Source organism: Saccopteryx bilineata, chromosome 2 (genome assembly GCF_036850765.1).
Source record: "Saccopteryx bilineata isolate mSacBil1 chromosome 2, mSacBil1_pri_phased_curated, whole genome shotgun sequence".
NCBI classification, from domain to species: domain Eukaryota; kingdom Metazoa; phylum Chordata; class Mammalia; order Chiroptera; family Emballonuridae; genus Saccopteryx; species Saccopteryx bilineata.
The window spans coordinates 228,694,138-228,823,375 of NC_089491.1; the positions used below are offsets into that span (position 1 = coordinate 228,694,138).

Sequence of the window (129,238 nt, forward strand, 5' to 3'; positions counted from 1 at the left end):
GTTCCAGCAAGTTTACCCAACTTTCTTTAAATCCACGCATTTTGTGGTCATATTATTAGGCAATTTTTAAGGTAAAATTTGGGTTTGCAGAAACATTCAACAGAAAGTGTAGAGTTCCCATATATCACTTCCACAGCACCCCCCACACACATGGCAGAATTTGTCTTCGTCTTTTTTTATAAATATGTTTAATAATAGCTGTTCATGTTAGTTTATTGGTAGAAGCCCGGGAATGTAAACCGCTGTAAACAATTCCAGCAGTTCTGCCTGTTGTTGCCATCTCACGTTTACTATGACACATTTGCTACAGGTGATGAGCGAGGGGAAGATTAGTATACCTGTTATCCCGTTGTTAAAGATTTTCATATATAAGAGGAGGTGTCAACCTGGCGTGCAGGAGTCCCAGGTTCAATTCCTGGCCAGGGCACACAGGAGAAGCGCCCATCTGCTTCTCCACCCCTCCCCCTCTCCTTCCTCTCTGTCTCTCTCTTCCCCTCCCGCAGCCGAGGCTCCATTGGAGCAAAGTTGGCCCGGGCACTGAGGATGGCTCTATGGCCTCTGCCTCAGGTGCTAGAGTGGCTCTGGTTGCAACAGAGCAACGCCCCAGATGGGCAGAGCATCGCCCCCTGGTAGGCATGCTGGGTGGATCCCGGTCAGGCGCATGCGGGAGTCTGTCTGACTGCCTCCCTGTTTCCAACTTCAGAAAAATACAAAAAAAGATAAATAAATAAGAGGAGGCGGTATGTAAGTGGGAGAACCAGCCCCCACAGCACAGAGTGGAATGATGATCCTTCCACGCCGAGCCCCACCTCTGTGCCTGGCATAGCTTGGGCATAGTTTCTAGTCCTGTCAATGCTTCTGAAAGGAAGCTCTTAAAAATCACCTTTCCACAGCCCAGGATTTGGAGCCTCAGAGAGGTCAAGTACTTCCCCAATGAAGTAAATTTGTAAACAAATTCTGTTTACAGTGGTCCCAGGGGTCTTGGTTACTTGCAGCTGGGAGAAGCCTAACTCACACAGGTGTCAGCAACCTTGAATGGGAGCTGGGAGGGATACAAAAGTCAGTGAACTATCTTTTTCTCTTTTTTTCCCCTATTTTTTTTTCTTCTTTTCCAAGTGAGAGGAGGGGAGATAGAGAGACAGACTTTCACATGCACCCCAACTGAGATCCACCCAGCAACCCTGTCTGGGGCAGATACTCTGCCCACCTGGGGCCATGAGCTATTTTTAGCGCCTGAGGCCAGAGACTCCACAAGCCATCCTCAGTGTCAGGGCAGGTGTGCTTGAACCAATCAAGCCATCGCTGTAGGGGAGGAAGGGGGGGAGGGGGGAGAAGCAGATGGTTGCCTCTTCTGTGTGCCCTGATCAGGAATCCAACCTGGGACATCTACACGCAGGGCTGATACTCTAACACTGAGCCAACCATTAGGGCGGTAAACTGTCTTTCTAAACTTGGAAAGTCAGTTACCAAATTTCAACATTTTTCCCAAAACCCAATTTATAACTTTAGCTTTCTGATTTTAAAAGCATCAGAGACCATTAAAATAATAATAATAATAATAATAATAATAACAACAGGGATTTTTATCAGTAAATTTTAAGACTGAACTTTGAGTAAGTAAAAAAAGTTTCTCTCTCTGATACAACAACAAATATAGCATCCATTTTTATTCATTTTACAGGAGGAACCAGAAACTTTGGATTGAGTCATTTAAGGGTTCATCCGGTTGAGCAGCCTTAGGAAGGGTACATTCTCTGTCAAAGCAAACCCTCAGAAAGTCAACTATTGCTTTCTATCTTAAATATTTTTTAAACATCTATAATTTGCCAGAATGTGTGGAAATGCCTTAGGTTCATTTAATGATCATTCAGCAAGGGCCTGCTGCATGCAGGCCCGTTCAATTTCTAGAACAAATCAAGAAGCGATTGAAAGTCCCACAGGGAAATTTCCTCACCTAGCAAATGAGCAGGCTGCTTTATCAGCACATGCAAGTGTGTTTGCATAACAGCGCTGCGTCAGATGTAAGAGATAGGTGCTGAGAACCAAAACAAGTACATAGGGCTTCCTGAGCCCTGGTCTTCTGTTATATTCAGTTAAGTGCCATGGTTGGCACTAAGAAAGGTACGGGAAGAGAATGAATGGGAGGTGGAGGAATATAGGAACTAAAACATGTGCCCTTCTGCTATCTCAAGAAAGAAATTGCTGAGAGTAATTGGTTGCTGTTGTTGTTTGCTTATGGGTAGCTTGTGTTTTTCATGATTGTTCTGTTATTATTATTTTTTATTTCACACATCCTCCTTCCCCCTACCTTTGTCAACCATCAACTTGTTCTCCATATTGATGGGTCTGTTTCTATTTTGTTCTGTCTAGTCATTTGTCTTGTTTTCTTAGATTGTACAAATAAGTGTAATCACACAGTATTTGTCTTTCTCTGTTTGACTAATTTCATTTAACATAATACCCTCAAGGTCCATTTACATTGTCACAAATGGCAAGATTTCTTTCTCTCTCTCTTTATTTATTTTTTTTGCTGAGTAGTAGTCCATTGTATCTACACACCACTTATTTATCCACTCGTCTGCAGATGGACACTTAGTTTGTGGCCATAGTGTGGCTGTAATGATACTGCAGGCAACGAAGGGGCATGACTGAGAGCAGCTCTTCACCATGTTGGTCCCTTCCCCTGGGTTTCTGAACATCTGGATCACACCTGCTCCTGTGAGCCAATGAGACGAGGAAAAGGCCCTCTCTAGATAGACAGATGCCAAAGCAGGAAACAGGGGGGATGTTAGATGCCACTGCCACAGGTGGGAAAAGGGAGACAGCTAACAATTCCCAGAGGATGCTTGGGGGATTTGGGCCACGTCTCATTGTACAACAGCTCTGAACAGATGACTCCCTAGCTTAACTGATTTCATCCTTAAAAATGTCTGTGATCATACTTCAGCAGCATGTTTAGCTACATCTCTACCTGTCATGTTGACAGCCCTGTTTTTCCCTCTTTGGCAGAGACCACTAATGGTTGGTGTTAACTGCAGGTGTCAGTGAAGGCAATAAGGCCTGTCCTTCTAAAGCTTATATGGCATGACAAAGATGACAGTTACTATAAAATTTTATTTTCTATGTGGAAAGAAAAATCTGACATTTTATTACTAAATAGTCACCAGCAATTGGGCAAGATTCCTGGGCACTCAGATGCCGAAGCCACAATGCTAATCCTATTTCTGAGAGCGTCCATTTCTTTGATATTCTGAGAGTTCTCTATCACTCAAGCACTGCGCCCAGTGCTGACCCCAGTGTCCTGAGGGTGCCCTGCATGACCGCTGCTCTGGGGAAGGTACAGCTCTTCCTTAGGCTCGTTACTCCCGGTTCACGTTTTGATAAGCAAGGCTGGTGTTCTCCTTGGCCATTTGCTACTTGTTTGCTTGTGGGAAAATCATTCCATTTCTGTAAGCCTCAGTTCTAAGACCCTGGAGTAATGATACCTGTTCATGAGGATTATCTGAGCTGGTTTAATATGTATATCCATTAGCTATTTATGAGCTACCCAAATGAAATTGGTATTATTAGAGTCATACAGACAATGAAGAAATATCACCCTCTTTACTTTGCTGCCTGGGGAGGGGAAGGAGACAGACAGAGGAGGGAATACAATGTCACCCCAAGAATGCGTGTCTCTGTCCTTGTCTTAGTAATGACCCACTGCATCGTGAAGTCAGTGGCAGGTAACTTTGCCCTCAACACCTACTTGCCTGAGGTTCCCTTGCCTCTCTCAGCTCGGCCACTACCACCTGTGATGGCTTATTCCCCCGCACTGCTCAGGTTCCTGTTTTCCCTGGTGCATTCTTTCCTCTCCCATCCTTTGTCTGCTTGCTGTAAAAGGCTTAGGGTAAGCCAGGATGGAAAGAGCCTCCTGTCCTAAGGGTGATTACACAATGAGGACCCACCCAGCAACAGGCTGGCTGGGAGCTTTTTCCAAAACTAGTGCCTATTCCCTTTTGTTTCCCTTTTCAGAATGTCTGGCTGGGTTTACAGAGAGCTTTCAACCTGCTGTGTCATCCGCTTGGTGCACTTTGTCTGACCCCTTCGGCCTTCATCATATTCTCCTATTTTGAAATACCAGCTGTATTCTGATACAATTTACATACCATAAATTTAAAAACCGTTTAAAGTACAATTAGTGGTTTTTATTATATTCATAGAGTTATGCAAACATCACCACCATCCAAATTTAGAATATTTTCTTTAGCCCCCCCAAAAACCTGTACCATTTATTTATTTATTTATTTAGTATTTTTTTGAAGTGAGAAGCAAGGTGCCAGGAGGGGGGCGGCAGACAGACTCCCACATGCGCCCAACCAGGATCCACTCAGCATGTCCACCAGAGGGTGATGCTTGGCCCATCTGGGGCATTGCTCTGCTGCAACTGGAGCCATTCTAGCACCTGAGGCAGAGGCCATGGAGCCATCCTCAGCACCTAGGCCAACTTTGCTCCAATGGAGCCTTGGCTGCAGGAGGGGAAGAGAGAGAGAGAAAGGAGAGGGGAGGGGTGGAGAAACAGATGGGTGGTTCTCCTGTGTACCCTGGCTGGGAATCGAACCCAGAACTCCCAGACACTGGGCTAAAGCTCTACCACTAAACCAACTGGCCAGGGCCGAAACCTGTACCCTTTAGAAGTCATTCCCCCTCCCTCTTCTCCCAGCCCCTGCAACCACTGATCTACATCCCTGTCTCTATGAATTCGCCTCTTCTGAATAGTTTATATAAATGAAATGATATGTAGCCATTTGTGATGGTGCCTTGAACTTAGCATAATGTTTTTAAGATTCACCCATTTTGCAGCATGTGTTAGTATTTCACTGCTTTTTATGGTGAAAGATATGCCATTGAATGGAGATGCATCTGGTTTACCCCTTCATTAGCTAATGAAGGTTTGGGTTCTTTCCACTCTTTAGCTATTATGAAGAATGATGCTATGAACCTCCGTATATAGGTTTTTGGGTGGACACGTATGTTCATTTCTCTTGGAGCTACACCTAGGAGGGGAATTGCTGGGTTGTGTGGTAGCTTTGTGTTTAATGGTGGGAGGAACTGCTAGGCTGCCTTTCCAAAGTGGCTGCACCATTCTCCACTCCCACCAGCAATGCGGGATGGTCCCAATTTCTCCAGATCCTCTCATCACATCCTGCTTTCTGATCTGTCTCTGCCTGTGTATTACCGCTCCTGCTAGAGTTAAGTTTCTAGAGGACGCAGACTGCCCTAAGATTGCCCTGACAGCAACCAAAGCATGCAGTGTGTTCTGAATAAACCTCAGCTCTTAGTTGGATATATGTTTTCTTATAATCAGTTACAGCTCCTAACTGAAGGGTAAAACGCCTTTAGGAGAAAACACAGGTCTAATTTCACCTGTCCCGGAAAACCTAGCATATGAACCCAGGAACCCTTCACTGGCCCTTACCAGAGTCTGACCATATGTGACCCCACCCTTCAGATGAGGTCCCTGAGTGTCCCAGTAGAGCCCAAGCTCTACGTCGATCAGGCGTCCCTGATTCGACTTCCCCGTGTAGTGGGACACTCCTGCTTACCAGCAGGGCTGGCAGCCTCTTCAAGATTAATTACTCTTGAGGTGGCCATGAGGATGCTACTGTTAAATGCCACCGGAGGAAAGACACAACCGACACACAAATTAGTTGCAATAATCACACAGGCTATTTACAACTCACAAATCTTTTTGGCGTGCCTGGGTACAGCTTAAGGGGGCCCTGTCGGCGTGCTCTTCTCAGCTGGCTTTGGTCAGAGCTCAGAGCTGCGTGGAGATAGTCCACATCAACGTTGGAGTCTGGGCGACTACCGCAGCAGGGGGCCCCTCAGCTTTAGTACCCTTTCTGGCCAACGCCTTCTAACAGGTGTCAATCTACAGGATTATCACCTCAAACCACCTTTTTGGGAATTCCTCACAGGGAACCCCCTTTATGTTAATCTACTGAAATGTTTACTTTAAACCACTTTTTAAGATATTCTTATTTTCATTAATTTACAAAGTTAATGTAAATAACACCAAGCCACTTCTTATCTATGTATAGCTTCACACACACATACTAACTGGGCTCTGCTTGTAAGTCAGAGTCTGTTTATCACATTACAGAGTTATGGCACTAAGCCACTATATTAATTCCTATCCAATTGGCATAACTCTATTTAATTTTAATAATTATTTTTAATATCTTTTTAATTACTTTTATATATCATCCATATTTTTATATTTCTATATATTTAATTACTATAACCTTATATTATTACAACACTGAGATTTGCTGGTTACTTGGCCAAGTAGTTCAAGGCAATGCTGAAGTTCAGACTCAAGTGTTCACACTGTCCTTCCGGTGAAGGGTTCTGTCCATTTAGCAGGGAGGAAGGAGAGACAGAGCCTTGAGGATCTCTGCTTTCCCTTTATAGGCTCGCCAAGGCAAGGACCCATGTTTTGGTGCTTGTGTTAGGTCCCATTGTACCTAGTACATAGTGGGAAGTGAAAATTTCACTTCTGATTGTATGCATTTTGAACAATGTTATAATGACTAAGATGCTGAAATGTAAAAGCGAGGTCCTGTTGTCATGGTCCCACTCACTCCTCATCTGCGGCTGCATGTAATAATACACGGTAGGCATCCAACCACTTGCCCATGCCCACCAAGCTATAGTGTGGACTAGATCACACTTAAATCTCCAACAGTTGCCCTAGGTGCTTTCAAACGTCACCGCATGGGAACCCAGCTTCCACCGGTGCCCACGACCCTCGCTGGCGCCGTGCAGCAGGCAGTGACAGTTGGGAAAGCAGCACTGGCTCAAGACAGGCTTTCGCCCCTAACCAACATGGCTCCCCAAGGCTTCAGGCTGAGGCGGTGGAATGAGGGTCACATGAAAAGAATTTCGCCTCTTTATTGGCCTTCTCTCCGCAAGGGCGGGACACAAGACGCAAAGCTGATCTGGCCTTAAAGGGCTCGCGGCAAAATTCGCAGGAGCTCCGCCCTCGAGGGCCGGGCGGGCCGAGCGCGGTGGGGAACAGCGGCGGACCGGGCAGGCGCGCGGAGGCCGTGTCTCCCGGAGGCGTGGTGACGGCCGCAGCTGCGACGCGAACGCTAGGGGGTTAACCGCGGGTCGGCGGACGGGAGAGCGCGAGCCGGGCGCAGCCGCCGGGGGCGCGCGGGCGCCAGTATGGAGGACGGCGGGGCTGGGCCGCGGCTCGGGGAGGCAGCCAAGGCGGCCGAGGCTCGAGCGCGGCCCGGGGTGACGCTGCGTCCCTTTGTGCCCTTCTCCGGGGCGGCCGAGGCGGACGAGGGCGGCGGCGACTGGAGCTTCATCGACTGCGAGATGGAAGAGGTGGACCTGCAGGACCTGCCCAGCGCCACCATCGCATGCCACCTGGACCCGCGCGTGTTCGTGGACGGCTTGTGCCGGGTGAGGGCAAGTCGCGCGGGCCGTCGGGTGGAGGGCGAACACCTGTTGCCAGCGGAGGCGGGGCAGGTCGCAGCGCCGATATCCTAGCCGGGGCTGGGAGAGGACCCCGCGGACGCGGCGACACGCTGGCCGACCTGCGGCGGTTCCCTCGGGTCCTGCCTGGAGGGTGGGGTCGAGCTCCCCGAGGGTCCCGGGTTCCCGAGCACCTGCTGGACCGCGCGCACAGTCCGCCACCACTGGGACCTAGGCTGGTCACCGCCTCCCAGCGATGCCCCTGCCCCGGGCATCCACTCCAGCGGGGACGGGGGAGGAATCAGCACCCGGAGTGGCCAGGGAGCCCGGGAGCTCGTGCCATCACCCTGCACTTGGTAGAGGAGGGGTCACCTCATTCACAGGGACTCTGAGGCGACGTGACTCACTGCATTCCCAATCTGCACTAGTGGAAGGAGAGCCAATGTTTTGGTGAGCATCATAGTTGCTCATTTCCCTGCGGTTGGCCAATTTTGGTCGAATGGAGTTGGGAGGAAGGGCCTCACTTTCTAGGCCTGTACAACGTTTACTCAGAAATCCTGCTCACGGAAGGAGTGACATGCCACCCTCGGGGACACTCCCTACTTTGGGAGTTCCCACCTTACCTCCATCCACACAGTTTAGACACTTTGGAGGGTGAGGGGGCAGGTATGAGTAACTAGTGGTGGGGAGGAGGAATTTATTTCCAATCTGCAATTAGTATGCAGAAAAAATTCAGACCACGTAGGAGTTGCAGAATAAAGCCTGTCTTCGAGAGCAGTGCCCTACTAGAGGAGCAGCTGTCAAAAAAGCAGTATCTCCCTCACGTGGTTCTGCTCCACAAACACTGTCAGTGGCTGTACTTGAAGGTTGCTGCCAAGGGGCACTCCACTGTGGGACAGAGACTGTCTTAAGTCCCATTGGTAGAATTTATGTGCGGTGCACTCTAAGGAAGGACTTACAATACAATGTCTGTGAGCTTCGGTAAGCTTCCCTGCACGTTTCAAAACTGCAATTGCCACAAATAGTCTTCCTCTTTCTAAAACCTTCTCTCTTTCTAGACCAGCTTCTAGCTGCCATTTCCAGTCTCTTTCTTGAGGATTTAGGGTATGTTTCTAGGGGAACAAGGTCAGGTCACGTAAGACGGCGCTTATTTGCTTGGGTGTCTAGCAGTTCAGTTTTATATTCTTCCCAAGAAGTGTTAGCGACAACCCTGAAATGGTTTTTTGTGTGACATTTTGCCCACTTTACTAGCTATTCATTTTAACAAATTGTTATTGAGATTCTGCTCTGGCCCAGGCGCTGTTCTAGGCTCCAAGGGCACAGCAGCAAATAAAACAGCATACTTGCCTTCTAGGCTGACATTTTTGTTGGGAGAAACAAATGTAAATTAATATCAAATATATCAGGAGGTAATGGGGCCAAAAGAAAAAAAAATAAGACTCAGAAGATGGGGGCTGTGGGAATGGAGATCTGGGAGGGCAGGGAGACTGCTGTGCTGTGTAAGATGATCAGGGATGGTCTTACTAAAGAGTTGACTTGTGGAGCAGAGACTGTGGGCTGGTATTCATTTGCTCATTGAGTTGTTTATTTTTTCACTATTTACCAAATGCTCACAATGTTCCAGGCACTGTTTTAGGCCCTTGGGTAGGTTGATGAATATGATGAGCCTCCTACAGGGGTCTTAAACTTGCGGGCCGCAAGCGGCCCGCAGAACAATTTTGTGCGGCCTGCAGACTAATCCACAAAGTTCAAAATATTTTGAATAAAATTAAGTAAGCCCGTGGATTAGTCTGCAGGCCGCACAAAATTGTTCAGCGGGCCGCGAGTTTGAGACCCCTGTAAGGGTTGAGGAGAGGAGAGAGACACTAGAACAATGGTTTTCAACCTTTTTTCACTTGGGGACTGGTGAAAATAGAATTATTTCAGGGACCGCTAAGGCAGAAATCACCCTGAGCATAAGCAAATTCGACTAAGATCATTGGGTCTATAATCTTCATACTGCATCAGGGTAACTCTTTCACAGATTGCCACGAAATTTCCAGTGGACCCATCCTCCAGCTGGCAGTTGAAAAACACTTCACTAGAGAGAAGTAAGTGAACACAGTACTCTCAGGTAGTGGTGGTGAGTGCAAGGGAGAATTTAAGCCGGGCGGTATGATGGAGTGTGACCAAGGACGGGGCCAGGGCGGGTGGCCAGTCAGGCCCTAACAGGGACCCTGTGGTGGTGGTTCAGGAGGTCTTAATAAAAGGAGCAGGTTCTTGGAGGGCAGGACTCAGGGAATCAACAGGGGGTGTTGCTGGAACACCAGGAGAGGAGCTGCTGGGCAGGAGCTGAGACGTGAAGGTATAGTATTGAAGTGCTGAACAGGGAGGGGCAGGAGGAGACACCCCGACTTGTCTCTGGATGGCACTGAGACGCTGAACAGGGAGAGGCAGGAGGAGACTCCCCAACTTGTTCCTGGATGGTGCTGAGATGCTGAACAGGGAGGGGCAGGAAGAGACTCCCCAACTTGTTCCTGGATGGCGCTGAGATGCTGAACAGGGAGGAGACACCCCGACTTGTCTCTGGATGGCGCTGAGATGCTGAACAGGAAGGGGCAGGAGGAAACTCCCCAACTTGTTCCTGGATGGCGCTGAGATGCTGAACAGGGAGGGGCAGGAGGAGACACCCCGACTTGTTCCTGGATGGCGCTGAGATGCTGAACAGGGAGGGGCAGGAGGAGACACCCCGACTTGTCCTTGGATGGCACTGAGATGCTGAACAGGGAGGGGCAGGAGGAGACACCCCAACTTGTTCCTGGATGGCACTGAGATGCTGAACAGGGAGGGGCAGGAGGAGACACCCCGACTTGTCCTTGGATGGCACTGAGATGCTGAACAGGGAGGGGCAGGAGGAGACACCCCAACTTGTTCCTGGATGGCGCTGAGATGCTGAACAGGGAGGGGCAGGAGGAGACACCCCAACTTGTTCCTGGATGGTGCTGAGATGCTGAACAGGGAGGGGCAGGAGGAGACACCCCAACTTGTTCCTGGATGGCGCTGAGATGCTGAACAGGGAGGAGCAGGAGGAAACTCCCCAACTTGTTCCTGGATGGCGCTGAGATGCTGAACAGGGAGGGGCAGGAGGAGACTCCCCAACTTGTCCTTGGATGGCGCTGAGATGCTGAACAGGGAGGGGCAGGAGGAGACACCCTGACTTGTCCCTGGATGGCGCTGAGACGCTGAACAGGGAGGGGCAGGAGGAGACACCCCAACTTGTTCCTGGATGGCGCTGAGACGCTGAACAGGGAGGGGCAGGAGGAGACACCCCGACTTGTCCCTGGATGGCACAGACGCTGAACAGGGAGAGGCGACAGGAGACACCCTGACTTAACCCCAGCTTTCTGAACTCAGCTGACAGCCAGGAAGCCAAGCAATACCGTCCCCATGTACGGCCAGCCTTCCTGGGCCCAGGGAAATGGTGCAGTGGTGGAGAACGGCTCTGGGGACAGTCCAGGGAAAGAGGACTTGCTGGATGGTTGGCCTGGCTCCACTTTAGATTGAGTGGTCCTGGTAGTCCTCTGCACAGTGTGGACTTGGCTGACAGAGGAAGTTTCTGTGAGACTAGTGAGGCTGGCATCCACACAGAGCAAATAGCAAACACAGAGCTTCCAGTGCAGGGATGAGCTGAGCATATTGAGAGGCCATGAAGGGCCTGATAGTGGAGCATCCAGTGAGAGGTGAGGAGGGGTGGTGGCAGCTGTGGCTGGACACAACCAGGGACCCGTTTCATGGAGCGCCTTAGAGGCTATGCGGAGATTTGGATGTTATTCTCATGGCAGAGCGGGGTGGAGAATGTCTCTTGGGGTCGGAGGGGGGTGGGCAAGAGAGGAAGCAAGGAGACTGGTTAGGAGGCTCTGGCTGTTGCCAAGGGAAACTGAAGGGATTCAGACTTGGGTAGTGATGCTGGAGGTGCAGCAAAGAACAATGTCCATTCGAGCCTGTCCTCTCCACTCAGAGGGTCGGAGCTGCAGGATGGGGCAGGGACCTTTGTGCGCTGGTTGCCCATCCACTGTGTCCTGTAAAATGTAAAGTAATGGATGAAGACACAAAACCCACTGGATGGAGGGGTCGGTCCCTGAAGACAGACAGCTCTGCCCTGTGTGGAAATCACTGCAGGCCACTGGCAAGAGAGATCTTCTCCTGGAGCCAAAACCATCCCTCTGCGGAGGACACGTGGCTTCTGAGGCTTGGGTCTGACAGTGTGATTACTTTAAAGACCATCCTTCCTGAAGGTGGGCATCACTCGGTGCCTTGTCACGAAATGGGATTCTGCTTCTGGTGAGTGGCGTCTGACTTTTGTGCAGGTGGGAGAGGCTCTGCTGCTGGTCTGGCTATCCCCTCTCCCTGCCTGGGTGAGTGATGGCGTCTGGGGCAGCTCTGACAAAATCCCACAGTAGAAGGTATTTCTCACAGTCCTGGATTCCAGGCCAGCCTGGTTGGGGGTGGTGGTGGAGGGGGTGCTTCTTGGTGCTGTGTACAGACCGGTGGAAGGAGTGCAGGGCTCTGTGAGTGGCGTCTCTTTTATTAGGGCACCATCCCATCGTGAGGGATCCGCCCCCATGACTTGATTACCTCCTGAAGCCTGCACCTGTTTACACCATGACCCTGAAGATTAGATGGTTACATATGAATTTTGGCGGGACCCAAACATCCAGATTGAGGCAGGTGGTGTGAAGGAAAAAGACTGTGTCAGACTTCTGTTGTATTATTCTTGAAGCTTACTCTGAAAGGAAAGACAGAAATTGACCTGCACTACCAATTCAGTCGGGAATTGACCACAGAAGCCATTTTCTGACTTGTAGCAGTTGGGGTCTGGTCTGTAAAATTTGTTTTTGTTAGCTGCATTGTCATTAGTTGTAAATAATTTTAAATAACTATGTTCATTAAACATTTATGTAAAAAAAAGTGAAACTGTATCATCATTAATTTTAAGTACACAATTACAAATGAATGAAAACTTTAGTTAAAATAAGATTGTTTTCTGTTGTGCAGATATTCGCTTAGCATATCCATTACTGTACTCTTGTGAATTTTTTTTCTTTTTACTGAGAAAGCAAAGCAGTGCTTTGAAGCAGTAATTAATTATGTGTGGTTTGGTTTGTGGGAATTGATTCAGTTATCACCAAGCTAACCAGAAGTAGAAGGGTGCTCAGGTAATATTCTGTTAGTTTCCAGGTAGTAAATACAGTTCCAACAATAATGGAAACGAAGGCTACTTTTTCTGTTGTCTGAAACATGTGAATGTATATTTGATTGAGAGAGCTTTGCCTGAAGGCTAAGTCAGAAAATGCTGATCATAGAAAAATTTACTCTTCTAGAGAATAAACTTACCTTTCTTGAAATGAATGCCCACTTAAGACTTGTGATACTTCCATGACTTTCTTTAAATAATGGGAGATACTATGATAGGTGTACTAGGAGTTTGAGTGATGTCCATAAATTCTTTGTGTCAGTGAAGACCCTGAGCAGTCTGCAGACTCTCGTGCCCCGTCACACCAGACCATCTCCCGTCTCAGGGACTGGGGACCTCCCCCAGATGTTTCTAAGTGGGAGTAAGGTTGAGGACCATTGTCCTAGCTATAAGGGATGTTGGCGGACCAGGGTCATTGTATCATGATAAGATTACTGAATAATTAATTGACTGCTGGGTTCCAGTTTTAGCCAGATCCGTGCCTTGGTTTCCTCCTGTCTGAAAAGGGCGTTAGGCCCTTGGTTTGGGGCCTCTCTGCTTCTAAGTGGTGTTTGACCTTGCAGTCAGAGGCTGGAAGATTGGCCAACAGCTTGAGCTTCTGTAGTGACAGTGAGATAAGAACATTGTCTTGAGCATGGGGTGGCCGCCCTTGGCCTTGGCGCTCTCCTGCTGCTGCTCCCTCCCCCACAGTGTCAGATCCAGGTCTTGTCCTTAGGGAAGCGATATCATTCGATAGTGACTTGATGATTGAAATGATTTTAAGGTCACAGGTGGTAGAGCTGGTTTATGTTTCTACTCGTGAGGTTGGATGCGTTTGGCTGTGTTCCCATTACCAGTCTGTCTGGCAGCACGCTATACAATGTAACATCCCAGCAGGAGAGCAGCAGTCAAGTTCTAGTGCAGTGTAAAATCCAGCTGTTTTACACCATATTCACTCCTCAACCAGGTGTCAGAGGCATGTAGTTTCTCAGATTAAATCATGCACAAAATTTCCCTTTAAGCCTCCTTGAGTGGAAAGGTATTAAACCAATATGGAGTGGTTTAATTTGTTTGGGATGTTCAGATTGTTGTGTGTTGTTTTTTTTAAAAAAAAAACTACATGAGCCTGACCTGTGGTGGCGCAGTGGATAAAGCGTCAACCTGGAAATGCTGAGGTCGCCGGTTCAAAACCCTGGGCTTACCTGGTCAAGGCACATATGGGAGTTGATGCTTCCAGCTCCTCCCCCTTCTCTCTCTCTGTCTCTCTCTCTGTCTCCTCTCTAAAAATGAATAAAAAATAAAAATAAAAATAAAAAAAAAAGAATCCCAAAAAAAAAAAAAAAAAAACTACATGCAAAGTTTACTTTAGAAGTTATCTATTATTTCCCTAACTTTAGAATTGCTGACCCTTAAATAAATCAAGTAGTTCTTTTTGTTGTTTGTTTGTGTTCTCTTCATCATATGTGTCACTTAGGGGCCCATTTGCCCTGTTGTGTGACGGCGTCATCCAGGTACAGTCATGGCAGTGTGCATGCATCTGTGTGTGTGGAGGGGACTGGGGGCAACACACTGCTCAATGTATATTTTCTATTGTTGGGCCCCATTGCAAAGACGACGGGGGAGTGCCAGTCATTTTAAATACAGTTCAGTTGTGAGAGAGCATGTTCCCCATTGTAAATACTACTCATTGTCAAAGCCTGGGGTTGCTGACAGCCAATGAGACATAAATGCCTGCTGTGTGCTCTGAACTTCGATGGTCAGTAGGAAGTAAGTATAGCTCTTCCACCCTCCTCCGGCAAAACAAACATTTTCAAAATATAACATCAGGAAAATATTACCTTAACTCAAAGTTTGACATTGGGAAAAGGGTTGTTGTCTTCATGTTGTATAGATTTCAATCATGTAGAATCCCTTTACGGTATTTGATTAGTGATTTAGATTAGTGATTTACGGTAGTGGTTAGTGATTTAGTAGTGTTGTTATTTATTTTTTTAACCTATAAAGATTTAGCTGGGTATAGTATGCTCACATTCCCCACTGAAGTGTGCACGTTGAGGCAGTGCAGCATAATAGCTAAGAGTGTGGGTCTTTGGCTTACCTTTACCACTACCCTACCCGTGCCTTAGTTTCTCCACCTGTAAAATGGAGTGCCAACAGTACTTACTTCTCATGATATGCATACAATGTTTGTCACAGTGACTAGGACATAGTGAACACACAGTATAAGTTGGTGTGTTAGTTATTCCCTGCTGTGTAACCAGCTAACTCAAAACTTAGTGGTACAGCCTAACCTGTGGTGGCGCAGTGGATAAAGCGTCAACCTGGAAACTCTGAGGTTGCCAGTTCAAAACCCTGGGCTTGCCTGGTCAAGGCACATATGGGAGTTGATGCTTCTTGCTCTTCCCCCTTCTCTCTCTCTCCCCCCTCTCTATAATGAATAAGTAAAATCTTAAAAAAAAAAAAACAACAAAAAAAACTTAGTGGTACAAAGCAGTAAGTGTTTATCTCACTGTCTGTGGGTCAGGAACCCAGGGATGTATAGCTTGGTGCCCCCGCCTCCAAGTCTGCAATACAGTGTCAGCTGTCGTCTCACTACAAGGCTACAAGGCTGGACTAAAGGTATGTCGCTTCCGGGCTCACTCACAGGTTGGTAGCAGGGTCTCATTTCTGGAAGGGTGTCGGACTGGAAGCCTTGGTTCCTTGGTGGCTGTTGGCTGGAAGGCTCCCTCTGTTCCTTGCCACATGGGCCTTACAGCAGCTCCAGCATGGCAGCCAGCTGCCATCAGAACGAGCAAGAAAGAGCGTGCTGGACCGAAAGGATTCACGGTCTGTGTAACAGAGTCTCAGAGTGATAGGCGTCCCCCCCACACACACACACACACAGCGTTCTGTTCTTCAGAACTAAGTAAGTGCAGCCCAAATGCAGGGGGCGGGGGCTTCCCAGGGCCTGAGTACAGCTGGGGACCCCTCGGGCCATCTCCCAGGCTGCCCCCCACAGCAGCTGCTCATTCGTACGTTTTGTCCTTGTCAACTTTTTTGACTTCTGTGGAGCAGTTAATGTGCACAAATGTTTATTAAGGCATATTCTAATCTGATTTTTTTTCTAGCTTCAATTCTATAAGAGAATACAGTGTTAGCTTCTAAACATAAAATACCTCATTGAGAAGATTATAGTGAGGTTATTAAGTTTCTAACTGCTGTGTTTCTGAAAGAAGAGCTTGGGAAACTAAACCTTTTCTACCATGGGAAGGTCCAGTACTTTTCCTTTCATTACTAATTTTGGCAGGTGCAGTGTGAATTTCCCATGTGTAATCATAATTGACACCATAGAAAGAGGTATTTGAACTTGGCCTGATTTCTAAATTAAAAGACAAAAATGTTACCTAATTCAGATAGCTAATTACAGATTTTTTTCTGTTTAACATAACAATAGCTCATTATACCTCATCACTTTTATATTTTCTGTCAGTTACTGCTTTATTTTAAAGATAATATAGTTTTTATTTATGTGCTTTATGTGTAATATGTATCATTTCATCTTTTCACAACAATTCTATGAAAAAGGTACTATTATCATCCCCATTCTACACATGTGGAAACTGAGGCCAGGGTAGGCTAAGTAACCCATCCTGGGTCAGTGGAATACATAGCCAGTAAGTGCTAGTCCTAAGTTCTGGAGCTAGTTTTAGCTGCCCCTGAAACCTTAACTGTAATCATCTTCCAGTCTGCGGTGATGCATAGGAATTTGTCATGTCACTCACATCTACTTAAACCCCAGGATAGCTCTGTAAGAAAGTTGTTTCACAACTCTGTTACTCTTTTGGTGATTTCTTTCTAGCCAACGGGTGTATCTGAGTGCTCATGGTGCAGGATACATGGCGGTGTTCTTGCAGTCTTGCGAAGGCCTTGCAGGCACTGGAGCCAGACAAACTGGGTTTGAGCCCTGGCTCGGTCACTTCACTCATTCATTTCATTCATTCATTTTTCCAGCAAATACTTATTGAGAGCCTCATGTTCTGAGCACTGTGCTGGTTGTAAGACCAGCTTTGGGCCCCTAGATGAGTCAACCACCATCCCCAAGCAGAAGAAGGACATTCACCCTTACCCTATGGTCATGGTGAGGCCAGTGTGCGTGGTGCAACCCTAGACAGGCCCCAGGTGGAGGACAGATACTGTCCCTCCCTCATGGAGCTCACAGCGAGAAGGGAAGACACAAAATTATTTTCTTTTATTGTGTGTTATATGAATATATAACCAAGGAGCTTAATAAGAACCATAATAAACCACACTTCCTTGGGCACATTGTTAACCTGTCCATACTCCAGGTGCTTCCTCTGCAAAGTGAGCAGGTTGACTTGGATAACCTCTGTGAGGTCATCACTGGCTATGCACTGGTACCAGCACAACCCATAGGTTAAATCAGTCTTTTTCTTTTTTAGCGAGAGAAACAGAGGGAGAGACAGAGAGAAGGACAGATAGACAGGAGGGAGAGAGATGAGAAGCATCAATTCTTCATTGTTGCATCTTAGTTGTTCATTGATTCCTTTCTTATATGTACCTTGACCTGGGGACTATAGCTGAGCCAGTGACCCCCTTGCTCACCAGCGACCTTGGGTTCAAGCTGGCGACCTTAGCTTTTTAAGCCAGCAACCTTTGGGCTCAAGCCAGCAACCATGGGGTCATGTTTATGATCCCATGCTCAAGACAGCAACCCTGTGCTCAAGCTGGATAAGCCAACACTTTATTTTTTATTTATTTTATTTATGTATTTATTTATTTATTTATTTATTTTCATTTTTCCGAAGCTGGAAACGGGGAGGCAGTCAGACAGACTCCCGCATGCGCCCGACCGGGATCCACCCGGCATGCCCACCAGGGGGCGATGCTTTTGTCCCTCTGGGGCATCTCTCGGTTGCGTCCAGAGCCATTCTAGTGCCTGAGGCAGAGGCCACAGAGCCATCCCCAGCGCCCAGGCCATCTTTGCTCCAATGGAGCCTCGCTGCGGGAGGGGAAGAGAGAGACAGAGAGGAAGGAGAGGGGGAAGGGTGGAGAAGCAAATGGGCGCCTCTCCTGTGTGCCCTGGCCGGAAATCGAACCCGGGACTCCTGCACGCCAGGCCGACACTCTACCGCTGAGCCAACCGGCCAGGGCCAACACTTTAAGTTGGCAACCTCGGGGTTTCAAACCTGGGTCCTCAGCATCCCAGGTCAATACTCTATCCACTGTGCCACCACCTGGTCAGGCAAATCAGTCTTTTTCAAGTAGGAATTTGCTCAAGAAGAGAATTTCTCCTATGTGACCTCAACCCTCTTCCCTGTGACCTATCCAGCCTTCCACCTGTAGCAGAGACTGGACATGACCCTCCTAGGTGTTCACTGGGGTTCTTTAACAGAAAGACAAGTTAACAGCCGAACTGTGAGTGCATGCAGCACCCCTCACCCAGGAGAAACTTCAGCAAAACGGAACTCAGGAGAGAACAGTAAAGCCGGTGCCCACCTGGCCCATTGGTAATTGTTACAGTGTTACTGACTGTATCCCCTAGGCCAGTGGTCGCAAACTCATTAGTCAACAGAGCCAAATATCAACAGTACAACGATTGAAATTTCTTTTGAGAGCCAAATTTTTTAAACTTAAACTATATAGGTAGGTACATTCCTTATCAAGGTAGCGCCCACACGTAGTATCTTGTGGAAGAGCCACACTCAAGGGAGAGAAACAGAGGGAGAGACAGAGAGAAGGACAGATAGACAGGAGGGAGAGAGATGAGAAGCATCAATTCTTCATTGTTGCATCTTAGTTGTTCATTGACTCCTTTCTTATATGTACCTTGACCTGGGGACTATAGCTGAGCCAGTGACCCCCTTGCTCACCAGCGACCTTGGGTTCAAGCTGGCGACCTTAGCTTTTTAAGCCAGCAACCTTTGGGCTCAAGCCAGCAACCATGGGGTCATGTTTATGATCCCATGCTCAAGACAGCAACCCTGCGCTCAAGCTGGATAAGCCAACATTTTATTTTTTATTTTATTTATTTATTTATTTATTTATTTATTTTCATTTTTGAAAAAAGAGCCACATGTGGCTCGTGAGCCGCGGTTTGCTGACCAGGGCCAGGCTCTTCCTTATATCCCAGTGACTGCCCTTTGTACGTCCTGACCCCTTCACCTTTTTCACACATACCCCACCCTCCTTCCCTCCGGCAACCCAAATGGTCTCTGTAGGAGTCTGTTCTGCTTGATCATTTACTTCGTTTTTTAGATTCAGTCATTGATAGATATGTATTTATTGCTATTTTTGTTCTTTGTGTGTGTGTGTGTGTGTGTGTGTGTGTGTGTGTATTTTTCTGAAGCTGGAAACGGGGAGGCAGTCAGACAGACTCCTGCATGCGCCCGACCAGGATCCACCCGGCATGCCCACCAGGGGGCGATTCTCTGCCCATCCGGGGCGTTGCTCTGTTGTGACCACAGCCATGCTAGTGCCTGAGGCAGAGGCCACAGAGCCATCCTCAGCGCCCGGGCCAACTTTGCTCCAATGGAGCCTCGGCTGCGGGAGGGGAAGAGAGAGACGGAGAGGAAGGAGAGGGGGAGGGGTGGAGAAGCAGATGGGCGCTTCTCCTGTGTGCCCTGGCCGGGAATCAAACCCGGGACTCCCGCACGCCAGGCCGACGCTCTACCACTGAGCCAACTGGCCAGGGCTTATTTTTTAATCTTTTTTCTCTTATGTAATTGAGTAAAAATTATTTTTTAAAATGATTTAAATTAAGAAGTATTAAAGAAAAGAGTAAATGTGTGGAGGAAGGACAGGACGGAGGGGAGCACTGCAGGCTCCTGGCTGCCTCTCTGGGCTGAGAGTCATCCCCAGCGAGGGCGGAACTGGGGTACTCCCTGTACTGAGAGCCAGAACAGAGAATGCCCTGCCTCACGGCGGCTTCATAGCTTCAGCTTAAAATCACCTTCATTCCGTGTCGTAGAGGTGTGTCGGGGGACACATTCTGATTTCCTTCACACCCTATTCTGCCTTGTCCTGCATTGGTCAGGGCGAAGGAGTCCTGGGGGCTAGTTTGTAGCTGGAGAGGAAGTGAGCTTGTCGCTTGCACGAGGTCCCCCTCAGCCTGGGTAGGGTGTGTAGACTGATGAGTGCATACCGGTGCCCGGGAGGCTTTACCTGCCCCGGCATTGAGGCTGCCGGCGACCCTTCAAGTCTGCTAGAGATAGAGCCTCACAAAGCTGGGACACTTGACTGAAATTTTTTTTAACTGTAGATTATTGGAGACTTTCACAAATCTCCTAATAGCTATTCTTTATTGACAGGATGACCATATGTCCCAGTTTGGAAACTAAGTTGTATAAGTAGTTATTATACAACTCATTGTAAGCACCCTATTTGTTGGGACTTAACCATTTATGCATTTCATTTAATCCTTACAGCCTTCTAAGATAAATACTATATTTGCCTTTCTCCCTTTGCAAAACTGATCTGTACTAGAATCATGGCAACTGGACGTTTGACTCCGGGCTATCACAGAACCAGGCAGGAAGGGCTCAGCCCCAAGCCTGTTCTTCCCCAAGGAGGAGTCAGGGCTCAGAGAGAAGACGGTGTTGTCTCCATAGTGCTCACTGGATATTCTGGACCTGGAACTTCCATGCAGATCTTCCGGCCCACTGGTCATGTATGCCACTCTTCTAATTCTCTGTGAAATAATGTCTTCCCCTCTCCCACCCCACCACCATCCAAAGGAACCCAGGGCTTGCACATAATGAGGACATCTCGAGTCAGGTCGGCAGGAACAGGCAGAACTGTCCCCAGTGCTGCTGTTTAGGGGCAGCCAGCCTCTGCTCCTGGAGGGGCAGAGACGGTCCCTGCCAGCTGGTCTGGCGCTGCTCTGAGACCAGCGCTCACCACCAGAGGGAGGTAACATCACGTATATTCTGTTGTGGAGCCTGGTGGTTGAGTTTATTTCAGGCATCAAAGACAAAGTGCATTTTCAGGAGGGAGAAGTCACATCTTCTGCCACAAAAGAGCTTATTAAAAAAGGTAAGTTTGTAGTTGAAATGTTAAAGCAGAGAGACACCCCCGCCCCCCCACAGACACCCAAGGGAATCGACAGAGCCACCTCCCTGAGTGGACCCTTACCTGCTGCTGGGCCATGAGACCCCTTGTTGAAACTGGGTGCAGGGGCACTATGTTGGCCTAAAGGAATGACCTTTCCACTTCACTGTGCTTGGATACAGGTTGTGACATTTTCTGCCATATGCTGCTTAGATTTGTTGTAATGTATTTGAACTATGTATGATTCAAATTATCAACATAAAGAAACAACTCAGTTGAAACACTTTATTTCAGAGGTAAGGGGAATTTTCTGAGCTGGCCTCAGATATTGAGTATACTATGTAGATTACTCTTTCTGTGTGCTGGTGGCTAGGTCATCACATCTAAGTGGTTAGAAGTGTTCTCATAGAAGCCCTGTCCTCGCATGATTCCAGAATTACCTGCTGCTCAGGGCCATGTAGGGACTATTCTGGGCTGAGTTAGGGTTCTGGTGAGTTCATCTAGATCTTGACTCCTTTCCCACAACTCACCATTGCATCCTAAGGTGCAGATGTCAGGTGGTGATGGAGACCCCCACCCCCAGGTCTGGGTCTGCATTCTGTGAAACTCCCTTGCAGCCCCTGAAACAGACCACCCATCAGAAAATACACCGGGTGCAGCTCATGAACTGACCCAAAGATACTTGCAGACATTTGGAAAGTGATTCAGGGTTGATTTATGCCCATATCTCTTTCTAAAAGAGCCAAGTCCAACAGGTATCTTTTGAAATCCTACCATGTGCTTCAACCTGACATTATTTGCAGAGTGGATTTTATGTTTAAAATCCATTCTGAATGTGTGCATTTCTTCGAAGTGATTCGTAATTGTGCAGAGGGGACTAACACTTGGACCCCAGTGTGCTCTGTTTTGTCAAATACTTGTTTAATCCTTGACAAGTATTGGGAAATACAGCTGAAGGAGCATAAGATACTATGTAGCTTCTCAGTTTAGAGCAGGGGTAGTCAACCTTTTTATATGTACCACCCACTTTTGTATCTCTGTTAGTAGTAAAATTTTCTAACCACCCACCGGTTCCACAGTAATAGTGATTTATAAAGTAGGGAAGTAACTTGACTTTATAAAATTTATAAAGCAGAGTTACAGCAAGTTAAAGCATATAATAATAATTACTTACCAAGTACTTTATATCGAATTTTCGCTGTTTGGCAGAATAAATCTTTATAAAACAACTTACTACTGCCCACCATGAAAGCTGGAATGCCCACTAGTGGGCGGTAGGGACCAGGTTGACTACCACTGGTTTAGAGGGTTTTAGTTATTTAGAGAAAGTTTGGGATACTGACCTGTCCTCAGCACCGTGAGCCTGCCTGAGACTGTGGTGTAAAGGGGGCTGGAGTGGTTACTGTAGACAAGTTACATGTTGAGGGGATGACCTCCTGCATTTGTTGGAGGGGTAGTAGTGCAGAGGCCAGCCAGACAGAGCATTGTGTGTGGCATTAGTGGCTCGGAATGGACTGCACTGGCCCGCCGCTTCCGAGGCTGAGAATCTTCTCACTAAAAAGGAGGGTCGCTGACTGCCTTCGCCCTGGCAGGACAGAGAGCTCAGCACAGCGGGCACAGCCATGTGGCAGGGTCTGAAGGCAGCGGTGCTTCAAAAATGTTTGTTCTTCTTCAAGGACTCTTTTTATGTCAGTGAATTCATTGTTAGAGGTTTTATGTTGGGGCGCCCTGTGATTTTTGTTCATTCATTTATGTCCTTTCCCCTTTTGTTTTCTCTACAAATAGCACAGAGATCAGATGGGCAGAACCACCAGTTGCTGGTGTTCATCTTACATTAATGGCTTAGTCGAGAGTGGTAATGTCTGAGGGTGTATGCATGTATTACCCATGCGTGCCCACCCTTTATGGACAGATACCTGCCTTAGTTTGGAGCTGGCATGATACAGTGTTTAATAGGATGGTCCCCAGAGCCAGGTGAGGCCGATTCAAATGCCAACATTTGCCAGCATCTTGGCTGTGTGACCTTGGGCAAGTAACTTAATTGCTCTGTGCTTCAGTTTCTTCATTTGTAAAAAAACAGGGTACATACCGTAGCCATTTACATACTATAAATGGCTAGTAACAATACCAGGCTCGTAGTCAGTGTTTAGCACATTGGCAATTTTATTAAAATTATTAAAATGCAAAGCTTATAGTGTCTCTATTGCTCAGTTATTTATCCTGTGCCTAAGACTGTGCTTGCCATAGAGTCAATGCTCAATGAATATTTGTGCAGCAGAGGAAATAGAACACCAGCATGAAAGTATTTCTCTATTAAGTCCATTAGATATTAAACCTTATTTTCCCAAAAGCAATTGGGGCACTTGTAAAAGTTGCATAAATTATTTTAGACTGGTAGAGTCTTTGGCTTTAATATTTGTGCAGTGATGTGTGTGTGTGCAGGCGTGCACGCGAGAGTGGTGCCCACATGAAGTTAACAGGCCTGGATGTTGTTGACATTTAGAATATTGTTGTAAAGTGTATCACCAGAAGACTAAGAAGACTAGTGTGGCTTGTTACTGCTTGTAAATACTTAGAACGAGCTGTCATTTCCACATAGTATGTTGGGACTTGAAAGGAGGTTTTAACATGAGGTAAGCATTGCTAAAAGTTGAAAACAACTTAGGAAATGAAACACTTTTTAAAATATCCCAAATAAGGTAATGACTATAAGAACCCCTTAAACTCTAAAGTATAAAGTCAATTTTGCTGATGAGAAGGAAATCAGTACTGGAATTGAGAAATAAATGCCTTGTCTGCTGGTGAGCTTTCTCCCTTCCACCCTCCACCCCTTTCCTCTTATTCTCTTCCCTTCCTCCATCCTCCTCTCGTTCTTAGAATGCCTTTTAGGGCCCACACAGCTCTTTTCAGAAATTCATAGTCATCTGCTAACCCTCCACTTGCTTCATGAGCCAGTCAGCCTCTAGGTGGCTGGTCATCCATTCTCTGCAAAATCTCATCCTAAGAGGACACAGTTAGCTTGGGATCTTCTAGGTAGACACTTTATCCACTGCGCCACCACAGGTCAGGAGGGATCTTCTTATCTCTGAGTGCTGCACTGGTTTTATCCAACTGTGCCAGGAAAGATGACCTTCCTTAATGAGATGCATGCTGCCTGCTTAGTACTCAGTAGCCTGCTGTGCTTTTAATTAAATAAGCCAGTCTTTGAGAATTTGAGTCTTCTATATGCAACAGCATTACCCAGCAGTCTGGCCCTAGTTCCTGTAATTTGAGGTGCTTATGTCATAAGGTTGCACTAGTGGGGATGAAGACTGGAGTGAGGGTCCTTAGCATTGTATGAACCGGGCTCGTGGTTCTGGGGAGCAGTTCTCTGTGCTCTAGGTTCAGGAAAACACACCCCTCATCCAGCCTTCTAGCCAGAGAGCACAGTTATTCCAGGCCGACTTAAGCAAAGTGATCCTCCAGTTGTATTAGGGCCACCCTGGGCTGGGTGTGAGGTCCATGATGGCATCAAGGAGACTTTCTGTAGAGCCCAGCGGTAACAAGGACCACTTGCTGCACCAACTCGGGGACATTACATTTGTCTAGACTACTGCATGAATGGGAGAGTAATTCATTCTGAAAGTAACGTTTGGTCATAAAAATAAAGACAAGCATTTACTAAAAATTCCCCAACCTCTGCTCTCGACCTGTTTTTAGAGATAGCTTCTGTTAAGTTTTCCATGTACTCTTGTATGCATATTCTATACACATATAACATACACAGTATGTATAAAAACAGATAAATGCAATTATATATATACTACATATGTGTATATTTATACACTATCATACTATATACACTCTTTTGCTACTCGCCTTTTAAATGTATCGTGGACATCTTTTCAATAAACGCTGCATTTCTTTTGATGGCTGTCTGACATTTCATTATAAGACTATGATATGATTTAACCAGCAATTCCTACTGAAAGGCATTTAGGTTCTTTCTAGTGTCCCCCCCACATATAAAAAAAATGGCGCAAGAAGCATCCTTATACACAGATAAGTGTTATTTGTGTAACTGTTTATGAGATGTATTTCTAGGAGTGAAATTTCTGAGCCAGAGGGTATGGATATTTTGCATTTTGACAGAAACTGCCACTCTGTTCTCCAAAATGCTTATTCTAATTTATATTATCTGCACTGCATAAGAGTTCCTCCTTCCCTGCATTCTTGCCAATACAGGGGGTTGTTTTGGATCGTTGCAGGGACCTTTTATAGGGAAAAGTAGTATCCCTTTGTTTTGATTTGCTTTTCCTTAATTAAGAACAAGGTTGACCATCTTTTATGCTTATTGGTCATTGTTGTTGTTTTTTCTATAAATTAATTGATTGTATCTTTTTGCTACTTTTCAGGTAAGGTTTTGGGCTGTACTTATAAGGATCTATAAGAGTTATTATATATTAAGGAAATTGATACTTTATTAAATATGTTGCAGATATGTCCTCCTGTTGCTATTTGATTTTATGATATTTTTTACCCCGGAAAATTTTATTTATTTTATTTTTTTCTGAGCTCAGATGGAAAAATTTTACCTCCCTGTCTCTTGGACTTGTCTCATCCATAGAAAAGTGTGTTTTCTTCTAGTGCTTTTAAATTTTTATTTTTGATGTTTGCTTTTCATTCACTGGAGATTTTGCTATAAGGAGTAAGTTCAGTTTCTTGTTGTCTTTTTTAGCATGTTATGTGTAAGTTTCAGTATTGCTTAAGAGAAACTCTTTCTCTCCCTGCAGATTTGGAATGTCACCTAATGGTCAAATATACTTGAATCAGGTCTCTTCTGTTGCTCTTTTGTTCATTTCTAAACCAGTTTCATACTATTTTAATGACTGTGTCATACGTTTTAGCCTACTTAATAATTAATAGGACTAATTTTCCCCTATTCTTCATATCTTAGAATTTATTTTCCTGGCCAGCTCATTTGGTTATTCTTCTTCGTGAACTGTAAACTCATTCAGTCATGTTCAATCCATCTCCTACCTCAACCCTGTTGCAAAGAAAGAAAACAAAAATGCAGCAGCCAATCCTGTTAGAATTTGGGGTGAAATTGCTTTGAGTTTGTAGAGTTACTTAGAATTAACACCTTTGAATATTATATTCCTTTATTGTTGTTCTACTTAGTTAAACCATCTTTTATGCTGTCAGTCCAAGTTTAACATTTTCTTCATATAGATCCTATTTTCTTAGTTTATACTTATGTACATCCCTTGTGTTTCACTTTCTTACCCACATGGCACTTCAACATTAAATGACAGTGGCAGCAGATGGCATCCCTGTCTTGTATGGAGCTTTTAAGGGAGGCGTGGTAGTGTCTCCTCACTGACCATAACCTTGGTGTGCTAATTTGGTATGTAACTCACCTTGAAGTAGCTTTGACAAGCACTTCCCTGTTCTGTGCCTGGTTATACCCAACAAGCACACCCAGCTCTCTCTCCTCACCTTTGTGGGGGCTCTAACCTTGCATTCAGTTCTCCTTTTTTAAAAAAGCTTTGGTACATATATACTATGGAATACTACTCAGCCATAAGAAATGATGACATCGGATCATTTACAATAACATGGATGGACCTTGATAACATTATATGGAGTGAAATAAGTAAATCAGAAAAAAACTAAGAACTATATGAATCCACACATAGATGGGACATAAAAATGAGACTCAGAGACATGGACAAGAATGTGATAGTAAGGGGGGGTGGGAGTGGGGAGGGGCATAAAGAAAACCAGATAGAAGGTGACAGAAGACAATTTGACTTTGGGTGAGGGGTATGCAGCATAATCAAATGTCAAAATAATCTGGAGATGTTTTCTCTGAATATATGTACCCTGATTTATCAATGTCACTGCATTAAAATTTTTAAAAAAATGACTGCGGGTATGTTCTGTGAGCTGTGTGTCTCCATCTGCATGGTTACAGCACTGCAGTGGGTCTCTCTGCTGGTGGTGCTGGTTGGTGTCTGCACTGCCCAGGGCATCAGCCTATGAGTGTTTGAAATATGGTTGCTATGACTAAGGAACTGGATTTTTACTTTTATTTCTCTTTATTTAAATTTGTTACAAGCTTAGGAACTAAATTTTTAGTTTTAAGTTTATTGATTTTCATTAAAATAGCCACATGTGTCTCATAGCATAAATTCCTCATTGTGCCTGGAGAGGTTGACATCAGCTCCAGGTCACACAGCAAGTTCATGACTAAAGTGAAATGAGAAGCTCCATCCCTTGTTCTCTTCAGGGGGTTCTCCCTCTATGCTTAACCCCACTTTACCCCTCACTTCCCACTTCACTTCTTTAAATGACAGCCAGAGTCCCTCTTTGTGCAGAGCAGCAAGTGTCCCCCACACAGGACTCATCCCACTGACTTCTCCTCGAGTGGGTGGACGGAGGGTTGTGCAGTTGTCGAGTTTTCAGCTGTGACATCTCGCTGTGCAGTACATGACTCTCCCGTAGCAGGGCACTTCCCTGGGCCTGGGAGGTCAAGTGCCCAGGCTGCTTGTCCAGTGTCTGCCTCTGGCTGCAGTTGGGCACTGGGCTCATGTCTCAACATCCTCAGGGAATGCTGGTTGTAGGAAATGTTGGCCCTTTTGTTCCAAGTATATTTTCTAGTTCATCTCCTGAAACTAAACACATGGGCTTCTGGAAAGACAGCAGGGTGTCGCTCCCATGCCCTATGACTCAGCTTATCCTTACCAGAACTCAGACTCTGTGACTTGGGAGTCAGAGAGGAGAAGGAAGACAGGAGGGCCTTCAAGTAGGCCTGGCCCAAGGACTCCAGCGTGGAAGTGGGTGCTTGGGAATGTGATGAGGAGACCACAGCATTGCTCACAAGTTGCTTTGAATTCTTCCTTTTTTGGCTAACCTTCCCCCAGGGTTTCCTGGGTCAGGCACTAGGGGCCACTGCAGGTGTCTCCTTAACTTTCTCTTCCAACTAGTCATGCGATGAAGTGGGAGTGACCTCCCTCTGAACTCTCCTTTTTTTGTCTGAGAGGAAGACCCTGCACTCACACCTAAAGGTCGTCTGTCAAAGCTTAGCAATTAAGCCTGCCATGCCACCTGGGTTTCACCCCAGCTCCGCTGCTCCCCTGGGAGCAGGTCTCCTACTAACGGCCCCTTGCAGGACGCCGGAGAGACAAGTCCATAGACGGCACATCTCAGATGTTAGTGGCCCTCTTCGTCCTGAGGGCAGGTGACCTCCAGGCTCGGGCCACCCCATTTGGGAAGCTCGCCTGGACATGTGCAGGTGGCACCAGCGGCCCCCAAGAGCCCCCTCTCCTGGCTGATCACATGGACGTCCCAGCTCAGCAGAGGGTGGCTGGTTTACCTGACAGCAGGGGAAGGCCTCTTGGTGCCCCTGGCCCAGCCCTGGTGACTGCATTGGAGCTGTCGGGATGCCAGCTGTCAGGTGTGTCCAGGCAGCAGATTGGTATTGGGAGCAGCCGGTCAAATCGCGTGCACATCTGAACCTGCTGGCCAGTTAAGAAATCAGCTCCTCAGGTGGGAAGTGACCCTCCTGGAGCCGAGCACAGCCCCAGCGGTGCCCTTTCTCACAGTGTGGGCTCCCATCTGCAAAGCCTGGCCTTCGGGACCCGCTCCCCAGGCACCGGACTTCGTGGTGAAGAGATGGGCTGTGTACCCTCTTAGTCATTTGGCAGAAGGTCAAAGTCTGCTTGATCAGAACACAAATTATTAGGATTTTATTCTTTCTGCAGGTGTTGCCCCCCCCCCCAGTCAAGGAAGAACCTTGGACTACTTTCTTAGAACTTAAAAACTAGGTGACTCTTTCTCCCCATCTGAGGACCCTCTCTTCCTGCCTCCAAGCACACCAGAGAAGGTAGGGGGCTCTGGGGACTTTCCGCATAGTTTGTTAGGCACCTGCTTTGTGTTGGTCCCCACAGAACGGCTCATGTGTCTGTGGAGGTAAATGTGTCACAGTTTGTCCTGTGCCGGGCACTGGTACACGTGCTCAGATATGCAATCACATTTTATCTTCACACAACCATGTGAGGAAGGTGCTGCTATTGTCCCCATTTTCTCGAATAACAATAACAAGGCATTTGGTGTGGCATAGCTAGGTTCCAGGGTTGGGGGCAGGATTTGAACTCAGCATGTCTTATCCCAGAGTATTGTGTTCTTAAGCAATCCCTCCACCACCATCCTGCTGTGGTCCCTCGTTCAGTTTGACACCAGCATCCCTGTGAGGTGCACGCTTGTTCTTACTTGAGGGTACTGAGGCCTGGAAACTTCATGTGCGAGCCGGTAGCCTGCCGGGAATCTAGATGCAACACCCAAGGGTCTGATGCCAAACTCTGCCCTGCCATGCACTGGGCTTCCTGCCCGTCATTGCCATCTCAGCCCTATGACATTGCACCTAACTGATCTGTCCCGGGCACCTCTTCACTCCCCTTTAAGGAACACTTTGGCTTTTTTCAGCTGGTTCTCTAACTGCAAAGTTGTCCTGTCTTCCCACATGCTCAGTGCTCAGGGCTGGTTCTGTTTCCTCTCGTCTGTTTCCTCTGGACAGTTCGTAACTTTGCCTATTTGGCCATTGAACTGTTCATTTTTGGTAGGTCCACATTTCAACTCAAAGGTCAGGACAGAAATCCCTCTAATCTCATCAATGGACACATAACATTTTTGGCCCTTTTCCATTTTGCAACAACTCTGAAAACAATCACATGCCTCCAATGCTGATGAAGAGGATAAGAGTGCTGATTAACTCCACTCTGCAGCCCTCCAGCCGAGGCATGAAAACCCTGTGTAAACAGTTCCACGTGTCATAGGATTTGTCATAGGATTTCTGTGTCACTCCTTTGGTCTGCACACCTACTCCTTGAGGGTGTCCCCTTATGTTGACCAGCTATCTAATCCTAGTGCTGGGAAAATGGAAATTCCTTGTGCTTGAACTTCAGCACCTCCTGACTAGTGTCTTATTCCAAAGAATAACAGCCTACATCCTGATCCTTGGGTCTAAGCAAATCTTTTCTTAGCCCATCGGAGGACAGTGCCAACAGGGTGTGGGCATGTGCATGGGCACCATCTTCCTGAAATGCTGAGGCCAGTGTTGCTGCAGTGGTGGGCCTGGCTGGAAAGCTCCATGCTCATGGCGCCATCCTGAGGCCCGGGTGTGCTGAGGCTGGCAGATACCCCAAGTGCCCCCCAGAACTTCTTCCCAGAATGGAAGTTTGGGTGAAATTGGGTGGTTTTATCAGGTTTTCGGGCTCCAATCATTTTTTTCATCTCTAAACCCAAACAGAAGGAGATTTGGTATAGAACGTGGGTTCCCAGAGTCTGACAGGTTTGAGTGGCGTGAGCACTTGGCCCTTGATGGCGCTTTTGCAGCTTGAGTCCCTGTCCTGTAACCACATGTGTTATAACAGGGGCTCAGTGGGTCCAACTAAACGATGATCCCTTCTGTGGACTCTCGCAAAAATAATGGCAGTTTTGGTGTTAGCCTGACAATTTTTTTTTTAAATATTTAATTTTAAAGAGAGAGGAAGGGTCAGAGTCAGAAACATGGATCTGTTCCTGTATGTGCCCCAACTGGAGATGGGACCTGCAACCTTTTGTGTATCAGGACAACGCTCCAGCCAACTGAGCTATCCAGCCAGGGCTGGCCTGACAATCTGAGGTCCAACTTGTGGGGATCTCAGACCCTTTAGATAGGTCAATTAATCATATTAGAATTTGGTGGCAGTTAAAATGACACCAGCTCTGTTTAGTCCTAACCTAGTTGTGTTTGAAGCTCAGCTTGAATTCCATGTTCTTTTTTCACAGAGTTTCCGTGTCGCTGGAGCATGGGGGCTTCCCTGACGTAGCTGGCAGCTCCCCTCCGCTGCTTTGTGTGTCCTTTGGACACATCGTGTTCCGAGTCTCCACCCCAGACCTCTGTGCTCACTCTTACCCCTCCTGGAATAGTTTTTGCCCAGAAAGTCATAGTGGCTCCTTCACCATCTTTGGGTCTTGGCTCAAATGTCACCTTCTCAGGGAGAGTGTCCCTGGCCATCCTGTCCTACCTCTGTTCTCAGCACTTCCTATTTCCTGCCCTACTTTATTTTCCTCGGTGTTGCTTCTCAACACACGACTATGGCGTGTTTTGCTTATTAAGTACTGTCCATCTCTTCCCTCCAGACAGTGAACTGCATGCGCCAGGGGTGGTTTTGTTTTGCTTACCACCACATTCCCAGCTGCTGCAGCTGTGCCTGGTGTGCAAGGTGGCCTCAGCAAATACTGATCAAGTGAGGGACCCGTCCTCCGACCAGGGCTTCCACAGGCATAGCTGGCAGCGTCCCTCTCCATCCCGCGATCCACATAAGCTTCTGTGTGCTGTGGGAGGATTCTCCTTCCGAACCCTGCGCAGGCGGCACCTGCACTCAGACTGTGAGTGCGGCTTGATCAGTTCTTACTAAATAAATCCTTATCATCTCTCCCAGATCAAGGCAGCATATTATTGTGCCCAGGAATGTCTAGAGCATCCAAATCTAGACCATCCAGTCCTTCTGATTACTTCATTATATAGCTATATTTGGTTGGATAGACTGTATTTCAACAAGAATACGGTTTCACTGAGCCATGACATTTCTTGCTTCTCACATGTAGAACGTGTCTTCTAGTCCTTCAGTAATCTTCCTTCTGGGGCCTTGCTGACAGGGACCATCACGGATGTGACAGGCCAGCCCTTGGCCCTGGTCCACTATAGGAGGAAACCTTGGTGCAAACTACAGCTCCCTGTAGTGTTCTGGGTGCTGCACTGGTCAGATGCTGGGATGAGAGGGATCTGTTAACGTACAACAGTGTATTCAGGATAATGTGGAGAAAACACTCACTTAAAGAGATGTAATTTTAGAGAGTCCAGAATGTTTTTTCTTATAAGTTCTGGTCTCTATTCCCGTTTGGATCAGCCTGCTGAGGTTAATATATCCTATGAAGCGTGCTTATTAGACATTCATTTATTCATTTAGTTGTTGGTCCAACAGATATTTATTGAACTCTCCTGGCACCGTACTGAGACCCAGGGACAACTCACCCATGCCTCTGTGTCAAGAAATGTGCATTTCCATGGCAGGGATTCTCAAATAGTATTTTTTAAGTTTATTGGTTGTAGGTTATAACTGTTAGGAGTAAAGCAAATGGAAACTGTGACAAATAGTAACAGGAGGGACCTAAAGGGGACCTGACAGGTCTCCCTGAGGAGGTAACATTTAAACTTAGCTCTGCCTGGCTGGTTGGCTCAGCGGTAGAGCGTCGGCCTGGCGTGCGGGGGACCCGGGTTCGATTCCCGGCCAGGGCACATAGGAGAAGCGCCCATTTGCTTCTCCACCCCCACCCCCTCCTTCCTCTCTGTCTCTCTCTTCCCCTCCCGCAGCCAAGGCTCCATTGGAGCAAAGATGGCCCGGGCGCTGGGGATGGCTCCTTGGCCTCTGCCCCAGGCGCTAGAGTGGCTCTGGTCCGGCAAAGCGATGCCCCGGAGGGGCAGAGCATCGCCCCCTGGTGGGCAGAGCGTTGCCCCTGGTGGGCGTGGCGTGCCGGGTGGATCCCGGTCGGGCGCATGTGGGAGTCTGTCTGACTGTCTCTCCCCGTTTCCAGCTTCAGAAAGAACGAAAAATAAATAAATAAATAAATAAATAAATAAATAAATAAATAAATAAACTTAGCTCTGAGGGACAAAAACAACCAGGTGAACTCCAGGCAGAGGGAGTGGCTGCAGAGTGGCCTCTGGCAGAAAGAGTGTGGTGTGTTCACACAGGAAGCTGCGTGGACAGAAAGCAGACAAGGGGAAATGGGCGGCTACTGAAAACTCTGGCTAGAATTCTGTGTCAGTCAGGGTTCCCAGGGAAACAAAATGATAGGAGGGAGAGACAGACTGGTCGGTGGGTGGGTGGGTGGATAGATGGATGGATGGATGGATGGGTGGATGGGTGGGTGGATGGATGGATGGATGGATGGATGGATGGGTAGACATAGACAGAAAGACGGATAGACTGACAGATAGATAAAAAGAGATTAGTTTTACAATCTTGTTTGCTTGGAAATTTATATAAATGAGAAAATATGGTTCTAATTATTTGTATCTGGTTTCTTTAGCTCAACAGTATGTTTATGAAATTCATCCATGTGGTATTAGTCAAAGTTCTCCAAGAAACAGAACCCATAAGATGTGTATGTCTACAGAGTTATTTTAAGGAATTGGCTCATACAGTTATGGAGGCAAGCAAGTCCAAATATGCAAAATGGGCTGGCAGTCCCAGCAGTTCAAGTCTGAAAGTCCTCTGTTGCAGAATTTCATCTTGTTCAAGGAGACTGGGTCTTTTTGTTCTACTCAAACCTTTAACTAATTGGATGAGGGCCACCCACTTTAGGGAGGGCAGTCTCATACTCCAGGTTCACCAATTTAAATGTTAATTTCATGCAAAAACATCTTAGAAACATCTATAATAATGTTTGACCAGTTATGTGAGCACTGTGGCCAAGTTGACACATTAAATTACTCCTCTCGCATATAGTAATAGTTCTTTTACATTGACGTTTTTATTTTATGGTGTCAGTGTATCACAATTTATCATTCTACCATTGACAGCCATTTGGATGTTTTCCATTTTGGGAGTATCATAATAATGCTGCCGTAATGTTCTCCTACATGTCATATGTATGCATAAATTCACATTTCCTTAGTCATGGTGCAGAGTTGTTTTGTATCTCCAGCTTTACCATACTATTTTAGTTTTGGAATTTTATACCTATATTCATGAGAGACATTGGTCAATAATGTTTGTTTTTATAAGGTCCTTGTCTAGTTTTAGAATCAAAGTTATGCTAAAATCATAAAACAAATGGTAAGAGTTTTCCCTTTTGTTTTTTCTGTTGAAGAGTTTATATAAAATTGATGTTATTTCTTCAGTGTTTGAAAATTTCACTGATCCTCTGTATCTGATCCTCTGTGAGGGCCTGGAGAAAATTAGAGATTTAATTTCTTTAATATGATATAGACCTAATTGATTTTTTGTTCTATTGGTTTTATATGTTTTTTTTTTCTAGGAATCTGTCTTTTTTTGTATTTTTCTGAAGTGAGAAGCTGGGAGGTGGAGAGACAGACTCCCGCATGTGCCTGACTGGCATCTACCCAGCATGCCCACCAGGGGGCGATGCTCAGCCCATCCGATGTGTTGCTCCGTTGCAGCTAGAGCCATTCTAGTGCCTGAGGTGGAGGCCATGGAGCCATCCTCAGTGCCTGGGCCAACTTTGCTCCAATGGAACCTTGGCTGTGGGAGGGGAAGAGAGAGAGAGAAAGGAGAGGGGAACAGGTAGAGAAACAGATGGGCGCTTCTGTGTGCCCTCGCTGGGAATTGAACCTGGAACTTACACATGCTGGACTGACGCTCTACCACTAAGCGAGCCGGCCAGGGCCTTGTCCATTTTGTAAAAAAATTTAAATATATTGCTCACAAAAATGAGAGGATATTGCAAAATTGAATATGAAGTGATAAAATATCCCCTATTTTTGTGAGCAGTGTATGTTGTCATGAAACTCTTAATTCTTATGGGCCTTTTATTTTTATTTATTTATTTTTTTTTTTTCTGAAGCTGGAAACGGGGAAGCAGTCAGACAGACTCCCACATGCGCCCGACCGCGGGATCCACCCGGCACGCCCACCAGGGGGCGATGCTCTGCCCATCCGGGACGTCGCTCTGTCGCGACCAGAGCCACTCTAGCGCCTGGGGCAGAGGCCAAGGAGCCATCCCCAGTGCCTGGGTCATCTTTTTGCTTCAATGGAGCCTTGGCTGTGGGAGGAGAAGAGAGAGACAGAGAGGAAGGAGGGGTGGGGGTGGAGAAGCAGATGGGCGCTTCTCCTGTGTGCCCTGGCCGGGAATCGAACCCAGGACTCCTGCACACCAGGCCGATGCTCTACCACTGAGCCAACCGGCCAGGGCCTCTTATAGGCCTTTTAATATCTATAGGACCTGTAGTGATGTTTCCCTTTTCAGTTTTGATAATGGCAACTTGTGCTTTGTTTTATTTTTCTTAATTAGTCCTATCAGAAGTATTGAATTATTAATGGTTTCAAAGAGCCAATACTTGACTTAATTTTTTTCACTGTAATTTTGTTTTCTATTTCAGTTTTCTACTCTTTTTTTTCCTTCTATTTTCTTTGGGTTATATTTGCTCTTCTGGTTTTTTTTTTTTGTTTTTTTTTTGCTTTTTGAGAGTAATTTGTTAATTATTGATTCCAGTCTTTTTTCCCTAGTATATGCATATAATGCTATATATTTCTCTCTAAATACAGCTTTTGCTACATCTTATACTTTCGAGATGATATGTCTTTATTACCTTTCACTTTAAAACATTTTCTAATTTCCATCATAATTTCTTCTTTGACCTATGGCAGCGGTTCTCAACCTGTGGGTCGCGACCCCGGCAGGGGTCGAATGACCAAAACACAGGGGTCGCCTAAAGCCATCGGAAAATACTGTGTTTTGGTCGTTCGACCCCTGCCGGGGTCGCGACCCACAGGTTGAGAATCGCTGACCTATGAGGATTATTTATAAATGCATTGCTTTTTTGTAAACATTTGGGGATTTTCTAGTTATCTTTTATGTGTTCATTCCTAGCATAATTCCACTATGTGATCAGAAAATACTCTATCTCAGCCCCTTGACCTTCTTTCAGATTTGCTTAATGGCTCAGTAGAAAGACAGTTTCATATGTATTCTGCAGTTGTTAGGTGTAACACTTAACAGGAATTTACAGTCAATTGGATTATATTTGTTATTTGCATGTTCATACCATCCATTTCCTTACTGAGTTTTGTCTAGCCTATCTGTTGCTGAGAGAAGTGTTAAAATTTCCAGCTGTGATTTTGATTTATTTTTCATGTTTTTAATCTGTCAAATTTTCTGTATATGTATGTATGTATATATTTATATATGTGTGTATATGTATGTATGTACACACATTTTATTAGATACATGCAAATTTATAATATCTCTTGAGAAAATTTGCCCTTTTATCATTATTAAGTACCCCTCTTTTTTTGCTAGGGAATGTTTCTTGTCTTTTTTTTTTTTTAAGAGAGGAGAGAGAGAAGGGGCATTGAGTAGTGGAAAACATCATCTTGTAGTAGTTGCTTCTTGTATGTGCCTTGACTGGCCAAGCGCAAGGTTTCAAACCAGCAACCTTAGCATTCCAAGTTGATGCTTTATAAGTTTTCCTATTCTTCTACTTTCTGTCATGTTACTGTTTGTTTTCTATTTGTTACACTTATTTTATATTTTATTTTCTTCCTTTCTTGACTTTTTTTGAAGTAGTTATTTTCTTTTTATTATTTCATTGTTCTACTCTAACTTGTTTGCTGTATGGTCCTTTACTGTCCTGTGAATGGGTATTCTAGAGGTTACAGCATGCATCCTTGACTTATTAAAATCTAATAGAAACTATAAAGTAGAAATGACAGCTTAGCATATGCTACTTCTGTAGCTTATGCATTGTTCTGGAAATGCCTAAACTTTGCATCTATATGTCTGTCTGTCTATCTATCTATCTATCTATCTATCCCTAAAGACCTAAAGCTGTTAATATGGTAATCACCAAAATGAGTTAAGTGGATTGACATCTTGCATAATCTTTAGATATTCTTCAACTTTTTAAAAATTCAATCACTAATTTTCCTAGAAAAAGAAAAAATTTGTTATAAACAAGACTAATTTATAAATTACTTTCATCGAAGTCAAAGTACATAGTTAACATAAAAATGTAAAACATTGCCCTTTCAGCATACAGAAGTGGCACCCATTAAATGCATATCAAAGCCTGACCCTCAGATGACAGAAAACTTTTACTTTTATTCCTGATGTCACACATTACCGGAAGCTATAGGGACTGGTGGGTGGCGTGCACTTAATTTTGTCATTTGGATTTATGACGAATCTTCTGATGAAAATTAGACTGAGACAGTGTCCAGGTTTATTTTTTTTAAAAAAAGACTGTCACCAGGCAGGCAGGTACACGCTTCTGCGGCAGTGTGAAGGGGCCTGGCCCAAGAGCGCTGTTTAATTCGTCAGTGCATGATCCCAAGTAAAAAGCAGGTTGTGATCTTCTCTTCTCATCTCTACCTCTTTTGGGCTGATGTCCTCTGTATCCTCTGTAATTTTCCCTGCCTGTCCCTAATTATACCATCTCACCTAGCAATTTGATGACAACCTTAATAGGTGTTACTATCAACAGGATTATGTTTCATAGGGGATGTAATTTTCCATTGCTGTCGGTAAGAGGAGGTCGGTGAAATAAAACCTTTGCAAGAAGGCTATATTTGAGGACTTATTCACAAGAACAAGCTATAATTAGGAAGATTTATTTTTATAAAGTGCAATTTTTTTTTTAACCATGGTGATATCTGTTTTCTTAGATTTGGCAGAAACATTCAGAAAGAGAAATAGTCTGGTGGTTGGAAGGCTTATTTTCCCTCGTTATTTTGCTCTGATAAATTCATTCTGAATGAGACATTTTGGATATGTCTAGCTGAGTTTCTGATTTCATTTTGGATTCTTCACATCTTCTGAGGGCTGGGAAGGGATATTAATAGAAATTACTTGAAATAAGGTATGAGATTTTCCTGCTTCTAGAATATGGGCAAAAGGTTAAAGTCAACAAATTGTTGCATGATGAGTCAGCTGGCCAGGCCACCCTGGATGGCTCCTGCGAGCTGTCTTTGGCTGTCCCTGTCCTCAGGACTCTGGATGGGAGCAGGAGCAGCCATGCTCTTCAGCAGGGGCTGGGGAGGAATTTTCCTAGGGTCACTGGAAGTAAGGAAGTTGCCCTTGGTTAGACTTCACAACCTGTGTGAACCTGGCCTCTGTGTGTGTGTGTGTGTGTGTGTGTGTGTGTGTGTGGTATGTTTTGTTTCACAGCCAATCTTCGGGCCTCGGCAGTGGCTGATATGGTCATGGAATCTCTGTAAACTCTGGTTAAGTTTATCAGCCAATAAAAATTGGAAGCCAAATGGAGGCTATGTGTATTAGTTGGCCAGGGCTGCAATATCACTGTACCATGGACTAAAGTGGCTTAAACAGCATGCACTTATATCCTCACAGTGTTGAAGGCTGACGTCCAAGGTCAAGGTGGCAGTGGTTTTGTTTCTCCTGAGACCTCTCTCCTTGGCTTGCAGGCGGCCACCTTCCTGATGTGTTGTCATATGTGCATGTGTCTGCTGTCCCATTTGTGTCCTGATCTCTTCTTATGGGGACACCGGTCAGATGGGATTAGGGCCCACCTTAAAGGCCTCTCTTTAAGTTAATTACCTCTTTAAAGGCCCCATCTCCAAATATAGTCATATTCTGAGGTACTGGGGGTTAGGACTTCTATGTACATACTATGGGGCACAGTTCAGCCCATAACTCTGAGTAATTTTAGCTCTGGTGGAAACAGAGAGTGCACTGGTGGTTGACAGGGACTTGGCATGGGCAGAATGGGGAAGTGTTGGTCAGAGGGTACAAACTTTCAGTTATAAGATGAGCAAGTTCTAGAGACAGCATGGTGACTGTGGTTATTAATACTGTATGGGATACTTGAAATTTGCTGAGAAAGTAGATTTAAAGGTTCTCACCACACACAAAGATAATAACTGTGAGGTGCTATGTTGATGAGCTTGATTGTAGTAATCATGTCACAGTATACATGTGTATAATTCATCATGTTGTACACCTTAAATATATAAAAATTTCATTTGTCAAACATACTTCAATAAAACTGGGGGGAAAGAGTATCTATAGGAATTTATTAGCACTTGTATTCCCAAAACAGGCATTGGGTTGTTCTCTCTTTGATACTAGTGACTCTAGACTCAATTCCAACATTTCGGGGAGGGGGGTTAGAGGGGTCCCCAGCTAGGGAACCTTTTATAACAAAAGGCATCTTTCTGCTCTCTTCACTCAGAAAAGTTCAGGGGTTTTAGGAGCTCTGTCCCAGAAACAGGAGGAATACCAGGCATATATTTCTTATTATAAAATATCTTGCTCCTTAAACAGCACCAGGCTCCATGGGGCAGCCGCTGGGCTCCATTCTCTGTGTCCTACACCCAGCCCAGGTGACAGTGAAAATGACCAGCTTGGAAGAGAGCAGCCTGTTGGCCTTGTGATAACAAGTTCAGAGCCTGGAGGTCACTGATGAAGCTGGTCCTGGTCTGTGACCTCCATGGAAGGCACCATTCTGTAAGAGTGTGGCAGAGCCCCTGGGGGATGCCCTCCTCACCCCATGGGCATTATTGGGCACATGGACTGCTTCCTGATTGCCTAACTTTTTTTAAAAAAGATTTTATTTCTTTAATGCTCTATGGAAATTGGTGCATGAGGTGTCCTGATTGTGTTCACTGTCCTTCAGACCTGTAGGCAGTAGAGGCTTTTCATTTTAATGGCTCTTTTATTAGTAATGCCATCAAGGCCTGGGAATGACTGTTTTCTTTTGGGTTTTTTGATGTCCATGGTCAGAGTCCAGCAAATGGAGAGAGGGGACTGGGGACCGAAGGAATGTCTTCCTCCTTCTCCTCTTTCTCTGATTCCTCTTCTGCTTGAGGAGACTTCTCAAGTGAGAACAAATAACACTTTTTCAGACTGAAAAGGTTTGTAAGGGGCACTATCAAGTCAGAGTGCTAGTCAATGATGTTCATTTAGTTCTGCTCTGCTTTTAGTGACTCCTTCCAGCCCTCCTGGTGCTGCCTGAGCAGAGCCGTCAGAACCCTAAAAGCAGCATCTGACTTGGTTGAGATGTTGGAATAGGTAGCTTTCATTTCTAAGATACTTTCTTTCTTTGTGTGTGTGTGTGGGTGAGAGAGTGAGGGACATACAGGGACAGACAGACAGGAAGGGAGAGAGATGAGAAGCATCAGCTCATAGTTGCAGTACTTTAGTTGTTCATTGATTGCTTTCTCATATGTGCCTTGACCAGGGGGCTCCAGGCAAGCCAGTGACCCCTTGCTCAAGTCAGTGACCTTTGGGCTCAAGCCTGAGACTATAGGTCATGTCTATAATCCCATGCTCTAGCTGGCAATCTCGGGGTTTCAAATCTAGGTCCTCAATGTCCCAAGACCCAGGTCAATGCTCTATCCACTGCACCACTGCCTGGTCAGGCTTTAAGACAATTTTTGAAAAAAAATTATGAGGAAGCTCAAACATGCTGGGTATTTAAACTTTCAGCTTGAAGACTTTTCCCACAGAGACCAAGGCATCTCTGGGTGACCTGGGCCCCTCTCTGGATGGGCCTCAAACTCCTAACTCCTGCTCAGTGCTTTTCTTTCTTTTTTTTTTTTTTTTTTTTTTTTTTTTGATTCTTCACCAACTGCTTGTCTGAAGGACATTTTCAAAGTTTTAGCCTAAAACCAGCTTCTCCATCCTCCTCACCAGTCTCTGTTCATGAACATCCCTGGTTGCCTGCCTTTCTGTGCTTGTCCCTGACTTTCAACCTGCTTTCACACGTGGATGAATGGGACACAAGCAGAGGAAGAGAGCAGCTGGCAGGTCTCAGGTTTCAGACTCACAGGGCCTGAGTCTGGCTGGATCCCTGTTTTGTGCCCACTCAGGGTCTCTGGGTCCCTCATCCATAAAGTGGGACAAATACTGTACACTTCTTGGGCTCATAATGAGGTCTCCCTGAGGTGAGGAGCCCAAGGAAAGTACCCCGAGCCCCACCGGATGCTTGGTAGGTGACCAGCATGGGCAGCCCTGCACCTGCCCCACCTCCCGCCCTCACTGTCTGAAGTCCGTCCATGCCCGCTTTCATAGGCTCTGTCTTTGGCCATGTCAGGCTGCAGCATCTAATTCCTACAGCCTTTGCAAAGGACGTGACTGGATAATGGCTGTGTCAAGTGAGCTGCAGTGATATCTGAACATTAGCCCTGATCTGATTATTCTGTAGTCATTCAACCCCAGGCAGAATGGATTCATACTTTCCACTGCCGCCAGGCCAGCCGCTTTCCATATCAGCTGGATCCTCAGGAAGGTGGAAGGGCACCCTGTCATTCTTTCCACTCGCGCAGACCCTGCTCCCTATCAGCCCGATGCCAGCGCACTCTGGGGAGGAAGCCGCGAGTGCCGACCAGACAGCAGGCTGGCCTCCATCCCCAGCACACTTGAGGACAGATAAGATGGTTCTGGCTGTGCTAAAACTGAACATGCTTACCTGTGAATGCAAAATAAGCAGGGCCCCACCCTTCTCCCTGAAGCTGTCATTTGGATTTTCTTATCCTGAGCTGGCGAGGTGGTTGCAGTGCAGATGCTTGGGGTCTGAAGGGAATGCGGAACGTGGCCATCTCCCCCCTGCCGTGCTCACCGGCTGTCATTTGTAAAGACACAAACTGATAGCAGATCTTACTGCAATTCTTCCCACCAGCCCTGGCAGTCAGACTGGAGCTTGTGATTTTTGCTTTATAGAGTAGAAGGCACTTTAAAAGAAAAAAACAAAAATTCTTCTGCTGGGGGTCATCCTTGCAAATCAGTGGCCTGGATGGAATTGGAGCTCATTGTCCTGGACCCGTCAACTCACCACCTCGCTCCTCTAAGCTCAGGGACCTTGCTGACACTATTTCAGTTTTAGAAAATGTATTCAAGAGAAATGAGAGGCAAGTCTATTTTAGGACCCCTGACTAATTCATTCTATTCTATTTTCTATAAAGTAAAGCAATTGTAAGTACTAAGAAACAAAGGTTCAGGACAGTGTAAAATCTTATATTTCCATAGCAAACATCTTATTCTTTCCCGTGTTTGAATTACCACCTCCATGAAGGTTGTCCTCCAGACTCTGACCTTGGCTGGGTCAGCTTCCTGATCCTGTTCAGCCACTTCCAATACTGCGTCGACTGGCACTCCAAGACCCTCAGCAGGACTCCAGACCTGCTGGCCACCCTACCTTCTGCAGGCATCTCAAACTCTGTGGGACCAGGCCCGCCATTGCCTTCACAACTCTGAACTGGCCAGCTGGCTGTCCCTCTGGGTCCTCTCCCATCCACTCAGTATTTTTGTGCTGGAAGCAGGGGAGATACTGTTGATGTCTTCTCTCTCCTCACTTATTTGGCCCAGAGTTATGTAGATTTCACATCTGAAGTTGCCTTCCCTCCATTTCCTCTTCCCTCTCCTCTCTGTAACTGCCTCGCCCAGTCTCTGAGAATGCCTCCTGCCTGGATGGTTGCACCATCTCCCCCTTAGTAGCTTCCCGTTTCCCTCGGCCTCACCAAGCTGCCTCCAGCCCAGGCCCTGAGAGAGCTTTCTGAAGACCTATTTAATCCCCCCGCTACCCTGCTTTTAACAACTCCTGCACTATGACCCACAACTCAAGGAAAGTTTAGACTCCATACTTTGCTAATAAGCCCTTTCATTTGGCTCCTGCCTCTGTCTCTGTCCCTTCCCTCCCGCCCCCTAGTCCCCTAACACAGCTGTCAGTGCGGGGCTGCAGAACCAGTTAGGTCCCCAGAAGGAGGCCTGTATGATGGCACTTGCTGCAGGCTCCACCTAGGGTGCCTTGCCCCCTTCCGCATGGAGCTGAGCCCTGCTGGCCCTTCTGGTGGCTTTCAACCTGTATTTAAAATAGGCTATGTTTTAGAGCAGTTCTTTGTTCACAGGAGAATGTCATGGAAGGCAGAGAGTTCCCATATGCTCTCTGCCCTCCAGTCTCCCCACTATCAAATCCCCCACCTAAGTAGTGCATTTGTCACAACTGGTGAACCTCCATCAACACATCATTATCACGCCAAGTCCACAGTTCACAGTAGGTCTCACTCTTCTGTTGTACGTTCTGTGGGTTTGGACAATTGTACAATGGCATGTATCCACTATTGTAGTATCCCACAGAGTATACGTCTTTCCACTGCGTTCCAATCTTCAGTGCTCCCCCGTTCATCCCAGGTAACTTTTTCTCAGATCTCACCTCTGATCTTCTTGAACAAAGAAACTGTCTTTAACATTGCCAGCTCTTAGCACAGTTACCTGCCATATTATATAAGCGATGAATGAATGAGTTAGCAAGTCATTTAAAATCCATATCATATCACTGAACTGAAGGTGAAAGCCTAATTTGTTAAATATCTCCCACCTGCTCATTTGCATTTTAACATCATTTGAGTGCAATGGATTTCCTGCTGAGCAGCACCAGACTCCCTGGAAATTGGGCCTCTGTTTAGACTTAGAACTATTCATGCATATTTACCAAAATGTGGAGGCTTCTCCAGGACTAGTGCCTTATTCTCAACATGCTGTAATTTGTTTATCTTCTAAAGACTATACTTGCTGGCTGGTTTTGGTTTTGTTATTAATAAAATTCATCATTCTTCCTTAAAAAGCAAGGCTGAGTCTAAAAGCACACAAGACAATTACAGACTGCTTAAAAGAACAAGGAAAATTCTCTCCAGCCTCGAACCCCTAACATTCGCCCATCCACCTTTGGCTGGTATCCCAGGGGCTCTTTTCTCCTTGTCATGGGCTTTTCTGGGAGCTGGCCAGAGACCTGCTTTTGGAGAGGCCCCAGTTTATTGCCGGAAAGAATAGGTCAGGTAGAGGGCATGACCCCCAGGCTGGAGTGGTGCCGGTATGAGCCTTTAGGGTCCCCAGACTCAGTGATCGCACTGGTCAGACAGAGATATTACAAAACCCTGTCCAGATTGGGAAACAGATGGGGAATGAGGGCCAGCTGTGGAATAACAGATTTTATCAATAGGCATAGCCTGGATCGGCTAAGGCAGGGGTCCCCAAACTTTTTACACAGGGGGCCAGTTCACTGTCCCTCAGACCATTGGAGGGCCGGACTATAAAAAAAACTAGGAACAAATCCCTATGCACACTGCAATATCTTATTTTAAAGTAAAAAAAACAAAACGGGAATAAATACAATATTTAAAATAAAGAACAAGTAAATTTAAATCAACAAACTGACCAGTATTCCAATGGGAACTATGCTTCTCTCACTGACCACCAATGAAAGAGATGCCCCTTCCAGAAGTGCGGCAGGGGCTGGATAAATGGCCTCAAGGGGCCGCATGTGGCCTGCGGGTTGTAGTTTGGGGACCCCTGGGCTAAGGTAAGCTACATAGTGGAAGCTCTTAGACTCAGAGCAGAATCTTCCTCTGGCTACCTTTCTAAAGGCTGCAGCTCCCTTCTCCAGCCACCATATCTGAGCGCAGCATTTGGAGTCTTCTGTGGGACCCAGGCTCACACACTCACTCAGAGTAGCCGAGAGTTAAGGATCTCAGACAGTAGTGGAAAGAACCCAGGCTCTGGCACTACACAGACCTGGATTGGGCCCACTCAGGTTCTTTTGAGTTTGTCTCCTTGTCAGCAAAATCGCACTGTCCTGAAAGGATTGTCTTGAGGATCAAATGCAGTGATGTGTCTGAGGTCCCAGGCAAGTCCCTCTGCAACCCGCTGTCACACTGACTTCTGTGTCTCAGGCAGGGACTGTGCATGTGTCCTTCCTGTTTGGGAAGTCCTAATCCCTGCTCTATGTTAAATGCCTTTTCAAACCACTTGTGCTTTACACATTCTTCTCTATCACTTCCAGGCAGGTTCCTGACCTTGCTTCACCTTGAGAGCAGGACCATCTCCGTCATAGTGCTTGGTATAAGGGGAGAGGAGGGAGGAAGAAGGAATGATGTCGCTAGCAAGTTGAGTGTGGTAGTTCCAGGCGGGGACAGGTGAAGGACAAACTGAGTGTTTTCTTGGGTAGTGTCGCCGTCCATGTGGAGGGTGGACCTGGGCCATTCGGGGTCACCCAGGTATAGATGGCAGTGAGGAGCCAGGTAACCATTACAGATAGAGGCTCACTCTGACCACTTTTCTGAGAATCCCCAGACCAGTTTTGTGAAGAACTGACCATGATGTTGTTCAAAAGCTCCTTTTATGTAAATGAACCAGTTTTAGCAGATCCCTCAAATTCTGGAATCGGGATTTCAACCTTGCCCTTCTGATTTCTTCTTGTCCAGTTCTGCCTGACCTGTTCCTCCTTCTAGCAGCAATATGTTCACTTGAGGTGGTTAATGTTTACATTTTGTGCTAGAACTGTTGTCCACATTTTACTGATAAGTTGATTCTAAGGCCAGCTATCACAGCTATAACAGCATCCTGCAGTGCTGAGCCAAGCAGTCGTTAGGGGTGTATTTCTGTCTAAGTGGGTCCAACTTCATGTCCCACGAGGAACTCGAAGAGGATGTATTTAGCCTTGAAGTCAAATGGATACTCTTTTTATACACTCAAAAGACCGCCAGCTTAAAATCATGTCTTGTTATTCTTCACTTCGTATTTGAACCTAACTCCCTTGAATAACGTTTTTAATTGAATTTATTGGGGTGACTTTGGTTAATAAAACTGTATACGTTTCAGTATTAGGGACCAAATAAATAGGGTATTTTTGCAATCTGGACAGAGGTGCTGGGCCCAAACCCCACCTCATTTGCTTAGTTAACAAAGAGCTAAAAAAAAGTAGATTTGGATGGTGTGGTGGGGGTTGTCTTTGAGTTGCCTTGGAAACTTAATGAATTGCTGATGGACCACATTTTTTCTATGAATAAAAGTGGATGTGCTTCTGGGAGCACTGGTGTTACAGCTAATGAACAGTAGAGATTGTTTGCTGTGGTGTCCTCCTGAACCCATCTGTATATATATTTATCTTTAAGTTTCCTGTCTATCATTTATTTCAATTCCATACCTTTTCCCATTCGAAGACCCCATAATAGACCTGTCATGGCTGGACCGTGACATTTCAGGGGTACAATTCTGTAACATGTCATCTGTATATTGTATTTGTGTTCATCACCCCAAGTCAAGTCTCCTTCCATCACCACCTATGCCCCCCACCCCCTCTTCTACCTCTCCCACCCCTTTTCCCTCTTATAATCCCCACAGTGTTGTCTGTGTCCATGAGTTTTACTTTTTTCTTTTTCGTTGCTTAGTCCCTTCTTAGAGTTTCTATGATGTTTATTTCTGTGTGCCACATGCTTTATCATAGACTCCAATCTTCTCCGTTTTGGCAACACATCCTGTTCTCCTCGTTCCCCTTGTGCACAGGCTCTTCCTGAGCCCTGAGCCATACCTACGACCTGAGGACCTCCCTTCAGTCCTCCCCATGTCCAGTGTTTCTGTGGTTCCATGTCCTTCTCTCACATGATTTTGGCTTTCCTTTGGCTGGACTACATTCACGTTACCTTTTCCCCCTTCCTGAAGAAGCAGTGAACACTAAACTGTCTGTCTTCTTGAAAATAGCTTAAAATAGATGCACTTCACCGTCCTACTTGATTGCTCATTTCTCTGTATGTAGAAGTCTCTAGGGAACACTGTTTTTTTCTCTCAGATCATAGCAGGAGAGCTCATTGTCTCCCGAGGCCCAGTGTGGCTGACGTGAAGGTTGTCAGTCTGACTCTCATACCTTTGCAGGTGACTGACGTTTTGTTTTTCCTAAAACATCTCCCTTTATCTCTGATATTCTGGAACACTTTGAAAGGTCTTTATTCCTGTTGTCATGTGGTGAGCTCTTTCCATCTGAAGACTCAGCTGTTTTAGACCTGAGGAATTTTTGGTTTTTACCATTCCTTAATTTCCCCCCTTCATTTCTTTCTCTTCTGTCCAGAACCCTGGTGTGTGAATGTTGGGATTTCTAAATTGGTATTCTATATCTCTTACATTTTCTATCTTTAAGTATCTTCATGACAGATAATTTTGGCAATTTTCTACTGAGTACAGAAGCAATGTACATCATAACAGTGATGACAGACATTATAAGTAGGAGTAATTGTAAGACGGAGTAAGACCTGCAGGAGGTGGGAGGGAACAGATGAAGGCTTTGTCTTTGGGAAGGAGGAAGGATGCTTCTTATTGGCATCATAGAGAAGGAGCTAAGAATGAGCCAAGATGTGGGAAAATGTTGTGGTCCAGAGGGGAGACATTCGTTCATGTTTCTTGGCCTTGATAGCCTTGTATAGTAGAAGTTGAGTTCGTTGACTCAATTGATGACTCCGTGGTATAGAAAGGTATGGAACATCTGCCAAAGCAACAAATGGTGAATGGAAACCATCTGAAGTTATATGGGATGGATTTGTAGTGGGACCAATTGGCTTGGTTTTTTAACATCCAATAATTAGAACCTCTGAGCACACATGGGATTGAAATTTGGCAAAGCAAGCATGGTAACAGGACATTCATGAGGGACCTAACCAAACTAAAAGCAACATGTTTTCATCAGTGATGATTAATATTGGAGATTAGTTAAATAATCTTGACATTGTCCAAGTTCGTGACTTAATGTTCGCTGTGTGTCCCTCCTACCTCCCTCAGTCCCCATCATCATGCCAAAGTGTCCCAGGAAGAACCGAAACAAAAAAGAAGTTGGAAACATTTGGTCCCCAAATTTGAGGGTGTCTGCTAAAATCTTTGCATTTAACGAACCATAGACATGACCCCTGGAAATATAGTGTTAAAAATCTTCCCATTTAAAACAAGTCATGTTCAAATGGCATCCTGGATGCCTTGTAAAACCAGAGCCTCACCCGAGAGAGTCATTATGTCTTGCACGCAGAATTTCCAGCTGACTGGCATTGGCTTGCAATGGAGCAGAGTCCAGATGAGCCAAAATCTTCCACCTTTATGAGACTAAGAATATTGTCACTGGGAGAAACCATAGCAATCAAACTCAGTGATTTGGAACTGGTCTTATGTTTTGGTTTTTGTTGATTTAATGAAATGTCTTCTTTAAATGAACCCAACACGTAAACAGAACAAAGTGGTGCCGCCCTGTTGTGCAGAAGGGTCCGTCCTGCAGCCCCACCATGAGTCCCCTGTCACCTCTTGTACCATGGCCCCAGACCTCAAGGATTTTCTGTATTTTATAATTGATGAAACTGAGCCCAAAAGAGGGCAGGCAGGGTCAGAACGGCATCCATCCCTCTGCGTTCTGTTCGCTGTGTTCTTCTCTCTGCCACCCGAGAAGCAGTAGGTCTTGGACAGAAAGTCACGTCTGTGTGTTCAACCTTTGATATTCTAGCCCCTCAGGGGATGGGAGGAACTATCTCCTGAGCCCGTTAGCTCCAGGCTTTCCTACCAGGCTCTTATGAAAGCACATGGTCATAATGGAGCTCAGTGCATGTGTTCTCTCCCACAGATGCACATGTGCCCTTCAGATAAAGTGCAAGTTACTTCTGCATATTTTCAAGCCTACCATCCTAGGACCGCTGGGCGCTGAGTTTCCCTAGCGACAAAGAGGACTCTTCTTGCAGCGGGATCATCTTCCTCTGCTTTTTCTTAGTCACTGATTATATTAGTAATAAATTATGTTAGTGATAATGCAGTTAGGTCTTTGATGGGCTTGCAAGTAAAAGCAGTTTGCTGTGATTTACCAAATTAAATGAACGTGCCTTAGTGACTCATTGTAAAGTCATTCAACATTTTTATCTGTATTTTCTGCATAATTTAAATTTAAAATGGATTGATTGACATTATTAGGGAAATTTGATTTCTTTAATTAAAAGTACATTTCATGCTTTGACATGATCCTTATTTTAAAGAGGTAAGTGTAACTAATTTTTATGGACTACATTTAGTCGATTCTAAGGGCAAATTTTTTTTTTCAGCAAAATTTTATCAGGAAACCAACTTGTACTTTGCTGCATTTAAATGTGTTCTGTTTATAAAGCATCCTCCCTCTGAGAATTCTCCTTAGTTGTGATTACTCTTTTTATGGGCTGTTGTTAAAGTTTTCAGCTACTTGAGTCTGGCTGGGGAAAGGAGTTTTAAACATAGATTACACGACATCATGTCAATTTCTGTGAATGAAAGCATGCCCTGCTACCCGCCCACGGTCAATGTCAAGGAAGGGAGGTGACACTAGCATGCCTCTGCTCCCGTACCCTGCCATCTCTCACCAGTGACAACTTCACATCGCTGCCTATTCTCTAAGTTAACCAAAAGGTTAAACATAGTGGAGGTCAAGCTCTGAACAGCCAATGTAATTATATAGCAAGGTCTTCTGACAGGTTTGGTAGGGGAGGAAGTACACAAGAGGGTCGGAATTCCAGGTGGACTCTGGCTGCTGGAGGGGCTGCTGAGGTGTCCAGATGCACCTGCCCTGTTGCCAGCTGCAGAGCTGAAGCAGGTCAGCATTTGGTGTGTACCAGGCTTCCCCTCAATGTATCGATAGCTGTGCTGGCTTTCAGAGCTGAGCTCAGGTCCTGAGCGGGAGGCTCACATCCCAGTAAGAGCAGGGAAGGAAAAGCAAAAAGAGTTTGGTTCCTGTTCTCTGAGAAACTGGAGGCTAGAGAAACCATGTTCTTTTGGGGAGTGGAAGGGGACCATGGCCATGTTAGTCTTGTAACCAGGACTGCCCACAGACGCAGGCCACGGGGCACCACCCAGCCCAGTGCTTTCCCTCCGTAGCCCTCCTCTGTCCACACCCCATGTTCTACCAGGCGTCCCCAAACTACGGCCCGCAGGCTGCAATGCGGCCCCCTGAGGCCATTTATCCAGCCCCCACTGCACTTCTGGAAGGGGCACCTCTTTCATTAGTGGTCAGTGAGAGGACCACTGTATTTGGCAGCCCTCCAATGGTCTGAGGGACAGTGAACTGGCCCCCTGTGTAAAAAGTTTGGAGACCCCTGTCACCAGACCCTCAGACCGTTGGAGGGCCGGACTATAAAAAAACTATGGACAAATCCCTAAGCACACTGCACATATCTTATTTTAAAGTAAAAAAACAAAACAGGAACAAATACAATATTTAAAATAAAGAACAGGTAAATTTAAATCAACAAACTGACCAGTATTTTAATGGGAACTATGGGCCTGCTTTTGGCTAATGAGATGGTCAGTGTCTGGTTCCATATTTGTCAATGCTAGCCGTAACAAGTGATACGATGCGCTTCCGGAGCCCTGACGCGTGCGTCCCGCATCGCTGCGCTTTGTGGCGCCACCACATACAGCACACAGGATGCATCCTGTGCTCTCTCACTGAACACCAATGAAAGAGGTGCCCCTTCTGGAAGTGCGGCGGGGGCCGGATAAATGGCCTCAGGAGGCCACATGTGGCCCACGGGCCGTAGTTTGGGGACCCCTGCCCTAGACCCTCCATTTACGTCTCATTTTTAGTACCAGGGCCCTGTAGTTCCTTCTCCAAATGGCCCAAATACACTTTCAAGGTCAGTAGAGGTCTATTTCCCAGATCCATGGACCAAGTCACAGGTGGTGCCCTCCTAAGCCAGAAGGTGACGAAGAGAAGCTGTCACCTGGGGCTGTGGGCTGAGTTTCCACATGTCATCTGGGGTGCCCACTTAGTATAGACAGGCCCCTTGGGATGGGAGCCCAGGGTGTGGGCTACTGGCAGAGGTAGGAAAAGAAGGGGTCAGGTCTCTGTCACCTTCCAATGAGGAACTCCAATGTGTTTGAGTGTCCGAATGTTGTGCCTGCCCTGCAGGTTACTGTGACTGTCGGCATAGGCTGTTGTAACAAAATGCCACAGATGAGATGGCTTCTAACTGACAGAAACGTGTTTCTCACAGCTCTGGAGGCTGCAAATCTGGGGCAGGACACCAGGAAGGGTGGGTTCTGGTGAGAGCTCTTCTTTAGGTTATAGATGACCGGCCCCTTCTCATGTCCTGCTTATTGGAAAGAGTGAGCAAGCCCCTTCTGACCTGTTCTTCTAAGGGCACTAATCCCATCACAAGGGCACTACCCTCATGACCTAATCTCATTCCAAAGGCCCCACCTCCAAATACCATCCCATCAGGATTAGGGTTTCAAGATATGGATTTGGTGGTATACACAAACATTCAGTCCACTGCAAATGTCCATCTTTTTTTTCAAGGTAGGAAGATATAACCTTTATTTAATTTTTTTTAACTTTTCCATTGATTTGAGAGAGAGAAGCCTCAACTCATTGTTTCACTTAATTGTTCCATTTAGTATGCACTCATTGATTGCATCTCATACATGCTGTGACCAGGGGTGGAACCCATGACCTGTGGCACACAGGTAAACGCTTTATCCACTAAGGCACCTGGCCAGGGCCTAAAATTTATTATTGATGGATAACTTTTCACCATCTAGGCACATGGTACGTGGGCCTGCATTTGTTCCTGAAAAGCAGCCTGCTACAAACCCAGGCGCTGTGCCTCTAGGCAGGTGTGGCGTTCCTCACACAGAAGTGTAGCCTGGGCTGGGAGAAGTCTGCCTCGTCCAGAAGCCATCTGTACTTGACTGCCTCGCCCGTCCTGACCGTGCCACATGGCTGCCCAGCCTCAGCAAGCAGTGAAGGGCAGCTGCCTCTGTCCCCAGGCCTCTGTCCCCCGGCAGTCCATCTCATCTCTGCATGGCTCTGAAGTAGTTCTCGCCTCTCTTAAGCCAACTATCACCCTCTCCACTGTGACGTTTTCTAGCACGTTCCAGAAAGGCAGCTGGTCAGACGTGGAGTCGACACTGCCCCTGAGTGATCAGAAGAGCCAGCCTTGCGTCCCCAACACAGGGGAAGAGGGCGCTCTGCCAAGACAGTGAGCATAGAAGGCCTTACCTGTCGCAAGGGCACACTCCCGTGGCCCCATCCGCACTGTGCACACAGGCAAACACAGTGTGAGCAAATCCAGACGTGAGCCCCGCCCAGTGGAGCCTGTCAGGCACACAGACTTGGTCCTTATGGAGGAGACACTGTGAGCTCTTTGAGCTAAGACGTACGTCATTTCTCTATGGCCAAGTTGTTATTAAATGTAAGTTGCAAATTTTCCAGAGGGTGTAAGTTATTAAATGTAAGTTGCAAATTTTCCAGAAGGCCTTTGGATCTACCCAATAATGTCTTTGAAAGTGACAGAAAACAGAGGTGTGGGTCGGGAGGGGGGTTCTGGTGCTATCCAGGGGAACCCGTCTCGTGCAGGTGTGTCTTGTAGTCTGCTGTGATATGTGTGTGACACACACACTCGGCTGAGTGGTCTTTAGAGTGTCCCCCAGATATGGCTGTGGAATTGTATGTTATGGCAGTTTCCCATCCCAGCCACCGTGTGCATTGGACAGTGGCCCGGATCGGGCAGGGGTGGACTAAAGCCAGGATTGGCGCTGGTGGCTCTGTGTGGACCACGCTGGCCTCTGAGCCCAGAAACTGAGCAGTGTTTTCAATCGGCACTTGTCAAACTGTCTGCGAGGAAGACCTGCTTTGTTTCCATTTCCATTGTCTGGCCCACTAATAAATACAGCACAACAAAAATACATTACCAGAACGATGAAGGGGAACAAAAGGACATGCAAAACACAAGCCTTAACTTTTTCAAATTATTAAATGACATGCAATTTTTCTGATAGATTGCACTATGAGTGCCTAAACCCTTCATCGCCAGTTCTGTCCTCACCTCATCGCAGACTGGCCCCTGTCCACTGTCCACACTTGGGTAGGATTGCCCTCAATCACAGGGGGAGGTCAAATCCTGGGTGTAAAATTACAAATGTGTTTATTTATAATGATGACATTTCATAAACTTTTCAGGAAAGAAAATCAGTTTACAGTATGTCCAATTTGTAGTACTTTTGACATCCAGTCCTTCCCAGAGTGTGAGCACACATCTCACAGCCCTCACCTGTGCTCTGTTCTGCTCTGAGGTGCTGGCCCAGCTCCACTGCACGGGGCCTCCCTGGCCCCTCACCTGCCAGCTGGCCGCTATCCCAGCCTCTGCACTGTTCTCCCTCTCACCTCTGATCTCTGTTCACATCCAGTTCTTTGAGGTAGTGGTCCCCAACCCACGGGCCACGGACCGGTACCCATTTGGACCGGGCCATTTGGTACTGGTCTGAAGAGAAAGAATAAATAACTTACATTATTTCCGTTTTATTTATATTTAATTCTGAACGATGTTTTATTTTTTAAAAATGACCAGATTCCCTCTGTTACATCCGTCTAAGACTCACTCTTGACACTTGTCTCGGTCACATGATACATTTATCTGTCCCACCCTAAAGGCCGGTCCATGAAAATCTTTTCTGACATTAAACCGGTCCATGGCCCAAAAAAGGTTGGGGACCACTGCTTTGAGGGACCCAAGTTGCCTTCCTGGTCATAGCCTATCCCTCCCCGTGGTTCTCATCGGACACTGTCCCGGTTCTTCTGCCGCCCGGCCTGCTCCTGCTTGCCTCCCCAGCTTTATTCTTACTTATCCCCTGCACTCTGAGCTGTCCCCCCCTGAGGTGGGGTGCCCATAGTTCCGGAAGGTTACTGCCCTTCCGTGCCTTCCTGCCCATGGTGCAGGCAGAGCGGCATTGGCCTAGCTCCCCGTAAGCGGGAGCTCCGGTTCCCACGGAGAATACGCTCCCTTTGTGTCCCGAGTAGCTATCTGTCATAAACAGCTCTGACATAAACACTTCATACAGTTTATCTTCTTTAACAGAGGAAGTTATGCCCCCTGATGCCCAAGGTCATAGACCCTTCATAAACAGTGTTGAATGGAACTGACTTGTTTTCCAGAAAGTCTGAGCCATTTTTCAGCTTTAACATCACTAAATCCTGATTTTTACCTCAGAAATGGCATGCCAATATTGGCCCTAAGTTGAATTTCACTAGAGAGCACGCAGCGTTTTCTTATGTGAGTCAAGCTAATGTCAAACTCACGAACTTTCAGCTTTAGATGTCAGTTCTGCAAGGGCATGGGCCTGTCTTCCAGTGTTCCTTATCCTGGAGACCCAGGGCATGGTGTGATGTGGATGACTGTGAGCCTGGTGCTCGGTGCAGGTCTGTTGAGGGAAGATGTCCCTCCCTGTGAGCTCTGCAGAGGCGGAGGTGACATCACAGAAGCAGCCGTCCTGTGCCTATGACAGCAATTCCCACACTGTGAACACTCCACACCCACCCAGTCCATGCCACATGGACAGGACTCTCCTGCCGACTCCTCCCAGCTGTCTGAGCTGGTCCAGGGTGCTGGGTGAGGAACAGAGCGTGCAGAGAGGAATGCCTTGCCCAGGGTGTCTACTGCACAGCACACAGGGGAAGCTGGGATTCTGTCCTGGGTGGCCCAGGTCCACCACCACCCTCTCACCTGACTTGATGTAAAAGTTCTTTGGGGGCGGGGGAGTGATTGTTGTTATAGAAGAGTTGCAAGTTCAATACAAGTAATTATTTCCCAAGCCATTGAAAGTAGTTGCCAATGCTCCACCACCCCAAATGCAGTAGACTGTCTCCTTAAAACACAGATGTGCGTCTAGATCAGGGGTCCCCAAACTACGGCCGGTGGCTGCATGCAACCCCCTGAGGCCATTTATCTGGCCCCCGCCGCACTTCCGGAAGGGGCACCTCTTTCACTGGTGGTCAGTGAGAGGATCACAGGAGGCGGATGCATCCTGTGCTCCTGGAGTACTGTATGTGGCCACACCGCAAAGCACGGCGTCGCTCATGTACAGTACTACTTCCGGTGACGTGGAACGCACGCGTCACGGCTCTGGAAGCACATCATATCACTTGTTACGGCTAGCAGTGACAAATATGGAACCCGACATTGACCATCTCATTAGCCAAAAGCAGGCCCATAGTTCCCATTGAAATACTGGTCAGTTTGTTGATTTAAATTTACTTGTTCTTTATTTTAAATATTGTATTTGTTCCCATTTTGTTTTTTTACTTTAAAATAAGATATGTGCAGTGTGCATAGGGATTTATTCATAGTTTTTTTTATAGTCCGGCCCTCCAATGGTCTGAGGGACAGTGAACTGGCCCCCTGTGTAAAAAGTTTGGGGACCCCTGGTCTAGATCATGACAATGAAACCATTGGGTCAGAACACTGATGCTGTGCAACCCTAATTCAGGATCTGACACCATACGGCCCTGACGTGGGAACTGGTCATATAGCCCTGCCATGCAATCTTGAGGTTCTGTTTAAAGTCCCTGTTTGGCCTGACCAGGCGGTGGCATAGTGGACAAAGCATCAGTCTGGGACATGGAGGACCCAGGTTTGAAACCCCAAGATCTCCAGCTTGAGTGCGGCTCACCAGCTTGAGTGCAGGGTCACTGGTTTAAGCGTGGGATCATAGACATGACCCCATGGTCACTGGCTTGAGCCCAAGGTTGCTGGCTTGAGCAAGGGGTCACTTGCTCTGCTGTAGCCCCCTGGACAAAGCACATATAAGAAATCAATCAATGAAGAAGTAAGAAGCCGCAATGAAGAATTGATGCTTCTCATCTCTCTCCCTTCCTGTCTGTCCCTCTTTCTGACTCTCTGTCTCTGTCAAAAAAAAAAAAAAAAGGCCCTGGCTGGTTGGCTCAGTGGTAGAGCATTGGCCTGGCGTGCAGGAGTCCCGGGTTCAATTCCCGGCCAGGGCACACAGGAGAGGCACCCATCTGCTTCTCCACCCCTCCCCCTCTCCTTCCTCTCTGTCTCTCTCTTCCCCTCCCGCAGCCGAGGCTCCATTGGAGCAAAGATGGCCTGGGCACTGGAGATGGCTCCTTGGCCTCTGCCCCAGGCACTGGAGTGGCTCTGGTTGCAACGGAGCGACACCCCGGAGAGGCAGAGCATCGCCCCCGGGTGGGCGTGCAGGGTGGATCCCGGTCGGGCGCATGCGGGAGTCTGTCTGACTGTCTCTCCCCATTTCCAGCTTCAGAAAAATAAAAAAAAAAAAAAAAAAGTCCCCGTTTGTCCCAGTGATGTCCCCTGTAGCAAAAGGGTCCAGTCGAGGCTGGCGTGGCCAACCTTGAGGCCCCTTTAGGCTAGAAACAACTCCTCGACCCTGCCTGTCCTGGTCTTTCATAACCTGTATACTTGAGGGCTTAGGCCCGTCGTGTAGAATGTCCCTCAGTTTGCATTCGTCTGATGTTTGCTCTTGACGCAATTCAGGTTGTTGATTTTTTATGTTGTGGTTTTTTTTTTGTTTTTTTTTTTTTTGTATTTTTCTGAAGCTGGAAACGGGAAGAGACAGTCAGACAGACTCCCGCATGCGCCTGACCGGGATCCACCCGGCACGCCCACCAGGGGCGAAGCTCTGCCCACCAGGGGGCAATGCTCTGCCCCTCTGGGGCGTTGCTCTGCCGCGACCAGAGCCACTCTAGCGCCTGGGGCAGAGGCCAAGGAGCCATCCCCAGCGCCTGGGCCTTCTTTGCTCCAATGGAGCCTTGGCTGCGGGAGGGGAAGAGAGAGACAGAGAGGAAGGAGGGGGCGGGGGTGGAGAAGCAAATGGGCGCTTCTCCTATGTGCCCTGGCCGGGAATCGAACCCGGGTCCCCCGCATGCCAGGCCAACGCTCTACCGCTGAGCCAACCGGCCAGGGGAGGTTGTTGATTTTTTAAATTGTGGCGTGATACACATGACATAAAATTTACCATCTTAACCATTTTTTAAATTATTTATTTATTTATTTACTTTTTTAGATTTTATTTATTCATTTTTTATTAGAGAGGGGGGGGGAGAGGGAGAGAAGGGGGAGGAGCAGGAAGCATCAACTCCCATATGTGCCTTGACCAGGCAAGCCCAGGGTTTTGAACCGGCGACCTCAGCATTCCAGGTCGATGCTTTATCCACTGCGCCACCACAGGTTAGGCCTCTTAACCATTTTTAAATGTGCAGTTCCATAGCGTTAAGTACATTCACATTGTTGTGTAAAAGTATTACTTTGTAAGTGTCTTGGACAATACAGGTCCTAAGAGTACGGGATTGGGGGTGAGGGGCTTCAGGTTCTGCCTCTTCCTGGTGCTATCCACTGGTGGCAGCGGGGCCTCCCATGGCGATGGTCATACAGTGTTCTGCACGTACTGCCCATGTGTCTACCTCCAGACAAAAATACAGTCTTGGGAATGCCTGGCACGTGGTAGGTATCCAATCAGTGGTGACTGAAGAAAGCAGAGTATTTGGGAGAAATTATGAAGTACAGAGTAATTTGATTTCCGGGAATATAGATGTACCCACACTGATGTCACTACAGGGTGAATCAGTGCTCCATGAAGATTTTGTTGAATTTTAGCCAAAATATGAGCGTAAGAAGAGATGATCCCTGTGTAAACGGGGTACATTGATGGTTTTATGTGTTCATGACGGGACACAGAGCTGTGGGATAGCTGCTCTGCATATGGGCTCAGGGGACATCTGAGAGCTGCCTTCGTTCACACAGTCACAGTGGGGAAAGGTATGTTCGACCGCCGCACCGAGGCCCTGGGGTGGTCAGCGTCCTAGAGAGGGTTTTCTGGGGAGAAGCTGGGTCTTCAGGGGAATCCTGCGTCCACGGAGCACGCAGTTGGGCTGGTGCTGACACTGTGTGCTGCTTCAGCTTCCTGAATATGGGACAGTGTGGCCCCTGGCACGGGCGGCAGTGACAGACAACTCCTGGGTTACAGTTCAGGTTTGCTCGGTTTGACACCATGCAGCCTTTCATTTTTTCACCAGCGGATTACTCAGGTCACTGGCTGTTTTGTCATGTCATCCAGAAAGAGGTAAACATCTTCCAAAAAGTTCTCGCAGCTCTGCCTGAAGCATCCGAACCAGCCAAGTACAGCTGGCAACAATATTTTTAACTCGTGGAGGAAGATGAAACTGTCCAGATGTATTTTTGTTCACATTGAGAGCATTAAAGCAGCATTTGGGATAAGTCAGTTACGCAGGTAGGTCACTATTTCTGACATCACAGTCCCACCGCGGTTTACAAGTATACCACAAGGATTATTTTTCTTTGTACTAAAAATAAAGATTTTAAAGTAACCCCTTGTCATGAATTTCCTGGCATAGGTTGAGAACCTTTCTCCTGTGTTTTACACCAATCAGAATTTCAGTGCAACATTCGTTTTTCGGTGTGGTCAGAGCGGCTTGCCTGTATATTATTCATTCTTGTTTCTTTATTTCTTAAACGCCAGGGTGTCCAGCTTCCCCCCAGACTCCCCTTCCTAAACACATCACGCTTCTGCTGTCTTTGTGAAATCTTGTATGTATTTCCAGGTCTTAACACATCATTTTCTTTTTCTTGTCACTTCAACCAGATTTCCTTCTGGTACATTTCAAGTTATTATATTAAATATTAAAGCTATTAAAGAATTGCAGAACAGCTTCTGTTGTAAAACCCTGTCCTCATCCTCGATGGTGACCCACAGAGTCCACGACATTGACACGAGCGGCAATGTGGATGTTCATCCTTTGCTTCTGTTCTTTTCCCTCGTTTTGTCTTACTCTCTGCGGCCACTATGTTCCAGGTATAAAAGGTGGAGACATGCCAAAGAAAGGTCAGGCCTCTCGTCTTCACAGAATCCTAGTTTGGTGCCCATACTTGGAGCTGTTTCCTGGGAATTTCAGAACCAGCCCTGTGTGTGTGTGTGTGTGTGTGTGTGTGTGTGTGTGTGTGTGTGTCTGTCTGTCTGTCTCTCTCTCTCTCTCTCTCACTGGCCCCTTCCCAGCCACCGCCTAGCAAATGGTCTCCTTAGAGTCACAAATCATGCCCTCTGGATCATTAATTTAGGCAGATTTGGGGTCTGTATTAGAGTACTTGAAAATGTCTAAAACCACCTGACCTGTGGTGGTGCAATGGATAAAGCGTTGACATGGAATGCTGAGGTTGCCTGTTCAAAATCTCAGGCTTGCCTGGTCAAGGTGCAAATGAGATGATTCCTGCTCCTCCCCCCTTCTCTCTGTCTCTCCCTTCTTTCTCAAAATGAATAAATAATAACAAAAAAATCTAAGAAGAAAATGCCTAGATCCTGACTTCTTGGAATAAAAGATGAATTTGGGGGGGAAATTTTTTTAATGATCTTAACCCTTTCTCTGTTCAGAGCCTGATGCCTGAATGAGCTCTGTGATGTTCCCTATAAGTCGTGCTTACGGGCTCATCACAGAAACCAGAGGGCATGCCATGTACCTAAGGCAGGCCTTTCTCGGTGCTTAAGGATGCGCAGGAAGGTGTGTGTGGGTACAGTCATCCTGGGACACAGTTAGAGGGCATGAGCGTGCATGTTGACATTGCCAGCTATGAGGTACATAATTTGGGCAAGTAATCTGAGCTCACCACTTCTTGTTTCTGCAAAGAGGGAGGGAGAAAAGGAGGGAGGGAGGGAGAAGGATGACTTCCCTTTGTCCTCTCAAGGGTGTCAGGAAACTCAGATGTGTTGGTACATGTCAGGAGACCGTGTAAACCTCAAAGTGCAGGCTGGCTGTAACTTAGTTATGATACATCAGAGCCCCCACCATAAACTGGAAACTGTGAGCTCGCTCTCAGAAGGTCAGGAACTCCAGTAGGACCCACTTCTGAGTATTTTGACTGACTTAACCCCCTGGAACAAGAGGCTGTTTCAGAGCGTGGCATTCAAGGCATGAGGCTGGCCAGACCATTGCCAGCAGGACATTCCTGCCCCTCACGAGTTCTTTATCTTCTTGCCTACCCGTGAGAGTCACAGAGATACCTCCATAGCAGGGTCTGCCGCAGAGCCCTGCACGAAGCTGCCCGTGTCTGAGCTCCCTCTCAAGCGTGACAATCACTTTCCAGAGAAAACAGGCAGGGTTTGATGAGGATTCTTGCAGAAAGGATCTTGTGCTGTGACTCAGACACAGATTGTGTTAAACTTCCTGACACTACTTTATTTGCCAGGCAAGTTTTCTTCTTCTCCCCAATCCTGTTTTCCGAGTTTTCCAATGCTTCCTGGCATCAATAGGCAGCACTCATCCACCCCTGTGTGCTCACAGTTCCCAGCGACTCTGAGGGGAATTCTCTGAAGCAAGGATGACCGCTGTTCATGGTCTCATGATGATGATGATGATGGTTATGGGAAACCTATTTCTAGTATTCCGGTGAAATGTTCCTATAGTGTTTTATTAGCAAGTGCCAACATCTGCCTGTCTTATTCTACCAACTAAATTGTATCACATGCGATTATGGCCTTTCCCGTCCCTGTGATCACTCTCATGGGTTCTCTGGGTTCAGTGTTTTGGAGTGAAGGAATCTTTAACGTTGATTTTGCAGCAGACGAGCTGAGATCCAGGGTGGTGAAACGTGCTCAGCACTGCTTTTGCCCGAGCTGGGGCTAGAAGCCAGGACCCTGACTTCTAGACCAGCATCTCTTCTAAGATGCCACAGCTTGGGAAACCAGAATACGAGCTCTGCTATTCAAAACCCTTGGCCTAACCAGGCCGTCTGTCTATCTGAAGGATATATACAACCTTTTGATTATTAGAAGTTCATTGCTAATGAACTTTTTGGGGGTCAGTGCCTAAAATGGATAATCCAACTCGGATTTCTTAAATAGGGATAAAAGTTTTTTCTTGATAACTTCCTTTTTTGGTAGTTCCTTTTTTTTTTTTTTTTTTTTCATTTTTCTGAAGCTGGAAACAGGGAGAGACAGTCAGACAGACTCCCGCATGCGCCCGACCGGGATCCACCCGGCATGCCCACCAGGGGCGATGCTCTGCCCACCAGGGGGCGATGCTCTGCCCATCCTGGGCGTCGCCATATTGCGACCAGAGCCACTCTAGCGCCTGGGGCAGAGGCCAAGGAGCCATCCCCAGCGCCCGGGCCATCTTTGCTCCAATGGAGCCTTGGCTGCGGGAGGGGAAGAGAGAGACAGAGAGAAAAGCGCGGCGGAGGGGTGGAGAAGCAAATGGGCGCTTCTCCTGTGTGCCCTGGCCGGGAATCGAACCCGGGTCCTCCGCACGCTAGGCCAACGCTCTACCGCTGAGCCAACCGGCCAGGGCCTTTTGGTAGTTCTTGATGGTGCCTTTTCTATACCGTTCCAGCTTACTGGTCATCCTGTGCCTCAGTCACTGTGTTGTGCTTTAGGTGGAGGTGGTGTGGTATGTAAGGTTTAAAGCAGGGCCCAGCCCGAGCCTTAGGCCTGCTTTCTTAGACAAGGTTGCTGACTCTGGAAAGCCCTTGATCTCAGCCTCTCTGTGGCATGTTTCTTTACCCGCATGTTAGTGCAGGACTCCCACACGGGGTGACATCCTCCACACAGTGACCAGGTGTCTCATGAACTGTCTGCAGCATTCAAAGAATTATGTTTTTTCTATCAGTGGTACATGGGACCACAGGCACCTCCTTGACGGCTTGAACTTGTCAACACGGTCTGTCACAGACTATGAGGGATCATTCTTCACTATTTTAAGCATCTGTGTTAGGCCAGGAACAATTTCACTGTCACTTTGCTCCAGACTCTGATTCTGAGTCAAACGTCCAAAGGAACGAGGCTGACATGTTGCCTTGGTTCCCCATCTGTGAAAAAGAAATAGTGCTCGTCTCATTTCCTGGGCTGGTGGTGCAGAGGGGATGCAGGAGCTTGCCTCAGAGCCTGGGGGAGGTCAGCTATCAGCTGACGCCAGCTGTTGGTTCCCATCTTCATCAGTCTGTTAACATCACCTTCTTTGAAAAATGGATACCACCTTTGCTTACTTGTTTAGTACCTTAAATGTGAAAGTGGTTTTAAGTGTTTATTAGTTTTAAAAATTACCTGGAAATTTTAAACCCCGCCACCTGATCCTTGCTCATATGAATCTCATGATACCATTCAGTTTAGCATCCTCCCCAGGTGTGGAAAATAGTTCACTGTGATGGTCAATTATTAGATGCATGCTGGTATTTCAAAGTGTCGGGCTGGGTTTATTTCTGGCCTTCTCCTTGAGTCACTCGCTAAATCGAGTGATCACATAATATGTATCAGTCTTTTCATAGATGAAATCAAAACACACCAGCTGCCACCTCCACACCCTGCACACCTCATCGGGTTGCTGTGGGAGTTCTGAATTCTGAAGTGGGTGGCTGGGGCGAGCCAGGCAAGCACAAGGTGTCTGGTCGCAAGGGCGTTACCTTTACTGGGGGCTCCCATGTGGTCTTCACAGCTTAAAAACACAGAAAATACTTGAACCTTTCAGCAGCGGCCCAGGAAGAGCACCTCTCAGGTCCTGTGATTGGCCGGACCCAGATCTGTCACCAACCTTCAGCAGCACCACTCTTACCCTGGGGACCACGAGGCACATCTGCACTTCCATTCTCCAGCATTTTGAAAATTGTTGGATAGTTTCCCTACGGACCATACTGCAGTGGTTACAAAAGTAAACCATGTCCAAGAGAGGTCTGTGGGGTACATTCAGGGTCAGAAGAGGATGTTTTTCATCAGAGGCCTGCGCTCTTGAGAAATGGTTAAAAATCAAATTATGGATGTTTAACTAGTGGGGATTATATACTTTATTATGAAAACCATCTTATCCCTTATTTGAAGTCTTTTATCAGTTTTTCAGTCCTTTTTTCTTTTTGCCTTTGAACTTTTTAAAAATAACTTTTTATTATGGAGTTTTTCAAACACAGAAACAGAGAGGACAGTCTGATGCACCCTACGTGTTCGTTACCCGGCTTCAACAGTGTCGGCAGGTAGAGGGCCACTTCCTGTCCTCACACCACCAGGCATCGCACCATTCTAACTGCCAGTATGCCTCACTAAGAGATACAGACTCCTTTCTAAAAACAAAAGGTAGGTAGGTAGATGATAGATAGATAGATAGATAGATAGATATAAAGTACCTTATTTCTCCATGTATAAGACACACTCTTTTTCAAAAAATTTAGAGTCTAAAAACTGTGTGTGTCTTATACAGTGATTGTGGCATTTCAAATGCCATACACACTCAGGATGAGGCAATATATGAAGACAGTGATTCGTCATCAGACACAGGTGAGGACAAGCTAATAGATGGGAGTATTGACAATGATGAGGAGTTGTATGAATTTTATGATGAATAAAACTTCAGTTCAATAACTTTATGTGATTTTTTTTTTCAAATTTTGGGCCTCAAAATTAAAGTGCATCTTATACATGAAAGCATCTTATACATGGGGAAATACAGTACTTTGTTAGTACCAAACAGACTATTTGTGTTCACATTTCCCCAATTGCTCCATTAGCCTGTTTTTGTAATGATTGTGTTTGAATCAGAATCCAAATAAGACACGCCCATTGCCTTGGTTGACAAGGCTCTCTGTCTCTTACCCCTGGGTGCCCCCACCCACAGTCCTTTGTAGCTGAAGACACTGGGTCATTTGGTAGGACGTCCCTCAGTCCGGAAGCAGAGGTGGCATCCCACTAGAACCCATTACCATGTCCCTTCCTCCCTCTGTTTGCTGTAGAATTCTGGGTCTGGGAAACGGGTCCAAATCAGTGTTTTGTTTTCATTTACATGAAACGCCCTATTACGTCAGCTGGACCTTGGGAAGCATGCCGTGACTGGTTGTCTCTCCTTTTGTGTGTCATGTGGATTTATCCCTGGATTCTGGTGGGGCCTGTCTGACCCTATTTATACCCACCCACCCAGCAGCTCCTTACCTGGTGGTTGTAGCCGCCATCGCTGACCCAGCCTCTTGGGCCACTGTTTCACTAGGGTTTCTGCACCGGAAACCTAACTGCCAGCACCCAGAGTGTAACTCAACTAGAAAGAAGTGTTTCTTAGCGGGTATTAGAAATACTACGTGATGCTAATAAAAGTCATGATTTCTAGGTGAAAGTGATTGCGTGATGCACATTTTAAAACAAACATACTTTTTAGGATGCTAACTAGAAAAAGAAAAATAATTTTAAGTCTCAAGGTGAATACAGAAAGTAGTTAGGTGGGAATTGGGTTGTTCACCTTCTTTCCATTGGCTCCAACTAAAGATCTGAAATGTGCAATGTTTTCAGAAGAACACAGTTATTTTTATTTTTAAACATGTATCTTCCTTAAAGCATAAACTGAAGGAAGTTCAAGTCCTCCAAGTTCCTTTTGATAATGATGTAAAAAATAAAAATGGGTGATTAAATATTGAAGTGCCCCTTTAGAGTGAGCCTAATGGTACGGCATTCTCAGAACGGGAGCATCCGTGCTGCTGATAGTCACCTCTGCATTCCAGTCATACTTCTTGATTTCAGAACTCACTTTGGTTCAAAAAGATGTCTGCCTTATAGCTTGTTTGTTTCCCCACAGGTAGCTCTGCCTCTGGGGCTGACTTGACTGAGTTGTGATCCTGAGCCCAGCACTATGCTGCCCGCCTCACATCAGGGACTAGGATAGCCACTAGAACCCAGAACTATCGGTCCATCTGAGGAATTTGGGACCAGAACTGTATTTGGGACCCAGAGTTAAGACTTTTAATGTCATCCTCAAGTTTCTGAGTTTTATATATAATTCCACTTTTTCTGTGGAATAACCTTCATCAGAGTCATTTCAGGAAATTAGAGAAGGAGGAGATGGGGTGAGTCAGCCATGGAAAACTCAGCATGGAATGAATGAGTCAGGAGAGGGCTCTGTGGCCAGCAGGAGCCAGGCACCATCAGGAAGTGGCAGGACTTTCCATGACTTTATATACAGTACTCTAAGTCGTGTACACAATGCCCCACACACCTGGACTTTTTCTTTTTTGTTCACTCTTAAGTTTTGAGATAAATCTGAGAAGTCCCATGAAGCAAAAAGCACCACAGCCCTCTATGTGGTTGGCCATCTGTGTCATCAGCTCTAGTGGACTTGCGCCTACCATCCCTCCACTCGGGATGGGGACTCTTTATCCGGAAGCCCATGGGGTCTCCTAGGTCAAGTCTGAAAAGTGGCCAGTGACAACAGGGCGGCACTTGCACTTCCTCTCGCTTGCAACACTCTCTCTCATGCCGCAAGGCTGGTTTATATAAAACCATGCCGTCTGTGGTCTGCACGAGAGCTGCTGCTCCCCAGGTGAGGCTGTGATTTAGGGGAAGGTGCACAGAGGTTCACAAGTAGGCAGCTTGCTCCGGCCTTCCACGGTCCCATTGAAGAAAAAAGAAAAACTTCTGGAAAGGGGGTAGATTTACAATTTGAGTCATGCAACATCTGTAAAACTGCATCTCTAAAGAAAAACACTGACAGTGTATGAGCCACTAAAACTACACATGGAAGGGAGTAAGTTTGTTGTTTTATTGGCAGTGCCAGTGAGATAAAATTAATTGAGTAGTAAGTCATCTCTTCCCTGCCTGTTATGCTTGATAAGTTCATAGAGCATTCAATAATTACAGCTTGGGAGATACATCTCTAGGTAGGTAGGTAGGTAAGTAGGTAGGTAGATGTGTTTGTATATGTAAGTGTATATTTTTAATCAGCATATCTAATGGAACAACTTGACTAAGAATGGAACCTGCATATGCACACTACCATTGAACATCAATGAAATTCTAGCTGACTCTGATTCCCTTGGAAACCTGGTAAACATTTTCTCTGGAAGAGTTTTGTAGACCAGGTTTGCCTTGTTGCCATCTGTGACAGTCTGGCGAGGTTCCTATGGAGAATGGCTGGTCCACAGGTCAACCAGGACAGTTTAATGTTCTCATCACATGGTAATAATCGCACATTCCTCCTCCTTCTCTGCCCTGGACCATGATTCTCAAACCTTATTGGTTGCCATGGACCTAGTGTTTGTGACCCCCCCGCCCCAATTTATATGTTGAAATCTAACCCCCAATGTGATGGTGTTAGAAGGTTGAGCCTTTGGGAGGGTATTAGGGCACAAAGGCAGAGGCCTCATGAATAGTATTAATGTCCTTATCAGAGAGACCCCAGAGAGCTGGCTTACCCCTTCCTGCAGGTGAGGGCACAGCTAGTGGACGGCTGTCTGTGAACCAAGAAAGACATGCTCACCAGCCTCTGAGTTTGCCAGGGCCTTGATCTTGGACTTTGCAGCCCCCAGAGCTGGGACAAATAAACACCTGTTGTTACAAGCTGCCAGTCCATGGTGTTCTGTTACTGCAGCCGGCCAGACGAAGACAGTGTGATTGACAGGAGTCATCTGTGCATCTTGTTAAAATGCACACTTCACTTGGGGAGATCTCAGGTGGGGCCCAGTGTTCTGCCTTTCTCGCGAGCTCGCAGGTGCTGAGTGCTGCTGGCTCAGGGCCACCCTGTGTGTGTCAAGGCCAGCACTATGTAATGCGCTGTCTGCAGAATTAGTGAGAGGCCCAACCCTAAAGGGTGCCACTGCCTGATACTAATAGTACAGGCTCTTATGTGTCCATGACCTCAAGTCTCTTTACATCATGTAACACCCCCTTGGCAGAGCTGGGAAACACCCAGGATGGAGGAACCTAGTAACACCTGGTATGGGCCTCCTACTGGCCCTCCCACCTTGCACCTTGACCACACTTCATCCTCTGAGCACGTGACTGGCTGCCCAAACTCAGCCAGAGCCTCGTGAAGGTTGGCATGTCCTTCCCTTTCTCTGTTGACTGGGCCCTTTTCTTAGAATGAAGGTGTTCTCGGCCTGACCTGTGGTGGCGCAGTGGATAAAGCGTCGACCTGGAATGCTGAGGTTGCCGGTTCAAAACCCTGGGCTTGCCTGGTCAAGGCACATATGGGAGTTGATGCTTCCTGCTTCTCCCTCTCTCTCTCTCTCTCTCTCTCTCTCTCTCTCTCTCTCTCTCTCATTCTCTCTCCTCTCTAAAAGTTAATAAAAGTTAAAAAAAAAATAAAAAAAAAAAGAATGAAGGTACTCTCTAGAACATTTGGTCATCTGAGTCTTCTTATGAAACTCACAAGCTAACTAACTCCTGGGTCTTCATTCTGAGTTTTTTTACATAGCCCATTTGACCTCATCCTCTAACGTGCAGGGAAAGGGCTCCAGAAGTTCAGAAGGGTAAGCGGGGGTTTCCACTTCAATGCCCAAGGGGCATTGCTAGTTCTATGAACAAAAGTTTAAGAGGTTTATGAATTCCTTAAAGTTGAGTTAAAGAAAGAGTCGAGAGAGAATGTTCACCAGGGGACTGTCCTAGCCTAGAAACTTCTGCAGTTGCTGTATTTCATAATCATCAAATGGTAATGGAGTAAAGACAGTCTTTAACAAATGGTGCTGGGAAAATTGGACAGCTACCTGCAAAAGAAACTAGACCACCAACTTGCTCCCTTCACAAAAATAAACTCAAAATGGATAAAAGACTTAAATGTAAGCCGTGAAACCATAAGCATCTTAGAAGAAAACATAGGCAGTAAGCTCTCACAGCAATATATTTGCTAATTTATCTCCACAGGCAAGTGAAATAAAAGACAGTATAAACAAATGGGACTATATCAAACTAAAAAGCTTTTGTACAGCTAAAGACAATAAGAACAGAATAGAAAGACAAACCACACAATGGGAGAGCATATTCGACAATACATGTGATAAGGGGTTAATAACCAAAATTTATAAAGAACTTGTAAAACTCAACACCAGGAAGACAACCAATCCAATCAAAAAATGAGCAAAAGAAATGAATCGACACTTCTCCAAAGAGGACATACAGATGGCCAATAGATGAAAAAATGGTCAACATCACTAATCATTAGAGAAATGCAAATTAAAACCACAATGAGATACCATCTCACACCAGTCAGAATGGCGCTCATCAACAAAACAACACAGAATAAGTGCTGGCGAGGATGTGGAGAAAAGGGAACCCTCCTGCACTGCTGGTGGGAATGCAGACTGGTGCAGCCACTGTGGAAAACAGGATGGAGATTCCTCAAAAAATTAAAAATGGAACTGTCTTTTGACCGAGCCACCCACTTATAGGAATATACCCCAAGAACGCCATATCACTGACTCAAAAAAAGAAATGCACCCCCATGTTTATGGCAGCATTGTTCACAATAGCGAGGATCTGGAAACAGACCAAGTGTCGTCAGTGGACGAGTGGATTAAAAAGCAGTGGTACATATATACAATGGAATACTATGGGGCCATGAAAAAGAAGGAAATATCTATTACCTTTTGCGACAACATGGATGGACCTGGAAACTATTATGTTAAGTGAAATAAGACAGGCAGAGAAAGAAAATTATCATATGACTTCACTCATTTGAGGAATCCAAGGAACAGTGTGAACTGAGGAACGGAATTAAACCTGAAGGGAAGGGGGGAGGGAACTGTTGGGAGGGGGTAAGGGAGATGTTGAGGGGAATACGGGGGAGGGGGGATGCATTCAGGGAGACACAATGCAATAAATAAATTAAAATTTTTAAAAAATGAGAACATGGGTTCTGGACTAGCTGAAGAACTGTCAGGCCAAAGTGATCACCTCATTTTCCCTCAATGGTCCCAATGGAAATAGTTTAAATCCTTAGCTGGTTATTTTATTAGCACAGAATTTTTGAATAAACCAGCAATGATAAAAAATTTTTTATCAACATCATTATTTTAAGATCCGAGGAAATGTGATTCAGGGTTTGTCATTATTTTTTCCAAGGAAGAAACTGTTATAGATATTTCCTGTGAGGGTGAATTTCTGTGACTTTTCCAGGGAGAGGCCATCCAGCAGACCACCTGGTCTGAAAAGAAACAACGTTCTGAATGTAGGAATAAAAGTAGTTACAATTGGCATGCATACATCCTCAGTGGTCTCTCTTAATGTAATGGATGCCTTCGAAAGCCCTTCCCTCTGTTTTCCTTGGGTCTTTGTTTAGGAATAAAAGTGCCCCATCCAGATGATTGCCAAAAGCGTGGCATTTGGAAAAGCAAGTTTAATTGTTGTCACAGAGTAGCTTGTCTGCCTTTGTCAACATCAGAGAGTTATGTGGTTTTGCATACATGAATGACCAACTTCCAGCTCGGTGCTGGGTGAAGGCAGGGTATGAATCCCACCAGGTACGCGGTAAAGTGCTGCATACCATGGAGCATGTCTGAGGTGGCTGGGTGTGTCTACACTGGGGGACTGGAGCTGTTGCTGCATTCTTGTCTTCTTGTTCCTTCCTGAGACTTTCTCTTGAAAATGTTAAGGCAAATGTAGACAGGGGCTTGGGTTTCTGCAGAGACCTTATGTGGGAGGGTGTTCAGGAAGAGCAGTAGTTCAAAGTGGGCACGTTTCCCACTGTTAACGCTTATGCTGGAGGTTGTGTTAGTGTCGTTGGGCTGGTGTGGCAAAGGACCACGCACTGGGTGGCAGAATTCACTGCCTCACAGTTCAGGAGGCTGAGTCCAAGATCAAGGTGTCAGCAGGACTGATTTCTTCTAAAGCCTCACTCCTGGGCTTGCAGAGGGCTGCTTCCTCCCTGTTTTCACGTTGTCCTTTGTGCACATCTCTGCTGTCCCTTCATGTGCCCATATTTCCTCTTCTTATAAGGACACAGATCTGTAGGATTATGGCCACCCTAATGAAGTCATCTAACTTTAATTATCTTTTTAAAGTCCCTGTCTCCAAATATAACCACATTCTAAGGTACTGGGGATTAAGACTTCAGTTTATGTCTTTTTTGCAATGGGTTTGCCGCCAGAACACAGGTGTCATGAAAACCACCACTAAGTCAAGGCCAAAATGGAAAGGAAAAGACTCATATTAACATTGTAGTCATTGGACACGTAGATTCCGGCAAGTCAACCACTACTGGCCATCTGAGCTACAACTGTGGTGGGATCGACAAAGAACCATCGAAAAATTCGAGAAGGAGGCTGCTGAGATGGAGAAGGGCTCCTTCAAGTATGGCTGGGTCCTGGATAAACTGAAGGCTGATCGTGAGTGTGGTATCACCAGTGATGTCTCCCTGTGGAAATTTGAGACCAGCAAGTATTATGTGACCATCATAGATGCCCCAGGACACAGAGACTTTATCAAAAACATGATTACAGGGACATCTCAGGTGGACTGTGCTGTCCTGATTGTTGCTGCTGGTTTTGGTGAATTTGAAGCAGGTTTCTCCAGAAATGGGCAGACCCACGAGCATGCCCTTCTGGCTTACACACTGGGTGTGAAACAACTGATTGTTGGTGTTAACAAAATGGATTCCACTGGGCCTCCCTACAGCCAAAAGAGATACGAGGAAATTGTTAAAGAAGTCAGCACCTACATTAAGAAAATTGGCTACAACCCTGACACAGTAGCATTTGTGCCAATTTCTAGTTGGAATGGCGACAACATGCTGGAGCCAAGTGCTAACATGCCTTGGTTCAAGGGATGGAAAGTTACCCGTAAAGATGGCAGTGCCAGCGGAACCACACTGCTTGAAGTTCTGGATTGCATCCTGCCACCAGCTCATCCAACTGACAAGCCCCTGCGCCTGCCCCTCCAGGATGTCTATAAAATTGGTGGTATTGGTACTGTACCTGTGGGCCGAGTGGAGACCAGTGTTCTCAAACCTGGCATGGTGGTCACCTTTGCTCTTGTCAATGTTACAACTGAAGTCAAGTCTGTTGAAATGCACCATGAAGCTTTGAGTGAAGCTCTTCCTGGGGACAATGTGGGCTTCAGTGTCAAGAACGTGTCTGTCAAAGATGTTCAACGTGGCAATGTGGCTGGTGACAGCAAAAATGACCCACCAATGGAAGCAGCTGGCTTCACAGCTCAGGTGATTATCCTGAACCATCCAGGCCAAATCAGTGCTGGCTGTGCACCTGTGCTGGATTGTCACACAGCTCATATTGTTTGCAAATTTGCTGAGTTGAAGAATGACCGCCGTTCTGGCAAAAAGCTGGAAGATGGCCCAAAGTTTTTGAAATCTGGTGATGCTGCCATTGTTGACATGGTTCCTGGCGAGCCTATGTGTGTCGAGAGCTTCTCTGACTATCCTCCTCTGGGCCATTTTGCTGTTCGTGACATGAGACAATTGCTGTGGGTGTCATCAAAGCGGTGGATAAGAAGGCAGCTGGAGCTAGCAAAGTCACCAAGTCTGCCCAGAAAACTCAGAAGGCTAAATGAATATTATCCCCAATACCTGCCACCCCGGTCTTAATCAGTAATAGAAGAATGGTCTCGGAACTATTTGTCTCAATTGGCCATTTAAGTTTAATAGTAAAAGACTAGTTAATGATTACAATGCATCATAAAAACCTTCAGAAGGAAAAGAGTATATTTTGTGGACCATTTGGGTTTTTGTGTGTGTGGCAGTTTTTAAGTTACTAGTTTTTAAAAATCAATACTTTTTAATGGAAACAACTTGACCAAAAACCTGTCACAGGATTTTGAGACTCATTAAAGCAAAGTTTAATGAGAAAAATAAAAAAGACTTCAGTTTATGAATTTAGGAGTGGGCTTATGAATTCATCCCATGACAAAGGTCATAGAAACTACTTTGAAGTTGCAAAACTATCTCTCAGACTCAGGTTATTGAGCAACACTACTTCTTTTCAAGAATGGTTCTATCTTTCTCTTACTGAGAGATGGCACAGCTGGCATTTTATTATAGAGAATTGCAACAACATAACCTAATTCTCTAAATGATATTTGAGGCCATTAGAAAGTTTTTACTCTCTGAGAAGACAGCTTTAGCCATGCACCTGGGATGTTCTGCAAAGAGCAGAGTGGACCTTTGTCACTAAGTCTTGGTTGTGCATCCCTCATTCCCCCTTGCTCCTCCTCACCATTCCTGGGTGTACCACCCACAGAGGCGACCGCCATAGTGGCCAGGTGTTCCCAGGGCACTAATCAGCTTCTCAAGGAACCATGATGGATTTGTTTCTGGGCTCAGCACCTGGCATAGTTGGTGCCTGGCCCATGGTGGATATTCAGGGGATAGATGGATGGATAAGAGGATGGATAGTTGGATGGACAGATGCATAGATGGACAGATGGACAGTTAGATGAATGGACAGATGCATGGATGAATGGGCAGAGAGATGGTTGGATGGACAGATGGACTGTTGGATGGATGGACAGACTGATGCATGGATGGATGGATGGATGGATGGATGGATGGATGGATGGATGGATGGATAAAATGGCAAACCACTTTACACATTCCTCCCCTCAGAAGTATACTGCTCACAAAAATTAGGGATATTTCAAAATGAATATGAAACTATAAAATATCCCCTAATTTTTGTGAGCTGTATATTTCAAAAGAATGTTAGCCATTGAAGCTGTGACCTCCTCCCAGCCTTTGGTCCTTTTCCTCCAACCTGAGCAGCCCTTTAGGGGCCACTGCTGTGGAAGCCACCAGTCAAGTTAAACCTCATTTTGCTTTATGTTTACTAGAAGTAAGACAGATGTGTGCAGTCTGTTTTACTTGGGACTGAGGGGGTACAGTATCACCCTGGCTGTGGGAGAGGATCCACTTGCCCTTTGTGGTCCTGGACACCCACCACTAATCCTGATTTTTAGCAACCACAGCGAGTCATCTGGTAGATGCATGTTCAGACCCAGAAGTAGATGAGGACATCACCTAAATTGCCATCAGGTGGTTAGAAAGTGAACATTGCTATAAAAAAGTAATAATTATATAAAGTCAGACTGTCCCAAAAAGTGCCTTCATGGCAGATTTCACCCTTTTGAATGCAGGCTTCTGCAACCGTGGCTACAGGCTGTCTGATTCCCTTATTTTGCCCAGTGCCTTCGAGGTCCATGAACAGCACGAGTCAGAATACACTAGCACACAGTATGCATGGCAGAGCACACCCTTCGTCACTGGCCACAGACACACACCTTCCTTTCATCATGTAGGGTGGAGACTGTATAGAGGAGGAGTAGTCAACTTTTTATACCTACCGCCCACTTTTGTATCTCCGTTAGTAGTAAAATTTTCTAACCGCCCCCCGGTTCCACAGTAATGGTGAATTATAAAGTAGGCAAGTAACTTTCCTTTATAAAATTTATAAAGCAGAGTTATAGCAAGTTAAAGCATATAATAATAATTACTTACCAAGTACTTTATGTTGGATTTTTGCTAAGTTTGGCAGAATAAATCTTTATAAAACAACTTACTATAGTTAAATCTATCTTTTTATTTATACTTTGGTTGCTCTGCTACTGCCCACCATGAAAGTTGGAACGCCCTCTAGTGGGTAGTAGGGACCAGCTTGAGTACCACTGGTACAGAGCCTGAGTAACAGAAGGCAAATGAACAACTTTAGACATGAGCATTTGGTCATATCTCAGCATCTGGCAAATGAGATCTCATAGCCTCTCTCCTGGGTGTTTGACCACAGCCAGTTTGTTAGCAGTGTGACTTAGCAAAATCATCAAACCTGCGCAAAATAAGAAACAAGCACACAAAAATACAAACAGGGAGGAAAAGCATGCATTTTTTTATAATTGCTTCACAGTATGTTACAATCCTTTGCTTGAGTTTACAAAATAAACTGAAAAGAAATGAAAATTTTAATTAAATGGCACTAAGACAGAATTTAACATTCCTTCACCAGAACATTTTGCACTAAACGTTAGTAGATTTATTGTTAGATGTAGAATTTCATAGTAGCTTTTTAAAATGCTCATGAATAATGTTTTCAATTAAAATAATATTTCTCATGATGTTAAGCAAAATTTTAGTTTTTATCACAATATAGTTAAACAAAGATTTTTAAAGGACCATAATGTTATTCAAGTTATATCTCAGTAAAGCTGTTTAAAACTTACTAGTCTCATATTTCAAAAGTTTCAATATTGAAAAGAATTTAAATCCTGAACAATGTACTGATTGACTCAAACTCTTCGATCATTTTCAACCTTTAGAACGTCCCCTGCTTAAACTCGAAAACTCAGCTTTTCCAGTTTAAGAGGTCATTAAAGACCTTTACAGAAATCAGGGAAATGTCATTTGATTAAGAGAAGTGATTTGATCATTGATATGTTCATTTCAGAATTCCTAATCACTGGCACCTAGTCAACCATGCAGAACCAGCATGTGCAGCTGTGCGCATGTATGTGCATGGAGTCGGGTCACACCGCCGGCTTTTCTGTTCAGTGCTTCTCAGAAAGCGGTGACTCCATAGACTAGTTTCAAGTCTTGGTCCCAAAGCTGAGTAACAGTGGGTCTTGGTCAGCTCCAGCTGCTATAACAAAGTACTGTCTTCTAGGTACAGATCTTTACTTCCTGGCCTAAGGCTGGGAGTCTGAGTTCTTAGTCCCAGCACGGCTCCGGTTCTGGTGACAGCGGTCTCCCTCTGGCCATCTTGCTGTGCCCTCACCTGGCAGAGACAGCACAAGCAGGGGTGCGAGAGTCTCTTCCTCTTTTTAAAGATACCAGTCCCACCATGAGGGTCCCGCCCTCAAGGCCTCTACTACAACTGATTACTTCCCTGAGTCCCTACTTCCTGAAACCTTCACAGCAAGAGTCTGAGCTTCAGCATGTGAATTTGGGGGGAGGGACCCAGTTCAATCCACAGCAGTGGACAAAGCTTCTCTTCCAGGAAGGTTTTTCTTTTTTCTCCTGAGACTATTCTCTGTCTCCTAGGGGGTATTTCTGTGTGGCCGGGAGAAGGTGAGGCAAGCAGTGATGTAGAGAGCTGGAGGCCTACGTGACAATCTGGCAGCCCATGCAGGCTTTCTCGGGACATGCCCTGTTCTCTCGAGGTGCTAGGAGCGTCCTCAAGCTTGGGTTCAGTTTCCCAAGACACCTGGGTGCTGGGAGCCCCAGAGTTCCCTGGGTTCGGGGGGGGCATGGCTGTAGCCCAGCGTTTGTCTTTCTGTGGCCCTTTGGTCACACCACCCCCCAAATCCACTGTCTCACTCACTGCATAGACCTCTCGAGAGTACGGATCCCAAATCTAAAGGCTTGAGGAATTGTGTTTTCATGCAGACATATTTTGGTTAATCCAGAAAGTCATTTTCAATAAGTCATGCACTTGTGACTCACCTTTTTTCCACCTGTTTGGTTTTCCAGATAGGACAAAATCCTGAAGCAGGCTACTTATACCTTTCCTGTTTCCCCTCCTAATGGGAACAACACACTATCTTTCCACATCTAAACTGGAACTGAGCGTTTCTTGTAAAACCTACATCTCAGGGAAAACTCACCCTATTCTGGGCCTGCTTCCCGTATTCTGCAGTTCCTGGTGCAGTGGAGGGTGGTGGAGGGTGCTGTGCTCCTGGCACAGTCTTTTGGCTTGGGGGTTACAACAGCTTCTTTGTTAGCGCTTGAGAACACGGCATCTGCCTTCAGACTGCAGGACAGTCGACTTCTAAGCACAGGGTTTTTCCCTCCCGCTCGCTCACATGTGTGATGCCCTCTTTGTGTCAGCTTCTAAAATGAACAGTAGTATACACCTTGCTGACAAGACATTAGCTGCGTTATTGGGACTTCAAATCATTTAATGCTCAATTTTACCAGTAAATTATTTTAAGTTAAAGCCTATTGACTTTGAAACAAAGAAAATGGTACTTACATTATGTTTTAAAATAAAAACCTAATGATAAGGAAGAATTACTGAATAGGTACATAGAGTCAATGTGTTTGTGTCATTTCTTCTTAGAAGCTAAAATTTAGTAAGTCCTCAGCATGCTGGCAAATTTGGAGCAGGAGGTGGTTATTAGGCAGGTATTTTTATTTTAATAGAAAAAAAATGTGAACATTTGCCTGATGTGATTTCTAGCCATTTTCTGAGTAACTGGAATGTTTATTGTTCATTTTATATTCTTTGACCATCCCTCAGCTGATCAAGGAGCATGTGGTACGTGGGAGGGGCTTCATGTTGTCCAGGGTTGACTGAAATATTTCAGCATTTCTACATGTGCTTCAGCTGGGCAGTTGAGATTCAGGCAGTATCTCCTTGAGACCTGTTTGGAATGACACATTTCAAAGATGTTCTCTATTTTACAAGGTCAGTCTCTCCTGTCAGACAAGAAATTAAATGAGTGTGTTTGGCGTGCTGGGGCTGTGCTTAGGACTTTAAAACACAGCTGCTAAATTTTAGATCTCAGAGCTGCTACCCTCCCAGGTTACTATTGAAGTTATAACGGAAGATCCGTGGAAGTCACTGGGGCTGTGGTGACTGGGGAAGCGCCACCGACATTTGGGGAGGGAGCTGTTTTTTTTGCTTCAGCTTAACAGTCTAGAATGCCAAGGACAGGGCCGCACGAGGAAAAACCATTTCATTCACATGTGACATGTGTCGGTGTTGAGAAACGCTCAGGGGAATCATGGGCTCACAGGGTATTAGGACGTAGAGGGTCTTCCCGTCTGGCCCAACTGGCTCACAGCGCAGAGGGCCGGCCCATGGGGACACATAGGCCGTGTCAGGGTTTCCTGTCACCCAGCCCCCCATTGCAGCACTTTCCATCCGAAACCACGAGGAGCCCAAGATAGGCTTCCTCATTTCTGTAGTGACCTTAGTCACAGCTCCAATCAGTTTCCTTTGGGGGACCAAGGCTCATGCACTCCAACCACACAGTCGAAAATGTCAAGCCAGGGCACAGATTGTCCCCCTACCCGTGTTTCATACGTGTGGGTGACACGTGCTGACCGGCCCAAGCTGCCCATTGTGCCATGCTGTGATCTCCCCGTGAGAGTGAGAAGCAAACCTGAGATGACATTGGGGTTGGGAGGCTGGGAAAAGGTGAGGGGATTAAGCAGAAAAAACCCTCCTAGATACAAACAGTGTGGGGTCACCAGAGGGAAAGAGGGTGGGGCAGGAGGAAGAGGGCAAAGGGGGGATAGATGTGATGGAGGGGACTTGGCTTGGGGTGGTGAGCACACACTAGACGATGTGTTGTATGAAGGATTGTACACCTGGAACCTAAAGACAAGAAGAAAGCGGGAAGGTGTGTAGAGTGGGCTGTTTCTGTGACCTGTCTTTGCTTTTGCCTTTTGGTTCAAATTCTGTGGGATCGGGTCCCGCTGAGAAGCATGCGGGGCTGCTGGACGACAGAGCTGGTCCCTTCTTCCAGGTGCCCCTGTCACTATAGTCTCTGCTTTCTTCACCGTGTCTTAATCTCCCACTCTGACCCTCCTGCCTCCCTCTTAAGAGGACCTGTGGTCACCTCGATGTCCCCTGCCACTGACAGTCCCAGATCATCTCCCATCTCAAGGCTCTGAATTTAACCGTATGTGCAGTGTCCCTCTGCCATGTCAGGTGACAAATTCACAGGTTCCAGGGGTTAGGATGTGGACATTACTCAGCCTGCCTTGCCATTCAAGACTCATATTTGTGTGGGGCAAACAGCAAACACTCTCCAGAACTTTCTATGTGCCCAGCCTTTTTCAGATATTAGGTCAGTGAGTGCCACAACCGCCCTGTGAGATAGGTTCTATTTTATCCTTACTTTGCAGACAAACTGAAGCACACAGTAGTTAAGGACGTCCCCCAGGATCACACAGCTAAGAAATGGCAACACCAGGGTTCCCACACAGGCAGCCTGGCTCCAGAGTCCTGCTCTTTCCTATTCTGCCATGTGCCTTTCCCAGGTGCCCAGCTACAAAGCAGGCATGACCCACCCTTCCTCATAACTCCCACTATCCCTGTCAAGGACCCAGCTGTCCTCTGTCTGCTCAGGTAGGAAAGCAGGTCATCACTTTGGTCTTTACTTCCTTACTTCCCACGTCTAATTAGTAACAAGGCCTTGTCACTTCTGTCCATCTGAAAGGTAGTTCCAGTTACCACTGCTGTGAAGCAGACCACCCAAACTTAGCGACTTAAAATAGCACCAGACGTTTATTTTGCTCGTGAGTCGGCAGTCTGTGTAGAGACAGTTCTCTCCTCCATGTGGCATCTGCTGGGTTTGCCTGTGTGGGGACCAGGAAACCCTCTCTCAAGATGCGATGCTCACAGAGCTGGCAGGTTGTGCTGCCTGTCATTTTGGAGCTCAGCCAGGGCTTTGGGCCAGTGGCCTCAGCTCCTCTCCACATGGGCCCCTCCGTGGGCTGCTTGGGCTTCCTCACAACATGGTGACTGGTTCCAAGAGCATAAGGTGGAAGTGTGTAACTTATTATGACATAGCCTCAGAAGTCATATGGTGTCCTGTTCACCATGTAGTGTAGATTGAGGCACTCGCAAATGCCCTCCTCTTGATGAGGGAATGACAAGGATCTACAAGAGCATGTGGGATGGGAGATGTGACAGCTGTCTCTGGAATGTCTTCATTGTAGCTCCCTGCATTCTCCCCACCTCACCCACACTTAGAAATGCATGGTTCTCCAGACCCAATTTTGGGTGTATGAGCCAACAGAAAATTTTGTCTGATACATTCATTTATTTGTTTTCATGTTCTTACCAAAAATACTAAAAATGTAGCCACATGCATTGCATGAATTGTTTGCACTCCAGAAATAAATCGAAGTATACAAAAGTAGGATTTCCTAAGAAATCCACGACATCAGAGTAACAAACATTAGCTCCTGACCAATGCCATGCATTGATGCAGGCAGTCAGAGAAATGTGTTTGGAATGAATAAGGTGTACGGCTCCTTTAATAAAAGCTCCCCTTTTATGATTCTGCATGATGGTGGATGAAGAAAATGTTAACTTTCCTGATACCATTTTTTCTAGTGGATATGAGGAGAATATAGGGAGATCTCCCTTTCCCACTCATGTGAAATCTAACCCTCTTTTCAAGGCCTTCAGCGCAGGACTTCTTTAACTGGACTGACTGGGTTTTGAGTTGGGATCACTGCACGCCGCATCAGCCTTCACCGATCCTGCACCTCCAATACACCAGGCCTTTTGTCTGAACACGCGAGGGAGAGCATTTACATTATCTGGTCACTAGAGTCACAGTCAGGTCTTGTCTCCTAAACTTTGGAGTTAGACTCATGGAGGTGCAGAGACTGTGTCTCAGGCATTGAAGCTTGCTCACTGAGCATCTGCTGATGGCTTAATATTTCTCAATGTAGTGGATGATGAGCTTTTGAGTTAATGCCATCCCACTGTTTGTGCTCAACTGCGAGTATTTGTGAAACAGATATCTCTGGAAGGTCATAAGTGTTCCAGAATCTGTGGCTTGGTCTGCCCTTAGTTTAGTGGGGGAAACCAACCAATTAAAACAGAATAAGTGCTAAGCACTAACGGTCCCCAGTGCTGTGAGAATATGTAATAGTTGTAATTTGACCCTGCCAAGGAGTTCAAGAAGGCACATAGCAGACCCTTGATAAGTGATGGTTGAATAAATAAACGAGAGCTTTTCCTTGGAAGTCTGTTTTAACTCCAAACATGCACACAAGAATGTGCTCAACATAGGTGCTTGAAAAATGTGTGTTTCATCTCCAGGTAAGCAGCTCCCAGCCTCACCACAGCCTACCTGTCCAGGGAATTTTCCCCTATAACTGAGTGCTGCTGGGAATTTCCCCCTCAGTGATGCATTCCTTTGGGGCTGAGTTTTTTGTTGGTGGTGGTGGTTTTTTTTTACAGAGAGAGAGAGTCAGAGAGAGGGATAGATAGGGACAGACAGACAGGAATGGAGAGAGATGAGAAGCATCAATCATTAATTTTTCGTTGCAACACCTTAGTTATTCATTGATTGCTTTCTCATATGTGCCTTGACCGTGGGGCTACAGCAGACCAAGTAACCCCTTGCTTGAGCCAGCGACCTTGGGTCCAAGCTAGTGAATTTTGCTCTAACCAGATGAGCCCGTGCTCAAGCTGGCAACCTTGGGGTCTCGAACCTGGGTCCTTCTCATCCCAGTCTGATGCTCTATCCACTGTGCCACCACCTGGTCAGGCGGGGCTAAGATTTTGATCTCCAGAATTTGCTAATTATAAATACACATTGGCTGGAGGTCTTATACGTGAAAGAGCTGTCATCGTTGACACTGCAGTGGGGAAAACTCATTAGGTAACATCAGTCTCATTAGAAAGGGATGTGGAGGGCAGGCCCATCCCAGCGAGAATGGACCAGACCTGGGTGTCCTCCTGGGACAGCAGGAAGAATGGAAAAAGCAGACAGATGAGGGAGGAGGAGGTGTGGGGACGCTGCAGTGACAAGAAGAAACGTGACAATATACAGTTTTGCTCAGAAAATACACAGTTTTGCTCAGAGTAGGCATTGCACTAGGGGTCATTTGCAAAAGCTGGATGGGAGATTTTACAAAGAACATCAGAATTCTCTGCTGGCCACACCTTGGCACCTTCAGACTGTGCTGTGTGAGACCAGCTCACAGGACACAGAGCTCGGCCGGGCCTCCTGCTGACGGAACAGGACACAGTTACATGGCTCCTCTGGCAGGTGGTCAGGCAGGCAGTCCTGGCTCCACTGGGGGTAGCTCAGTCAACACAACTGATTGGTTGGGCATTTCACCAGATGTAGACTGTTGGCAGGTGAGATCATCACAGAGAAGCAAAATAAGTATTTTCTAGTGAAATCCCTATTTCACTAAAGGTGTTTAGGGAAGAAATGAAATTATTTCAGTACTGGGCATTCCAAAATATACATGGGTGAAAAACACCAGGTCTGGGAGTTAGGAAGAAGAAATAGAAAGGACCAGACTACTGAGCAGGGAGTAGGTAGACGTCCTCTCCCACCGACCCATAACTCACTGAGTGTGTCTGCCCACCCTGGTTTCCTGAACGTTGACACCTGGTGGAGGGGAGAGAGAAAAGCCTTTTTGTTACTACAAAAGTAAAAGGTCCAAATAAACCAAAAAGGACAATGTTGCAGTCTTTAACACTACTGTGTATATTTTTTCGTTTCACCCAGATGGAATCCAGACAATAAACAAGTGTTTGAGTTGACCTGGTTTGTCCTAAACTGTTGAATTTACTACTTATTTTACCGTAGTCTTTTGAGTTCTTTGCATGGATAGATGAGCTAATGATTTGGAGTAGAATCAGGAGTAGTATTTTTATGGTGTCCACTTTAAAGTCTGTCATGTTTGTGAGAAATTTTAAATGATTAACTTAGGGTACAAATCTTTGAACTTGGGTCTCATTGGTTCTTTGACTTGGGTCTAATTGATTGGTTGGTTGGTTGGTTGGTTACTTGGTTGGTTGGTTGATTGGTTGGTTAGTTACTTGGTTGGTTGGTTGGTTAGTGGATACTGTGACACACCCCAGGTCCCTTTGGGAATAAAGGATTTGTCTCCCCATTGCTCTAGGAAGCTCAGGAAAGCCACCTTTTCAAGGTAGCCACTTGTCCCAGTGCTGACAAATGTGGGTATATCAAGGCCCAGTGCCTGTGCTCCAGTTATGATGATACCACCCCCAGAACTTCCCACGGGGTCAAGGAAGCTTCCAGTGGGACCATATTATATTTACACTTTTCCTCTGCTTGGTCCCATCCATGTTATCCCCCCTCCTCCTCCCCTATCCCCTCATTCCCTGGGTCTTCTCCCAGGAGCACTCTAGTAGACCTCCTGCACAAGAACCTCTGACCCAGAGGCTGGAAGCAGTGCCTGTTAGGTTTGTTGGTTGGAATGGGGGGGGGGGGGTTAGAGGTTAGTGATGGGCTCAGCAGCCCTGAGCAGTTGGTCACTGTATGAGCCACATAATTTCTCCTCTACAGAGGCCAGTAGTATCACCATGACCTCCCTCAGGATGGAAGAGCCCAGGGCTGCTCAGACTCACAAGGGTTTCTTAAAAGGATGTTGTCAGGCCTGATCTTCCTAATAGTTAATGTCAACATAAGAAGATTAAACAGACATCCTAGATTTGCACAAGAACAGTTGAAAATGTTGTCTTCTCAAAATGGTCTTTTAAGAAGCCATCATAAAAACCTCACCTTGAAGGCCCTGGCCCAGGTGGCCCCCTGAAGCCATTTGTCCGGCCCCCTGCTGCACTTCCAGAAGGGGCACCTCTTTCATTGGTGGTCAGTGAGAGGAGCACTGTATGTGGTGGCCCTCCAACAGTCTGAGGGACAGTGAACTGGCCCCCTGTGTAAAAAGTTTGGGACCCCTGCCGTAGCCGGTTGGCTCAGCGGTAGAGTGTCCATCCAGCATGTGGAAGTCCCAGGTTCAATTCCTGGCCAGGGCACACAGGAAAAGCACCCATCTGCTTTTCCACCCTTCCCCCTCTCCATTCTCTTTATCTCTCTCTTCCCTTCCTGCAGCCAAGGCTGCATTGAAGCGAAGTTGGCCCAGGCACTGAAGATGGCTCCATGGCCTCCACCTCAGGTGCTAGAATGGTTCTGGTTGCGATGGAGCAATGGCCTAGATGGGCAGAGCATCGCCCCCTAGTGGGCATGCCAGGTGGATCCTGGTCGAGTGCATGCAGGAGTCTGTCTCTCTGCCTCCCCACTTCTCACTTCAGAAAAATACAAAAACAAAAAAACCTCACCTTGAAAATACCTGATCTCAGTCTACTTCTAGGTCATCCTCCTTGCCATGCTGTCTAATGCTGTTGTGTCCAAACCTTTCTGCCTCATTCATCATTTGCCAGTCCTGTGTTAAGGTTTGGATTCTCAGTCACACTGTGCACCTCCCTCGTGTGGCCCAATCACGTCTCACTAATGGTTGCTAAAGAAAGCAACTGTGGCTTGTAAACGTTCAGCAGAATCCAGGCCATCCCTAGAGTAGTGTCCCTGCCATTCACCAGCACTGATTCCAGGAGTGGGGAGAACACCTTGCAGTGCCCAAGAAATCACCCCAGGAAATCCGGACTAGTGAAGGGCCAGACAAAAGTAAAGACTTGCTGTGTGGGGAGGGAGCACAGGGGTGGATGGGTGAGCTGCAACACTGTACCCCTCTGTTTTTGATGACTTACAAAGTTAAGGAAGAGGTCAAAACCTCAAATGCCAGTGGGGTCAGGAGAGCACGGGTTTAGCCAGAATGTCAGCTGTAGCCACGTGGGTCCTGACCCAGCCTTGCTTCCTTTCTTTTCCCCAAAGAAGCCAGAAATTCTATTTCTTTTTGAAACCTCCCAATTTTTCAATATTGACCACTGATTTTTTTTTAATATTGGGGGCTGCCAATTCACAAGTGTAAACTCACCTGGCGTTCTAGATCTGTTGGAGCCCACACACCTCAGACACTCTGGCTTGGGAAGATGTGTCCCATCCCCAAGTTTTAGTCACTTGATACGAATGCCCAGAACTTCCTATGAAAAATGGCCCAAGTGCTCTTTTTTTATGGCAAATGTGAACATCTAAATTGTGGTGGCATCTTGTTAGTTTCATCATGGTGGCTCACTGTTTTTTTTGGGGGGGGTTGTTTTGTTTTGTTTTTTGGTGGTCCACTGTTTTTTAAAGTACGAGTTGAATCACCATGTTCCCCTCATGTGACATTATCAGACTTGTGAACAGTCAGCGAAGAAGGCAGTGTGAGTGCAGAAGTAGCGCTGCTGTGGCCGTTGGTCACTTCTCCGCGGCAGGTGCAGTAAAGCCTCATTGGTGACAGGACAGAGCGCACCTCCTCGACTTCTGCACGGGGCCAAACGGGCTTGAGCTGACTCCCAAGTTTTTCCTTTGGGTGCAGGTACAAACCCCACATTGCACAGTCATCGAAAAATATGTTCTTGTCTGGAATAAAAGATTTAGTTTACTGTTTGCCTCGTTCTTTCTCCTTTCCTCCGTGACCTGCACGCCTCTGGTCTTCTACTCAAGGTCAGCCAGTCATTCACGGGTATCATTAGGGCATTCGCATCATCCTGCATCCCTGGCAGAACGGACCAGAATGATGCGACCTCTGCCTCACGACAGCACACATCCCAGCTGGGGCTTAGGTGCCTCTGTTCTTCAGGGCTGAGGTGGAAATGGCGAGCAAGCACCGAGGCGCCTCCACCAGCATGAACACCAGCCAGGAGGACTCCCATGCTGAATGCAGAGGGGTTCCTGGAGAGGAAGGAATCGGTCTGGGCTGTGGAAGCCACCCCAGGCTGGACTGGCAGACAAGCAGGTGTGCACAGAGTCCAGCCCCAGCCCATCTATATGCCTGTCTTACCCAGGTTTTTGTCACTGTGGGATTGTGCCTGGCCTGGGAATGGTATCAGAGCACAAGTTAAACTCACTCCTTAAAGCAAGGTGGTCTGGAGAGGAACCAACTGCAGTGGGCAAATAGGAATGATTTATTTAGGGCCCAGCATCTCTGAATAAATGTTCCCGCCCTCAGCCCACAACTGGGTCTCCAAGGCTGTAAGTGAGACTTCGATTTGCCTGTGGCTGTGTCTTCATTTTAAGCATTGCAAGCAGTGCGTTTCCAAGAAGTTGCAGAGGTGTGGGACATCTTTATGCACTAAGGTTAGATCCAGGTCATAAGAAACAAGAGGTAATGGGATTTTGAGCGCACTTGGAATTTAACAGACCAGGTGAACTCTTGTATGAATCGTGACCTCTCTGAAGGTATAAATCTGAACACATGCTTCCTTCCAAATTTTCCCCAATTCATTGGTTATTTTATTTTATTTCATTTCTTCCTTCCATCCTTTTTTTTAAGATTGCAGTATTTCTTTATTTCCACTATAAGCTTTAACAGAACACAGCTGCCATTCAGCTGAAATATGTATTTAGAATTTTCACCATTGCACCATCTTTATCAGCACTGGCCTCCTTAAACCATCCACATTTTTTACATAAGTAACGGAGAGTTCTGTGTCGTCCCAGATGTGCAGAGTATCGATACCTGTGTAGTCTGTGCTAGAGTATCAAATGCTATTTCACGCTTTTTCATTTTTTTTCTGAAGTATGACAATTGTGCCAGGCTGATTAATATCATTTCTTCTGTGTTATCCTACAAATTTGGGAGATTAATGCTTATTAAATATGAGGGTGATTTTCATGTAAGTTGGCCTCTCATTTTAGATTTAGAATTCATAGGTCTCATCCTCTGCATGGGAGAACTGGGACCTGTTTGTTTCTGAGGGGCTCCTGCTTAGACCCTTCCCAGCCCATCAGAAAGAAAGATGCCCTGCTTTGTGTCACATTTTCTTTAGCATGGAGGCCCCTCCCTGAGGCCCAGCAGATCTCATTAGTAACATAGCACAGCTGAGAGCATGAATTACTGAGCTCCATCTGGCCACCCTGATTCCACTCCCTGAGGACCCCTAAAAGTGAGCAGAAACGGAAACCCTATGCATGCACATCAAAAAGAAGAATAGTTTCCTTGTTCTCTGATGCGCGATCCTTCTGAGGCAGCTGGAGAAGGTTGGGCATGTAATCCCACTACTGAGTAAATGAGGTGTCTCCAAACATTTCTGATCATGAGCCTCAGTGGTAAAAGATTTTTGAGCACAAATAAAAGCAGTTTCTTTATAAAGTCCATACAATTTCTACTCTACACTGGGCACCTTATAGGACACACTCTTTAAAAAGGCATTTAAAGAAGACAGGTGAACATGTATTAAGTTGAATATGTTCTGCCCACACATTACAGGATTGTGGAGACCACTGCCATAGACCCATGAGAGAACTGGCTCCTGGTCACGTCCCGTGGGTGGGTGTGGGCCCTACAACAAAGAGAGAGAAAGTACACCTGGGAATGTGACCGACACCCACTGAGCACATGTGTGCCTTTACTTCCTGTGACAAAAACCACAGATACGGATGCCTATCAGTCAGGACCACAGTGGCCGTGGCCCTTTGATGCTGGGGGTGTCTCACTCTTCACCTGCCTCAGGTGGGCTCTGCTTGGTGTAGTCTGTGAGCTTCTCATGTGTTTGTCTGCATCTCCAGGCAACAGCAACTCACTGTCATAAGGGGTCGCTGGGGCTAAAAGGGAGAGGGGACATTATGTTGAGCAGGGTGCTTCCTTGAGAAATGGTGGTGGTGATGGGCTTTAAGGGATGAAGACGAGTTCGACAGGCAGAGAAGAGACAGGGAGGGGCAGCTGGGGGAGCCGGCAGAGCTGAGGGTGCACCTGGGAGTCCTGGGCCCCATGGTTGGAAAGGCCTCCTGCCTCACTGGACTCCTGCATCCACTCTGCCCCTCTGCTCAAGTCTGAACCCCCAGACCCTGGAGTGGTTCTGTCTTAGGTAAGTCAGGACATGCCCTTCCTCTGCTCAAACCTCCCTCTGGTTGTTCACAAACTAGTCAGCATACAAGCCAGAGTCCTTCCAGTGGCTAAAGGTCTCACATGGCTGTGTTCTCAGCCACTTCCTCTGTGTCCCTCCTCTGCAGCTGCCCTGAGCCTCCTGCAGGACCTCAGCATGCCAGAGTTCTGCCTGGGTGCCTTTGTGCCTTCTGCCCCCTGGGTCTGCAGTGCTGTTCCCCAACATCCCCTGGCTCACCCCCCTCTTCCTTCAGCTCTGATGCATCTGCATGTCTTCTCAGGGAGTCTAATGTGGGAATTACACCCTATAGTGGAGCAATAGGAAATTGGCCACTATGAGGCCAACTATAAAAGTATTATAGTTGCAGAGGGCTGTACAGACGAGGTATGCTGGGAGTGCAGAGTGGAGGGCGGTACAGAGCACCAACACCACTGTCCAGAGGACAGCTAAGGTGCCCTCGACAGTCCAGCCAGAGGGTCTGAGAGGTTGGGGGGTGTAAAGCCAGCAGCATGGCTACCTTCACAGCCGCCTGGCCCGTGCAGGTTTGCATTAGATTCGGACAGACAATAATGAAACAACGGAGCCAAGAACTGGTAGGCCATTACCTTTAATCCTAGTTCACACCCGGTGGGCAAGTAAAAACACACACTGGGTTCCAAAACCCTCTCATTCAGTGCTCAAAAGCTACTGACTTATCCGAGTTACCTAGAATCAAAGGTTTCTAGCTCACTAGCCTCATTCACCTCTGTTCCTCAGCTCCTCTCTGCACTAACTAACTGCCTTCTCCTTCAGCACTCTGCCATCTTGGCTGCTGCTTTTCTGTAATGCTAATTTCAGGAACTGAGAGAGAGCATATACAAATAAGAAAGTCTCTAATACAGGGGTCGGAAATCTTTTTGGCTGAGAGAGCCATGAACGCTACATATTTTAAAATGTAATTCCGTGAGAGCCATACAATATGTTTAACACTAAATACAAGTAAATGTGTGCATTTTATGTAAGACCAACACTTGTGTATTTTTCTGAAGTTGGAAATGGGGAGGCAGTCAGACAGACTCCCGCATGCGCCCGACCAGGATCCACCCAGCATGCCCACCAGGGGGCAATGCTCTGCCCATCTGGGGCGTTGCTCTGTTGCAACCAGAGCCATTCTAGCACCTGAGGCAGAGGCCATAGAGCCATCCTCAGTGCCTGGGCCAACTTTGCTCCAATGGAGTCTTGGCTGCGGGAAGGAGAGACAGAGAAGAAGGAGAGGAAGAAGGGTGGAGAAGCAGATGGGTGCTTCTCCTGTGTGCCCTGGCCGGGAATCAAACCCGGGACTCCTGCATGCCAGGCCGACGCTCTACCACTGAGCCAACCAGCCAGGGCCTGTAGGACCAACACTTTTAAAGTACAATAAGTCTCTGAATTTTTTTTAATAATGTTGTTACGCTATTGCTAACCAATGATGAATAAAGTACTTCTTACCATTAATGCGACTTCTAGTGCTGCATGGTTTTGCTGATGGCTTTGTAGTCTGTTTGATATGTGGTGAGGTTAAGCTTCATGCAGGCATTGAGACTTCCATCCATTAAACGTGGTCATAGGTTGGTCTTAACGTTTTTTAGACGTGAGAAAGACTGTCACATGCATACATAGAGCCAAACATTGTCAGTACAGCAATACTCACACGCTGCAGTGTGTGGTATGTGACGGGAAGTGCGTTCCAAGTTTTGACAATCAGCTGGTCCGCGGGATGAAGTTTATTCATTTCTCCCCACTTGTGTTTGCTCACCAACTCTGCTTGCTGTCGTGCAAGTCTTTCCAAATCTTCATTCAGTGACTTGACCTTATTCACCCACATGTCTGAGGCCTTCAGGTCAGCAGCTTGTAGCTCAAAATCTCTGACGGAGACACCGGAGATGTAACTCAGGTCAGCGCTGTCCACTGCACACTCGTGTGGATGGGTGATGAACTTAAAAAGACAAGTGCGCTCATGAAATTCTCCAAAGCATACTTTGAATGACTGCAGGAGATTAGATGTGAAGCCCACTAGCTGCTGGAGATCAAGATGTTGAGCAGGGTCACTTGCTGTGCATGTTTCTTTAAACTCTCCCAGTTTTTCAAAGTGTAGTAAATGACCTGTTTCAAAATCTGCAATGAAGAGTTCCAGCTTGTTTTCAAATGTAAACACTGCTTGTTGAAGGGATAAGACTGTATTTCCAACGCCTTGCATTTTCACATTGAGCTGGTTCAGATGTTCAGTCATGTCCATGAGATAGTAGAACTTCAGGAGCCACTCAGTGTTAGCTAACTCTGGATACTCGACGTTTTTCATTTCAAGAAAAGTCCGGATTTCGCTCAGACAAGCCACAAATTGGCTGAGCACCTTCCCTCTTGACAACCAACACACATTGCTGTGCAGAAACAGACCAGGATAATTATTCCCAACTTCATCCAGCAGTGTTTTAAACTGGCAATCATTTAAAGCTCAGGCAACAATAAAGTTGACCACCCAAATGACCAGCGACATCACCTTACCAAGCTGCTTGCCACACATCTGAGCACAAAGCGCCTCCTGATGTAGGATGCAGTGAAAACTTAGGATGGATCTCTTTTCATGTTCACGAAAAAGCGCTACGAATCCTCTATTTTTCCCCACCATGCACGGAGCACCATCAGTACACACCGAAATAAGTTTATCCATTGGTAGATTTTTTTTCTTTAGTGAACTCGATGAAAGACTTGAATAAATCCTCCCCTCTTGTTGAATCTTTTATAGGCAAAACAGCAAGACTTTCCTCACTTAGGGTGTCACCGACAGCATACCTTGCAATCACGCTGAACTGGGATAAATGGCTTACGTCTGTTGACTCATCCAAAGCGAGAGAAAAGAATGGTGCTGCATTTATGTCCTTCACTTGTGTTCCGTCAGTTTGATTTGCCATCATGATGGTGTGATCGTAAACAGTTCTTGCTGACAGAGGCATGTCTTGTATTCATTTGATTATCTTGTCTATCCGAAAAGTCGTCAAAAAGTTCATTGGCAACATCAAGCATGAATGTTTTGGCATACTCCCCATCTGTGAATGGCTTTCCGTTTCTCACAATTGCTAAAGCACCAGCAAAGCTAGCTGAATTCCAGTCACCTTGTTGGGTCCAAACATGGAGTTGCTGCTGACTAGCTTGCACTTTGCACAGTAGCTCTTGACATGCTTTCTTTCTGCTGTCCCCCGCTGGATATTTCAATGCAAATGTAGTATGGCGTGTGTCAAAGTGCCACTTTATATTTGACCGTTTCATCGATGCAATTTTATCATTGCATATTAGACACACTGCAGAACCTGCTCTCTCCACAAAGGCGAATTCCTCTGTCCATTCCTGCTGAAAAGTACGATACTCCTCATCTATTTTTCTTTTAGCCATCTTCTTCATCAAAAGGGTTTTGCAATTTAGGTACCTGACTACTTGATTAAAAGGAGGGAACTTTACTTCCTGACCTCACAATGACCCGTGTACATTATGCATTATCCAATAAAAATTTGGTGTTGTCCTGGAGGACATCTGTGATTGGCTCCAGCCACATGCAACCATGAACATGAGCAATAGGAAATGAATGGATTGTAATACATGAGAATGTTTTATATTTTTAACGTTATTTTTTTTATTAAAGATTTTTCTGCAAGCCAGATGCAGCCATCAAAAGAGCCACATCTGGCTCACGAGCCATAGGTTCCCAACCCCTGCTCTAATACAAAGTCACTTATCTGAGGCATAAATGGGATTCCTCATGAGAATGCACCAGCCCACATCATGCAACAGTCAAGGGTGTGGGGAAAAGCTTAGTGTTGAGAAGATCTTAGTATTAAAAGGGTGAGAATGGCTTAGTCTTAAAATTAAGCTTTAAGCTATAATAACTTTGCTGGCTTACAGCCTGTCTCCCATACCCAATGCAAACTATAAGTGAGCAAACATATATATCATATTTACAAACTTATTTGACCGATGGGGGGATAAGCCCCAGTACCACAGGGCACTCACACTTGGTGGTCCTAATTTATGGTGCAAGCATGGAACCTGCGCTCACAAGATCAGGGTGAGTCTTTGCTCTCCTAAGAACAGTGTGCTCCTCTGGACCTCAGTATCTTTATCAGCAGAATGGGTATAAAAATGCACCTAACACTCATCAACCACAGACTCTCTCTGCTCTTGTCCGATTGTTTGCTTCTCACCAAAACTCTGAATCTGCTGTTAACCCCCGTGTCCACGTTGAGGACAGGCACATGCTCCTGGGTTAACAGCTGCTTTTACACAGGAACGGATACAGCCAAGGAGGAGAAAGAGCCCCTGTGTGCTTCTTTTGTGTAGCAGCTTTGGTGGGTCATCCTGGGAACAACCTCTCCCTGAGAGAGGGGCAGATATTATGTAACGCTCTTCCATTACCTCAGATGCTAATAGCTCCACCAGACCAGATTCCAGGTTCCTTAGCATTCCAGATAAATAAATGCACAGGCCCTTTTATTTGCATGGTCGTTTTCCTGCCTGGGAGATCTTTTGCAAAGTTCCTCATTCCTCACTCTGCCTGGGTTTGCAAAACAAAGGCAAAACTCACTTCTTCTCTGTGGTCATCTGATAGAAAGTTTCCTTGGTGGCACATTCTTGGTAAAATTGTAACCTCCTTGGAGTTTCCAGCAGGCACGCTGAGGTCACCCTACCTATGCTTTAGGAATGGTGTAATAGCAACGATGGGGTTCAGCATTGACTTCAGCTTTTCCTCATGGAAAACAGCAACTTCTTAATGAAAATATGCACCCATTGCTTGGAGCCAGAGGAAGCAAACTCAGGTTACAGAGATGCACTTAAGACGTTTATGGTGAGAACGGAAGAAATGCAAAACATCTAAATCAGTGGTAGTCAATCTGGTCCCTACCGCCTACTAGTGGGCGTTCCAGCTTTCATGGTAGGCGGTAGCAGAGCAACCAAAGCATAAATAAAGACAGATTTAACTAGAGTAAATTGTTTTATAAAGATTTATTCTGCCAAACTTAGCAAAAATCTGACATAAAGTACTTGATAAGTAATTATTATTATATGCTTTAACTTGCTGTAACTCTGCTTTATAAATTTTATAAAGGAAAGTTACTTTCCTACTTTATAAATCACCATTACTGTGGAACCCGTGGGCGGTTAGAAAATTTTACTACTAACAGAGTTACAAAAGTTGTGGGCGGTAGGTATAAAAAGTTGACTACCCTAAATCCTTCAGTAAACGAAAGTGCTACATTTCACCTTTAATTTTTGTTTTCCTATTTTGTGTACCATTTTCAGTGTGCATCTCAAGAGTCCCTAATGGCACACTGCCACTGGCCCTGCTTTCTTCAGATCACTTCCGTCCCCTTAGCAGAGAAGGATGGACTTGTGCCCTGGACCGCAGGGGTGGGTGTACAGGAGGAAAGCCAACTTTTTTACTTTTAGTTTTTTCTTGGCAACTTCAGTGGGGAATAATTGACATAATAAATTTCATAAATTTAAAGTGTGCAATTTAGTTTTGACAGGTGTGTACTCCCAATGAAATCTCCACTAAAATCAAGATACGGTTTTCATCGTCTCCAAAAGATTTTCCACTGTTAGTTTATAACTCATCCCTCCGTGTCCCTGCTCCAAGCAGTTACTGACTTGCTTGCTGTCATTATAGGGTAATTTGGACGTTTGTTATTTATGATATGATGATGATGATGATGATGACGATGTTTAGGTGTACAACATTATACTGTAATTTGACAACTGTATTCACTACAAAGTGAACACCCCCAAAGGTCTAATTACTGTCCTTCACCATCAAATTGACCCCTTCACTCCTTTCTCCCACCCCCCAGTCCCTTTCCCTCTGGTAACCACCAATCTGCTCTCTGTATCTATGAATTTGGTTTGGTTTTGTCTGTTTTTAGGTTTCACCTGTGAGGGAAATCATGCGGTATTTGTCTTTCTTCTCCTGTTTTATCTCCCTTAGTGTTATACACTCAAGGTCCGTCCATGTTATCACAAATGGCAAGGTTTCGTTCCTTTTTATGGTTGCACAGTATTCCATTATGTATGTGTACCATATCTTCTATATCCATTCATCCATCGATGGACACTTTGGTTGTTTCTATATCTTAACTGTTGTGAATAATGCTGCAGTGAATATTGGAGTGCATATAGCACTTCAAATTAGTGTTTTGTGTTCTTCAGATACATACTCAGAAGTGGAATTGCTGAGCTATATAATATAGGAGTTCTGGTCTTAATTTTTTTTAAAGAACTTCCATATTGTTTTCTATGGTAGCTACAAGTTTACATTCTCACCAAAAAGGGTTCCTTTTTCTCCACATCTTCTCCAACAGCTATGATTCTTGTCTTTTTGATAATAGTCATTTTAACAGCCATGAGGTGATATGTCATTGTGGCTTTGATTTGCATTTTCTTGATGATTAATAATTTTGCACATCTGTTCATGTACTGTTGGCTGTCTGTATGTCTTTGGAAAAATGTCTATTCAGGTCCTCTGCCCATTTTTACTTTGGATTTGTTTGTTTGTTTGTTTGTTTGTTTTTCTGAAGTGAGAAGTGGGGAGGCAGAGAGACAGACCCCCACATGTGTCCAGCAGGGATCCACCCAGCATGCCCACTAGGGGGCGATGCTCTGCCCATCTGGAGTGTTGCTTCATTGCAACTGGAGCCATTCTAGTACCTGAGGTGGAGGCCACAGAGCCATCCTCAGCTCCTGGGCCAACTTTGCTCCAATGGAGCCTTGGCTGAGGGGGAGGAAGAGAGAGATAGAAAGGAGAGGGGGAAGGGTGGAGAAGCAGGATGGGTGCTTCTCCTGTGTGCCCTGGCCAGGAATTGACCCAGGACTTCCACACGCCCAGGCAGACTCTCTACCGCTGAGCCAACTGGCCAGGGCTGCCCATTTTTAAATCAGGTTATTTCTTATTGAGTTGTATGAGTTCTTTATACAGTATTTTGGACATTAACCCCTAATCAATGTAACATTTACAATCATCATCTCCTATTCAGTAAGTTGCCTTTTCATTCTGATGATGGTTTTATTTGCTGTGCAGAAGCTTTTTAGTTTGATGTAGTCCCATTTATTTTGAAAGTCTATATTTTTTATATTTTCAATTTATTGGTATTAGAGAGAGAGAAGGAGGAGGAAGAGGAGGAGGAGAGAGAAACATCAATTTGTTGCTCCACTTATTTATACACTCATTGGTTGGTTCTCATATATCCCCCTGAGCCAGGATCAAACCTGTGACCTCAGCACGCCAGGACAATGCTTGATCCATTCAGCCACTCTTTGAGAGTCAGGTTTTTTTAAATACATACTTTTGGATCAAATTTTATTCTTGGTGGGAAAAACCACAATTTACAAAGTAAATATTTTTTGCATAGGACATTTAGAAATTCAAGTTCATGTGTAATAAACATGCAAAGAGCAGGCATTCCTACAAAAACTCTCAGGGTAGTAGACAACAGCACCCTGAAATGAGTTTGGAGTGTGTTACCTCAGGGTGCAGGGCTGTTGTCTGTGCCCTTGGCCAGCTGGGGTGCCAGAGCACCGTGAAGGAGGTACACACGCAACCGGATACTGAGAACTCGGATCTGCTCTGCACCTAGCCCGTGTGGCAGCGAAGGCTGCCTGCCAGGCCCTGCGTTCCCTCTCCTGGTATGGGGCCCTGGCACAGTTTAGGCCTGGTGGTTTTCACCGAATAGCATTTTATCAGCCTTCCTACAGATAAGCACTCAAATTCACTAAACATGATTCAGATGAAGCTAAAGTCAGTTCAAAGGCACTTACAGAATTACATGTTTTGTTAAACTTTCGGGCAGCCCAGTGAAAAATATCAATCACTTATCATTTGTGTTTCTGGGCAAAATAGTTGAACAACTTTCAGATACCTCACTATTCTTTTTCTCTTTTCATCCATATAATGAAACCAGCATTGCAAATTTGGGCGAGTCCAGCACTCTTGTCTCAGATGAACGGATGTGTTTCAGATTTGCCCCGCTATTGAACTGGAACTGTGTGTCCTGATGTTTTATAAAGCAAGAGGCCAATGATACTAACCTCTTCTCCCTCTTCAGACAACCCTTCAAATCTGTTTGCCAAAGTGGACTCCAGGAGGGGGAGGAGTTAGAGCTGGGGAGGGAGGACACTCAAAGAAGGTTCAGCCCCAGTGGAGGGGGTGGAATGCAGCTCTGTGTTCAACCACCCCCTCCCTTTCCCCTTAGCCCCCCCCCACACACACACACATACACACTTCCCATACACCCAGCACCAGAGACACCACCAAAGTCTGCCTGCGCCTCCTGGACAGGCTGCAACCCGCTGATGCGTGCTATGCCCCTCAGAGTGGTATGCGCTTAGATCTTTTCAGTTTCGGAGTTATGGGTAATTTGGCAGAGCACATGCCATACATGGTTTCTTATGCAAGTCTCTAGCTGGCAGTGAGGTGGAGCCGCTCATTCATCCAAGAAGATGTTGCCTTCTCTGGAAGAATTAATGTTCTGTTTGTTCTTTTTCCGCATTGCATATATTCTTTTTGCTATTGGCTGACTTTAATGATTCTTTAAAGTTAATCTTTAAAGGTGGATGGTAGGGTTCCGTTTAAATTTTGGAAGCTTAACAGGTGTCTCTGCGTGTACCTAGACTAGAGAATGCTTTTAGGTGATAATGAAATTGAGGGGAGTGGGCAGGACCCAGGACCCACACTGACACAGATCTAAACCGCTCAAGTGCCCCAAAGCCCAGGCCATCCCAGCCCAAGTCTCCAGGCCAGGCATCCGACCTGACGACGAAGCCAGCAAAATGAACTCTTCAGCTGTAGTAGATAATCTTCCTACCTTTTCTTCCTTACCTATTAAAAAAAAAAATTCTTATGGCTGAGTAGTGTTCCATAGTATATATGTACCACATCTTCTTTATCCAATCATCTATTGAAGGGCTTTTTGGTTGTTTCCATGTTTTGGCCACTGTGAACAATGCTGCAATGAGCATGGGGCTGCATGTGTCTTTACATACCAGTGTTTTTGAGTTTTGGGAGTGTATACTCAGTAGAGGGATTGCTGGGTCATATGGTAGTTCTATTTTTAGTTTTTTGAGGAACCACCATACTTTCTTCCATAATGGTTGTACTACTTTACATTCCCACCAACAGTGGATGAGGGTTCCTTTTTCTCCACAGCCTCTCCAACACTTGCTATTACCTGTCTTGTTGATAATAGCTAATCTAACAGGTGTGAGGTGGTATCTCATTGTAGTTTTGATTTGCATTTCTCTAAAAACTAATGAAGATGAGCATCTTTTCATATATCTGTTGGCCATTTGTATTTCTTCCTGGAGAAGTGTCTGTTCATGTCCTCTTCCCATTTTTTTTATTGGATTGTTTGTTTGTTGTTGAGTTTTATGAGTTCTTTGTATATTTTGGATATTAGGTCCTTATCTGAACTGTTGTTTGAAAATATCTCCCATTTAGTTGGCTATTTTGTTGTCAGTTTCTCTTGCTGTGCAAAATGGATAGATCTTGATAAAATTATTTGGAGTGAAATAAGTAAATCAGAAAAAACTAAGAACTGCATGATTCCGTACATAGGTGGGACATAAAAACGAGACTAAGAGACATGGACAAGAGTGTGGTGGGTAAAGGGGGAAGGGGGGAGGGGAGGGGCACAAAGAAAACCCAGAGGACAGTCTGACTTTGGGTGACAGGTATGCAACATAATTGAATGACAAGATAATCTGGAGATGTTTTCTTTGAACATATGTACCCTGATTTATTAATGTCACCCCATTAAAATTAATAAAAATTTATAATAAAAAAAACACCAAACTTTTAGTCTATGAGTCTTAAAGCAGGACCGGTGTATTAATGTTTTTCTCAGCTTCAGACACTAGATTCTCTAAAATGTTTCTGTAGCTTTCTTAGAATTCAGAAGCTGTTAGAAAATGATCAAAGTGTTGCATATTCCCAGTTCTCAAATTACAGTAAAGTTTTCCCCGTGAAACCCCTACCATTGCACAAGTGTCTCTTCCCTCTTGCCACTGTGGGATACAAGTGGGAAGTAGGACAGTCACCCAATAATGTTCTGTTGGGGTGGGGGGGCTGTATTTCAAAATAAGCTCCACTCATTTCTTTAAAAACAATTCATTGGCCAAGACAGGTTTCAGATGTTTTCTTTAATACCCCAGTGTGAAACTTTGATTGTTTTTCAGGAAATAACAGGGATCAAACAACCGTCCAAGGCTGGTTCCCAGGTTTCCCAAAGCCTTGAAAGCTCCCGGGAGGCTAATTACTGTTTACTGCAGACCTTCCTTTTCTTTTGTAACATTTTCCATCTTAAGAAGGGTCGTCCCATTCAGCCGGGCGTGAGGGCGTGAGGGCGGCGGGCGCCAGAGCGCTGAATGGAATTACTGCGCGTGGAAAGTATGTTGCCGGCGCGGGTGACGGAGCAGCTGCAGAGCAACCTCTGCCGATTTTTCCATCGTCCCCCCCTGAGCAGAGCTAATTAGCATAGGGAAAATGACTAAGGTGTTGACGTCACCTCTTTCCAGTAGAAACTTACACTCTGTGCCTGTCTGCCTGCAAGCATGCGGGACTTGACTCAGGAATTTGCTGTCCAAACAGGACGCGCTGGAAGCTGGGCGTCCGTCCCCCACCCCCGGGGGCTGGACCTCGCTGCTTTATATAAGCGCGGGCCGGACAAAGAACCTCCAGCCTTCTGCGAAGGAACCTCACCCGGGCTCGCCTGCCTGCGTGAGTCTCTGGTGCCTTCCTTGTAGGAAAGCAAGATGCATTTTAGAAACTTTAACTACAGTTTTAGCTCCTTGATTGCCTGCGTGGCAAACAGTGATATCTTCAGCGAAAGTGAAACCAGGGTAAGGCTCCTAATGTGCGATTTTTGAGAGTTTTCAAAGCATCCCGTTAATTGGGATTATTAATTGGAATATTGGGGGGCGGGTTATGTGGCTCTCTTGTGGATTTGGGTGTTTGTTGCTTTTTAAAAAAAATAAATCCAGAATACTTGTGAGCTTTAAAAGTCAAAGCGCTTGGTATTTGAAAACCTCCAGACCTATTGGCCACCAGTTAAGGCAGATTTTTGATGTTGACGTTGCGTGTTTTTCATCCTGGGAAAAGTTTTTAGAAGGAGGTCTTAGTGAATAGAATGTCTCACTTTGGCATCTAGAGTTCAGAATAGTTTAGTCTTATCTTAAGAAGTGAATACTAAAAAGGTGTTGGCATGTTTGCAGTAACTCCAAGTTGCTGTAGCTGGAGAAAACGCTGCCATAGCAAATAATAAAAAAGAGAAATAACACAAGTGTGGGATGAGCGTAGCTCCTGGGAAGCAGCTTTTGATGCTGGTAATTAATATAATTAGTCATTTTCATCACTATAATTTTCTTCTTTATTTGATTAAGACGTAAGATTTTCATTAGTATCTACCCAGCTATCTAACTGGTATTTACCAGTATCGTGTGTGAGTGAATGTATGTTCTGCCTGAGGGGCGGAGTTCGGGCTATGTGCTTTATTTATACTCAAAGCCATATTGGGATGTGTGAGGGTTTCTTGTTTGTTTTGAAGTTAAATTTAACTCCATAATTATGTACTGTGCTTCCAGCCAGAGCTGTAGGTTTTGAACTAAATATTAGACCACATTCTATGTTTAAAAGTACAGCGTGCACTTAATATTAGTCTTGAGTGAGTAAAGTCTCTCATTTAGTGAGGTAAGAGATGCCGTCCACAACTGTAATAAATAGGTATCAGTAGTTGGAACACAAAAAGAGTATTTTGTGAAAGAATGGTGTAATAGAAGCATGGATTTAACAGAAAACATGCGTGCTCTTGTGTTCTGGTCCTGAGCTATGACTTATAGTCTAAAAATATTCGTCAAAGTCATCTCTCCCAAATTATGAATCATAACTTCGAAACTACACAGTTGATCACAGTGCCTATTGAGGTCATGCAGAATTCCAAATTTATGCAGAAACCCCATGTCAGGAACCTGCCCTGCTGAGGAGCGGGAGAAGGAAGCCATTAGCGGCCATGTGAATCCAGAAAGAGCAGAAAGAAGCATCTTTGCCCTCCTTCTCATTCTTTGCCTCTGCGAGAACCCTCATGGAAAAGTCTCAAGAGTCCCATAAACTAAGGGAAAGCTAGGAAATTCAAAGAGCGAAGGTTTGTGAGTTGTTCCCTCTCCCCCTTAATGCCCTGACATGTAGAGTGGACATGTTCCCCGAAGCCCATTCCCTCTGGCTTCCCTGCACTGAATTTAATTTTTTTTTTTTTTTTTTAGAGAGAGAGAGAGGGATAGATAGGGACAGACAGGAACGGAGAGAGATGAGAAGCATCAGTCATCAGTTCTTTTGTTGTTGTTGTGACACCTTAGTTGCTCATTGATTGCTTTCTCATATGTGCCTTGACTGTGGGGCTTCAGCAGACCGAGTAACCCCTTGCTCAAGCCAGAGACCTTGGGTCCAAGCTGGTGAGCTTTGCTCAAACCAGATGAGCCCGCACTCAAGCTGGTGACCTCCAGGTCTCGAACCTGGGTCCTCTGCATCCCAGTCCGACGCTGTATCCACTGCGCCACCGCCTGGTCAGGCCGTGCACTGAATGTTTTTGAAGACACTTTCCTCCCACCCCTCTGCAGAAACAACTTGCGCCCATTGATCTCCAGGTCACTTTGTGGGCCCACCTACTTTCCCATCACTCACCTGTGTGGAGGCACCCCGCCCCACCACCCTCTTCAGGCCACTGGAAGTCTCCAAGCTCTGACTATCCATCAGCTCCCTCTCTGGCTGGAATCCTGAGAGGGCAGTGGACACCCAGCACCTCCCCCAGTGATACCCCTACTAACACCTCCAGCCTGGGAGGGAGGGGTCCTCAGAGCTTGTCTAGGAGGCTGATGAGCCCTTTCCTGAATCTAAGTGTGTGATCATTGAACTTAGCATCTCAGTTCTACGCTCTCAAGCTGTTTCATAATTACCGTAGCCCTGTAACCCTAGAGATGTGCCTGTATATTCACACCAGCAGGCAGAATGAGTCCATTTGCAGTATGTTAATATTTAGACCATTATTTTAGAGAGTTAAAAAGCAATAGGTTGAGAATTAAAAAGTACAAGGCTTATTTACTTCCTTGTTTTCCAGTTTAATAAAAGTGGTTTTCTCAAATTAACTGCACTGCTTTTAAGCCCTAAAGAAACACTTGATGGGGACACGGCACTAGGTCCTAAGCTGAGGGGTGAGAGTGAAGTTCCCTCAGCTGGGGAAGGTCATTGGAGTCAGGAACTGTCGACCAGAGTGGTAGCAGGTGACCACAACACACCTCTTCATGAATGCTATTGCCTGAACAGGAGTGTTTGTGTGACCGGAAATGTTTAAGTGCTGGTCGTTATTCTGCTGATGGAGTGAAGTTAGTCAGACATTCTGTCTCATCAAGTCATCCGTATTAGAAAGAAAAGGGCAGAAAGGAGAACCTCCCAGGGGAGAGGCACATTCTCTGTCTTTTCTACCAGGAGTTAAATGTTCTGGAAACAATTAGTAATTCACGTCCTTGAGTAGGAAGTGTCTGTCACAGTCATCTAGTTAAGGATCCTATGAAGGTAAGTTTTAACTCCTTTTATTTCTGTTTTACAGGCCAAATTCGAGTCCCTCTTTAGGACATACGACAAGGACATCACCTTTCAGTATTTTAAGAGCTTCAAACGTGTCAGAATAAACTTCAGCAACCCCTTATCCGCGGCAGATGCCAGACTGCAGCTGCATAAGACTGAATTTCTTGGGAAGGAAATGAAATTGTATTTTGCTCAGGTGAGTTGAGTTCATTGATATGCATGCTTCTCCCTCCTCCCTCCCACTCTATTAAAAAGTAGCTCATACAGTGATAACCGGTTGGCAAGGCAGGGGAAAGAGCTTCTGGGATGCTGCCCCTGCCTAAAATGGGGCTCTGCGTTCCCTGCACCAGTACAGGAGCAGCTGTGCTAGGGGAGCTTCCTGACAGCAGAAACTGTGGACTTGCTGAACTTCAGAGTTGGGACGCCCTGCCCTGCCCTGCCTCGTAGTGGTGTGTGTGGGGCGCAGGCTTTGACTTGGGACACTCAGTTGTGAAGACACTCCTTTTTGCATTTCTTGGAGTTTTATATAACTGCTTAGTCCCTCCACGACTTTTTGAGATTATTCAAGTAAATGCATTGAGCACATTGGGATGGGGAGGCGTGGAACTGGTAAGATTTTGGTATAAGATTTTCCTGGACAGTCCACTAATCACTGGTAGAACTTTTAAGTTCAAACTAGGATCATCAGTTATTTTTCCTTGTTATTATTATTTTTATTTTACCTCCTGGAAGATGGATGGTATTTCCTTCCTCACTTTTGGCTTCTGATTCAGAGTCCCAGAGGGAGTGTATTTGGGGGCTGCCACTGGGTGGGTGGGAGTCTTACCCCCCCCCCCCGCTTTGTCCCCTGAAGAATCACATCATCTTAGGACATGTTACTTAACCTCCTGAAGCCTCAGTTGTGCCTCTGATAGGAGGAGCTGGAAGGATGGGTTTCTAGATTCACTCAGACCTGGGCGACAGTGGCTTTATTTTTTACATTTATACAAAGCCATCTGTTCATTTTCCATCAGTCTTGGTTGAGCATAATTTCTTGTGCATCCCGGTCCTAGGACAGGCTCCAGTCACATCAGCACCACAACCAGTGCTCAGACAGCCTCAGACCACTTTACGATGCAGGTGATGGATTGTCCTTTTGTAGCTGCGTTCACCCATGTCATTGAGCGCTGTTGCATTCGCCCATATTCCCTTCTTTCCCCAGACTCTACACATAGGGAGTTCACACCTGGCCCCGCCAAACCCAGACAAACAGTTTCTGATCTCTCCTCCCGCCTCACCGCCTGTTGGTTGGAAACAAGTGGAAGACGCTACCCCTGTCATAAATTATGATCTCTTATATGCTATCTCCAAGCTAGGGCCAGGTAAGCAGGGCTCCCAGGTGGGGAGGGGGTGGGCAGACATGGAGAGATGGCACGGAAGACCCTAGTTGCAGGTGCTCAGCGGCATCTGGAAAGTGTGGCATTCCCGTTATTCTTTTCAACACCCCCCCCCCCCCGCCATTCTGTGTGATTGATGCAAGCGTGATGATCTCTATTGGCATCTTCCGTTTCAGTGTAACTCATGGCAGGAACATGCGTGTCTGCCTCTGGCCTCATTCCTTAGGGAGGGGCACAACAGGGACTGTAGTTGGTCATAGCTGGCATCATGTGACTCTACCCCTTTCCCCACTGAGCAGTCTGTGTGGGCAGCTCAAGGCCCCAGGTCCTGTTGCTCCAAGTGGGGATGAACAGTTGGACTTTGGAAAAGCAAAACAACCCTCCTCCAGGAATTTTTAGTGAGGGTCATTCTGTCTATTGATAGGGTTTTTACTTGCCCTTTTCAGTGTTGTAGGGAATGCAAAACCACAGGTCAGCATGAGGAAGAGCCCAGCCATGCGTGCCCCTCTTGGCCGCATAGGCTGCTCCCCTGCTGAGCGTGCCAGAGAAAAAAGAGGTTCCTGTGCTCTGAAGGGGCAGAGCATGAGCACTCGGGGAGACAGCCACTCTGGCCTTGGGCTCCTCCATAAAACGGGCATTGATTCCCAGTGGAATGGTGCACATCTTTTACAGAACAATTCCAGCAGTGCCTGGCCCATGGACAGTGCTCAGTTCATGTTTTTCTGGAACCAGTAGAATCTTGGTGGTTTTTGTCCTGTCTGATAGAGGGTTGGGCTGAGGAGGCCATCAAGGTGAAGAGGTTTGAGCCCCTTCATCCCGATCCATGCAGCAAATGGAGTAAATGCTAAGACCATCAGCCTCTCATTTGTCCTTGACCAGCACAGACATTCCTTTGGTTTGAGTGTTTTATTTTCTTGGACCATCAGCAGTTTCACAGTGAAAAGATTATATTTCTGAAAACATTGCCCCAACGGAAATTTCCTCCATTGTGGAAAGCAAGGATCACGTTACTCACTGCTGATTACGTGTGAAGGTCAAGGTGGAAATGGCTGGTCTGAGGAAGCTGTGCTCCTCCAGGCAGCTCCTGGCCAAGGTGTATCAGCGGAGCCCAGGGCCAGTCGGGGTGCCCGGAGGCTAGAGCAGGGGGAAGCAGGTCTCTGTGGGGAGAGGTGTATGCTGCTCCTAACACTGGAAGTGCTGCTCAGGAAAGCTCCATCTAGAACCAACCACACCTTTGCAAAAGGCTTATCTGAGAAGCTTTTTTAGTCAATAGATATAAAACTGATTTTCCCTTAGTTTACTTAACAACGAGATTGAATAATAGATTTCATATTTCGGCTGTGCTCTGCAGCCTACAAGATTGCAAAGATTTTGCAAACATGGTCCTGCTCCTGCCCTTCCTGGATTGTGACCAATTGGTAGGTTGGTGGGTTTTGTAAAGAGTACCTCGGCCAAGGTTTCACGTGATCTCTCTGACCCTCCACCTTACAGAATTCTCCCTCGAGAGAGCAGAGGCTCTTTCACCTTTTCAGGCACAGTTACAACATCCTAATCTCACCTGTGCAATCTAGAAAAGGCATCCACCTTTTTTTGGGGGGGGGGATTTTTCTGAAGCTAGAAACAGGGAGAGACAGACAGACTCCCGCATGCGGCTGACCGGGATCCACCCAGCACGCCCACCAGGGGGCGATGCTCTGCCCCTCCGGGGCGTTGCTCTGCCGACCAGAGCCACTTTAGCGCCTGGGGCAGAGGCCAAGGAGCCATCCCCAGCGTCCGGGCCATCTTTGCTCCAATGGAGCCTCGGCTGCGAAAGGGGAAGAGAGAGACAGAGAGGAAGGAGGGGGGGGGGGTGGAGAAGCAAATGGGCGCTTCTCCTGTGTGCCCTGGACGGAAATCGAACCCCGGACTTCTGCACGCCAGGCCGATGCTCTACCACTGAGCCAACCGGCCAGGGCCAGGCATCCACCTTTTTTTATGGGTAAAAGCACCTTCCGTGTGGAGAAGAGTCCCAGAAGCAGCGGGAGGAAGAGCCCTGCTCACGGCTCCTTCCTTCCGTCTAGAGTGTGCCCCTCGGTCCCCACTGAATGCTCTCAGAAGCTTGGCTGAGCAGCCCTGAAAGCTTTTCCATGCGCTGTCGCTGGCGGCCCTCTTTTTCTCCTTCCTGAGTTACCCTGTCCTTAATTTCTTTCTCTAGGGGAGAAGTACGAATTGCACGCAGCAACTGACACCACTCCTAGTGTGGTGGTCCACGTGTGTGAGAGTGACCAGGAGAATGAGGAGGAAGATGAGATGGAAAGAATGAAGAGACCCAAACCCAAAATTATCCAGACCAGAAGGCCGGAGTATGCGCCCATCCACTTAAGTTGAACAGGCACCTGGACGAAGAACTCCAAGTCACACTCACGGGAGGAATCATTTACTGTGAAAGTGGCCGGTCACAACTTTTGAAGTGGCAGCTGTGACCTGGTGGTGGAAATTCCAGTCCACGTTGCTCAGAAGAGGATCAAGGCTTTGTCTCCTGGTTCTAATACTTGCACATCAATGTTCATGGTCCCGGGTCAATCACTGAGTTTGGGGTGATCGCACAAGGACATTTAGGGAGTGTCTTGAGAAAACCCAATAATGATAGTGTTTTGTACTTGTTCTTTTCTGGTGGGTTCTGTTTTTGCCAAGGGCAGGCTGATCAAGGGGTCTGAAGTCCGTTCCTGAGCAGCCGTCCAGGGTCGACCCTTCCCTCTCCCTGGTGGGGAGAGGTACCACGTGACCATAAAGTCTCTGAGGCAGAAAGGTTGTGAGAACCACAGTACAATGTGGAAATTGTAGTGTCCTGTTTTCTTCCCTCATGTCCTGATGTTCGTGCATGTATATTACTGATTTCTGGAACTAACCTTCATTCGTATATAGAGTCACGTCCCTGTTGTTTTGCATGTTTTGGGAAGATAGGAAAGCATTTGGAAAGTTTCACCCCTGTAGATCCACAGCCCCCGACAACAGCTCTCACCTGTGGAGTTCCACTCAGCATCCTGTCCAGTGCATCACATAATGTGTGCTACTACTGAAGGAGTCCGTCTGAAACTCCTAGGTCAGGTTCCGCTTATAAAATGCAGAGAACAGTTTCACTGCCAACTTTTAGTGGGTGAGGAATTTCCACTTAGGTGTCATGGGTTGGACATCGGTTTCATCTGTTTCTTTCACCTGGTGGTTTATAGTGAGTTGTAGTCAGAAACCCTGCCCTGGGAATTGTCCTTAAAGACAACTGATTTTTTTTTTTTTACCCCACTGAAACATCATGATACATTGTAAATAAAGCTGACGGCGTATATTTGTACCTGTTGTGCTCTTGGGTATAAAACTAGGGCAGTGGAAGAGTAGGGTTAAGATGTATCAACCTACCTGTGGATCATATGTTGTAGAAAACACCATTACAATGTTTGGCGGGACTTGAATTCAAAGCATGTGAAATGGGAGAGTGGACGTGATGTGAAAGGGACATAGTGCCTTCCCCATTCATTCCTGATGGAATCGTTACACTCGGCTGTCTCATTTTTTTCTAGTTGTAATGTGTATGTCTGGTAAATAGGTATTATATTTTGGCCTTAAAATACCGTAACAACATTTGTCATTTTGAAATACCTAATGCCAAGTAACAGTGCATGCTTTGGGAATTTGGAAGATGGTTCTCTTCAAGAAGCGAATAAGTTGGGTTGTTCATATCAAGAAAATGAATGTTCTCAAAACCCTGTTTACAGTACTTGGTGGGAGTGGGCAGGTGTGGGAGAGATCGTTGCTTAGCTGTCCAGGTGTTCCTAGTTAAATGCTTCTAAAACTGGAGAGGCTAACCTCAGAATATTTTTTTTAACTGCATTCTGTAATAAATCGACACCATATGCTCTTTATGGAAATGTTACCTGTTTGTCCTTTTATTTCTAACGATCAGCCTGTGAATCCTTTGAATTCCACCTGTCTCAGGACTCATTCCTTCACCAGGCTGAGTTTGGGAGCCCCACTTCTTTGGTGCGGTTCACGGAGGGTCAGCCACACTGACAGTGCCTCGCTGAGTAAAGGGACGGTGACGGGGTCTCAAATCGAAGTCAGTTTTTCCTGTGTAGGCAGGTGGCACCATGATGAAAACTCTTTCCCAGCATCTCCATGAGACAACAGTGTTTGTGACTGTTTGAAAAGTTCTCTTGTCTGTTAGAAAAAAAATGCCCATGGGAGGTACTAAATTGCATAGTCCAGTTGTGTTCCACAAGTCTGTCTGCAAGTCTTCTGTCTGAATGTCAGGCAGCCTTTTGCCGGGAACTCTTGTGACAAATGGCGGGGGGGGGGCTTTCTATACCCACTCCATGATTTATTCGCTAAAGTCCAGCAAATGACACTCATTTTGATCAAGATTATTAATATTAAACATTTCTCCGTGGAAAGTTACACTTCTCTTCTTCAGTGAGTAGCCTCATCCTGTCATTTCCCAAAATCATTTACATATTTTAAAGCCATGTATGTTTAAGGTTTAAACATGTTGGAAAATCCACATTTCAATCAGGTCAGTCGATTCTGATTATTGAACAGATTCACTGATGACTATGGTGGGGGTGTGGTGTGGGATGAATGTCATTTATTATCCCTTTGAATGGCTACGAGCCCAGTGATGAACAGAGCTGGTTTGCAGAGTCGCAGTTCTGGGATCCTATTTCATAAATAATCCTGGAGTAGGGCTGTGATGTGTGGTCAGTTAAATCTGACTCCCAGCAGGTCCCCTCTCACAACTGGGGAAACAGGTGGCTGGTCCCACTGCCAGTGGAGACCAGACCCTAGTGTAGAAATCACAGCCTGCCAGCCAGCATCTTCACTCATTACAGGCGATGTCTGTAGCAGGTATGCGTGGCAGTCTCGGATGAAATTCCCAACCCAGTGGTGCTTGCCATTCCTGGTTGCTGGGCTGATGAACACGAAGGCTCCAAATCAGGGATGTACCTAGGATTCAAGTGTTTTCTTGGCCTGGCTTGTGAAGGGTTCAGTTAAATGCACACTGACACGCAAAACAGGTGGGTTCGTGCAGAACACATCTTTTGCGTCATTTGATGGCTAGTGTTCCTTTAACAGATTTTGATAGAATTTGTTTCTGATTGGATGATAAGTACTTAGGGCCACCCAAGAACAGATGAGCCCCTCGCAAACGTGTGTCACATCAAAGGGAAGGGTGGTCAGCAGTGAGAAAAGCCTCATGTTCATGCACCTGTTAATACTGGGTTGTAAACATTGATGTGCAGTCAGCAAGCATTTAGGATTTTACATTTCCAGAATGCTGTGTGAATGCTTGGCCACAGGAGATTTGGGTTTTCACAGAGCTTTTACTTTAGGTGAAATGTACAGACAGAGCTCACTACAGGGTAAATAGATGTCAAATATTAAATTGCAGACAGTTAACATACACTCTATGGACCCATCAGGACCAAAAAGAAACCAGCGGCTAGGTTGCGCCGTCCTCGTCATATGCAGAGAACCCCGTGGGATACTTGCTTTGCTGTGTTCAGCACCTATCAAGTAACTAACACTCATCTCCGGGCCAAGAATTGAGAGAGGAGCTACACAGAAGTAATTTACCTTAAAATTGTTCGGGAGGAAGTTTTGCATATAAATAAGATTCCTTCTTCCCCAATTTTCTGGTCTTCTGATTCTAAAGTAGGAGACTAGGGGATTTTCTTCCAATACTCACCCCCCTTGGGTACTTCCTCCCTGCTGGTGGTGAAAGGTCACTTTAATCATGGCTTTGTTTGTGAAAGAAGGCAATGATTTGCAAGTGATTGAGATGTGGTGTCTCCATTCAGCATTTCCTTTTCTTTCAAGATTCTGATTAGGGAATGGACCAACCATCCTGCACAGCAAACTAGCATGGAGAGCAGAGTGGCTGCTCTAACCGCTGCTCTCAGCTCCCTCCTTCAAGACCATCAGCCCCTCTGGCTGACATTCATATCCTGGCTGTGTGTGATTTTCAGCGTTTGTAGCTCACTAGGTCTTTCTTCCCGATGCACCACTACTCGTGTCGTCTTCTGCCTAGAACATCGCCCCACTGCTCCGGTCCAGCCTGGGCTAACTCCACAAGGATATGTAGCCCACAAGAGCAGGCTCATGACAGTACTCACCTTTGAATCAATAGCAGCTACCACCATGCCCAGCCAGCAGGGCTCAGTAAATATGACTGGGATAATTGACTGACTTACTGATATTTGTTCTACAAGCTCTGTCATTAATGTCTCTCCCCTTAAGAATTATTACCAACTCCTCCTCCTGAATCTCCCATTGTGCCTCACACTTCTCCATTGTATTATGCATTGTCTTTTTAGCATAATTGTTAAGTTGTGTATCTTCCTTGTTAGAACGTAAGTCAACTGGAGGCAGGATTCCTGGCAGCATGTGGCTTATAGTAGACATTCAACAATAGTTGGATAGATGAATGGGTGGATGGATGGGCGGATGGACAGACGGATGGGTGGATGGATATATAGGGATTTCAGAGGCAGAAGAGTGAGAGGTCACTGAGAAAGAATACACAAATCATGAGGCACGGTCCCCTCTTTCTAGTGAGTAGAGCATAAGCATCTCAGTGTTTTAATTCAACAAATTTCCGGGCAGCTAGAACAATAATAATGAAAAAGAGAAAAAGACTTAATTGTGTTGTTGTAGGACAATGGATGAGAACAGGAAAAACAAACTTTGTTTTTAAACTTCCTTCTCAGAACAGTGACTGACTAGAGCGTGAGGGACTTGGATGGGCATGCAAGAACTTTCGGGTGATGGAATGACCCATATCATGACTGAACAGCACAGGAATGGTGTAATTAACAAGACAGCAGTAGTCAAACAAGTATGCATTTGCCCCCAATTTATCAAACTACATACTTTAAATGGTAGTATGTTGTTACAGGTAAAGTATGCCTTAATAAAGCTCACTTAATGTTTTAAAAATCAGGATAAAGGGAAAAAGACTTCAAATCTTAGACAATGGACAAGAGTCAGGAGGCCTAACTTATCATTTCCTACTGAAAACCTTTTTTGAGCATATGATGCTTTCTTTTTTTTTTTTAGGTTTTTTTTTTTTTTTTTTTTAATCCGAAGCTGGAAACGGGGAAGCAGTCAGCCAGACTCCCACATGCGCCCGACCGGGATCCACCCAGCATGCCCACCAGAGGGCGATGTTCTGCCCCTCTGGGGCATCGCTCTGTTGCATCCAGAGCCATTCTAGAGCCTGAGGCAGAGGCCACAGAGCCATCCTCAGTGCCCAGGAGCCTCGGCTGCCAGAGGGGAAGAGAGAGACAGAGAGGAAGGAGAGGGGGAGGGGTGGAGAAGCAAATGGGTGCTTCTCCTGTGTGCCCTGGCCAGGAATCGAACCCAGGACTCCTGCACGCCAGGCCAACGCTCTACCGCTGAGCCAACCGGCCAGGGCCCATACGATGCTTTCTTAACATTCTTAAAACAATATTGTACAGTAAGGCAAACAGCATCTCATATTAGTGTGAGCATTCTAATTAAGCTCTGCTAGAAGAACTTGATATGTACATGACAGTTTAACTTTAAAAGTCAACTTGGAAAAAAATTAATTAAAATAATAATATTAGTAATAAATCGGACCTAGCCAGTTGGCTCAGTGGTAGAGCAACGGCCCAGCATGTGTATGGCCTGGGTTTGATTCCTGGTCAGGGTACACAGAAGAAGTGCTCATCAGCTTGTCCACCCCTCCGCCTCTCACCTTTCTCTCTCTCTTCCCCTCCTGCAGCCATGGCTTGATTGGAGTGAGCTGACTTCAGGCACTGAGGATGGCTCCATTGCGTCCACCTGGGGCACTAAGAAGAGCTCAGTTGCTGAGCAATGGAGCAATGCCTCAGATGGGCAGAGCATTGCCCCTAGTGGGTTTGTCCGGTGGTGATCCCACTTGGGACCCATGCAGGAGTCTGTCTCTCTGCCTCCCCTCCTCCTCTCACTGGAAAAAAAAATCAACTTGGGTCACATTTCCTTAAAGTTTAATTTATGACTAACTTTTTTTATATGTTCAACACACAGCTACTTCAAGAATGATATGCACCCAAATTTAATCAGTGGTATATGAAATTGATTTTACATGTCTTTAGTGTCAGCCCACACTAACATGTGACCTTGAGCAGCAGCGACATTCTGGACCAGGAAAATCCATTTGCAATGATGCATTTGAAATGATTGAACTATCAGAAAAAAGAAACAACAGGAAAAAACAGCCACCTTCTGCAAGGTCAATTTTGTTTCTGAAACTTCTAAAACATTTTTTCTGCAAATTATTATAACAAAAAAATGCACCTTTTATTCTTCTTTTAGAAATATATTTTACAGCTCTATGGGATCATCAACAACCATTATAAATAGTGATTTGCATCATATAGGCATGGTTATGCCTTCCAGAATCTAACGTTTTCCATGTGGTTTTAGTTTATAGCTTCAGTTGCCAAATAACTTCTTTTAACTGAGTTAATCTGAATTCATGATTTTTAGAAGGTAAAAATAGGGCCAGTTTCAATTTGGGGTGTTCAATTTTTGAAATTGTAAAAAACTTGCTTTGCAGAGGTACGCATATAAGTGGGTATGTAGAAGCTTCTTAAAATCTCTTCTTATTGAGCCTGACCAGACGTGGTGCAGTGGATAGAGCATTGGACTGGGATGTAGAGGACCCAGGTTCGAGACACCAAGGTTGCCAGCTTGAGCGCAGGTTCATCTGGTTTGAACAAGGCTCACCAGTTTGAGCCCAAGGTCGCTGGCTCGAGCAAGGGGTCACTCGGTCTGCTGTAACCCCTTGGTCAAGGCACATATGAGAAATCAATCAATGAACAACTAAGGAACCACAGCAAAGAATTGATGCTTCTTATCTCTCTCCCTGTCTGTCCCTAACTGTACCTCTCTCTGACTCTCTGTCCCACAAAAAAAAAAAAATTTCTTCTTATTGAATAATGAAGGATGGAAGGACATCACATAGATTAACTGTACATGGCATGACATACTCTATGGACATGTTGTACATCCATAAATACAACAAGGTGCCGTGGAATAACTGATTGGTGAAGTGCTCATAGCTGCCCTACAGGAGGGCCCTGGTAGGCCATCAGACAGAGAAACCCATGCCTGTCATGCAGGATGCTGAGTGGTGTGGCCTGGAGCCCACCTAAGGTAACTGCACTCAGGAGGGAGAGATTTGTCACATTCTTGTGACCACCCCAAAGAGAAGAACCTGTGATGATGTGGACACCACAGTGTGCTTGAGGGGCCTTCAGAGCCAAGAAAGGAATGGGAGAAGGGGCAGTCCAGGCCCCTCCATAGTTGGGCACAGCTCAGCTTCTAACTGTATCCTCTCCTCCAACCCCCAAGACAAGCAGGTGGGGGCCTGGTCCCGTGAGTCCCTGCTCTTGCACTCTGCCACCCTCGCAGGCGTCCCCAAACTACGGCCTGCGGGCTGCAATGCGGCCCCCGGAGGCCATTTATCCAGCCCCCACTGCACTTCTGGAAGGGGCACCTCTTTCATTGGTGGTCAGTGAGAGGACCACTGTATTTGGCAGCCCTCCAATGGTCTGAGGGACAGTGAACTGGCCCCCTGTGTAAAAAGTTTACAGCGATGCAGGCTGGGACACAGGAGACCACAGGCCCGAGCTCGGCCACTCCTCCTAGTTCAGGGCCCTGACAACCTGGAGACAGCTGATAGGCTAGCAACCTGAGTGGGCCAGGAAGTGGCTGCCTCCCAGCCAGGACTAGCAGCGCCCCCTGCTGCATGGATAGGTAAGAGCTCAGCAGGTGGGCGTTCCTGGTCTGCAGAAATAGGGCTTTTGTCCCCAGTGAGTTCCCTGGGCTTTAGTGGAAGTCTAGCGGGAGTTAGAGCTGAAATTGATGAGAATGCAACTGTTGAGTTTGGGGACAGAAACCCCAAGATTCCCACACACCTGCCCAGGTGAACAAGCCATAGATAAACCTTTCCCTTGAGTGTGGGCAGGTCCTGTGACTAGGATGGTACATCACTGCCATGATTATATTGATACAGAAAAAGGAATGGTTCAAATAAAACCCAGTGCCCTACTCAGTTGACCCTGAGTTCATCAAAAGGATTAGGGGGCCCACCTAATCAGGCAAGCCCTTAGAGAAGACAAGAAATGCAGCAGGGCTCTCAACTGGCCAGTGAGAGGAGGTGGGCAAGGAGGGCCAGGTGGCAGGAACCTGGTCCCCAGGCAACAGGCTGCTAGATGAAGGGGACTTCCATCTTACAACACAAGAAAAGAATTCTGCTAACAACGACATGAGGACCCTGACAGGTCTCACGTGGGACCGTAGCTGTGGCTAACATCTTGATCTGAGGTGGTCTCACCTGGTGAGAGACTCTGAGCAGAGGGTGCAGGCAGCCTCACCTGGACGCCCAGCCCACGGAAACTGTGCGTGATGGATGCATATTGTTGTAAACTTCTGCATTGGTGGCAGTTAGTTGTACAGAAATAGAAAACTAATACAGAGGTAGTGTGACCTCATCTTCAGGGCCAGGCTCACAGGGTCACAGGCCAGCCCAGAGCCAGCACTTCCCAGCAGGCTCTGTACCTCAGCGAGCCGCCGGCCCCAAACAGACCTGCACTCCTCTCAAAGCACCCTGTACTGCACACTGCAGGCAATGTTTGGTTTAAACCAGGGGTCCCCAAACTTTTTACACAGGGGGCCAGATCACTGTCCCTCAGACCGTTGGAGGGCCAGACTATAAAAAGAAAACTATGAACAAATCCCTATGCACATTGCACATATTGTTAGATTCAGGGAGTACTGGGGCTGCCAAAGAGTGTAACTATTGAAGGAACAGGGAGTGTTGCAAAGAGTGTAACTATTGAAGGAACAGTAAGTGCTGATATGGCTCCTGTGAGGCTGAGAACAAAGAAGGTCAGAGACCCTTATCAGAAGTTTATGTTTGAAATTCACCACTAAGCTAAAACCGGCCCCTGTTGCTATGCCGGCCCCTGTTGCTATGCTGCGTGTGACCTCCCTAGCCAATAGCTAAACTGCCACATCTGCTTCTGTGCTATGCTTGCTCACTTAGGATATATAAGGGCCTGGCTGTAAGCTCCAGGTGTGGCTTCCGTTTGCAGCTCCTCGTGAGCACGGTGTCTCTGGACATCTAGGGAGTTTGCCCCTGCACAGGTTAAACTGGCCAATAAAGTAACATCTTAACTCCTGAAAGTCTCCGACGTTTGTTCTCATACCCGGTGGATGCTACACATATCTTATTTTAAAGTAAAAAAACAAAATGGGAACAAATACAATATTTAAATTAAAGAACAAGTAAATTTAAATCAACAAACTGACCAGTATTTCAATGGGAACTATGGGCCTGCTTTTGGCTAATGGTCAATCTGCTTCTCTCACTGACTACCAATGAAAGACATGCCCCTTCTAGAAGTGCAGCGGGGCTGAATAAATGGCCTCAGGGGGCCGCATGTGGCCCGCGGGCCGTAGTTTGGGGACCCCTGGTTTAAACACTGATTTCTTGTCTCCTTTTTAGTGAGCACATCTATGAATATATTTTAGTAAGCTCTTTTCTAAGCAATTTTACCAAGAGATACAGCGATGAGTTTGGGTGGGTTTGGTTTTTGCTTCTTGGCATTTTTTTGAAGGGTAAAATATGCAAAATAAAATCACCATGATTTGACTGACCAGGCGGTGGATAGAGCTCTCCTCTTTGCATCCCAGTGGATAGAGCGTCAGACTGCGACGTAGAGGACCCAGGTTCGAGACTCCGAGGTCACCAGCTTGAGCGCGGGCTCATCTGGTTTAAGCAAAGCTCACCAGCTTGGACCTAAGGTCGCTGGCTCGAGCAAGGGGTCACTCACTCTGCTGTAGCCCCCCGGTCAAGGCACATATGAGAAATCAATCAATGAACAACTAAGATGAGAATCAATCAATTTTCACAACGAAGAATTGGTGTTTCTCATCTCTCTCCCTTCCTGTCTGTCCCTATCTGTCTCTCTCTCTGTCTCTGCCACACACACAAAAATATATCATCACCATGATTTACAAAATCAGGCTTGCACAATTACTTGAACCAGTGAAAGGGGATGAGCACAGATTATGCCATATTTTATTCGAAGCTCAGTCAAAAGTATTTATTGAGCATCTGATGTCCCGGCACTTGGCAGAGGTGATATAGGACTGACACAGTGCCCACTCTCACAGATCTCAGTGGAATTAGACAGAAGATGTGCAAATAAATTATCTAAATGATTTCAGATGAGCAGCGCTATGAGACAGATAAACACGACGTCCTCCCCTCCTGTGGCCACTGTGACAATCACCACAGTGAGTCCTGGAAGCAGCCCAAATATGTTCTCTCAGCCTGGAGGTCCGAAGTCTGCAACCAGGTCTCCGCAGGGCTGGTTCCTTCTAGTAGTGGCGAGGGTGAGATGGGGAGCTCAGGAGAATCAGTGTCCTGCCTGTTCAGCTCCCAGAGGCTGCCAGCCTCCTTGACCGTGGCCTAGCCCTTATACCCCTAGCCCTCTGCTTCTGTCCTCTATTTGAACCACCTCCTATTCACCCGGTGGTGAGAGAGGGATCCTTCCCCAGGATCATGGGATGGGAATATACATGGACAAAGGACATGTGAGCTCCCTGGTAGTTTCTCAGTCACATGTGCTCACAGCCCAGAGCAGGGGTACACTGTGTGCCACACAGGGCCACACAGGGGTCACAATAAGGGGCAGGGTGAGCAGCAGGGCTGTAGGAGGCAGGCCATGTGGTGTCGAGAGGGTAGGTGACCCTGGTTCTCACAGGAGGGTGTAACTGGCTTGTTTGAATAATCCACAAGCTGGGGGCGGGGGAGTAAAAGCCACTCCTCAGGGAATGTGGCAGCCAGCCTGGCCCGAGGTATGGACAATGGCATGGTTAGGGGCCTCGTCGCAGCAGCAGAGTGGCCCTCCCAGTTCCACCTTGACCAGCATACGACATCGATTCTTATTTTGTGTCACAGAGCACCTTGTCACTCCTGCTGCTTCTGGAGTGGTAGAGACAAAACTTCAACCTTGTGTCTGACCTCAACGCTGCTACTCTAACCATACCACACAGCCGCTCTGGCACTGTGAGGGTGGCAGCCAGTGTGCAAAGCTGGCCCCGAGGAGCCACACCTGCCAACACCTGTGCCCTGGCAAGGTCTGCTCCTGCACTACGTCTGGCCCTGACAATTTTTTTAAGTTAAATTTGTTAGGATGATACTATTCAATAGTTAAGATAATTATACAGGTTATATAATTATCTGTATAATTATCTGTATAATATACAGTTTCAGGTGCCCAATTCTGCAGCACATCTCTGTACTCCGTATTGTGTGTTCACCCCAAGTCAAGTCTCCGTCCATCATTATTTACCCTCCGTACCCTCTTTCACCACCTTCCCCACTCCCCTGCAATCACCACACTGTTGTCCATATCCACGAATTTCTCTTTTTTTGCCCTTTTTTGCTCAACCCTTCTACACCCCTCACCCAGTCCCCCCTCGACAGCTGCCAGTCTGCTCTCTGTGAGTCTGTCTCTATTTTACTTGTTAGCTCATTTTGTTCATTAGATTCCACATGAGTGAAATTATATGGTACTCCCTTTCTCTGACTGGCTTATTTCACTTAGCATAATGCTCTACAGGTCCATCCATGCTGTTGCAAAGGGTAAGATTTCCTTCTTTTTTATGGCTGAGTAGTATTCCATTGTGTAAATGTACCAACTGCTTTTTTATCCCAACGACAATTTAACCAATAGAATGTGTGCACTCAAGACCTGGCTAGAAGGCTCGGAACCTTCTGCTGCTGGTCTCTTGGTGGCCAGCTGCCTCTGAAACAGTCTACCTGCCTCCAGTGAAGAGAAAGCCACCACGAGAAGGTGCACAGATCCTAGCCACGTGAGCTAAGAAGCCATCTTGGAACGTTCCAATGAAATAGAGCAGTCAGAGGATGGAGCCCCGGCCAACTCATGGAACAGGGGTGCCGGCCAAGGCCAGATGGCTCACAGCAAAATGTGAGAGGACACAGTGGGGCTCATTTCCAGCTGCTGAGCTTTGGGGTATTCTGCTGCTCCAACATCCACTTTAAATCTCCCCGCGAAGTCAGCAAAGCATAAACCCTCTAGACTAGACCTATAGTCAAGAAAGTCAGCAGAGGCTCTATGTGAGAACACTTGGGTGAATATACTCGGACATTAGTGAAAAGGGCAAAGGCAGACCTCCGTCTGCATCGTGTTTCATCATTCATATTCACTTATACGGCTATTCTTATAATACAGTCTGGTGGCCGTTTCCTCACTCTGCGCATTTCCTGAGCTTTGAAAAACATTCTGTCATAACACTCAACTATTCTGAAGCCTTCCCAGAGCAAGTCAACTCATAGATGTTCTTCTAGAAACACCAAAAGCATGAGTCAAACAGATTAACTAACCTGGTCCTGAGGCCATGGGCTCAGTGCTTTGATGACTCCAAAGAAAGATGGCGTGTTTTTCAGACTGAGGTGTCAGGTTTTCTAGAAAAACCATTCTAAAAGCCAGAGTAGGTGCCTAAATTTTTTTTCAGGTGCGTGCCAAGGCTGCAGTCACCGTGCGTGAGTGACTTCATTCGGGGTTACTGCCCTGCTAACCAGAGCCTCCACCCTGTTCTCAGGGTCCAGCGATCCAACCTCACAGTATCATCACCTTTCTTCCTCCGAACACTTGAGTATCTACCTCCAGGACAATAACAAGGCCTGGAGATCAGAATGTCCTCCTAGGCAATGGGTTCCATCCTCACTTCCTGCTAGAAACCTTCCCAGTCCCTGAGAGGCTACGAGCAGCTCTCACTTTCTGCCCAGAGCAGACTGCTCCTGTGTGTAGACATGTGTTCCCTCTTCTGTCAGGTTTTCTGTGGGTAGTAACCAGTGGTGGGATTCGGCTGGTTTGCACCAGTTTGGCAGAACTGATACCTAATTTTTTGTTGAGTTTGGCAAACTGGTTGTTAAAATGGCACTTGTAATCAGGGTTCTCTCTAAGGTGGGCGCCTGGGCAGATGCCCAGTGTGGAAATTACAAATTTACATTCCTTACTGTTTTTGAACATTCATCTGCACAACAGCATATTCTAAGTGCCTGTAGTAATGTTCATTCTGTCCATAGGTGAAAAAAATTGCAAGTGAAGATGCCAATCAAAAGCAATATGGAAATATCTTAAATAACAGTTCTTGCCATGGACCAGTGCGGCTCCTAATAACCGTACAGAATTAAGGAACCGGGAGGACTCTTCAAAATGCCTGGCAGTATCCAAGTGCCCCATAGCCCCAGTTCACTTTATTATATAGCCATATGCAAATCAAGGACCTTGATACAAAGTTGCACATCCAAGGCTAAGACAGGAACTCTCCCAAGGCAAAATCAGGATACATTAGTGAAATCTACCAACATCTGAAACAAACAAAGAGTCAGAGGAAGGGCATGTATATTGCTTCCAGCAATCCAAGGAAGCAAGTGGAGTGGGTGCAAATACTTAGCATCATAGCCCATATGGAGGTGAAGGGAAGAGAACTTAGCCTTTTGCTAAGCCTCGAATCTACAATGGCTTTTTGCCATTTACGGTCCACAACAAGTTCTGTTGTTTTTTGTCAGATATTATTTAATTCTTTTCATTAATATTTTAAAATTCATAATCTAGTTTCGTGTACCTCTTCTATTGTTCTTATTTAAGTATGCATGAAATAATAAACTACCTTTTGGTATATCTTTATTTATACTTAAAACAGTCATTAAGGTGGAGTACCGGTTGTTAAATTATTTGACTCCCACCACTGGTGGTAACTTATTACAGTGAATAACCTCGACTTGCCTGGTCCCACTCTGCTGTGATCTCCCTCCCATGAGACTTGGGGAAGTCTGGAGAATTTGAGCAGAGGGAGACCTTTGAAACTTTGTAGTGGGAAAGGGACAGTAAGATTTGGGATTTTGGAAGATTCTCTGGCGGCCTTGTGGAGAGCAAGCAAGGAGAGTAGGCAGGAGAGGAGCAAGGTCAGGAGAGGAGGCAGGATATTGTGGGGCGATCCAGGTGCAAGCCACCTGGGCGTGGGCAGGGGTGAGGGCAACAGGACCAGGAGGAAGAGAAAGAGTCTGAAACGGATTCAAGAGGGGCTTCAACCTTGTCACCGTCGCTCAAGGTTGGCCTTTTCCTCTTCTCTCTGCTCTTAGGTGCCTGTCATCTTTAAGTCAGTTTCCAGAAAGACAGATGTCAGTATTCACACCTAGTAGTGAGGCAAAAAACCTCACAATGGGGTCAAACCATCCAGATTCAACACACAATTGCCCACTTCTGGACTTGGACTTCAAAAGTCACCTCAGATGTCACTTGTACTAAAAACCAAGTGCTCAATTTTCCCAGGTCCTTGTCTCAGCTCCTGGCTCCAGCTGCCCCACACTGCTTGGGTCAGCCCAAGCTGATCTCCCTGGCTTCCCACGTCACCTGGGGGGCTCAGCTGCATTAGCCATTTGGCAGCTTCGGACAGTGCTGCCTCGAACGTCCTCAGAGCTGTTTGTGTCTCCTCTCCTCTGCAGCTGGCCTTGTTCAAACCCTCTCTCGTCTCGCTTGCACTGTGAGACAGCCCTGCTCATGCTGTGGAGTGAGCGGACAAGCCCTGGGTCGGTTTGTCATTGACCTTTGCCATCTGACCGCTCCTAGTGGGTCTCAGGAGTCTTGTCAGCAGACGTAATTTAGCCTCCAGGAAACTTGGTGATTGCATTTCATGACAGATACAGTGTTAACAAGGACCTGGTGAAACACAGAGGTCATTCCTATGAGTTAGAGGTCGTCCTGAGAAAGGAGAAGCCAGTGGTTTCTACCCTGCAAAGGGTCTATGGAGCCTTTCTTCCTCAGCAACACAGGGACAGAGCATTGATCGCAAGGTGCTTGTTAATTTTCCCAGGTGTACCATGTACCTATAGAGGTATGTGAGTGTGAGTGTGTGTGTGTGTGTACACAAATATATATATATATTTTAAAAATAGAGAATAATAGTAGCATGAACCCAACTGTATCACAGCTTTACATTTTGCAATATGCATGCCAGATATTTTATTCACAGACATAAACATTACTGGTGGAAGTGAGACCCTCTGTCCCCCATCCCTGATTTCATTTCCCTTCTTCCCTCTGCAGAGGCAACTGTTATCATGAATTCATTATTTATAATCCCATGTGTGTCTTTATACTTAGACTAAAATTTTATAAGTCTGTAAGCAAAACAGTTTATGTTACTGATGGTACATTCGAAAAGCTGGTACATTTTAGGTACTCTTTGCAAATTACTTTTTCAAACCCAACATTGTTTGGATTTGGTTTTTTTTGTTTTTTTGGTTTTGTTTTTTTTTTGGATGCACATTCTGGGTTCATTCTTTCTGCGTTCTCCTTTTCTTTCTGTTGTGGTGGCTGGCTGAATTGTATAGAAAAGAACATAAATAGTATCATCTAATTTAATGAATACAGTGAACAATCCATGTCACCACCACCTGGATCAAGAAATAGAGTGATATTTGCATCCCAGAAGCCCCTCACATGACACCATCCTATAACCATCTGCTCTACTCTTCCAAAGGAAGCCCTTTGCTAACTTCTCGCCATAGTTGCCAGTTTAAAAATTCTACATGGAAGGAATCACATAGTCTGTTGGGTTTATTTTGCTTGCCTTTATATTTGAGAGATTTATACATGTTTCTGTATAGTAGTAGCTTGTTCATTTTACATTCTTTTCTTTTTAATGGACTTTTTTTTTTTTTAGAAGTTTTAAATTTTCAGAAAAAGTGAGACGATAGTACAGCGGGTTCCTGTATACCTCACATCCGGTTTCCCCCTGCTGTTGACATGCGATTCATGAACCAACATTGATACCTCAGTAACAAAGTTCATAACTCCTTTCGATTTTCTTAGTCTTTCCCAATGTCCTGTTCTTCTGCCCCGAGATCCTACGCTATATTTACTTGTCGGGTGTCTTCACGCTCCTCGTGGCCATGTCAGTTCCTTGGATGAGAGAACTGCTCAGGAATTCTGTGGGGTGCCCCACTACTGGGATTTGTCTCATGGTGTTGTCATGATAAGACTGGGGTCACAGGTTGTTGGAAGACCACAGAGGTGAAGTGCTATTTTCATCATATTGTTATAAGTGTACAAACTGTCAATATGACTTGTGACTGTTGGTGGTGGCCCTGCGCACCTGCCTGAGGTAGTGTTTGTCAGGTGTCTCCACTGTAAATCTACTTTTTCTCTCTTTCTCTGTATTGTACCATTTGGAAAAGTCATTATGCACAGCTGACACTAACAGCATGGCGGGGAGTCTTCCTCCCTCTCCTTGGAGGCAGAGTGCCTCGGTAAATTATTTGGAACCCTTTTTCAAGGGAAATGTGTTTCTTCTTCCTCATTTATTAATTCAGTCACTCATTTATATCAGTGTGGACTTGTGGCTACCAACTTCATACTTTAGGCTATAGTCCAATGCTACTTTATTTTGTCGCTCAAAACTTCCAGCCTTAAACATTGGGAGTGCCTTCAGCCAGCTCCTGCCCACCTTTTTTTTTTTTTTTTTGTATTTTTCTGAAGCTGGAAACAGGGAGACAGTCAGACAGACTCCCGCATGTGCCCGACCAGGATCCACCTGGCACGCCCACCAGGGGGCGATGCTTTGCCCATGGGGGGGGCAGCTCTGTCGCGACCAGAGCCACTCTAGCGCCTGGGGCAGAGGCCAAGGAGCCATCCCCAGCACCCGGGCCATCTTTTGCTCCAATGGAGCCTTGGCTGCGGGAGGGGAAGAGAGAGACAGAGAGGAAGGAGAGGGGGAGGGGTGGAGAAGCAGATGGGTGCCTCTCCTGTGTGCCCTGGCCGGGAATCGAACCCGGGACTTCCGCACGCCAGGCCGACGCTCTACCGCTGAGCCAACCGGCCAGGGCCTCCTGCCCACCTTTAACAGACCTCCATCAGTGTTTTTTATTTTTATTTATTTATTTATTCATTTTTTAGAGAGGAGAGAGAGAGTTAGAGAGAGAGACAGAGAGAGAGACAGGGGGTAGGAGCTGGAAGCATCAACTCCCATATGTGCCTTGACCAGGCAAGCCCAGGGTTTCGAACCGGTGACCTCAGCATTTCCAGGTCGACGCTTTATCCACTGCGCCACCACAGGTCAGGCTCCATCAGTGTTTTGTCACGAGCACTTCCTGACTTTCTGGGACCACCAGATTCTCCAGGCTCATCTTGTGTATTTCCTGTGCTAGTCCTAGAACCAACCATTTCTCCAAGGAGCCCTGGTGCCCTTTATTGAAGAATAAATAGTATTAGAAACCAAGATCTAGGTGATGAGGCATGCTTGTTGTTAATGAGTGTCATTTCTTGTAGGCCCTTTCAGATGACAGAGCACAAAATATGTGTATTTATACTATATCTTGAAATATTCTATAGATTCAATTATATGCAGTTGATTAAAGGTGTTATTGAGTTCAACTACATCCTTACTAATTTTCTCCCTGCTGAATCTGTTCATTTTCTGATTGGGGAGTGTTGAAGTCTCCAGTTATTGTAGTGGATTCATGTCTTTTTCCTTGCATTCCTATTAGATTCACCTTATGTATTTTGTTGCTCTGTTGTTAGGCACATATATACTATGAATGGTTATACCTTCTTGGAGAATTGATTCCTTAATCATTGTGTAATGCCCCTTTGTCTCTGATAACTCTCCTTGGTCTGAAGACTGCTCTGTCTGAAATTAATAAGCTGCTCTGTTTTTTTGGTTAGTGTTAGCATAATGTATCTTTCTTCATTCCTTTACTTTCTATATCTATATTCATCTTTACATTTAAAGTTGATTTCTTTTTTATAATTTTTTTTATATTTTTTATTTTTCTGAAGTGAGAAACAGGGAGACAGAGAGACAGAATCCCGCATGCGACCGACCGGGATCCACCTGGCATATCCACTAGGGGGCGATGCTCTGCCCATCTAGGGCATTGCTCCTTTGCAACCAGAGCTGTTCTAGCACCTGAGGTGGAAGCCATGGAGCCATCTCAGTGCCCGGGCCAACTTTGCTCCAATGAAGCCTTGGCTGTGAGAGGGGAAGAGAGAGAGAGATAGAGAAAGGAGAGAGGGAAAGGTGGAGAAGCAGATGGGTGCTTCTCCTATGTGCCCTGACCGGGAATCGAACATGGGACATCCATACACTGGGCTGACACTCTACCACTGAGCCAACCGGCCAGGGCCAATAAAGTTCATTTCTTATAGACAACTTATAGTTGTATCTTGTTTTTTGATCCACTCTGACAATCTCTATCTTTTCATCTGTGTGTTTAGATCAGTGGTCAGCAAACTCATTAGTCAGCAGAGCCAAATATCAACAGTACAACAATTGAAATTTCTTTTGAGAGACAAATTTTTTAAACTTAAACTATTTAGTAGGGACATTCCTTATTGAGGTAGCACCCGCACATGGTATTTTGTGGAAGAGTCACACTCAAGAGGCCAAAGAGCCGCATGTGGCTCACAAGCTGCAGTTTGCTGACCAGGGGTTTAGATCATCGACATTTAAATTGATTATTGATATAGTTGGATTAATATCTGCCATTTTTTTTAGTTTGCTATTCATCACCTTTGTTATTTATTTCTATTTTTTTGTCTTCCACTCATTTTCTGCATTTGTGGTTTTAATTGAGCATTTTATGATTCTATTTTTTCTTTTTTCTTAGCATAATGGTTACACTTTTTAAAAAAAAATTTTTTTTAGTGGCTTTATAGAATTTATAGAACTAATCCAAGTCCACTTTCAAATAACACTATCTTTCGAGTGGTGCAAGTACTTATAATAACAAAATATTCCTAATTCTTCCTTTCATCCCATGTATCATAACTGCTATTCATTTTACCTATAGAGAAGCCATAATCATCTAATACATGGTTGCTATTATGTATTATTTTAAACAAACTGTTACTGTTAGCTCAATTATGAATGATAAAAGTAAAAGTTTTTATCAAAGTCTCCCAATGTTTGTGTGTCTGGGGATCTTTATTTTTCCTTTACTTTAGAAGGATTTCACAGGATATAGAATTCTAGGTTGATGATTTTTTTTTCTCTTGACACTTTAGATATGTCATTCCATTCTCTTTTTGCTTGTGTGGTTTCTAAGAAGTAAAATCTAATTCTTATTTTTGCTCCTCTAAGGTAAGCCCTTCCCCCACCCCTGGCTTCTTAAAAGATTTTTTTCTTTATCTTTGACTTTCAACAGTTTGAAATACACTCGGGTGTATTTTTTTGGCATTTCTCTAGTATTCTCTGAGCTTCCTGGGTCTGTGGTTTGGTGTCTGACATTAGTATGGGGAATTCCCAGTCATTTTTTTTCAAATATTTCTTCTGTTCCTTTCTCTCTTTCTTTTCCTTCTGGTTTTCCCATTATGTATGTGTTACACCTTTTGTCATTCTTGGATATTATATTCTGGTTTTTCCCCTTTACTTTTAAGTTTTGGAAGTTTCTATTGATATATCATCAGAGAGTCTTTCCTCATCCATGTGCCATCCATGATGGGCACATCCATGGCATTCTTATTTCTGTTACAAGTTCTTGACCTCTAATATTTTTTAAAAGTGTATTGAAGCCTGACCTGTGGTGGTGCAGTGGATAGAGCATTGACCTGGAATGCTCAGATTGCTGGTTTGAAACCCTGGGCTTGCCTGGTCAAGGGACATATGAGAAGTAACTACTACAAGTTGATGCTTCCTGTTCCTTCCCCTCTTCACTCTCTCCTCTCTTTGAAATCAATAAAAAAATTATTTTATTTTATTTATTGATTGACTTTAGAGAAAGAGGAAGAAAGACAGAAAAAGAGAGAGAATAAAATTGATTTGTTATTACATTTATTATGTGTTCATTGGTTGATTCTTATATGTGTCCTGACTGGGGATCAAACCCACAACCTTGGGATATCAGATGACACTCTAACCAACTGAGTTACCTGGCCAGGGCCCTCTTTCTTTCTCTTGCAGGAAGTGGGGACAAGCAGAGGTACAATGCTGGGACCCCATGGCTATTATATGTCACTGTGTCAGGTCCTACCCCTCTGGTCAGAGTTGCACACACCCATTTATAATTTAAGTGTATTTTGCTCATAGAATTCAGTTGATATACAATTGATACTTAAAAGTTTGCTGGGGCTTCTCTTGTGACCTCAAACATGGCCATTTTTTTTTTTTTTGGTATTTTTTCTGAAGTTGGAAACAGGGAGGCAGTCAGACAGACTCTCACACGCGCCCGACCAGGATCCACGAGGCACACCCATGGGCGGGGGTGCTCTACCCATCTGGGGCGTTGCTCTGTTGCAACCAGAGCCATTCTAGTGCCTGAGGCAGAGGCCACAGAGCCATCCTCAGTGCCCGGGCCAACTTTGCTCCAATGGAGCCTTGGCTGCGGGAGAGGAAGAGAGAGACAGAGAGGAAAGAGAGGGGGAGGGGTGGAGAAGCAGATGGGTGCCTCTCCTGTGTGCCCTGGCCGGGATTTGAACCTGGGACTCCTGCACGCCAGGCTGACACTCTACCACTGAGCCAACCAGCCAGGGCCCATGGCCATTTTTTTAAAAAGGCTTTACGGTATGTGTAAAGAATGCACATACTCTGTTAATTGGCAGCAGGGTTCTGTCTGTATATCTACTCAAAAAAGCTTGTTAATTCTATCACTTAAATATTCTTTATGCTTACTACTTTTTTTAGAAGGGGGCAGGCAGGTCAATCAGTTTCTGAGAGAAATGTGTTAAACTTCTCCTCACAACCCAATTCCTCTTCATGTAGACACCCCAGTTTATTGCACATCTGCCAGCATTGTTTTGTATTTCTGAGTCTGTGCAGTTAGGTACATGCAAACCTATCATTGTAATATCTTCCTGGCACAGTGTTTCCTTTAATAAACTGTGGTGACTTTTATATCTTATTAATCACCTGAATTTTTACTTTTTCTTATGTTAATATTGTTACCTTAGAATCTATCCACCTAAGTTAGAACAATGTGTATATATATATGACATATATTATGTGTATATATATAACACATATAATGTGTATATATTATATACATATATAAAGAGGCTTATTTTAAGGAATTGGAGGTTGGCAGTTTGAAGACCAGTGGGCTGCTGTAAAACCAGGAAGAACCTACATCCCATTTCAAAGATGATTAGGCAGGAGAATTCTCTCTTACTCAGAGAGAGTCAATGTTGATTCTACTCGGGTTTTCAACTGATTGGATAAGACCCACCCACACTATAGAGGGCAATCAGCTTTACTCAGCCTATAGATTTCAATGTTAATCTCATCCCAAAATGTCCTCATAGAAAGACCCAGAATAATGTTTGAAGAAGTATCTGGGCACTGTGTGGCCCAGCCAAGTTGACATATGAAATTAACCATAAGATTATAATATTAATATTAATACTACTCATATGTTAATTATGTCAATTGATTTTTATTTTGTATTATTACCATATTAAACCAACCTGGCATTCCTGGAGTAAACCCACCTTTGTTATGATATTGTGTTTATTTTAGAACTGCTGAACCCAGTTTGCTAATATTTTATCCAGCATCTTTGCATCTATATTTCAGATTGATGTTGACTAGCAATGCTCCTTTTTTGTCTTATCATTGTGTGGTTTGGTGTCAGATTGTTCTAGTTTTATAAAATGAGTCAAGGATTTTTTTCCCACCTTTAATATCAGATTTTTTTTTCACATGTTTTAGGATTTTTATTATTAGGCTCATTTGAGTGAATTTTTGTATTTTCCTTTTCACTTTTCTGCCCTCCTACCTCCACCCCACACAGCCAGCCCTTCCCTGGCCAACAGTTTGTGATAGCTTGCACCTGAACTTTGGGATTCCATCCCAGACCAGATTTTCTAATAGTATTTTGGGGTTTTCATCCCATAGTGAACCTGGGGACATCCATGCCTTCATCAGGCCAGTATGTAACGAGGCTCAGTGTTTGGCTGGTGACTGGGTCTCCAGCTCCACATTTCAGGCCTCATTCTCCTAAAATGTTGGTTTTAGACAAGGAGAAGCCATGGTTTCCTTGTTTCAGGGCTCCCACCCCAGTTCCCCCACTTCAAGCAAAGTTCTGGGTTTCTGGCCGCCTCCTGCCGTGTTTGCACCTTGTGTTTGCCCCACAGGAGCCAAACTCCCTGTTGACTGCAGACAAAGAGCCCATTGGGTCAGAGGCTTCCAGCAGCAGGTCTTCTGTATCTGCTGAGCCAGACATCTCTCTTTAGCATTCTATTTTTATACCTTATCTGTGGCTCTGCATTCAGAGCTGAGGGATGGAGCGAGGCATGAACTCATTAAGCTGTCTTATCCAAAACACTCTTCCTTATCATTCCACTTTCAATTCACTGGCTTGCAGTGCGAAGATTTAAAGGAGCTATTTGACTTCCTTGCAGTGACACAATGAGTCAAATGGAGCAGGCATTCTTATCTCCCCAAGTGACAAGTGAGTAAAATAGAAACGAAGAGTCCAAGGGCTTCAGCTCAGGCTTGGCGCGTGGTTGGCTACCCGCAGAGCCTGGACCCCCACGCAGGACTCCAGAGTCTGTCCCATTTTAGGTTTTGGAATCCTTTATCTGCCAAGAGAAATAGAACACTGGACAATCATGGCATTTATTAAAGACAATTCCCTTCCCAAATATGTAATGTCTATGATACCTTGAGCATTTTGTAATTTGCAAAAAAACAATCAGAGGAGTGAAGGTCTGGTCTGCTGTCACAACAATGGCTTTTCATTTGTATGCTGTCATTCACACTTCCTCCCACTTACCTTTCTCGTCCAAATGTCCGAGCTCCAATGTCTCATTAAATTCAGCTGCTCGACTCAACAAGTGTTCACTGAGGTTCTGTCAGGCCCAGGCACCCCCAGGTCTGGTCCACAGCTGGTCCAGAAAGGAGTGTCGCTCCTATCATAGTCATCCAATCAAGAAATAATCTATGAATCCCCTCCTATGTGCAGGGCTCCTCGCTGGTCAGAATAGAGAACAGGAAGACAAATCAGTTTACAGAGCCCACTCCGTTCATGCGGAGAGCCAGAATGACCGTGGATTCCTGATACGTGAAACAGAAAAGGAGGCATGGTGAAATGGGCCACTCAGGGGCAGGTAAGGAGCGCTAGATTAGCCCAAGCAATCAGTCTGGGAACTCCTGTTAGAGTCCTGGGAAACGCTGATGTGTGCTGGCCTTTGCTCAGGACCTCAAGAATGGAAAGAGAAGAATGGGAACACTGTGGAGGTGGGGGTCAAAGATGATACTTCGTGCTGTTGTAACCTGCACAGCTGTTACCCAGCAGGGAGAAAAGACCACTTCTCTCAGAAAGTCTTGTATTGGAGGGGGAAGCTTGGTGAGAGGAGAGTGGGCATTTTCACTCTAAGCTGGGAAATTTAGACATGCATTGGATTGGGCACCCTACACCCTGCCCATATAGGAACTCTGTAAATATGGAACTGGACTGATTAGTCATCAAAGAAGAAATTTACTTATTGAGAAAAATTCTAAGGAAAGAGGTCCAAGTTCAGATTAGGGCATTAAATAGAATAAGGATTCATTCTGAAGCTTGAGGTTATAATCAAAATCTTTTCACTGTTTGTAAATTTTGTACTTAATGGGATTTTGGAATTTGCTCCTTTTGATTCCTCTCATCCTCCTCTGAATTACGCCAGAGACTGCCTGCAATTTCTTCGCTCGTTCATTCACTCCTTGTGGAAGACAGATAGCAACCCACGTTAATCCAGGCCGAAGGTCTAGTTGAAACACAAAAAACAAGATGATGGCCACAAACGGTGGCGTTTCTAGAAAGTGACTTTCATTCACCTTCTCAGAAAGGCCGCCTGCACTGGTTTTAAATTTAGGCTTGCCAACCAATGTCCTTGCATCCAGGGCCTCTGGCCACAACAGTGCTTCTGTGTTAACAGGAATTGGAGCTACATCACAATAATATTACACATGCAAGGAGCTGAGGAGATGCTGATCTTATATCTGTATCTCCCGCTCTGTGCCTGACTAAAGCCCAGCATACTGTTACCTTTGTGATTTACATCCACAACACTTAAAAGGCTTATGCAAAAATCTGGGTAAACTGGGCCATTTGGGTTAAAAAAAAAAAGAACAAGGTTTGTATTCAAATGTCAAACAAACATTGTACTTGTAGATTCAGAGTTCCTTCTTAGCCATGAATAGCATTCTAGGCGGTAACTAATTTACCCATGTTGCTATCAGCACAGCCCTATGCCAGAACTCAAAGGGGTGGAGAGAGGCAGAGGATCAGGAACCACTGCTGTTATATCTTTTGGAAAAGCTTTCTTAATTGGGTTTGTGCTCTTTCTATAACAAGGTGGAGGTTGTGGTTATTTGTCAAATGCAAGGGCAGCTGTGATGCCTGAACCAGTGGATTCATAGCCAGCTACACTGTGTTCCTTTGGTGACTTCAGGGTGCCAATAATTAGTGCCAACATCCAAGGACTTGCACAGGGCAGCTTAAATGTCTATTTTAATGGGCAATCTTGCTGTCCACCATTCTAACAGCACTAGTGTCCTCTAATGAGCCGAGTACATAGTAGGGGCCCATAGAATTTGTGCCATAGAGTTGAATGTGTTTTATGGAAAAGATAGTCCTTGCCTTAAACCAACAGTTCATAACATGGCAACCACGAATCACTTAGCACATCAGGGGTCCATAAAGTCTCCTGAGTTGCAGATAAAATGCATGTACTGTAGGGGTTGGGGAGGTGAGCCAGAGCTTTCCTCAGATTCCAAACAATCCTGAAAAACTAAGAACCATCCACCTAAGACAGGGGTCGGGAAACTTTTTGGCTGAGAGAGCCATGAATGTCACATATTTTAAAATGTAATTCCGTGAGAGCCATACAACGACCCATGTACGTTACACATTATCCAATAAAAATTTGGTGTTGTCCTGGAGGACAACTGTGATTGGCTCCAGCCACCCGCAACCATAAACATGAGTGGTAGGAAATGAATGGATTGTCATGCATGAGAATGTTTTATATTTTTAATGTTATTATTATTTTTTATTAAAGATTTGTCTGCGAGCCAGATGCAGCCATCAAAAGAGCCACATCTGGCTCGCGAGCCATAGGTTCCAAACCCCTGACCTAAGAGGATAGACAGAACAGACACATCTGACACAACCAAAGAGCACCTGCCACACAACTAGTGATCAAGAATGAAGCAGTTGGAGGAAATGAGACCTTTGGTGTGCAGATGGGCAGATGGAAGAAGCAGCCAGATGAGTGGTTTTGGAATCCCTATGGAATCAGGCAGGACATTCAGCAAGGGGGGCCTGCTACATATTCTTGCCGGGGAGATCAAATTTCTAGAACCCTTGAGTTTTGTGAAAGAGTCAGAAATCTAGATGTTTCGTACGAGAACTCTCATTTTTTTTTAATCTTAATATCTACTTCAAAAATAAAGCAAACAGACGGTGAGTCTGGAGGCTCAGAGCTGGCCCACATTCCCCCTTTAGACTTTAACTGGAAGAGTTGGAAGAGTCCTGGGTCCAAGCTGGAAGATGATCATTAATCTTGGTTTGACTCCTTGGAGAAGGTTCCAGAGAGGAGAAGGGCAGCAGTGCCTGGAAGCTCAGAGGCCGTGGGAAGGAGGTCTTGGAGCTGGTGGCCCGTGAGCTCTAAACAGGCTGTAGGCAGGTTCTTTTCGGAACAGAAGCAATCCTCCAGGGAGGGTTAGAAGACTGCCAGGGTCCTCTGGGAAGGACCCCTCTGTGTGTAGGACTCCTAGCCAAACAGGAGTCCTGGGAGGAAACTGAGGCAGGCCTCCACAACCAAATGAATCAGACAGGGAGATGTTGGCCAAGGAAGGGGGACAGAAAAGACGAGAGCACCGAATAGCCATTAGAGACGACATGGACAGGTTGAGCCATCTGTGTGGCATGATGATGGTGCTGTCACAGCCAAGGGGTGGGGAGATGGGGAAGCGGGTGAGACAGTGCACCAGGTGGCAGGGTGGGGCTCTTTCCCACCATTCTGCACCTCACCACCTGTCACCAGGGGGGCAGGATGCTCTTTGTCTTTCTTGCGGGACAGACGGGACAGACTATTGTGGTTATAGCACACTACTGCACGGGGTTATGCTCTGCTGCTACTATAAAAAGGTTGTTTTCCTTACAGTTGTTTTTCTCCTGAGAAGCAAAGTTACCTGTGGGGATAGTAGGAGCCACAGGGTAAAGGGTCAAAGGGCAAGAAGGAAAGAGGCTGAAGGGCAGGAATGTCCCCAGGCTAATGCAGGGGCATCTGGACACCAAGGAACAGCAGGCAGAGGGAATAGCACAGAAATGTCCACAGGACCCTGGACTCCACAAGTACTCCCTGGGCAACTTACACTGAGGATTGATCCTGTCTGGACAGAGACTTTTCTGCTCCTGTAGCACGAGAGCAGTATTAAGAGTGTAAGCAGGAAATCCCGATGATGAGTTGAGATTTGAGATTTTCCTAAGAAAAATAAGAAGTGACTGGAGCTCTGACTTTGGATGTTACCTACATTGAGATGGGAGCTTACAGAAGGTGAAGACAAACCCACCTGGAGGATTGGGAAGATGTGTTTTCCACCCCTCTCCCAAGGGACAGTCCCCCACGAAGGGACTAAGAAGATGGAGAAGGCAGAGAAGTCAGAGAGAGAGATGCTTCCTGCCCCAGGTTTGTGCGCCATGGCTCTGTTGTTATACTTAAGATCAATCATATTTGCAGAATGGGTAGGCGGGAGAATGAGAAAGGAGAAGGAAGAGGAAGAGAAAGAAGAAACCATCTCTAAGTCACCAAGGGTAAAGACACACTCTCTCATCTGTAACGCTGTCTCATCATTACAAACAGAAAATGTGAACAAGACTCACCATAAACTAGTTCACCATATGTGGGGTGGAGAGAAACAGAAAACCACCACTCACCTAACACTTCACCTTTCTGAAAACATGTCCGTACACACTATCTTC

The 129,238-nt window shown here is 45.9% G+C and overlaps 2 protein-coding genes across 3 annotated transcripts; both read left to right on the forward strand.

The window, feature by feature from the left end:
• The first annotated feature begins 7,054 nt into the window (after positions 1-7,054).
• Positions 7,055-104,104, forward strand: RCAN1 (regulator of calcineurin 1). 2 transcript variants are annotated; one of them, XM_066259444.1, is made up of 4 exons: positions 7,055-7,455; positions 98,844-99,017; positions 100,023-100,182; positions 102,392-104,104. In XM_066259444.1, exons 1-4 carry the CDS (start codon positions 7,213-7,215, stop codon positions 102,562-102,564), a joined length of 750 nt encoding a protein of 249 aa, XP_066115541.1. In that variant the 5' UTR covers positions 7,055-7,212; the 3' UTR covers positions 102,565-104,104. The 2 variants fall into 2 exon arrangements, with proteins under 2 accessions (XP_066115541.1, XP_066115542.1); XM_066259445.1 differs by lacking the exon at positions 7,055-7,455 and adding an exon at positions 95,805-96,087.
• Positions 10,894-70,362, forward strand: LOC136323772 (elongation factor 1-alpha 1-like). The gene is given in 7 exon segments (XM_066255569.1): positions 10,894-10,984; positions 16,738-16,796; positions 52,460-52,525; positions 53,591-53,658; positions 68,943-69,055; positions 69,058-70,236; positions 70,239-70,362. Coding segments are annotated over 7 exon segments (1,668 nt in total). The 3' UTR covers positions 70,331-70,362.
• Positions 104,105-129,238: the final 25,134 nt, after the last annotated feature.

Bases quoted from the DNA above. Each gene is read 5' to 3' on its own strand.
- RCAN1 (XM_066259444.1), top strand. From the start codon at position 7,213: ATGGAGGACGGCGGGGCTGGGCCGCGGCTCGGGGAGGCAGCCAAGGCG. The intron at 99,018-100,022 runs GTGAGTTGAGTT...TTCTTTCCCCAG, and splicing joins TGAAATTGTATTTTGCTCAG to ACTCTACACATAGGGAGTTC. The intron at 100,183-102,391 runs GTAAGCAGGGCT...TTCTTTCTCTAG, and splicing joins TATCTCCAAGCTAGGGCCAG to GGGAGAAGTACGAATTGCAC.